Raw genomic sequence first — 131,571 nt, 5'->3', positions numbered from 1 at the left:
TAATACTAATAAATGACAAGGTAAAATAACAAAAATTTCATAAAATTCCAAATATTGTTTTTTTTTCTCTTACCTCATTCAATTAATCTGTTCGGTCTCATCATATGGAAAAAAGTAACAAATGGTTCTTAGTTGTTCAGTTTGTATGTCCTAGAAGAACAAGAGAGGCCATTTTCCTCCTAATGTCAGCCGGTGAAAAACTCTTTGAACATGGCTAGTTTTCCAGATTTTGCTATCAGTAGTGGGCAAGAATATGTGACATAAAAAATATATACTTTGATTTAACAAATCTTGATTAAGGAGTGTATAGCTGACAGCACATAAACATTGCAGCAAAGGAGTCTTCTTATAAACTGGGTGGTGTGTGTCATAGAGGAGTAGGAAGGATCCTTTCCCTCTTAACTTTGTCCTACATTACTTGCTACACCGGAGCAAGGTTGATTAACACCTGCTTTCAATTAGGTGACTTTCTCATCAAGCTGTGTTTAGAAATAGAGCAAACCTCACGCCTCGTCACATCAAAGATGTTCCTGAATTAGAAATCCATTACAGCCGGGGAGCGGACACACGAGTGCTGTGAGGACCGTCGTTTGTCTTCATTTGATCAGACCTTCCACCACCGTCTCCTCAGGGGCAGCTAATTGAAAAAGGGCTTCAGAAATGTGAATGTTAACAGCGACAATCATTTATTTCTCTCAGCTTGTGGCGTGCTGGGAGTCATTTGTATTCATTAGTGTAAATTCAAATTATGTTTGTGATTAAAATGTGACTTTGACAGGCGGAGAGGCATCAGACAGGACAGGCACTGATGAGACCTTGGTTCAGGGTCACCGCTTCCACATTCATCCCTTACTAGGTACTCAGCAGAAGACTCTTCTCCAGACCCACCACCATTAATCCGTGTCTGATGCAAGTTGAGACATTAGCTTTGATGGCCTCTGTTTAAGTGTGTATTTACGCACTGTGGTCACTCGGTAAGCACGTTAACCTGATCTAAGAGACAACACCAATCAGGATAAGACAAGTCATTCCTCTTTTCTCTTCTATTTTAGCTATTGGTGCTGTAATCAACCGGAATGTAAGTTGCTGTCTGTCATGTCTGAAAAGGATTGGAAGCTTTTCTCTTAAAGTCATGCAGAGATTTCTTTGACGTCCAAGGGAAGATAGGAGTAAACCAAGTCAATGTCCCTGTGATGAGCATCAACCATGGCGTGTCACTGACCGTCACAATCCACTAAGCCAGAGGAGGCAGGAGAGCTGAGTGCTCCTTTAGTGAAGCATAGTAAATTATTCCAAAACATGCTGCCTTGGCTTGAAGGTAGAAACTTCATCAGATATAAATATGCCCAAGGTCTTTATGTGCCTGTCAGGTTTCTAGCAGGGGCCTATCGGAAGGATGCTGTGGCTGATGATGGAAAGCTGTTTGTGTTAGATATAAATATGGAAAAGTTTGTTTGGAATGAACTTTCATTTTTTTCCTTTATATATTTTGAATAACCTTGCATTTCTTTTTCTAAGCTTTCATTTCCCATGAAAAAGGGATTGCAGATTTAGAAAAAGAGAGGTCCAAACTTAACAATACTTGACTATATTTCATAGCTCTATATACAATACACACAAGCATTTCTAACTCCAAACTAATGTTGGTTTACATGTCTTGTTAGAAAATTTTTCACCACTCATATTATCATTATTTCAGTAGGCGGAGATGCCAGTAGATGGAGAATTAAGGCCACACTGTGGATACAATGGCTTTTGTCTTTCTCCCTTCAGACTTTTAAGACTGTTTAGTTAAGTTTTAACTCCAGTTTTTCTCAAAATGTCAGTAGATTTTTTGTGTGAATTGGCAGTGTTTCCAATAAAGTACATTATGTGGATATAGTTTGCTTTTCTCATTAAGATTAAGATATGCATTCAGTAGATGAGGCTAGAAGCTCTCACAAAACACATCACGCTTCTCTAAACATGCATCATTCCCATCGCGGATATAATTCTGAGATAACTGATTGGAATCGGAAGTGAGTTGTGATTTTACTTTACTTACATTGGTTTTGTGGTTGGTTGTTCCCCAAACATCAAGGCCGACACTGCAGAAATCCCTGGGGAAAGGTTGACTTCCCCCCACTCTAACTCAAGCTTCAATAGCTCTTTAAAAAAAAAGACAAAGACCCCACCGCCTGTGTCTCATATAGACCTCTGTCTCTATTAAACGCAGACGTTCGCTTGGAAAGGGTTTTGCCTAGTATTATGTGTATTATATATATATATATATAATATTTTGTATGGTTAACAGAAACTCTTCGTTGCATGACTACATGTTGTGATTGTGTGTTAGCAATGATAAAAAAATTGTGTGTTGTACTTCTTTGGACACCGAGGCAAATGAAAGACATTTTCCTTGTGTCACTGGGTAACTTACATAGTACAATACAGATGAAAGACAACATGAAAATTATTTGTATTCTATGATCATATGTACAACTGTGTGTAATTTTAGGGTTAATCCCTTTGTACACGCATGAAATGTCCATTTGTTTTCAACACAAATCTTATTGTACGTAATTGCTCTTAATAGTAAAAAGCAACTAACTAAATGAACTGTCGAGCATCAGAAATGAAAGCTATATGAAACCAGAAATACAGGTGCATTTCAATAAATATCTTAGTCTTCCTCATGATTGTGTCGCCTACTGAACCAGACTGAGAGACGATTAAAGGCTCAGGAAACCTCAGCAGGTGATTTGAGTTAATGAGCTGATTAGAGTAAGACACTGTGAGTGTACAATATTGACCTTTTTCACAATATTCTAATTTTCTGAGATACTGAATTTGGGGTTTTCATGAGCTTTACGCCATAATCATCAAAATTAAAACAAATAAAGGCTGGAAATATTTCACTTTGTGTGTAATAAATCTAGAATATATAAGAGTTTCACTTTTTTAATTGAATTACTGAAATTAATTAACTTTCCTACAATATTCAAATTTTTTGAGATGCACCTGTATATGTTATTTTTAATGTGAAACTTGCATTACATTAATTTGTTGTGGTTACTTCTAGTATGTATTACTGTAAGTTTGTATTGTTTAAATTATGAAATGGAAGTAATTTACAGTTTTAAATTAAAAAAGGAACTTTACCCAATACATGTGCTGGGATATTATTAATTTTAAATCATTTCTATTGTTGCCAACACTGTTGATTCACTATTGAATGGTTCAGTCATTGCATTAGTCAGTATAAGTCAGACTTATATTGGATCATTGCTGTGCATGCAGTCACTTTATCTCAAATATTGGCACTGGAATGCATTATACTATTCCATGGCCTTTATAGCCACTTTTGCTTCAAAGTCCACAATAACCACTTTCTTTAGACTCACCTTCTTTTAATCACATATTCAGGATCTTTTCCCGCTCATTTGTGACCTTTTCTGATCCCTTTTATAGTCGAGACTCGCAGACTGCTATTACAAAGAAAACCTAGTCAACAATTCTCTAGTATTGAGTTACAGTTCTAACAAAACTGATAGTCATCATAAGCAAACCATTCACAACTGTAGGTCAAATCTATAATATTTCCTCACAATTGCCTTTAATATGACTTCGATAAACGGTTTAGATTTTGTGAAAGGCATACCTAAGTGTCAAAGTGTGTCAAAAAAGGACTGTGCTAGCATTTACATCCACAGAGTGATTGAACTTTGAATGCAGTGTCCAAGATTGACTTTCCATTCATCCAGCCTCATTTGCATGTAACAGAGAAATATATTTATGTCTGCATCTCACTGCAGCTCGACCCAAATGCTTTACATCAATAGAGTCTACAATCTAGAAATCCTTTTCCTTATATTTTGTAGCTCAAAAACACACCAATTGATTTGAGCGTCTTCAGCTAAAATATGTCACATGTCTGTTTGTCTCTAGAACTGTGTATGTTAATAAGCCTAATTTCTATCATTTAGATGTACATTCTAACTCTTGGATCATGTAAGGTTGATGCAATAATTTGAACTGAACTGTAGCTTTTGGACAGATTTGCAGGCTCAGTCTATGTCAGAAGGAAAGTAAGCGTATGCTGCCTCCTATTGGAAGAAGCACAAACTGACACCATGTGTGGGCTTTTTTTATGATTACTGTGAACTGAGTGGGGATGTGAAACATACTTGGTTTGACCGTTTCATTTGTGGAAAAAGAAGAGATCCTCTCATGAATAAGAGAAGTGACATTTATGACAATCATGAGCTGTCCTCATCATATCTTTCTTTTGCTTCCATAAGGCACGGATATCATCAATAACTTATATGTAACACGGATGACTGAGGGACACGAGACAAACCACAATAACATATTACACATGACTAAGTAATGATAGCCATAAGTATCAAATCTGCTATTTTCTTTGACAGCTACCTACATTCACTGTTACACACCATCTCCATCAGCAATCTGGAACTTAAACTGGTTGAACATTGACAGGCTAATTGTCATTTACCAAATAAATTGACTTTTGGTCCTTTGTTGTTTCAGTTATGTGAAGTCATGTGCCTGGACAGGTGGTGCCGTTCTCTGAAGTATTCGTGACAGATGGTGCAGGTGAGTTTCTCCTCTCTTCTCCGCCTCACCTGGGACTCCACTGCAAACTCCTTCTTGTGATGAGAGCGCATGTGGAAAACGAGGTCGGAGGTCATGCGGAAGGACAAGTTACATTTGGCGCACCAGTTTTGCACTGACACTCCAAATGAGGTGTAAGTTGAAGGAAGGATCATTAGAGAGGAGTTGGTCTGGAGCTGAGCGCCCATATTCCTCGGCCAGCGCTCTGGTGCGAAATGGAAACTGTTTGATGTGGAGGATACAGTCTGTAGAGCAGTTCTATGGATGCCAGTTGCTATTAGATTGTTGTATCCCATGCTAGTCTTGGAGCTGAAAGAATCAGACATTTCCTCCATGAGGCTGGAGTGAGCCGTTGTTGTGCTGGTGCGATGCACCGGGGAGTCACTGGGAGTTCTTTTACTGGGTTTACAGAAAGCGCTTCTTTGCTCTCCCCGACCATCAGACAGGAGCAGGGAAAAGGCACTGCCGCTGCATGAGAGTGCCTCAGAGCTCTCGCCCCTCTCTGGCATCTCTACGTCTCGCTTCAAACTGCACTTGGTGTCATCGTCCGTAAAAGTGTTCTCACGTCCCCGAGTTAAGACAATCCTATCATTTTTCAACCTCACATTAGAGGCAGATGCATCTACTGCTGCCTGGTTGCAGCCTTTGATCAGTTGTGTGATATTGCTATAATCAGAAATAAAGGTTTTTTCTGTTTTCCCCCCTTTGGGATAAAGAGTTCCGTTGCATTTCCTTTCACCCGAGGAAATTTCTGCATCCTCGCTGTTGCCAGATTGTTTGTGTTCTAAATCTCTGGCAATGTTGTGGAAGTCTGTCACTCGATGTTGCCTCTTTACCTCCAAGTCTTTGCGCTCAAGGCTCCAAGTGTCATTCTTGACTTGGGCACACAGGAATCGGCAGTGAGCCAAGAAAGGAAACTCATTCTTAAAGACCTCACTACATCTTCCACATGTGAACTCTGCAGAAACACACAAAAGACATATGTCATCTAACCGAATAAAGGCTTCAGGTAGAACCACAAGTTCATTATTGTAACATGTAATTCCATTTACATCCTTTTTTAGAGAGTGGATGGATGCTGCTGTGTGCCTTTAAGAGTACAAATATAACTATAAAATATAAATGAGTTTCTTCATGTCTGCAGAATCTGAAGTTCATTCATAGATAGGTTTTATTTCTTTAGTTTTAAACAGTTTTACTTTTTCTTTCAATAAGTAGGTACAAAGAAATGCTTTTGATACTCGAGTGAAGGTACAAAACTATCAAATGTTAATTTAACATTACATCCAATATTACTTTAAGAATTTGTTCTAATGGGCAAAATTCCTGTTATAACAAAGGCTTTTTTTCAAAGAAGTTAACACTGCACATTTAATAGTTTCTTGTTAAATAAATAGTTAAATATTTAAGTCACGGCATTCTCACACACACACACACATACACACGCGCGCACACACACGCCATCAAACTAAATGTCAAAGAGAAGCACACAGAAGCCCTGCAGCTGTAAAATCAATCAAACACCACTGTGCCTCACCTTCACTTGCTCCTCTAGCAGTCATGTGTGTGAAGCCCAGTAGGTGAGAGAGTTCCTGGTCGTACCACACCAGCAGCTCTTCCTCCTGCTCCACGTCCCGGGTGGTGCGGACATACAGCTGACCTGCTCTCAAACAGACCTCCGTGTTCTGCTCCTCTCTGTTCCGGGCAGCTTGGGCCAACCGAAGCCACGACAGCACCAGTGCAGAGTTATGCATGGCTTCAGCATCCACCTGCAGACAGGAATCAATATTTGGTCTCACAATTCCAACTTATCCCTATGAAGTGTATCTGACGATGTTCATATGTAATTTTGCATTCATTTCCAAATAGTTCTGTGATCGTTTATAGAAGAATTAAGACAACAGCATCATCACAAGTGCAAGATCACCAACATCAAACTTAATCATTGGAACAAACCATAGTAGGTGCTGGAGGTATAAAGACACTTGTTTGTATCCATGACTCACCCTAAACACACAGGCTTTGGTTCTCTTATCGCAGGACTTCTGGGCGATGAAGGCGATGGAGTCATAGGTGGTGTTCTGGAGCAAACATGGACCAAAAGATGTGCCTGCTGGAATACTGCTGGTGACAATCACACTGGTGTGGAAATCAGCTGGATGCTGGAGGAGCTTCCTGTCCCCGGACCAGAGAGCCCTTGGCAGGTAGGAGGGATCCATGGCTGCACTGGATCATCAAACACAGATCTTCATATAACCAAAAATGGACAAAAGACTATGCTGTTTTCAAAGTATTACAATATTTAAAACGCACTCTAGCACCGATAATAGAATTAGGCTGGATACAAACGATCCCGGACCCTTCCCTGGATCATAAAGAACCCATCAAATCCTCATTTGCATTTATTTTTAATTAGAACAAAATGAAGGAAATGCACCCGCTGTAACATAGATGTCAGATTTGGTGATCAGGAATCTGCAGTAAACTAATTTTTGGGACTGAAGACGCTCCAGAGAGATAAGCTTCACTAAGCGTCACTGCGACACACTCATGTGCATCACTGAAAGGTTTCATCTGTAAAGCGATCAGACCAAAATCACGTCCGACGTCCTTTGTCTCGGTTTTGTCCGTCGGCTAAGTGCTTTTGTCCCCCCATCTGCCTTCGAGCTGCTCTGCCTTCTGTCTCTGTGCACAGCCTGGAAGTTCAGTGTGCCATTTCCTTACTGATGGACAATATGAACCCGCGATGTAGAATTCCCATCTGTCTCCTCATCGCAACGTCTCAGTAATACGTCATACATTCCATCAATAAAGATGACCAATCGCTTTCTCTACTATACAAATATAATAAAATTGCTTGAATGTGTTGCAGGTGAACTCACCCCATGGACATGCCGAACACGCTGGACACGCTGGACATGGTGGACATGTTGTGCCTGGTGCCAGTCGGTTGCAGCAGGTATCGATGTTGAGGTTGCTCCATGGCTGCTGTGTGACTTGTTCGGCTGAATGAAGCTCTGTCGTCCCTCTACACGCCCACTACCACTCCCACTGATGCCCGTCAGGAAAGCGCAATGAAGTGTGGCCAACTAATTTGAACACACGCGCACACACACACGCGCGCACACACACACGGAGTACTTGATTTGGCACATTGTCCCTGTCCTCTAGCAGCAAGGAGACCTGTCACACGTGGGCGCTAATTTGACTAATGATGCACATTTTTTGGGGTCTGTAAGTTTGTCTGTTGTTGTACTCGGCTGTTAATCGAATAGAGCCTGTGTGAGTGCAGCCTGCTGTAGACCTGCACCACACAACATCACAACATTACAACATCACAACAATAAGGCAGCTGGAGGTCAGACCAATTCTAGTCTTCTAGTCGGGCTCATCTAGAACACAGTGACTTAAAGACTTTCATCTACAATCACAGACAATGAAACATCTCCATGTACGCACCACAATCATCACCAGACCGACTCTGACATGAATCATATTATATTAAGTCAACTAAATAGATATTCCCCTTTCATTAGTAAAATTAGATTTCCACCAATGATCACTTCCACTAAAACGACTTCATTCATTATCCACATCAAGTTTGGTGGATGATTTCCTGAAGAGACAACATTTGACAGTATTGCCATAACAAGCTTGAACTGGTTAAAGTAATTATGAGAGGCAAGGAAGACCAATCATTGTCCTGTCATGTTGGAAGGGGTTAATTTGATTATTTGTGCAATGCAACTCATCATTATTTTAGAGACCTGAGCTACGTTTGAGGGTAAACTTTGTACTTTTTACACACACAGATTCTGATTAATATCTGAAACTATTTCTTTCAAATATATTGAACTGGTTGCATAATCATTATAAATCTTGATCCCTGTTTGCAACGGATCTGACCTGACTTGGGTTCCCAGGTCAGCTTCTGGTTCTAAGGAACAGAGTGGACCCTTAAAGACCTCTAGTTTGGGGCGAACAAGATAACAAACACACTTAATTAAAGGAGGGGAGTGTACTTGTTTAACATTTGTTACATGGTTTTTATTGCTATGGTTGGTTCCAATAGCAGCTGTACCTGTAGAGGGTCAGAGGTCTAATGGGGGACTTGTGTGGGGGTGAAAGATTTTAACCACACTCAGACAGAATCCAAAGAAGGGTAACATGTTTCCAAAAAACAAAAAAAGCAATGGCAAACATCTCTTTGTGTATCTGTATGTTTTCATGGCTGGCAGCTATAGCAGACACCATGGAACACCAATGATTGACTTGGTATGACAGAAAAAATATGCCATATCAAATTATCTTGTGACCCAGAAGGCTTGCTGTATGACTCTTTGCTCTTTGTGTCTCTCAGATGATGAAGAGGTCCTGCATCGAGAGTCTAGCAGCAGAACCGTGTTGGCAGGAGGTCAGAAGTGTGAGGAGCGAAAGTGTTCCCTGCCTTCTTAACATGTGGGGCAGTTGTGATCATCTAAAGTCATCTAAAGGCAATGGAGTGAAACATGAGGTTGAGTAATCACATGGATGGTTATGACCACAGAGTGACAGAGAGCGTATTGTAATTCACAGCCGGGGGAAATTAGCATAGGCGCTTCAGCCAACCGTGTGTGTGTGTGTGTGTGTGTGTGTGTGTGTGTGTGTGTGTGTGTGTGTGTGTGTGTGTGTGTGTGTGTGTGTGTGTGTGTGTGTGTGTGTGTGTGTGTGTGTGTGTGTGTGAAGGAGGAGGGGGTGATTCTTCAAGCATGGCTGCCTTTCTGGCCTAGTTTACCACAACCTATATGCTACAGAGAGAGACAGAGAGCAATAACAATTTGAAGCTCATCACAATCTTTGCTCTTCCTTAATTAGACCTCAGTTGGTTTCTTAGTCCACTGACCATTAAGCTGTTCAACAATCCAATTACAAATGAGACTGTTGGAGGATATACGGACACATGTCAATGGACAAACTGAGGCTCTGGCACAAGATGTCCTGTCACACCCTTCGTTTTGGTAATGCATGATGTTAAGGTTTGATTAGATATGAGACTTCAAGTCGCAGCATAACCTAAAGATTTTGTCCCATTGTGTTAAAGGTCGCATGATGTCACTTCTCTTTTGTTTGGGCTCCAAAATGTCCCACAACTGTATGCTTATTGTCATGTCAAATGCTTTTTTCACTAAAAATATTAAACAACAAAAACCAGACATTGTTTAAAAGCCACAGCTTATGTCCTTAAACTTATGCAAGCACTATAAAATGACGGTGGGTGAGGTTGATGTATTCTAAGTTGGTATTTTTGTTTAAATGTTGTGGTTCCTTAAGCTGTAAACAACACACACAACCACATACTGTACATACACAATCAGGCAACCAGCTGCATTCAAAAGCACATGTACAAACATTTGCCCCTCACATTAATGTGAAGTGATCAGACTGAGCTGCCTGCAAACAGGCCATCAGAGTGGACAGTGAGCGTCGGGTCATGCTATCAGACATGACAGCACTGATTGTGCACGCGCGCGCTCACACTCACTCACACACTCACTCACTCACACGTTGAGAGGCCTCAGATGAAACATGACAGCAAAGATTGCTGCTTTCATTAACGTCTGAACCTTTCTTCCCTGCTGTCTCTTACTCTTTTGCCCCCCCCTGCTTTTCACTGTCCCGTCACACAAAGGTGATTGAAGAGACTGTGTTCAGACAAGCCATACTGCCTTTTGTGTTACAAACACAAGCACACACAGACCCAAGATACACACACACTTACATGCATACTGTATGTACAAACCAACATACAGACACACATTCATACAATGTGGTCTCTGTCAAACATTCTGGTGTAGAAGTAAATGGACATGTGGCCACATCATTAAACAGAGAGCAGAGAGGAGAGGGCAGCCCTGTATGTTCTGTACAGGACAGTGCAGCACCACCATATACAGTACATATGCTTACAATTGAGATGAGCTATTTAAATAGAACTGTATTATCTTCAGATTGTTGTGTGTAATTTGTAGAACCTTTTTCTTTTGTTTGATTGTGGAATCAAACAAAAATGCAAGTGACAACATGCAAGTCAACAACTCTTAAATATGCACATAAAGACTTTTTTATCATCTCTTCATTGAAACACACAGCAATCCTACTAAAAGATCCAAGGTTTCCAGTAATCTAAAAAGCTTAATTCTGACAAGATTTTTGCAAGAAACTCATCTTAGACTTAGATCCTCATTCTCAACGCTTTCCCTCTCCAATTTCAATTATAAATTTACAGGGGTTGCTATTTTAATCATTAAAAGAATGAAATGTTCATCTAATGATTCTTATTGCTGATAAAAAATGGCAGGTACCTTATAGTTGCAGGTAAACAAAGTGTTACTTGTCACTTGTACTGTAAGCCCAAACTGTCCATGTATAGCTATAAAACTCCAAGCCTAGATCTTTGCAAGCTGCACACAAACTTGGTATCGAGACAAAAGACGGCTGTCCTTGAACAAATTGGAGGCAAAGTCATGAGGTGTCTGTGATTAATCTGTGTTTGTCACAGCTAACAAAGCCAGACACCAGTCATGAGGAGACAACAGGACAGTAGAGCCCAGAAACACAACTTAATGAGAGCCTCTTAGAGAGGATATCTGCATCGGCTTTATCTGTGTGTTTGGGAATGCAAATGTATTGGAATCAGTGTCTGATACTTTGGGCTAGAGAGAGTGTGAGTGCAGTCAGCAGGCAACAACAACGTTCCCTGTAAGGGTTTCATGCTTTGAGGCAGAGCAGCCTTCTTTTCCTTGCAGTCCTGTTCATAATTCATGATTATACACTCTCGCCTGCAGCCTCAGACATCTCCCAGTCATTGTCTTATTGCTGTCACTTAGATTTCTAGCATGATTTGAGGTTATCTTGTTTGCGAGCGAAAACAACTTCTTGGCTCTTCTTCGTATTTACCTATGACATTTTGTGTTAAGTAATGGTAACATGGTTTTGATGTATAATGGGCTGCTCCTTTGGACAGCAGGACAGATTAGGAATCATTATTTTGCAAGGCAGTGTGCCTGGAAGGAAGCACCATTCCATGGAGCAGAAGCAGCCCATTAGAGTTCAATTAGCACTCTGACAGTGACTACAGAGGAACTCAGCAAAGAATGGGAGGAAACGATCACAGTTTTTACCCTTTAGATGTCAGATCACATGATAGGTGAGCTGTATTCTGCTCTGTGGTTCTAAAGTCTATGTTGGCTCTTGGGAGCAACATCTCCTCGTTTCTAAAGACTGCACTCACCTTCTGTTCCACCCAAGCCTTGTCGCATGTAATGAAGTCATTTATTCTGCCGTCACACAAATCTGTGTTGACTGGGAACCTTCCGGATGCAGCTCCCCCTCCTGCACACACACAGACACATACACTGGGCAAAGGCATATACAGGGTCCATTGTTGATTGATATGGAATGAGACCACTATGTCTCCCCAGAAGCTCCCATAGCACTGTAGACCCTCCTAGCCTGCCTATTTGATGGGGAAGGGGGCAACATGAGGGTAGAAGAAGGAAGCTGAATGGAATGCCACCTGTGCCACCAGTTTCCTACCTCCAAGTCAGTCAGCTATGGTGATTGAGCCATATACTTGGATAGATATAGGATTGCGAAAGAAGAGAAGAGGCCCTCTCCTTACAGTCCCCAACATTGTTTCCTCTCCTCTGCACCCCACCCATGAAGTGACTTTCCCTCGTCACCCCCCTCCTCAAATCTAAACCCCCTCTTGTCTCTACCCCCAAACCATCAACACCAGACAATACCCTTTATCCATTTTCTTCCTAAACAAAACTGCATCCCGTTATCTGCTGGTTCACCCTTTGCCCACACATTTGAGCCTCATCTTCATGCATCCCGGCACACAGGCATTTCATTTCAGTTGTATGGTGTCGATACTGGAAACATTTGACATCATATAAAGCAGATGATATATTTAAATGGTGTAAATGCCACAGCTTAATTTGTGAAAGTTGACTAAAATTTCTAAATTTTAATAATACCAAGTTTGGTTTTAAATTAGAAGAAATGTACAACTAATGTGCAACTAAATCGATAGTTTACAAGATTGACTAAACAAAGCAAAACACTTGCATACATATTCCACAGAGGCCTAAAGCACTCCTCTTTTAAGAGAATGGCGAGCCCTGCCACTTGTTGAGTGGCTTGTTGGGCTTATGGCAGTGGATCCTACTGTATGCATGGTGGCTCTATAGAGCTGATGAAGAGGAGATTTCTTTTTGTCAATTTGTTCCTATGCTTGAAAGAGATATGAAAAGCAATCACAAATATGCTGGTAAAGATGGTTGGAATTCTGGTGTAATCAACTGTAAATCATTTGTAAATTACATCAAATGAATATGGTTTGGACATGAGAGAAATCTAAAGTACCGGAAGAATAAATCCAACGCAACCTTCCATGCACTGTGTATGTTTAGGAAGTAAAGATTCTATAATGGTATTCGGAAACGGTGTACTGGTGTAGAGCGAGGACTGCTCTCCCCTGCTGTCTGTCTCTGTGTGATGGCTCTAAATAGCTGCTGGTGCAGGTTGGCAGAGCTGAGGCATGGAGCTGAATGGTCAGAAACTGCTCCTCAAGGATGAGCAGAATAATCAAATTGCAAAAAGCCAACAAATGTGGCCAAAGGTTTTCAGTCCTCTCGTGTGTTTGAGTGAGTGTAACCTGTGTGGAAACTCTAAAGGTTGAGTGTCATACAAACAGATAAGGAGTTGAAAGGCCACAAGCCATATTGTGAGAGGAGAGATACCCTTCTGTTGGTTGTGTCTCACAGCAGAGAAGAGAGCAGAGGGTGGCCACCATCAGCACATGAGTACACTCCAACCCCACCCCCACCCCCGCCACTCCAACCACTTGGGCAGATCTGATGTTTGTCTCCATCTCTCTACTCCCAATCTGATACCACTTTTCTATAATTGTTGAGGCTAAGAGAAAGGGGATTAGCAGAATCAGAGAAGATTGAATGCTTTCCCTAAAATATTAAAAAACAACTTAAAAATAACTTGAGTTTTGTTGTAAACACAGACTGGAGAGCCAGAGCGACACATCTTATCTGCTTCACAAACTAAAAAGCTCTTCTTTTCAACACTTTACAGCTCCTTCTTCCATTACCTCCAAGAGAGCACCAAAACATAAGTTCTCTCAGTTTTCTACTTTTGTTTCCACTATTCACAAGGTTGAGGTTTCATTCAGGCCATATGTTGCGGTGGCTGCCGGCTCACAGCTTCACGCACACACACAGGCACTCATATTCATTAGGTTGTCTTCTCATTGTGTCCATATGCTCTCCCTGGTGCTGTGCTGCTCACAAACTGGCCTTTTCACCAAAGCGCCCAGATAAGACTGAAGCCTTCACCCCCAACCAAGCTGCGACAATCAATTACCAACCCCTTGCATACAGACTCTGACACACACACACAAACTGACCCCCTCAGTCACAAAGCTACTGCTGCAGGAGACCTCTTAATGGCCCCTATGTGACTTTAGGGCCCGTCTGTTTAATAAGGTATTCTAATTAGACCACCAAGGATCTGTGACACAGGTCCTTGTGACTTATGCAGGGAGCAAAGGGTGAAGACAGGAATTGTGTCAATGAGAACAATAAGGGAAGTGTTCCATTCTCCCAGTCTTGTAAATTATGTTAAACACTCTACTCAACTATTGTAGCGATGTTGACATCACCCTTCAAATTCCAAAAAGTCCAACACATCACAGTGTTCCATATCAAGAGAAGCACAACAGAGTCACACGCATGCATGCACTCACACACACTCTCACTAACGCACACACACTCACACTCCGTCACGCTCACACATACAAGTTTGTTGGACAAAGACTCACTTAAAAGAATTGGGTCATGAGTCATGTTTGTCTGTTTGTGTCTGATTGTTACCAGGATGTGAAAATAATAAATGGATTTCAATGAAATTTGGTGGGCAGGTTGGAAGGAAAGAACAGTTACATTTTGGTCCCCGCCACCCTGATGATTGCACTGTAATAACGTTTAAATTTAGGCTTATAACTTTTCAACAATAAGTCATAGTATTATCTAGCAGGGAACGTGTTTAATTTCATTATTGCAGGTCAGAGTCAAAATTGGACTACTTGGGCTTGGGGGAGGTATGAAGCGCCTTCTAATCTGTGTGCATCAATATGTGTGTGATGCTTAGTTATGCAAGCCTGTGTGTTACAGGGTCACTGCATACCGTTGCTACTGAACAACGCCCTCTAGTCTCCACCCAGGAATCATCCGCCCTCTCTCCTGCACCCCCTTTTGTCCAACTCCCTCCATGTCAACCCCCAACTCATGCACCACTAGGACCCCCACCTAGGCTTTGGTGAGGAAGAGAGAAAACAAATTATATGGCATTTCATATCATAAAACAAGTGCCTTTTAACCCCAAAGGCCATCAAATCTTGTCAGCACTCTGCTTTGCTGCTGGACAGTGGGACATAATTACGTCTCTATCCAAATCAGCTAATGGATTCCTTGAAAGAAAATGTCTAATAAAGGCCATATAAAGATGACTGAACCTATAGAGGATATCTTGACAAATGTGGCAATTTCCTGCTTTACTGAAAACATAATTTAGAAAACTGTTATTATTGAAAGTTGTTCCAGGCTGTCGATGTAGATTGGGGTTCCACAGTATGAATGATTATATTGGAGTGAGTATGTGACAAACAGTGAGGGAGGGTCTGAATGTTGATTATGTTGGCTTTTGTTCTTAAAAGTACACAATCCCAAAATGCTGAGTCTTGTGCATAAAGAATGAATGCATTTCAGTACATCAATACCTGAAACACACAAAAAAGAAAAAAACAAAATCCTTTAAATTTTTCAATGAAGTATTTCCGTTTTATTCAGAATCAACTAAGAGAGGGGAATTGGATTAAACATTCTATCCATTGCATTTATAGAAGTATCCTGCAAGACAAAACCCAGGTCCTATTCATTAACTTTGGGAGGATTCAGTCACGTTTAGCACAGCTGTTGCTCCGATATAAATAATCTCATTGGTTAGTAGAGACTGAATGAAAATAGGCTGCATGATGTAAGAGTCGCCTGTTAAAATGAGTGTAATGGAACTTTAATCTCATACATTGACCAGCAAGTCATTGTAGATAAAATATACAGAAAATTGCGAATTAAATGTATAATTTTCATGCCAAAACTGGCTTTAATGTTGGATTTGAATGTTTTTTTCATGCCCTGAAAAAATACTCCTGATCAATTTAATGTATAAACTAGATGCCTACAGCGCCATCAAGTGATAACGCCACAGACACAGGTCACTCTTCCCAACTGCCATTTTGCCTCTTAAATGGGATCCAAACGTGATGGGAGAGAAAGAGAGCGAGAAATGTGCACACAAGCACACACGCACGTGCAAACACACACGCACACACACGGTTTCAAGGTGTCCGTTTACAATTGAAGACACCACGGGAGTCCATTAAGCCATACACACACACACACTTCAGGCTTTCCTCTTTGTCTTCTGCATTTTCTTCCCCGACATCGCCCCCTTCTGGGCTCCTCTCACCATGCCCTTGAACTGGCCCTGAAGCTTGGCACGCTTTCTGTGGACACACACAAACAAACACACTTGTCTATAAAACCAATTTAAACCAAAAACGGAGTACTATGCCATGGCAATTATAGTTGCCCATACCTGCGATTGAGTTGGGCCTTCCTCAGAGGGATGTACGCGTAAGGGTCAAGTTTTCCTTCTTTCTTTACATCTCCTTTTCCTTTCTGAGAGGAGCAATATAAAAATCACATTAAAGTCAGAATTACATCCAACAGCACCTTTCCCCTGGTGTCATCCTGTGCGCTTTTGTGCCGACCTTTGACTTGTAGTCGGCTCCAGTGTCTCGGCTGCCTCCCAGCGGCCTGTGGATGCCCGAGCCTCCAGCTGGGTGAAAGAAAAATACCAAGTGCGTCTTAGTCTGTGACACTCCCATCTCCCTCAAACTATTCTAGAAATACATGATTTTACAGTAAATCATTGCTTATAAGACTAAGGACTTTGTTATCGGGCCTTCTTAACAACATGCATATGGATTTCAGTCTTACCTTTATACTTAAGTTTGGGCTCAATCTCCATGTCCTCGTCAAAGTTGTCATCTTTGAATCTCCTCTTCTGCGTCTTTTTCTGAAGGTAATGTAAAAAAAAATGGCAGCCAATTCAAAATAAAAAACTTGAAATAAAAATGTCTCCAATGCAACAGGATTTAATCTGGTATAAACACTCACACTCTTGACTCCTGCCTCTTCCAGGATATCGTTCATCTCTCCTTTAAGATCTGCAGAGGGAGTAAAATGTCAAGAATCGTACGTTCATAAGTGAGCCGCAATGTACAACAGAAATCCCCCTACCTTGGTCTTTAGAATCATCCTCTTCATCGTCTCTGATGATCAGCCGTCCATCGGATGTCACCTTAAAGCCGTGGTCAACCTTGGTACTCTTCTTCAGCCCCGGATTGGTGGCTGGGGGGGGGGAGAAAGGAGCAATCAATGTGCCTGCAAAGAAACAATAAGGTTTGGTTTTGTTAGGTCAAGTGAGACCCTCTTACCCAGCACTCTCTGTGAAACCTTCGGGTCCAGGAAGTTGAGGGGATCATCTCCCTCTCCTTCTTTGAGCCATGCGCGTCCCCTCGGCTGTCCCCTCTGCTGTCTGTCTCCTTTCTTCTTGGCATTCTTTGCTTTTCCTTCATCCTCCGACAAGTCACTGTCTGAATCTGCCAGGATGTCCTCAATACTAGAAAAGATGACACAAAGGCTCTCAGGAGGGTTTGAAGTGCGGCAGACATTTAAGGGTTTTCTTAAGAACAATAGTCTACCTTTCTTTCTTGGCTTTAGGCCCTTCCTCTTCACTCTCCGAGTCATCCTGGTTCTCGGCAGAATCTCTCCGTCTCTTGGTGCGTGCCTCAGCCTTGCGGATGTTGGCGAGCACCTTGTGATGCTCTGCAGGCAACATGCTCTTCACCAGCTCGAAGCTGAGGAAACGGCAGCAAGTCACACAATCAATACCACACATGCCACATTGGTGCGTTTATACACACCAAGAACTTTAAAAATATTTTTTTTAGGTTAACTTTAAGCTCTTACCCAAACTTTCGGATGAACTTGGTAAAGATGTTCTTCAGCTTGGTCCTGAAGTGCCTCCTTACATCATCGTGGATGTTTCCAATGCCCTCCATCTGACCAAGAGGCAGAGTGAAAGCTGTGTTAACTGCGTATTGTCATCACCGATGCCTTGAAAGCGTTTGTAATGTTCGGTTGCGTACCATGACGGTGGCATGCGAGGCCAGCGTTTTTGAATCCATGATGAAGAGGATGACCTTGAGGAAGCCCAGGGCGGCTTTGACGATCTCCCTGGTACGAGACGCCAACAGCAGACAGACGTTGTGCAGCAGCTGCTCCATGGTGCTCACCTCTATAGAGTCTGAGAACACAAAGATGGCAGACTGAATTCCAGGCACACAAAGCAAAGCAAAGCATTCAAAATAATAGAACAGCGCCCCCACCAGGCCTACCTTTATAGTTAAAAACCAGCCGGGTCAGTGCCAACAACGTGCACGTGATCATGGTGACGGACCCTGTGAGTCCAGCATATACCAACACCAGGAACCGCTCCATGGCATCTAGAAGAGAGAGAGAGAGAGAGACACCTTTAGCATTTCAAAACAATTTGCTTTCTTGTCAAATCTTCAAAGTGCGATTTTCCACAAGCGTGTTTTACCTTTTGTGTTGTCGCAGAAGCGTACAAATGCGTTTCCCATCTCCACCAGCAGGTTGTAGGCACTTTTACGAGCTCCGACAGACACCTCCTTGGTACATATGATCACCTGACAGAGAACATCAGCATTTATAATAAATAACAGAAATGGGCGTATATGTGTGTGTTTGCGTGTGATTGGGTGCGTTTGCACCTCTGGCAGCAAGGTGATAATGAAGTCCTTGTGCTCTTCATCCAGTCGCTTCACTATGTGGATCAGGCACTTCAATCGGGGCTAAAACGCAAAACACAAGCAGGAAGATGCAGTCATGACGATGTATGATGGTAAAGTGGTAAAAAAAAAAAAGACGTTTGGACGCAGCTGTCTCACCCTCTTTGCTGGTGAGGAGGCATTTTTCAGCGTCTGGAGCAGGACGACCTTTAGCGTTTCCAGGTTCGCCATGACAAATGAACGGCATTCATCCCTTTCTCCTCCGCACATCTCCTCCAGCACACGGTAAGCCTTCTTCTGCATGCCTTGCTCTTTAGTCTGCACACAGAAACAACAAATATATCACAAGAAATACAATTGTGTGCCTGGAGAATTCTGGATGAAAACATGGGGACAGACATGCATAATGCGTTAAGAAGTCCTACCTCCAAGTATGGCCTGACCAGCTCAAAGGTCTTACTCATGGTGTCCTCGTCTACAAAGGGAGCCATTGCAACGACGAGGTCCATCATAGAAAGCCTGAGAGACAAAGGAAATGAGAACACACACACAGACAGACGGTAGTGAGTGAGGTAATACACAGGAAGATGTAAGTCAAACCCTTCAGAGTCTCAAGTCATGCTACAGCATCTCAATCGGCGTTAATGTCTGGATTGATGGATGTTATTTGACATATTTTCAAATGTAGAAGTATGAATGCTTGAAGAAAACGGTGGTATGACTACTAAGGTAGATTGTGTTTATTTTTGAGAAAGATGAAGATAAGAAGAAGTATTTGACGAGTAGTTAATGCATAAACACAATAATCAAGTCAATTGTCAAAACAACAGCCATAATTCTCTAACGTGTCCACATTCATATCTTACCGTGTGAACTCTGAACTCTCCGTGCTGCTCAGTCTCTCTGTAGCCTTCTGCAGGTATATGCCGATCATCTGAGGAGGAGGGAGGGATGGGGTCAGGTTAGTGATATACATGAACAGGAAACAAGGTGGCTGCGGCAGGAAGAGTGTGATTGTTTCTACCGTACTTCCCCCCCTAAGCTACTGGAATACAGGTCACAAGGATCAGATGAGGCAACTGATCGGGACCTTGTTTCCAAATATGTTGCCATTCAATCTTGACAATGAAACTAGAGGCGAAGTTAATGAATCTTCTGAGTAGTTATGAGCTGGGGTTATTTTTTATATTGGCTCATCTTACTTGGTTAGTCATACCAGTATAAACATGTAGATCATTACGTGTGCTCTCATGACCCACCTGCGTTTCCGTCACGGTCAGATAGACCTTGACAGTGTCGAGGACGGCCATCCTGTAGGTGGCAGACTCTGCGGCTGTGGGCTGTTGGCTGTACACGTTGAAGAGAATGGGCAAGAAGTTCTTCGAGAATCGTCCTATTTCAGCCTTGTCCTCCGCTGGAGACACACACAAAACAAAAGCACAGTTTTTGAGTAAAATCACAATTTACACAACAAATAGGTTGAACCTTGGTTTAATCCCCTCCGATCCTAAAGCAGATAAAGAGTCACGCCCATAACATTTGGTCCAGATCAATCCATAAATGTCCTTATTTGGCACAGTTCATTTCATCCGGTACTTGTTCATCAGTCTCTAGTGTGTGTAGTGTATCAAATAGAGCCGTCTTTTTAAACAGGCGAGTGTGTGTTTATGCCAACCTTCTTGCCGACAGTGACAGTAGCCTTTGTTTAACATCATTGCTTGTTGGTGTAACCCCTTTAAATGTGAATTCTGTATGCGTGTGCTTGTGTGCGTGTGTGCGTGTGTGTGTGTGTGTGTGTGTGTGTGTGTGTGTGTGTGTGTGTGTGTGTGTGTGTGTGTGTGTGTGTGCGTGTGTGTGTGTGTGTGTTACTACTGTACCTGTGGTGCAGCTCTTGCAGATGATGGTACGCAGAGCTTGACAGATTGTGAGTCTCAGGTCCGGCCGTTCATTTATAGCCATACCAAGCGTGCGGGCGAGACCCTTGAAGGACGCCATCAAGTCCACGGGACAGATACAGAAACCAGGCAGCATGGTCCAAATCTGAAAGAAGACCACATAGATTTACTACTTCTAAAATGCTCTATTCGGGATCGGCAACTGAGTTTCATAAATGACACGCTACCTGAAGCTGTAAGGTCTGATAGACTTTGGCCTCCAGTTTCTGCCCTGCTTGGTTCAATTCTTCAGCTGTAACACAAATTCCATGAATTAGTAATACACACCAAAAGTACCAATATACCATCCCAGCCCCCTGCCTCAAATCAAGCCGTACACGTGCGACATACCTCTCTGCTTGAGAGTGGAGGCCAGAGGTAGAAAATAGGAGGCGAAGAAGCCAAGTTGCGTGTTTTTAACATGATCTCGGATGATGGGGACCAGCCAGCTGCGTGGGAACTCCAAGTCGTCCCTGGTTACAAAAATAGATTAAATAAATAAAACACAGCCATGGCAAATCGCAATTATTGGTCCACCCTTGTTTCACGTGCACTCACTCGTTGCCGGTGATGTTGAGGGGGACGGCGCTCAGCACAATTTCGGGCCCCATGCTTTCTACGGCCGCTCCTACTGCCAGGTCCAGCTCACCGCTGTAGGAGAACTGAGCGGTGCAACGAAGCTCTGCCAGAGACTGCAGGGACTGTACAATGTAAGGAGGAGGAGGAGTTCAGGAAGGTAGGGTTACCAGGTAAAAAGGTATTAACTTACACATTTACACGATGAGGCATTTTCTACCAGCATTCCATTTTAACATACTAAATAGATATAGGAGTGGGGGTGGTCGTACCTTGGTCATGATGGGATGAGCCTGTTTCCCTGCCACTTTGAAAAAGCAACCCAGTACCTGTAGTACAAACGGCCAGGAGGCGTGGTAGCGATAGGACAAGCCTTCCTCCACGATGCTGAAAACCCCACAGAGACGGTTTTATACGGTTTCACATGGTCACTCGCACATATACAGTATTCAGCGCTATGTTATTACTAGGTTATGGGAAGAAGACGGTGAGGGAACATACCAGAACATTTTACAGACATAAGAGGGGTTCCCTGCAGAGGCCGTGGCAGGGATCGTTCCCATTTCCTCCATGTGTGGCGCCACACATTCAGTCAGGAGTGTCTAAAAGGTTCAATCATTAAGTTAAACGGTCATAACAGGTTAGATTGACAAAATACATCGGTGAGATCAGGAGGAATGCAATTGTGAGTACAGTACAGCTTGCAAACCATTAAAAACAACAACAAACGGCTGCATCATCTTTCTTCATTAAGACGTTTACATATCTTTACCTTGAGAGCGTTGGCGGCCGCAGAAACCACTTGTGTGTGAGGCGACAGCAGGCAGGACGTGGCCACGGAGAAAAGGCGAGGGAGGTGACCCAAACTCAAAGAACTCTGCAGACTGGACACATACGGGCAGAGTGATCAAGTCAGACAGGACTTGAGGAAGCACAAAAGCTCACAAGTAACACAGTATTGTTATGTTGTTGTGTAGAAACAGCGTATTACTTTGCCAAGTGGACATGGGCTTTCTCCATGACGGCCAGCCAGGCGAGCAGAGGCTGCAGGTCGTTCTCACTGGGCAGGTAGTCGTACAGGGCCTGGGGATGAAGGGCAGAGAATCAATCACATAGCTCTGGAATCTCTATAGGAGTTAGATACTGTAGATGTTTTGCTTTCTCTCACCGTAATTATCTGTGCGTTGAGTTCTGGCGACACCGTTAACACATTGGGCTTCCCGCTGAACAGCTTGTGGAAAGCCTGCATGGCACTCGCCGTCACCAGCTGCAAAACAGGATCACAAGCAGGCATGGTCTAGATGTTTGTGTGTCTTTGTAGAGATCGGAGGCCCTCGGGCTGTGGGCAGTGTGTGTTCTCACCACGTGGCTGAGTGTCATCACTCTCAGCAGAGTCTCGCAGCAGGACTTCACAGCTCCGTGTGGAAACGCTGGTATTATCTCCTTTAAGAGCCCCAACACGTGAAGTGTGGTGGTGTCCTCTTTGCTGCCTGGGTAACAAAAAAAAGAAGAGAAAGGTTGTGTGCTGTGCTGTTCTAGTACGCCAACGTCTTAAGCAGAAATGATGTCATCAACCCCTGTGACCATGTTAGTGATGATGGCCTCTTACCGCCTGCCTGCTCCATTTCCTTGATGCAGAACTTGGCTGTGGTCGCTGCAGCGGGGTGATGGGACGGAGCCTTCTCTGTAAACAGGAATTCGCTCCCCCTGAGAATGGAGCACACCCCCTGCTGTGCCGCTTTACGCACCTGAGGAGAATATAGTGATGGTTAAATTTATTGTGTGATGTTAAGTCACTATACAGTAAGTCAATATATATAGAGAGAGAGAGACAGAGAGAGACAGACAGACATACCTTGGGCTTGGTGTGCACTGTAAAGCTCAGCAGGCCATGGTAAGCCTGCAGGGTGGATGCATAAGTCCAGACAGATGCATCCTGCTTCTTCATCAGAGTGGCAAGACATGATAGGATCTAGACATGCACAACACAAAAAAAAGAATCAATCAATAGATCAATCAATGAGTCTTTAACAATGAAGAAGTAAACAGAGAGATTGGTCCGTTACCCATCGAAGAGCTGAGGCTGCTTCAGATGTGGCCTGTTTAGACATCACATCCATCAGAGTCTTGCTGGTGTCTGAGAATTTGGAGATGAGCACTGGAGCAGGAACACTGAGGAAGACGGCGCAGATATTTTCGATCAGAGTAAAAACCCATTTGTCATTTTCAACTGGTTTCATTTTTGAAAAAGTGCAGATGTGTGAAATCCCAACCGTTTCAAAACGAGGTTCAGGAGGTATGCAACGGCCGCCTGGGACTCTGCTGTGTCCACGACCTCCAGGGTGGTCATCTAGAAAAGGCAAAGACAAGATACAATTAGACACAACAAGCAGAGGTGCACCAAACATATTTGGCACTAAGCACAACAGAAACTATGCACCGACACTCACCAAAGCAGCAAAGTATTCCGTTTCTGTCTCTTTCCCCCCCTGAGTACGGATCACATCTGTAACAGCTGCCAATACTGCACAGATCTGTAAAAGACATGAGGGGACATTGTTGAAACCGGAACATTTATGACACATGCAGCCGGACAGACAGGATTCAAACTAAGAGCTAAGCCAAATTTCCTGTAAATGGCTTGAGTAACCTGGTCGGGATACACTTCACTAGAAAACTGCTGAAATATGCTGAAAGTTGTGACTTTGGACAAACTTGTCAAACTGTTATCTGAATCCTTAACTTGATCATCGGTCATTCACGTCCATCAATAGATTTTCTGCTACGTCGAGCAGAAAATCATCAATTTACCAGATTGTGCTATCACAGTTGATTTGTGTCAATAACTTAAGAACCAGACATGAAAGAGACTAAACTTGGTTGTTTGTCTCAGTAGGAGGGGAAATCATGGTCTAGTAGTCAATAACTGCGAGAGAGTCAGAACTGTGCAGGGGCATGTGCTCTGTAAGTGCCTTCTAGTTTCTTCCTATTAAAGAGTCTGTGTGTGGATGTGTGTTGTTTATGTTTCACTATACACCATAAACCAGGGTAGACAGATGATTGTGGTGCTCACCTCTTTGTGAGCAGCAGAGTTGGACTCCCAGTAGCGCTGCACCTTTCTGAAGGTGAGGTTGGAGCAGTCAGACAGGCCACTGAGGAAGGTGCCAGCGCTCCTCTCAGACAGTGCCTGATCTTGCCCTTCATCCATAAAGGCGTCTCCATGACTACGTGCCCCACCGAGCTCCAAAGGACCCGTCTGCAGCTCGTTGTGCAATTTAAGAGTATCGACTGTTAGATCACTCTTTCCTGTAGAAAGAAAGAGAATAAGATACAATCAAAGAAAACAAACGTTGAGGTCACATCGCTGTCTCTGTGTGTCCTTCCTCTGCTGTCTGTCTCGTGGCTCTAAGACTCGCTTGCACCAAATAATAATCTCTAGATGACAATATAAACAAAAACAATATTGCACGTCCTCTGTCGGATTCCATAAGTTCTTAAACGTACATTATTACCCTGGATTTAACTGCGACAGAGAGCAATATGACTTATTTTGGGCTGGAAACTCAAAAATTGAGATTTGTTCGTTAATGGTTGTGACATCAACAAAAATGGCCGTGAACGCCACAACACAGTAACCAGCAGTATCTTAATTGTCCCTTTAAAAACAAACGCAGGCATAAATAGAACGCCGTGTCAACTCTCAAGGGATACATGATGCGTGCATAATCTAAATCTGTTCATGACGAAATCCTACGACTTAACGTATCGTGAGTTTCAAACATTTTGGCAAGTATTCTGCGTAAGTTTGTCCTAGCAAGACACGCACGTGGGTGAAGAGAGCAGCTTACCGGTGGGTCGGCTGAAAAAGCGGCTTTTGGCAGCCTGCCGGAAACGACTCGTCTCCGGGTTAGACTCGCTGCTGTGTCCCTTCTTCCAGCGTTTCAGTTTCGATCCGATCCCGGACCGAAGTTTCCCCGATTTCACCATTTTGGGGTTCGAAAGGCACGTTGTCACAGATATGCGCTCTCTGGGTGGACTGTCGCTTACAGATGACGTCAGGGGACACGCCAGGCTGTGTTTTTCTTCTTCTGCTTCTTCTGCTGCTGCCTCTGCTGCTTCTTCTCTCCTTTTTTTGACGGGTTGATATATTTTACTTAAAAAGTACATACCGCCACCTACTGTACGGGAGTATGAAGACATGTTACTATCGGTCCATTACCCTATAATGTGTGGAAAACCTGCCCAGGTTTATTTATTGACACTAAAATATCTAATTTATTCATTATAGCAATAAATTAGATACTAAAATATCTAATTTATTGATTATAGCAGTGTGCCCTTCATAACATTTTTTCTATAGCTTGCTGGGCACCCATGACCTCATGACCTGGGTTCCATTCTCTTCCCGTCTCCCTAATCCTCAGTCAAAGTCTTTCCTTCTCTTCATTGTACTTACTGCAGTTCCTGAGTATATGTTCAACATTGTCTGTGGTTTTGAAATGAAAGCATTCCTCTGATAACTTTTTCCCTATCAAGACCCGCGTGTTGCCGTTGTGTTTAAATGTTTCACTGTGGACCCCAGCTCAGATGTCCTATGAAGCTTCAGGTCATTCTGACAATGTTTGAACTCAATCTGCCAATGTAACTCTGTTGTGCATCCATTAGATAATAAACACATTTATGAATGTCTGCTTCTACCTAATGTAGGATTGTAAAGCTGCAAAACACCTGCACGAGTTAAAGAGGGGAGAGTGAGTACAGACTGTGGGAGAAGGATTGATATTACATTTAATGTAATGCGATATTGTGATGTGATTTTAAGATGATGAAAGCCCCCCTCTCTCTGTGTGAGTTTGGTGCTTTGCCACTCCCACTCCCATTCACTCTGCGAGACGCATTCCCATACAGAGCTAAAGAAAGGGGGAGGGGCTTCCGAGACCCCCTCCTCTAGCGGGCCTCGATCTGTTGTTGACGACGTGGTGATGCTGTTCTAGTGTTGCATTCAGGTGGTATCGGAGAAACGATGCTTATAATGGAGGAACGCTCAACATTATGCTATACGATCTTCCATGAAGCTTAACATCGCCTGTACTAGCCTTGGTGCCTGTTTTTAACCAATTATGTTAAAGCATTTGATAATGTAGTATAGGTAAAGAAATCTGGTGAAGCATGGTGACGTTATCAAGTATATAGAAGGGTGGACAGTGAAAAAAATCACATCCTCATCATTTATCGTCTCATCATTTCTCTATTCTATGACCTTGATATAATTGAATAAAAGGAATGCCACATTGTTATAACACAGAGCCGTTTTTTTCTTACAAAGTCATTGGAAAGACTTCTTAAATGTAAACTACCGCCCCCTCCATCTTTGTGTTTCCATATATTTAGTATTTAGTGTATTTAGTGTTATTTCATGGTGGACCATGAGGGGAATATGTGATGAATCTAAATCTGGTTTTGAATCTGAATCTATCCATGGCCATTGTTCTGCCAGTGGCCACCACCTATAATGTAACTGCGACCTGCCAATGACATCTGTGAATGATACTGAACCATAAGGATCCTGATTGGTCAATCCCTTTAAAGGTTACACAGAAAAGGTACCATGCCTGTATTCTCTTGGTTCTGGGGCTTTCCCCTAGGCTTTATGCAGACACTTAAGTTTAAAATAATTCACATTTGGATATGTCAACTCAACAAAACTGAGAAGAAAACACTATTGCGAATCACTACCAATAGACGGTTAAATTAACAATAAATTAAGAACTTATTATTACAACTGAACAGTCTCCAGTAAATCTTCATATATATCTTATCATTTCTGAACGAAGTCTGGAAAGTGAAACACTCTGGAAAGATCTTCTCGGTGGTGTCTGGGATTTACGAGGAGGGCCCTGAAGGCAGCGTATGTTTTTCAACCGGTGTTTTCACGTTTAGACGCCCCGCTGATAAGGTCGTCTCCATGCTCCAGATACGGCACACGTAGCGCCACAGGTAAACCGTCATGTTATTATGCGTTGTTTGCTTTTGGCGGATCAATAGCCACGCGATATTGTGCGTTTTAGTTCAGGGCTGAATCGTATTGCCTGGTCAGTAAAAGCACCATTCGACACGAGCGTACAGGGCCATCCCAAGTCTCTGACAGACAGACAGGTGTTTAGGGTTTAGCGATGATGGATTATTGATCAGACAGCGACAGAGGGACAGACAGTAATCCAGGATCAAACAGAGCCCTCAGGAGTTATAACGCATCATTTACAAACGCTTAGGTGTGCGTTAAGGCTCTTTGTGCATCGCACCACAGCAACGTTTACTGGGATTTTTATTAAGGGTGTAGAATATGTCACTGCAAGTTAAGTTTTCAACATCCATCTGGTATTCAAAGCAAAGACGCATTACACACTCAAACCATTTGAAATGCATCAAATTTAGATGATGTCAAAGCAACCGTTTTGCATACAGGCTAATATTTACATATACAACACTTTGACACGATTTACATTTTTTTAAAACAAATAAATGTAGTACCTTTGCTCTTTGTATGTGACCTCATGATGTCAGACCTTAGAAAAGAGTAATTATGTACCCAATTTCTAAATCTCTAATACTACTTCTTACAAAATCGAACTTGCAGGTTCATTAGTTCACTAATCTTCTTTTTTATTGTTTTTACAAAAAGGATGTGCGATTCCATGTTGAGACCACCGACATGGGACTTGCTTCAATAGCTCCACAAATATTATATTTATTATTAATTGTCTGTAAAGTAATGCATATGAATTTTAAAGACCGTTCAAATTGTGTGTAGACCACTTGGTCCCATCTCTCCTTGGTGCTATAAAGAAATTAAATGATTTAAAGCCTTATGGTACTCAAGCTTGTGTTTTTTTCTGATTGAATCTTAAGGTCAAAACATTGGTGTGTTTAATCTTTGTGTGTGTTTTGAAACAGGGGTGTCATGACTCTGACCAGAGGCTCTTTCACCTATGCCAGTGGGGAAGAATACCACGGGGAATGGAAAGAAGGCAAGCTATTTCCGCTCATCCTTTCATTTTTGCCATTTTTGTGGGATTTTGTGAGGGTGTCTTTAATTCTTCTTACATAACTTCATTCAATGGACTCAAATAGAGCAAATGTCTGAGCTAAATGCTACAAGACAACTGTCTGATATCTGATTTTCTATTTTTAGCTTTAAATTGTGCAAAATGAAGGTCAATGGAAACATCACTAGTGAAAGATATTGTAATGGTTTCAGAAATGTTTTGGTATTTATTTGGCTAAAAAGTGTAGAAATCCTTGCTGTAAAGGGTTAGGGTTAAAGCATGACATCATCCTTGTCAAATCTTGTCAAAAACATTGAACTACTCTCATGGACGTGCTTGAGTACATGAGTAAAGTGGTTAGACCTTTAGGTTTGACACTGCTGTTAGATGCTTCAGCCCTTACAGTGTGTAACTGTGTGTCTTTCCAGGTCGGAGGCATGGTGTTGGTCAGCTCAAGTTCCAGGACGGATCCTGTTACATAGGCCAGTTTGAGAAGGGACTCTTCCACGGCTCCGGTGTGCTCCACTTTACAGATGGATCCAGGTGCCTGAGTGAGAGTGGGAGACAAAGAAAGACAATTTGTTTATAATCAAGTTGCTAATGCAACATATTTATCAACCCTTTTCTGTTTTAGGTATGAGGGAGAATTTTCCCAGGGAAAATTTCACGGTTCGGGAGTCTTCAGTCGATTTGATGGTATGAAGTTTGAAGGAGAATTCAAAGAGGGACGTGTTGAGGGATATGGTAAGTCTGTCACACTAACCCTAACCAACAGTACAACCTCGCCATCATGGCCTCAGCAATCTCTCTTCCTGTCCAATTAAAAAAAAGCTCAAAATTAGCAGTGTTTCCTTTAAATGGAGCAAAAAAGAAAAGAAAAGCAATTAAAGCCTTATAAATGAACAATAAACAATGCATTTGTAGCTCTCACATTTCCTGAACTGTTGACAACAGAGCTGAGTGAAGGAACTATTGGCCAGTATCCCAATATTTCCTCAAGCTAATCAACAGCAACAAAACTTTTTTGATCAGATTTGCCTCCAGTGCTGCTGCTGCACAAAATGTACCTGAAGAGAGCCGAAATTTGTTTCTCAATTTCTTATTTCACATTCAAATTGTGCAAGGGAAACCCCAGTGTTGTCATCCCTGTGTGATTCTTTACATTGTTTCTCTCTCTCTCTCTCTCTCTATGTCTGTACCACCAGGACTATTGACGTTCCCAGATGGGGCTCACGGTGTCCCCCGAAACGAAGGTTTTTTTGAAAATCACAAGCTGCAGAAGAGAGAGAAGTGTCCCGGCGTGGTGCAGCGGGCACAGGCTTCAGCCACCAACGCTCGCAGTCTGGTATACTGACTATCGTGACACTGAAGGAGACTCGCAGCAATCAGGGTTCCAGCACCTTCCAGAAGGGCCTCAGGGAAGCGACCCCCTACATGCCCCTCCAGGTCTTCTGTTTTTTTTCTCTTTTTCTTTCATCCATTTTGTCCTTTTTTATGGATATTTCTGACGTATCCTTTCACAATGGTACAACAGCGTTCACAACAGAAAAAGTGTTCTTGTAAAAACTGTAGGTCAAAGTGCAATATGAGTGTCCCAGAACAAAATATGTGAAAAATGTTAAGCCTATAGAGTTTTTAGTGGAAATGCTCTAATCTGTAAATGCTCATCTGTCTACTGAGCAAGCAAGCAAGACAGAGAAAGAAATGGTTTCCTTATTTATCAGTATATTTCTGACCTCAACCCCCTCCTTCTCTCCGTTTTTCTCTCTCTCCCTCCCTCTCATGCTCCCCCAGGTTCTGCTCGAAAGAAATTAATGAAATATGTGAAATTTTTGCAGACCTGAGCATGTTCATACCCAGTGGAGATTATATTAAGCTCAAGAGAGAGTTCGCAATTGTGCTGACAGCCCTCACTACAGGTTTAAAAGCATAATTGAGGTCAGATTAGTGGCACTGTGAGTGTGTGAGCACATAAACTGTACTCACACGGAAGCTTTCCTGCTCTAAAATGGTACAGAAACAGTATTTGATGTGATATGGAGGCACTTTGGAAAACATATTGAGGCTTAATCAGAGTGGCTGGAGTGCAATTTCAAGGTATTTGTTGTTGTTTTGCAAATGACTATTCAAAAACTGTTACATTTATATTTCTTTGCAAGGCATGGTTATTGCAGTATTACAATGATAATGTAGGCTTATACATCTATAGTACAAATGAACTACATCTGTTATGTGTGATTACATGCACCTGAGTTCTTCCAACATTGTTATTGGACTCCAATAAACAGTAATGAACAATAGCCCCCTTCAACACCTTTCAAATAAGCACCGTCTCAAAAACACAAGCCCTGTGCTCACAGTGTGTGAGTGATGCTACACTGCTGGTTTCTTGGACGTCTTCTTTCTGATGTGTGGCTCTGGACATTTCCAGTCATCATGTTCAGTGCACTGCAGTTACGAACATTAAACGGGGCTATATGTTTGTAAAATCTATAACCATCATAGTTTCTATACCCAAAACCTACATCTCTTTAAGCCCTTTCACAAATTAAAGGTGTAACTATTAGGTTGTTGGCCAAACTTGTTACAAGAACACAAAATACCCTTGTTTGTTTTGGCTGTGACTGTAGGCCACTGTATTCAAAATTGTACTTTATAAATTAAAACTTAAATATCTGCATCAGTGTAAGTCAATAAACATATGTAATCGATTTGGGTTTTAGGACTCGGATTTTATTTATCGAGTAATCTTACATCAAAGACTGTTTAAATCAAATATTTGTCTGTTTTTTGGTTAATTTGTTTGAATTTCTAGTCCAGTGTAGCCCTGTGCATGATAAATACTGTAATATAAATAAAATGTCTGGTTAGTATTTTCTTTTTCCTATTGCTAAAGGACCTTAATGAATGCGCAGATGGACTTCATGTTCAAACTATTTGCTCTTGTAAAGGGTCTGACTGCATGTCTCAGATGTGCTGCCTGTGTGACACTGGGCTCTTGTTGTTTGTGGGGACTGACTCTAACAGCTACACACCTATTTTTTAGTTATTTTATCATTTTAAATTCTTAGTTGTGAAGTTTACAGATCTGTTGATTGATTTCTCTTGTTTTCTCCTATGTTGTATCTAATGTTGGAACTACTACAAACAATAACAGATGTAGTTTCGCTGACATCCCTGTTGCTGTTGGTTCTCTGGACTGAGGTCAGATATCTTTGCATCCACAATTCATTACTAAAATATTGAATAAAGATACACGCTTGTTAAGCTTGAAGATTTAGGCAACCTTAAATCTTGACTTTTGAATTTCAATTACTGTTTATGTCTGAAAGAAAGGAAGACACATATAAATGATATGAGCTAATAATTCAAATATAGTTTAAAGCCAATCACACTGGTTTATTGGTAATGATTCTTTCCAATTGGTATCTATATCTGAACTCACCCCTACAAGGGGAAAGGATAGCGGGTGATTGATCGAGGCCTCAAGGGTTCTGCCTCCCGTTCAACAATCAATGGTTGATGGACTGCAGGTGGCTGTGATCTCATGTTTGCCACCAGGATACCTAACCGGAAAAAGACCTCAGAGAGGAACGGGTTAGTAGGGTCTTTCAAAATAAAAGCACAATGAAAGCAAACACCCCTTCCCCTTTCAGTCACATGTATTGCATATATAGACACCAGAAACACGTTGTCTGTGTCCTTTTCACCTCCCTCACAGTTATTCAAGCCAAATATTTGTTTTTCAATTCAACAACAGTGTCTTCAGTTGTCATTTGAAGCACTGAACATTCATTGTTTGGATTTACCTCAAGATATATTCCATATGAAGAGAGAGAAAGGGCCGGTGAGAAGTCATGCGGCCCGCTGCTGCAAAGTGATCGGACTTATAAACTGATTTTATATCGCACAAACCCATACACACACATTCAAAGACATTCCTGGCAGTATGACTGAGTGACGGATTAATGATTAACAGTGTTATTGAGGGGAGGGTTCAAACTGGTGCAGCCATTTTAGCTGAGCAGGGTGAGCAGCTTTCCTCTCGGCTGGTGAAAAGACCAATAACTCTCAACGTACATCACTTTCAGACTGGCTGTGAGTGATTGTTTATGCTAAAAGGTTTGATTTTACCGATTTGCCTTCAACATATTTATTCCGTATTTAAAAAAAATAGTATTGACAATTTCTAGTTGGCAGTGACATAGTTACAAGATACATCCACTGACCCCAAAAGCAAAGTAAAGCTTGTAACCTGATCTGTGTGTGTGTGTGTATGTGTGTTTCAGATGGTGGAGAAGGTGCCATGGTGACTTTAGTTTACCCGAGTGAGGAGAAACCACACCATGGCTCTCCATCGTTTCCTGAGACTACAATACCAACAACTGTCCTTTACAGACAACAAACAACCATAAAACGGGGATCCAAGGATTTCTTTCTGAGCAGGTAAGATTCATCCTCACAGATGACTGCATGTTTTTTAACGCACATATAAGTTCTGTCGTCTTTTCTCTGTCTTGTACAGGAATCAGAACTTTGTCCTCAGTCTTGTGCTGCTAATTGGATGCTACTCATCTGTTTTGATTCCATCATATTTCCCTGTGGACAAGCTGAGAGTTGTCAGTGACGACCAACATCCCAGAAATCTGGTACAGGTTCATGTTCTTACGCATGGATTTTATTTCCAATTGTACAAGGAAAAACAATCATTAAAACAAAAAATTGTATTGTCTCGAATAATTCTCTTAGTGAGATGGAATTTGTAAAAATTATGGCACGAAGATAAAATTATGGATTCAAAATTGTAGATAGAAAGTCAAAGTTATTAGATACTTCAGCCTTATGGTTTTGGAACTATACACATTGCATCCAGATTGTATTGACCTCCACACGCAAAGGTTGTTGATGATATCAATTGCGGACTTACTCCAAATTATCAGTTAGTAAATTGAATTTGACTATCTCGAGAATCAGATTTCTACCCTTGTCATGTTTTTGACCCTGGAAAGAACTGATCTACAATTGAATCATGGCTTAAGGATTAAGTTCTGTCTTCCTCTATTCAGGTCCTGTTAAATCAGTCGGCCTCGCTGCTGTCAGGTCCATGTCGGCCTAAGTGGTGTCTGAATCACCTCAAGCCCCTGTCCTGCTCTGCGGGTCTCCTGGATATACCTGTGTTTGTGCAGCAGCAGAGGCGTGTGCGTTGGGATCTGTCCCCTCCTTTGGGGCTCCAGGGCAGCGAGGAGCATCTGGCGCTGGCTCTTGCCTCTCTACCTCAGTTGGGCTTGCCCCCTTTGCTAGGGAGAGAGGGAAGCTGCAGGCGATGTGTGGTGGTGGGAAGCGGAGGGGTTCTTCATGGGAGCCATCTAGGATCCCATATAGATCAGTATGACATCATCATCAGGTGTGTGTGCGCTAATGTAACACATTCTGTGCAACATCATAGCTCAAAGTAAAATTCCAGCAGTCAAATGTTTCAAAACAAGCATTAGAAGTGTGAAATACACAAGTTCCAGATCAGTTGAAGACTAAACTCAAGGCAGGAAAACAGAACAAAGCAAAGACAGAATGATGAAAGTGGAAAAGAACAGGGAAGAAGGAAAGATGGGAAAATTGAAAGAGATGTACATACAATAGGTACAGCAATACATGTACTATGCCTGATGTAGCACATGCATGATCTGATCTCTGTCTCCAGGTTGAACAATGCTCCTGTGCCTGGCTTTGAGAGAGATGCTGGTTCCCGCACCACCATCCGTCTGATGTATCCAGAGGGAGCCCCCCATAGTGCTAATGAGTACAAAAAAACCAACATGGTTGCTCTGGTGGTCTTTAAGAGCCTGGACCTGGACTGGCTCACTAGTGTCATCACAAAGCAACCTCTGGTGGGCTTACATCACGGCAAGCTAAACTGGAATATCACAATAACTAAGGGAACTGTCACATTATCACACTCACCAATGGTATAATCCTTGTTTTGGTAGAGCTTCTGGTCCAAAATGTGGTTCTGGAGGGAAGTGGTGGATGATATTCCCTTGAGACCAGAGAGCTTCCGAATCCTCCACCCCGAGATTATACACAAGACAGGAAAAGTCCTACAGACGTATACTTCTAATCAGGGAACGGTACAGATAAAGTCTTTTCTCAAATCTCTTCTTACTGGTTGTAAAATGAAGATTCAACAGCTTTTCTCTTCTCATCTAGATGGTGCCAACTCTGGGTGCCAGCGCTGTGGTGATGGCTTTGCAGCTGTGTGACCAAGTGAGCCTGGCAGGGTTTGGTTATGACATGCAGCACCCAGACGCCAGGCTTCACTACTATGAGACCATACGCATGGGCGCAATGAAAGCTCAGGTAAGATTAGTTTAGGCCACTGTCAGTAAATTCAACTGATAAGATACTTAGAAATTAACTATAAAAGCTAGATCATAAACCTCATATACTTACTCCAGAGACTCGTTGCCTTATTGTTGATTTTATTATCATTTTTCAGGTGGTACATGATGTCAATGCTGAGAAACTCTTCTTGAGGGATTTGGTCGCTGCAAGAGCTGTGAATGACCTGACAGGGGCGCTGTAAGTCAGCACTTCAGAGCCTGCTGATGAACTCATGCACTCCTCATTGTGAGTTTGGAGGGGCATTCCTCCACATGCATGCATGTTTACACACACAAACACAAACACACACACATGTTTGGTCTATATATTACATGGTATGCGTATAGGATTACAAGCACTCTTTAAACCATTCAAACCTGGGGGGAAAATACAATTTGACTCACTTCACACTCAATAAAATAAGCTTCAAATTTGGCACCACAAAAAGTTTATTTTAGTTTCATTCATTTAACTGTATTTTTACAATTCCAACCATTATTGGTGAAGTTTCAATCATTTCTAGCCTTGGCAGCCTTGTTAATGTGGAGACATGCACACTCATATAAAGGACGAGCCTATAGGAACACCATGGAACGGTCACGGGTCAGAGGAGCTTGTTTGTACAGTACATGTGTGTTGTGCCATTTTCTATGCTTCTATTTAAAGTTTACTGATTCATGTCAAATGCCTTTTAAATAAAGATGGATTTGATATGACATCATTCACAAAATATTCTCTAGTCTTCAGTGTTATTACTGTATGTTGTTGATTGAATATCACCTGTGATCAGTACCGGCTTCGAGTGCTGGTGCGTCGTGAAGGTACTGCAGCTGGGCCACTTAGTCATTTACAAATAAATAATAAAACTTTTGTAATAAAGTTAGAAATTACCATAAAATATTTGTGATAAAATATTTACATTTAAAAATGTTATCTGAACTATTAATACAAAGCCATGGGATTAATTATGTGATATTTTTCATTTATCTGACCTATTGTTGACCTTATATCTCGTCTTTGGTGTGGAATAATGAATAACAGAATACCTCATTATTGGCGTGTTTATGAAATAAAAAATATATAGGGGAATACACAGTCGTGGGCCGCAGGATTTCAAATTGGGCCGCTGCAGTCTTCAATTTGGGAATGGCTGCCTTAGACTAAGCCTTATTCTTGACATAATTGTTTTAGTTGCGATCAACAGCAGCGTGAAACACACAGCAAAGCAAGTAAGAAACGTACATAAATACCTAATACATAAATACCTGGTTGGTTCAGAATATCCTGGGGGAATTTAAGCGGATTTTGCCGCTCAGCTTTATATGAGGAAAACCCCTACCGTTCCTGGAGGGATCCTGCAGGAACGATGAAGCTATTTTCCCAAACCAGGTGATTGGTCAAGAGTCGTGCTTCATATCGAATCATCAACACTTGAGGCTGGCTGAGGTAAATATTACATATAGGATTTTGTAATATTAGCAGTAGCTAGCTCGAGTTATGTTATCCACATAGAAGTTCACAAGCAGCAGACTAAATTATTAGACACCATTTACTGTCTTTAGTGGGCGTTGCCATAAATACTGTATGTGCTTTGTCCATTCCTGGGGGCATCTACAGCAGTGGGTTGCGGGAAGGTTCCCACAGCTTGCTTGCCAGCTGTCTGCAATGCTGGAGGATGAACTCGGAGGGAATGACACCCAGGTGGACAGTCAGCAGCTCGTAGCATTTCACAACCTCACCCGGGTGGTTCTTGCTATAGTAGCGCAGCAGCTTCCTGCAGGACAAAGCGTTATGTATAAGTAGAAATACTTTTATGATTGCCGACATGGATTCCTGCCAGGGAATGACAATTACCTGTAGTAGTCCCAAGCAAGCATTCCGATAGGGGCGGAGTCATCAGGCAGGACAGGTAGGTCCATTGCTTCTAGCTTAAAACCCTGATTGATCAGAAATAAAGCATCTTGGTACATGGTAATATGATACTATGATTTTATGATGGAGAATTAGGAACACTTTTGGACAAATAAAGATTTTGAGACTAAAGTAATAATATTTCAAAGGAAAAAGTCCAAATGTTAGAACGTGAGGCCCCAAGCTAAAGACAAGAAGCAGCTGTTGGATTCGCTCTCCTCTAATAACGTACTGGGGCTCTGCTGTTTACAGCATATTTAAACTTTTTTCTGAAAAAAACTTTATTCTTCTAATAGTAGGATTTTTTTTCTCATAACATTTCTACTTTTCCTGCATATTTCTTATGTTTTTTTTAAAATATCTCTTTTTTCGTCTTCGTTTTCCACTAATAGTGGCTCTAATACTCGCTTGAACACCATTTCAGAGTACTGGCATGTTTTACGACTGAATAAGAAAACATCACATATCAGTAACTTACAGTTTCATTTTCAAACCAGAGGAAGTAGCAGAAATAGAAGTCTCCATCTCGCAGTGTGACCGTGGAGTAACCCTTCTGCAGATAGCGCCGTGATGTACACACCAGGCCCCAGATCTTCAGACATCATAACAAAGACAAATCCATAAGACAGTTTAACAACTAAAATATGAATGACAAAGATGCCGGGGCAAAATCAAATGAAGTGCTTGCTCATGGGGGGAATGTTGGGAATTTATAGAATAAATCTCCTGCATGCATATCTGAACTCTGAATCTGACCATGAATGACTAGTTGTTGTTAGATAAGCACTTATCCACATATGCTTCACCTTGCTTTTGATGAAATGAGCTACTGGTCCCTTCCCCAGCTCTGAGGTACTTCGTTCTGTAAGGTTCAGTGATGGGGCGATCATTTGGCCAGTGGATCGGTCCACACAGATGAAATGGATTAATCCAGGGAAATCCTCCAGATAAGTGGGATTAACTATTAAGAAATCAAATCAGCTCTGAACCCATAGATACACAATATTTGATCACAAATCTGCTTTTCTGGGAAACAGTGCCGCTATCTAAAAAGTCTAAAAGCGGAAAAAGGATATGACACCATGGTGATATTCCTTTTGCTTTTCACCAACAGGAAGTCCTTCCAGTCCATCAGTTTCTCCCTGAGAGAGAGAGAGAAAGAGAGAGAGAGAGAGAGAGAGAGAGAGAGAGAGAGAGAGATAGAGAGAGCGATAGAGATAGAGAGACCCCATACAGACAATGAACAATAAACAACATACAGCATTGTATTGAGTGATATATGAAGGGTCTACTAGCTGAATTAAGTTTAATGAAGACTTATAAATGTCATGTGACTAGGTGAATCAAAAAATGTACTTGTGCAATAAGAGCTTAATGAGTGTGATACGTACTGCACCATGGTCCGGGCTCGTTCCTGCAGGCTGGGGGAGAGACGCTGAGGACCGTCTGCTGCCCCAGAGTTCTGGGTGATGAAACACTGTCTATAGACGCTGCACAGCTGTGTCTTCATATTCTTACACGACGTGATCAGACTACACAGAACAAAACACAAAGAAATGCATAATATTTTAAAAAGCTCATCTGACAGGTTTGCCCCGTGGCCAGTAGAGGGCAGTAACAGACTTACTCTTTGCTTGACCCAGACCCTCCTTTGGTGAAGACGCGGTTTTTGAAGTCTGTCCATACAGTCTGTAAATGTGACAACTGGAGAGAAAAGCCAATGTTACGTTAATGTCAAGGTTTGACTGTACAATTGAAACGCATAACTTGATGGTCCCTAAAACCGGAACAGTGAAACAGTATGGACGCCAAATGTACACGCCATAGGATTACTGAGATTACATTACTGAGACTGGCTATTGTCGCCTGTAGTTAACTTTCCTACACTTCCCACATTTTTGCTATTCCATTGGCAAGATCATTGACATTTTAGTTCACATGCGAGTTCAGTACAGGATGCTGTTAAGATGACGCCTACTCTACTATGGTGCAGAAAAATCAGCAACAGACACATACATGTATGTCACTGGAGCTCAGGGCTTTGATGAACTTATCCAGTTTGCTCCGTAGGTCGTGTATAGGAGGTTGACCCTTTGTAGCAGCACCCACTTCTTGGCCTTCATTTAAACGTTTCTCCAGCTTGGCGAAGGCCTCCAGAAACGCATACACTTTCATGGCTATTCCGCTGTGGGGAATCTGAAGAAAGAGGAGAATATTGACACTTCATAGGGGGAAATAAGATTCCTTGATCACTGGATATAACTAATTAATAGTCCAAACCTTAGTGAGCAGCACTAGTGTGATTCCAGGCCACAGGGGTAGACAGTACATGGAGTGAGGCATCATGGGATAAAGGCCCTCCTTGATTGAGACTTCTAAGAAGACTCTGCGAGGTGTTGAAGGATCAGGCGGTGGAGCTTCGAGCGTGTGTAAGCTGTCCTCTGCCATCTGGAAACACATTACATCCAACTGTGACGTCTTATTCCAGGCAATGGGATCCATTTCATGTTAAGTATTACAGCTCTTCTATCAAAAACACTCAAGCTCTTACCTGTATGTCTGGGTCCAAAAACTCAAAGACAGGAGGACTCCCCTTTTCTGGAATGTCTGGTGACACAGAAAGGCATATAAGATATATAAGATAAATAAGGAGGCATATATGATAAATACTTTAATGGCATTGCACAGTATGCCATTAAATTGTTATTATATATGCAATAATAAAGACCAATGTATGATCTCATAATAGCATTAGAATGTGCAATTAAATTTGGGCTTCTATGGCAAAACCTTTTCTTAAATCTTCTCAGATTCTTTTTTCAAAAATGTCCAAGCTGGCTTCTTTTCCCCCCGACTGGCTCCTCCAGACCCTTGTGGAAAGCCCTGAATATAGAGATTTGTTCAACCAAATACACACGTCGGCATACTCTACACAACCTACCTGAGCTACTTGAGTTTCCGTTTGTGGGGGAGGGCTCCGGGGTGTAGAAGATTTCAGGACCAGATCCAGATGTGCTCTCTACATCCTTCACAAACACAAAGCATGTACACTTCAGGATCAGGATACATAGTGTTTCAAAATGTGCGACTGAGGATATGCCAGCAAACTCTTACCTCTGGGCTTGGCTCATCCACTTCTATGTTACTGGGATACATATTCTGTGCCAGGATAATGAGGGCCAGCAGGTCAGAGGTGGCCAGCGTGCTTGCATTACGACTGCAGTGAGAGTAAGACCAAAGAGAAGCATGAAATATGAAACAGCAACCGAAGGTTTATACACATATTTACCAGGTATATTCTAATATTATAGACTATCTTACATCCTGCGTACAGTGACTGTACCTGGAATAGAAGGCGAGCAGCTTGGTGTGCACCAGAATGAAGGCGTGCAGCACCTCCTCTCCTGAACGCTCCGCGCTGCTGTTGAGCTGTGGAACCAAGCGGCGCTCCAGAAACTCGATGCATTGCTCACAGAGGGTTGAGTGGATCAGTCTCTCCACTGCCTGCCGGGAAAGGAGTGGAAGGTTGTGATACATTTACTATCTTTTCATTCTGACTTCAGCACTGAATAAGATGATACGAATGTTCTGGACAGTATCTATTATATGAAGAAAGGTTAGAGGAAACATTATGAATGAGAATGAATTGAAATGTCACCTGCATTTCCTGGCATGCAGAATAAAACCAATGTCACTTAATACATTTACGAAAATTAATTTATCTGAATTTGGGACCACATCTTTTTTTTATACCTCCACTAAGAAGCTCTGGTCATTGGTCCGAAGGTGACAGTAGGTCACCAGTAGGCTCTGGAGGCTCTTCCACAGCCTTGCTCTCTGCTCTGTGTCCTGAGGACGCAGTCTGAGGGACAAACATCATTGTTCACAATCAATCATTAACTGCACATGACGTTAAAATGAATCAGCAGACACAAATTTGAAATGTCTTACTCTTTTCTGAGGAGGTAACCACTGAGGGTGACCATGCCAAATTGGATCTCGATCATCTTCTTCATCACATAGATCTTCCTCCTCAGATCATCCTCTCCCTCCTCACCATCTCCGTTCACAGCAATATAAAGACACTCATCAAACTGAGAGGGACCAACACACACACAACTCTAATTAGTTTCTATCTACTCAAATAAAACCACAAAAATGTTCATCAGTTGTTCTCTATGTGTTGTAAGTGAAGAAATAATCCATTATACATAAAAAAATTACCGAGTAAGACATCTGTACTATGTAAGCATAATGCAAGTCAGCTGTTTTAAGTAGAAGGACCTGAAACATGTCCGGTGTTTAGACTGCATCACTGTATCATGTGCTGCTGCAGGAGGACAAAGAATGTTTTCATTTCTTAACAAGACTCACATGATCAAGATGATGCTCAACTTCTCTCTGCACCAGAGAGGGTTAACTGTGTCTATCATCTACATTACAACATTTCTAATCAAACAGAACAAAATATATCATTTTAAACTCTACTAAAAAACATGTTTTGGTCCTCCCATTGTGTGTGTTCGCACTATGTTTTAGTGCAAAAAGGCCATCTCTCCATCAGCAGCCATGTTTGGGCGGCAGTGGCTCAGTGGGTAGTGCTTTTGCTTGGGAACCGGAGGGTCGTCGGTTCGAGCCCCTGCCGAGGTGCCCCTGAGCAAGGCACCGAACCCTCAATTGCTTCCCTCTCTAATGTAAGTCGCTTTGGATAAAAGCGTCTGCCAAATGATCGTAATGTAATGTAATGTTTGAAGCATGATCAGATGCAATTTACTGGGCCTTTTCTACTTATTCATGATATATAATGAATGGAGCCCATCTGAGGTGAGGTATTACCTGGTGTAGTACGTAGGTGTGGTTGTTTTCTGTGGTGAAACAGGTGTAGTTGTCACCGAGACTGTCTACCATGGTGCTGCAGGAAATGATGATGGGAGCAAACATAGTGCTGATGCTGTCCTCGAAAGCTGGTAGCTGATCAAACAGCACAAAGAGACGCAGAGAAGACATTCACACAAAAACATTTTAAGGTTAATCATTTCTAACCAGCAACTAATGTCAAATACCTGTATTGATATTTGATAATGCAATATTTCACAGACTTTGCAGCTTCAGAGGAACTACAAAATCAGTGCACGCAATCAGTGGACACACAGACACAGACACACACACAGACACACAGACACAGACACACACACACACACACACACACACACACACACACACACACACACACACACACACACACACACACACACACACACACACACACACACACACACACACACACACACACACACACACAGCTGAAAATGGAATCTCACCCCCTGGCCCTCCTCCTGTGACACGCCATACTGCTGCTGGATACTATGCTGGAATTCTGGGTCGGTCCAGTGGAAGAGGACCTCAGCGCTCTCAGTGGCTATCAGCAAGCACTTCATCTGGACCCGTTTCACTGCTGTCCTGCTACTGAACTGTACTATTTACATGCACACATTCCAGATGCATCACCTAAAACCAAAGTTTAAGAGAAATTATATTACACAGTATAACAGTTGAAATCCATTCGGTTATTTGTGATTTTCTGTTATTGCACATCTGAGACAGATATCAAACTAAGTTATTTGTTGTGTGGATCATTGTTACAGCTTGTTAGTGTTTTAGAAGTGGGTTTTCCATTTAAAATATCAGATTTTGTCAAACAAAGCCCAATCAGAACAGTGCCAAAACATCTAATTATTGTGAATGAAACAGGTTGCAAGTGTGTGAAATCTGAGTATTTGTACTCAGGTAAAGACACTCATTCTCACTGTGTAAACATGCTGCAGTAATTGAAAGGAAGCTAAAACACTTCCCACATTCTCTCAAAATTCCACTCAAAAATGTTTAAGATTCATAGAGCAAATTTGGTTTTACAGAAATATGAAACATGACTGCAAAAGACCATTTGTGTTCATTCCTCATGCCTCAGCAACTGTGCTAATTTAATCATTTTTATAAGCAGCGGGGTCCAGAGAGTGTTTGCCACTTATCAGATCATCAACATTGTAGAATTCCCAACAACATCACAGTGGGTGGTTAATCCCGTTTCTGTGGAGATACAATCTTGTTGGTTGGTACTTAGCAATTTAAAAGTACTATTTTGAAGAACCTCCTGTGTAAACCATATTTTAATGTGGTAGCTGGACTAGGTGGTGGAGAGGGAATCTCTTTTGAAATTGGTCTCTTCCTTTTTCCTCACATATTACGGTTTTCTCTGGAGTTTTGGGCTTGGTCGAGAATTCTCCTGATGTTGTGAGCCTGTAAAGCCCTTCAAGGCATTGTGTGCGATATTGGGCTTTAGTAGTTAAGTTGCCTTGACTTGAAAGAACAGTCAGTCACAATCATAGTAATTTCATAGTGAAACTCAAAGAGGTGTTGTTTTGCATCCATGGAAACACAAGCTGAGCGGCCAGGCGGGCTGGGAAACATGGCGCCCGTACACAGGGTGCATGAAATTATAGTGTGTCATCTCTCTGGGGATGAACTGAACCACGCCGTCGCATTTTGCTCCCAAACCCGAAAAACTTGAGTGAAATTGCGTTGGGTGCCATGTTCGGAAACGTTGGCTAGGGAAAGGGTTCACCACCAACGTGTTGAGACGCTGTAGCGTTAACGTCACAACACACAGTGAACCGGAAAAGCCCTCACTCTGAACCCGGAAGTAGACTACTAGGTGGGAAATGTAGTGATACAAAACATAACAAAAACAATATGCGTTGGCACAATGGCTGTGAATTATAACTAAATGTATATAAATTGTCCTGTGAGTGCATGGTCGCTACTAAATTCTGACGTTTGGAAATCCTTTCTTCTTTAAAAAAAATAAAAATGGATTTAAGTCACCACTAACTTACTAACTGACTTTACTTAACTTGATTATCCTTTTTCACAAGAAACCTTCCCCAAATCTAAAATTAAACCGTAACATGAATATGACGTTTTGTATTAGTCCAATGTATGCATTGTCTGGAAAGAAATATTGGCGATGCATTTCTTAGAACTTTAATCTGGTTCTCCACAGTAAGTATAATCTGCAGTAAAGTCTGTGAAATGTCTTAAATTCACATGTCACTTTCTGATGCGAATACAACCACGTTATTCCGCGTTTTAGTCCAACATTTAACTTCCCTTGACCATACTTTTTCACTTTCTTTTATGCGCACACATCCTACGAGGACACAAACGTGCATCACTTATATCATAACTCACATCATGTCGGTCGTCTTTCGTTCTTCCCAAAACTTGCGCTTCGGTTTTCCCCTGAAGTTTGTGCTTCAGTAGCTGTCAAACCGCTTCCTAAACACACACACGCAGTCATGTGACCGTGCGACCAGGAAGTAGCGCAGTGAATGATGAACCGCTGATCCGAGAGCAGTCACGTGCTGTCATTGTGTACTTGGATTTGGCTGGTCAATGAGTCAGTGACGTCACGTGCTGGAGTCTTGAGTGGAGCACATGACAACCATCTCTTTGGATTTTGTGGAATGCAGCTTTACACTGCATAGTATTAGGCCAACTGCAGGGATAATAAGATTTCAAACGTTAAGCAGCCCAATATTTTAAGAAAATTGTGAATTTATTGTATTGTGATTTACTGATTTATATTTTTCGATGACTTTAATGTCCCAATACCAACAATAATCTGGTGTTTGGTTCACCAGAGCCCCACATTAATGTTCACACACACTGCTCTCTGTTACACAACAGCTCTTTGTGTACTCACAATGCACACTCATAGAACCACAGTGCACACTCATTGTATGTAGATTTCACAACTTCTTCTTCATGAGATTTCCTCTTTTTCCCCCCGCCAATGTGTTTCATTTTTTCACTTTATCTTCTCAAAGTTTTTTCAGCAGTGCAATGTAAAACATCACCAAAAGAGATTGGATTAGATTGTAGTTATTATAGATATCTTCTATAGTACAGACAAAGAAGTGAATGTAGAAAGCCTGCAGTGTAGGTGTCGTGTTTCCATTGGCATGTTACCAATGCAGACTGCGTTTTCTGCATTTGGTTCTTCACAAACATATCCAGCTGAATAAGGGGGGAGCTGCTTATGATACAGAATGAGCTGAAGCCAAGGATCATGAGGCCTGGACCTGCTCATCCACACAGTACACACAGAAAACGTGGTGTGTATGTTACGATTAAAAAAGAGTTACCAGCAAATCTTGGGAATTTCTACTTAATTAATTGTGAATTTTAATTTATTGTGAAAAGATTTTTGTAGACCAACTAATCACTTATTTCAGTTATGATTTTTCAGTCCACACAAACTACAGAAGGGGTTTCAGAGACTGATCTGATGGCTGCAACAAATCTGTGTTGTATCATAATATTCAGAGCAGATTGTGTACTTGGCTTCTGACAGCCATTTGTTTGAGCCGAGCAAAGAAACCCATAGTAACATAAATAAACCTTGCATGGGTCAAAATGGTCCATAATACGAAGAGTTCCAAGTTGTGGGCCAAGGTCTAATCTAGTCCATCAGTTTCCGAGGAGTCCAACATTCATGGAAGTCTTGTTAAAGCTGACTCCTGTATATACAGAGTAAACATCATGAAATCCTCAATGTTTGCTAACAGGGCAAGGGGGCCTTGCATGTCTCAAAATGGATCAGTGAGTATAAACAATGTTAGGCAGGTCTGGGTAACAGCTCCTTCCACTAAGGAGGCACTGTCACGCAGAAGTGGCCAGACATGGTGCAGTCCTCCTAAATCACAAAACAATCAGACTTTTTGGAGAGGAAGTGACGCTCAGCCGTTATTATCACAAGGTACTGGTTTCTAAGAACTAAAGTTTGACAAACAAAACTATTTCCAGGATAAGATCCTGCCCTTACTGTCAGCAACTTCACTTCTTCAGACTTTAACTGGTGGGTTGTTATCATGTTTTTTAAATAATGTTTCAGACTCAAAGGAGAAATCCTAGGTAATACACTTATTTAATCGTAAGAAAAATACTCTGAGTGAGGGAGAGAAGTAAGAACCCTCAGAATCCCATTCAGACCTAAGGGCAGTTTAAGAGTTTCCCCTTCCCCTAAGCTGTGGGTCTTTGGGAGAAAAATAGGAGGAGAAGATGTAAACTCCACACAGAAAGGACATGATCTGACTGCGAATCAAACCGAGGAACCTTCCTGCTGTGAGACCAGAGTGTGAGCCACTATGACACCCAGGAAAGCAGCAGTACCTCAAATTTAGACCTATATTAAGTACTTGAGCAAATACTTAATGACTTTTGTACTTTGTCCATGGCTCATAATATCTTACTGCCACCTGCCATGTTCCTCCTCTTCATGCAGATCCCTGTTGTCTATGCATGAGCAGACACTGAGCTGAGTCTGGCACAGGTTTAGTCTGTCTGGGCCAAAGCTTCATGTTTCCCATTGGCAGCTGCCTCATGTAGTCGCAGCACTATCTCACTCTAAGCCCACTATAAGCCCTCACTCGCAGCTGTTTGCACATCTGCATCTACAGAGTTTGTGGATACCAAAGAGAGAAAAGATCCAAAATAAATCAGTGAGTGCCAGCAACTTTAATACTTCACCATTGCTTCAAGGTTGTGTTATTGATCTATTATGTATCATCATTTATGGCCTCTTTAGGATTGTTCTGCTTTCCTTGTGTTTTTGCCCACATATACAGTCATTCAGTCCTGTTATCTCTTTGCTTCTTCTCATCATAACCATATGCGTTTGCAGACTCCTGGCATGTGCTTAGTGGTTGCTGAAGTGTGTGGTTGCTTCGAATAATGTTGAAGCAATAGTCTAGCGATTTTACAACATTTCGTAAGCAGGGCCATTCAAATGCCTACATATGGTTAGTGAAAGCCAAATATTTCCATAATTAATGTTTTAACTGATCAACTATATTGTTTTTCTGTAAATATACACTCACTCCAAATTTGATGCCTGTAACATATTACAAAAAGTACAGACATGGGCAATGTAAGACATTCCACAGGTTACTTGGTAACAGGTGATGCATTCAAGATTGGGATAAAAATGAGAATCCATCAAAGGCTGGTTTGTTTACAAGCAAAGATGGGTTGAGGTTTGCAAGTATGTGTAATTTGCATCTGAAGTGGACTGTTGCACAGTGGAAACATGTATTGTGGTCTGATGAGTCAACCTTTCAGGTTGCTTTTGGAAATATAGGACATCTTGTTCTCTCAGGACCAATGAGGAAAAGAACCATCCTGATTGTTACCTAAGCAAAGCGTCTGTCATGGTATGGACGTGTGTGTAACCCCAAGAAATGCATGTGGAGTCATTCTACAATTTTGCATTTTTTAATAAATTGATATACAAAGTCAGTTTATGATTATTTATGTCCAAATATGGTTGTCCAATGAAGGTTTGACTTTAACCAAGTGGGACTGTATTCTGATCACGATGTATTGTGTGCATTTACACTTGTACATGTTCATGCATGTTTCTCATTGAATCAGGATAGAGATTTGTAAAAGAAGTTCAACGTACAGACAGATACTTCAACCGTTTATTCATTGAATTATTTTTTTTTACAAAAAATAATATCCAATAGCATACTTTACATAATAAAATAAGTATCTCAAAAAGAAATATGAACACCTCTACATATAATATGAACACATTCAGATGACAAATATTCTACAACTGAGCACTGATTCAGCTCCTGCGTATCCTCATGTACTGTCCTGGATGTATGTCTGTGTGTGTATGTCTGTATGTCTGTGTGTGTGTCTGTATGTATCATAACAATTCACATCTCTCCAGGCAACAGCTTTCTGAATACATTGGTCATAATAGTATGACATAAAACTGAAGTAAACAAAGCTGTTAAGTGAAGGTTGTGAACCATAAACTCTGTATGCAAGTCAGTAAGTGTAAATGTTTGATATCGGCACATGGTTACCAGGCTCATGTTATGAACATTTTATCATCTAATAACATGATATAACAGCACATAACTTATATTTCTGGAAAGAAAAGCTAGCAGCACACAAGGATAAAATTGTGCAATGAAAAAACGAGACTGGTTTAGATACAACTACAAAGAAATTCGGGTTTTTAGGATATTTAAAGAATCTCACATATGATTTTTGCCTGCTTGTGACACAGATCTGATTTCTGAGCAGTGTGAACCAACCATTCTCTATCTACCATTGTTCCACTTGCACATGTGGTTCTATAACTGATACATACCTGATCTCTGGCTTTACAACCGCTGTCACTCATATCAGAACAAATGTGTACAGGTTAGTAGAGAAATAGATGGAGACCTGAAATTGTGACCTGAAGCTCTTTTGCCCACCTATGTTGAACGCACTTATTCAAAGTCGCTTTGGATAAAAGCGTCTGCTAAATGACTGTAATGTAATGTAATGTAATGAGAAGCTTCCATCCAATCTAAGGTGGAGGGAACAAATCATAGCCCAGGAGTTTACTAGAAACTGTGCAAGAAATGACAGAGCAGGGTTTAACTTTCATTATTTACTGTGGTTCAATTGTTTTTGTTGTTCCTAATGAGTGCATGTGGATATGATCTGTTGCCAAATGTAAAACATGCATGGGCTTTTAGAATAGAGAATCTGTTCACGCTGCTCAGTTACAAGCATGAATGTGAACCGTCAAGATGAAAAGACTGATGTAACATTAGATTAACTATTGTTATGACTATGGCTATGATTTGCTGCGATATTGACATATTCCGGCTTTTATACTGTCATACGCCAAACCTGAAGAATGCAGGACAAAATTAATTATACACTAAACATGAAAAAAGCTAATTCTTCCCTTGAGGCAACTTACTCAGAGGAAGATAAATGTCCTTTCAGTTACACATCAGACAGACACATCAGTAGCATTATCAATAACACACAAACACACACACACACAAACTCAATTAGACTCGGCTTGACCATACACACATACCGTGGTATTTCTTATCGTGTGTGCTTCAATGTTTCCTCTCCTTCTTTGTTGTCTAGTCTGAATCAGTCAGTCAAAGATGATAAAAAGACAGAGGTAACTATTCTGACCTTTTATCCAAAAATTAACATATAGCTTAATCAAATGATAGGATGTAGCTTTTTTATATTGCCTTTCTGTAGCTAAAATCATCAACTTCAAAAGGTACAAAACAATAGAAAGCCATCGCTGTCAACAGAGGTCTTGTACATGAGGAATATGTTGAGAAGGCAGGCGGGAGGTGTTCAGTGCAACCCTTTGTAGGGCAAGTCTTACTTTGTTGGAAAGAAGAACAGACTGGGGGAGGAGCTAAACAGCTGGTTCATGAGAACATATCACAAAGGAGCTTTGGTCCTTCATCAAGACATTGCATATGAAGTTAAGATACTGTAAGTATCTTGATGAATTGGGTCAGTAGGAGGCTGGGGTTTGGGTGGTGGGGTGCTCTGGTCGAGTTCAGGAATGAAAGATCAGTATTATCTTCTGCAGGCATACGCATTTATGTTTTTGATGACGTAGAAGCCTATGGTCAAGGGAGGCATGGCTATAGTCCGTCCTGCCCTGAGCGCCCGAGGCTTCAGCTCAGGGAACGTTTCGTTGTCCACCATGAGCAACTTCTCCCCATTCAGCTGGATGTGTCTATGAACAAACGAGACAGGAGAAGATGTCAGGAAGATGTACAAGTGTTTCTTACAGTGCCACCACCAGACCAATCAGGACCAAAGGTTCATGGGTGGTCACTCCATTAGTCACAGAACTTGACAAGCAGGACACTTTTTATGATGAAGCTCAAACTGCGTTTGTTTACAATCCTTCTTCAGGTTCTTGGACACACAGCCTGTAGAGGGCAGTGTTTAGTCATTATCCTCATACACAGAGACTGTATTGACCAAAAACTAGTAAATCAAAGGGGATCAATAAAACCAACAGCAATTTACGATTTTGTTTTTTTAATTTATTTTGAAAGATTCACAGACAAGACAATGTGTGATCCTTTTTTCAATTTCCAAAAACACTTATGCACTTATGCATGATAACTTCAAGAAATTTTAATTATTTTTTTCTTTAAGATTATCATTGTCACTTCACAAATTTCATTTATTTTTATGTCAGCATTTTTGTTACATTACTCTAAAAATGGCATCACATTCATTATCATTTGCATTACCGAGAATTGACTCAGCAATAGTCACAAATGCGTTGACTGAGATTCAAGGTAATGAAAACACACTTGACTTCAGCGACTGGTGACTTCACTTGTACTTGATTGTTTAGACTCCTAAAGACTTGATACCTTCCCAAACCACAGATTAAACATTAGACAAGTGCAGCGATTCACCGATTTCCAAGTTTTATGTTCAGCAAATCACAGTTGTCATTAGTAGAGCAACTTAAATTGTGACTTGCTGACTGCATGGCAGCAGACTTCTGTCAGAGTTTATTAGCAGAGCTTACAAGACAGAAATGTCTCATTCTTACTCTGGCAATAGCTTTAGTTTAGACCAGTGTCCAACTTGTGTCCCTGATTTTGGGACAGGCTTTGGGACTTGAGTGACAGGACTTACTTGTGCCTTGCAAAACAAAGACTTGGTCGGATCTCTGTGCATTATACACTAAAATATCATCTTTATGTTTTATTAACATCTATACTCTGAAATGCCTCTATGCTGTTATGAGTGTTTAGTGTGCCCTCCCTTCAAACAAACAAGTTACTCCGATCTGAAAACAACAGCTGATGCTCTTCCTATCTGTAGAGTTTATTGTTGTACACTTGGGGGAGCTACAGTCACACAATTTTACCATTTACTTCAGAAAACTAAACTTTTTAAAGGAATCTGCCCATGACGCAAAGACAAACTGCTCCCTAACACAACAGTTGTTGTATCCTCAACACCTATACTACACATTTTAAAAGTAAAAATGCGCAAGTATATAACTAATAACAAATTTCTATCATTATCAGTCAAATTCAATCAAATCAAATGTATCTGTATAGCCCAGTATCTCATACAGTGTATCAAAGTGCTTTACAGGCCCGCAACAACACACGGTTCCCAACTTAGCCCAGAACTCTCTAGGGAAGATGATGAACAACTACCAAAAATGCTTCATGGATGTAATTAAAAATGCCTCACTATGTTCATTACACACTTAGTTACTCACACTCACACACTTCCTGCTCATCTCTTGCTGCTCCTCTTACTCCTGTACACCTGTCACACCCATTGGCACTCCCTCTGCTTCACCCAATCAGCTTATCAGTGGCCAGCCTGCTCATTCTGCCACACACCTGACTCCCCTTGCTCATTACCTCCCTAGTATTTAGTCTAATCATTTGTCTACTGTCTTTCTTTCTTTAATGTTGACAGATATAGTCATCATTTTGTTGTTTTTAGTAAGTGATTTTTATCCATGATTTTATTTAATTTTCCAGTTATTTTCTCTTTTAATAACAGGCTATAATTTATTATGAAAATATGATCTAATATCTAATTGCGTGCCATGTTTATTTATTTATTTATATTTTCCTTTCATCGCTTTTCCATCCATTCCTTATCAAAGAAAGGTTTAGATTCTCTAGAAATCTTGTAATAATACCTACAAATGGGACATCAGAGTGGTTCTTTAACAGGTTGCACAGTACAAAGTCGTTGCTTGGAACAGACAGACAGACAGACAGACAGACAGAGACTCACTTGGCTCTGAGTCCATCAGTGCCGTACGGCTGCAGCAGATACTGATGGACCGTCTTGTTCCGTAAAGTTCCCGCCAACTTGATTTTCTTCCGCGAGCGATGCAGGTTGATGATGTAGATGGTTATGGATCCTCTGGCATAGTTATGGCTGGTACATGAAAAACACACCGACAAAACACAATCATTTCACTTTTGCTTTGCTAAAGGAGACACAGACACTACATAACCCTTAGGGCACGTCCGTGACCAGTGATTCATTATGTATATGACGTTGCCATGTGGAATAACATCCTCCATAATTAAAGATGACTACAAAGAAAGGAAAGTCTTTGATATGATTTTTTTTATATCATGGGACTAGAATGAAACCACAACCCCTTGATGTAATCTGGATCAAAAGACTTGGATAAAGATAACATAATGAGATAAAGCATCGCTGTCTTCATTTCTCCTTTATGGCTAAACCTACAGCATCATTTAGATTTAGTATGTACTATATTTAAGCACATTGAACTTGGCTGTAGTTGTCTAAATCATGGTCAGAACTAAGTGAAGTGAACTTTACTCTATATAGCCTTGAAGAGCTACTATGTAAAACCTGTGTCACAGATCTACACGCTACAGGGTCTGGCCAGGTTCACATGTCCCAAAGAGCACAGACGTATTTATCGGTCACTTTAGCTGTCCTGACAGCCAAATGGTCTATAGTTAAGGTTCAGATGACGGGAAGGAGCAATGCTTCTTGAGTTACACAGACAACAGTGTTTGAGTGAGAGCAAAGCACTTGGGACACAACTTGATAGGGATACTGGGAAAAGGTAAATAACTCGGCTAGACAGATAAGACAAACAAGATAAAATCTAATAAAGGGCCCGATATGAAGACAAAGACAACACAGCTGTAGTGAATACCACATGTCTGTTTTGGTTGCTCTGCGTCAGGCCTGAGCTCTGGATAAATGCTCTGCAAGTTACCACCTCCATAATCTCACATCTATAAAACACTCACAGCTTTCTGTTGTGTGTTTATCTATTGCTTTGTCAGGCCCAGTGTGAGCAGCACACTTAGTGAACCCTTCAAGAGCACTCGCATTCTTTATTAGGACCAGGACAAATAAGGTAGTGCATTGTTGACAGGGACGCTGGCTTTCTGTTAATTCTTGGATGCTTGATTCTCAGAATTATGGACTGTGTTGCCAAGCGATAGATGAGACGGCAAGATGAAGGATGAGATAGTGACCTTTCAAACGATGAAGCTTCAGACATCCAAACCAGGAACGTAAACACATCTTCAGCCAATTTATTACTGAGCGTCGGTGGGTGAGTGAAAAACCACTAAATATCTAATTTGCAAAGAGTTTTGGAAACACTCCCCGGCTAAGCATATTTATAGTGTTTGTTATTTCATATAGTCAAACCACTAATACAACAATGGTTTGTCCACTTATGGGCTGAAAGGACAAAACCGCAGAATGCTGTAAATAATGACAGCTGAAGTAGTGTTGGATTCAAGAGGGAATACTCTCTGATCACACAAGTGCTATACTGCAGGAAGCTGTGGACTCACCATATCAGTGCCAGATGTGTCAATTATGAGAACGCACAAAAACCATCCTACACAACATTTCCTGTACCTCTTGCAAACTTTAGACCCCACATACTGGACAAAAATACACTTTCACTTAACGGAGGCCCCATTTACACCAGCATTATGTCCAAATATGTTATCCAGATAATTAAAGATACACATTAATGCTCACAGAATTCATTGTGATCAGCGTGTTATCTGATCGATCAAACCAAAACTATTCGGGTGTAAACACAATGCATGTAGCTGGGAGACACTCACTTTGACGCAAGGTGTATCAAATGTAAGGTGTGAATTATTGACTGTGCTTTTATCTCTTTCAGTTTACTCACAATATGCCAGTGACAGTCATATTCAGAAACTTGAACACATGATATCAAGTGTTTCCAATATCTGCAACATACAGGCATAGAAAAATTGAATAGCATGTGTTCAGGGACACTGGGGGCGAGAGGAGAACAATATGAAGCCATGAAGGTTAGAAGCACCGGCAAGAACTTCAATCTACTTTCACCCCTGAATATCATTGTTAATAATGATTTACAGGGGCATGTGTAATTGTGATGAATGACACTTTAAGTGCTTTAAACATCCACAGATGTGTGTAACGGTCCTGCCAAAATACAGCTGCTCTGATGTTGTTGGAGGACCTTGCTAATATGACAGTAAGATGACAAGTATTTATAGATCCTTCTGGGTTTTGGCCCATGAGAATTGTCCTCTTTGTCGTAATCTGTATTCTACCGAGTTCTGATTTATGACTTTTGCAAAACTGTGTGATAACAGCATGTGTGTCACAATGTGTAAATGTGTCAAATAATAGAAATCCAATGTTTGCTAATATAGATTACATGTTGCTTGATCGGTAAAAAAGAGAGAGTCCCCCAATTATGGCTCCGTCTCTCCATTGAGGACATTTAACAAGTTATTTATTATCACTTACTATCTATTTTGCTTTACTAAATCATTGATGAGATATAGCAATTGTTTGAGCTGGAGCTACTGTATGTCCACTCATGACTCTACATCACTTTTGCTTCATGTTCTCTTTGGTTGCAAGATCACTAAATTGGCTGTTCCATGTGTCTGATGCTGCCATTAAGGACCAGTATTTAGCATTTAAACACAACTATACACACACACCACTATATTAATATGATCTTGAACTGGCAAATGTGATTCTTGAATCCATACACCACAGGCAGCTGTGTACATTTGTTGAAAACTATCTCAAACATCTGGGCACATCGTCACCGAGCCTCATACAGGAACATCATTTGAAAGCGTCGCGTGGCAGTTTGAGAGTGTGAATTCTCCAGGAGTGCAAAGCTTTGAGCACAAGTAGAAGAAATCTGTAAGCCAGCACCGTTTTGCGGTCGAGAAGAAAAACAATCTGTACATGCAGAGAAAAACCAGTGGAAATCTAATGACGGGAAAATGACGCCATATACAGATGTATGACAGTTATGCAATTTTTGCCCATTTGCCATCTGTAGTTCATCTATCTGTGCAACATGCCACTGTTTTCCAGGAGATTTTCCACCTGTAAATGAACCCTGTCTAGAGTAAGGCCGTAAGTCTACCCTGCTGTTGACAGCCACTGACCTTGGGTAAATGATAACCTTGAACAGGCCATTGGTGGCACTCTTTATCTTCTCCACACACAGACTGCCTTATTGTCCCCCCCAAACCCCACCCAAAACCACCCCCAATACCCCCTTTTAGCCAATCGCAGCTAGAATAAAGGCCTAGAACACCTTTCAGCGACTCTTTGACGGTGAGCCGACAGCCCCCACACACCTGATAAGTGATACCCATTAAGTTTTATAGGTTCTGAGCTGTGAATGAGCGGGTGTCTGCCGTCTGCTTATTTATGGGATGGCAAAAAGGCCAGCTGGGGATTTTGTTCTTACCCACAAGACACTGAGCCGCAGGTGTTTGGAGGGGGCCACATGGAAAAACAAAAAGCAGCAGCAGCAGTCTGGTTTGCATCTAAATCTTCAAGAACATTCCCAAAGCATTACCACACATCAGTAAAATGCTACTCCAATGTTGCAGTTGTCAGCCTCATATGCAAAATGCAAAAGTTAACCAAGTGTTGGCATCTAATATACCCTCTTGCTGTGTGTAAATTATGGTTACATCATAGAACATACTTAGAGAAGCTGGTGCAGTGGGCGTAGATGCGCAGCTTGTCTCGTATGACGCGTCCAGGTCGAGGCTTTCGCTGCAGTCCAGCCACCCGTACAGCTAAAACTTGTGGACCAACCAGACGCTTGAAGATGAGAGAAAACCAGTAATCCTGTAAGGACAACACCATATATCATTTATCATTCTCAGGTCAGTATTCAGCTCACACACATTTTACAATCAAAACTCAAGGAGGGAGGGACTTTGAAAGCATTGATTACCTCTGTGTCCTAAGAAGTGAGAGCCAATCTAATGTAAAGAGTTTTATTGAAAGAGACCCCAAAAATACAGCAATGTGGGTACAGTAAAAAAGGAGTTTTACTAAAAATCTCAATTATGTTTATACAGCCATGAACTCGAATGGTTATTTTTGAAACAGATGAAGTTTCACATCCTCTGCCAACTAAACAACTACTCTGGCATGACCATGATACGGTAGAAAAGTGAAAATTTGATATCAATACATTCATAGTGAAATTTTTGTTGAAGTCGAGTGTCACATGTGTAACATGTCACATGGTATCAACAACAGCGGACCAGCTTCGAACTGACAAGCCTTAAATATCTAATTTTTTTTTTTACAAAATATTATGCTCTATGATGAATTGCTGTTTTATGTTATCATTGCTGAGGGGTTCACCACACTGTGTCTCTCTCTATAGACTACACAGACTCAACACCTCTCCAAGAGAGTCAGAACAACATGTGTTCCTCAGGAAGTTCCCATGCAATCCTGCATATGGCAACATTTAAGGGCTTCTTTTTTCCATGCAGGCTTTAACTTAATTTGCTGCCAAGGCATCGAAGAAGCAGAGCACAGTATGGAACTGTATAGTGTTGGCCACAGGCAGAGAGATGGATGGATGAATATATGGACAGAACTGGAATCTATGATTATTACATACTATATCAAATAATGACCCGCTCCTTGTCTGAATGAAGATTTTATTCGTGCAAGATGGCCAGTGTAATGCTCTGCTCTCGCCTCGTGTTTAAATTTCACAAGTTTGGTAAAAGAAACCATAAATGAATATGAAGAACATAAGTCGTAATACAATTCCAGGCCAAATCAAGAATATATGAGACATCACATTGACATTAGTAGCATCACGAAATATTAAATGAGGCTGTAAATCCTCAGTGGTCTGTGCATCTGCCTGTTTTCATGTCTGATTGCCCGTCTCTTTTACTGTCTCCGTCTTTCCTGTCTACATGTCTCTAACTACACAGACAGAGTGGCAGAAATGCAAACATTAAATGCAGACATGCAAAGTGGAGGAACAGAACCGTTGCTCTCAGATCTAATTGACATATGGTCTATACAGACTGACAGACATACCCATGTAAACTACAAACATGTCAAGGGCTCCAGACAAGCAAAACCATAAACCATAGACCAGTCAAACAGCTGCACAACTGGAAGAACAGAGAAGGATAACAAGGAGTATAAAAATTTGCCATTAGTGTTTTGCCAAATATGGTAATTGATAATCAGAACCCCAACATCAAAGTATGGGGGGCTGTATCTTGTGGAAAGCTTGCCGTCAGTTTTCAGAGTTTTTCATTTTACTAGATCAATGAAGAGGTTAACAAAGTACAATGCTTGGGTTGCCAGGTTGTGAAAAATCAGTTTTGATGGAGTATTCCCTCTTACTCGAAAAGGACTACATAGGAAAACATTATACCTCATGTGTTAATTTAACAACAAACATTTACAAAGGCAACATGGGTGGAATATTGTACCGGAATATCCCTTTATTAATGATCTACTAATATTATCATATAAAAGTAACAAACTCTGACCCAGCCACAAACACTTAAGGGGGTTTCCGTTGCTCTAATAAGCAGCAGTTTTTTATCAATAGAAACAGCTGAAGGATGTGGTTCAGTAGAACAACATCTGGGCAATGAGTATGATGTGATCTCCTCTTACTGCGCTGCATAACAAAGCTCAAAAATAAGGTTTCAACTTGATTGTGTCAATCACGTTAGATATGTCATCAGATGCACCTCCTCCATCAGTAAGCACTGGGACACAGCATCACTCATGGCAAACAGTTTGGAGAGTAACTTACACCTCTGCCACACACAAACAGACAGACAGGCTGAGGGAGAGACGCCTCATGTTTACCTTCTCTGCAAATATTGTGGAGAATCATTTGATGTTCTGATCAATACTGGTGCAGTGAGTGGAGCCAGAATGAATGTACTGTACTGCACTGTAGTGACAACATTGCGGTGATCAAATACGATGTGCCGACAATGTTATGTGAAATAGAAGGCTGGTGCTGTCCTAGCTGCGAATATCAAGAACCAACATTTTACGCAGAAATGAGCAAGTCGGTAACAAAACATGCGGCAAAGTTCTCATTGGTCCCACTGATTTGCGTCACTCACAGTCACAACAACTCTTTCCCAGTGGACAGTGTGACATAGGGATGATGCACAGATGATTGTGTTTGACTGCTGGGATCAAGTTGTAATCAAACAGCATTTTCAGGCTTTATAATGCAAACCACTCAGAGAAAATCACACAACAGAACTGATATTTTAAGCATTTACTGGAAAGACACAGTTTCCCATGCGGAATGCTGACAGTCCATAATACCCGACCGTCACTATAGAAGCTCCGTAATCCACTTTACTGGATTACAAGAGGAAACAAACCCTGTCACGCTGTTTAATAGGTCTCTGTGGAGTTACCATTAGCTCTGTTATGTAATCCGTTGATGCCAGTGGTTTTCTCACTTTGAAGTTGAGACAAAATGTGAGAGTTACCGCCTTTGATGTCACACGCCCTCCCAATACATCACACACTAGCCACCACACCTTAGGTATAATTGGTTGAAGGTCATGTAGACTTTTGTTGTGATTAGATGTCTACGCTAGTTCCCGGTAGTCAAACACAATTTTTGTTTATCGCATTCTCATTTTGGCTGAGGCTTACTGCTAAAGAATTAAATTACCTGCTTGTTATGTTGCTTTTCTAAATTACTATTTACGTGTTCTTTTTTCTGGACGGATTAGTTTGACTTACAATAGAGCTAGAAGTATCTAAAAGTAATAAATACAGTGGAATATAGCCTCAGGTAACACATAAGTTATTGCCACACATCTTTGTTGTGTCCAATCAGTGCACAACAAATGGTGGGTTGAACAGAGTCCGGTTGACTCTAAAGCAAAGTCCACAAAGAAGTCCAGTGTTTATGTGAGTTTGCTCAGAATGTTGGTTTGTGCAATTCCCTATTCAATAAAATGTAATTAAATGTGGAAAAACAAAAAATACTCGGAACATTAAAATGGTTGTCAGGGATAGCCTTAAAAAAATTATATTGTCCTTGTATCTACTGGAGGTCAGATACCAAATACAGTGTCTGTCTCTCACAGCCTGGAGCCAGCTTCTCAGACCAAGACAAGTTGTACTTAGAGTTTAGAATCCACCCCTGAAGGAAAACTACACACAGGTGTGGGGTCGTGACAAAAGCCAAACAGGAAAAAGAAAGGATGAGTGAGGCAGAAGGAGTAAAAGGATGAAGGGATATTAGAACGAGTCTAAGTGGTTGAGTGTGTGAATGAGAGGGGAGAAGAAAGAGTAAGGCAATAAATATCCCAGGCAGAGGACAGGTTGGCCCTGCAGGAAATTCTGTCAGCGGGCTGGCTGGTGCAGCCTTCAGACAAGCAACCATGTTAAAAGCATTATGATCCTAACAGGAGATTATTCCCAGAAAGGAACAGACAGACAGAAGACATCTTGATTTTGCCACATCTCAAAACTGGTGTGAGGAAAAAGAAAACCTGTGAGCTGGAGAGCACCGACCACTTAAACACGAGTGTCGCCAGAGGGTAAAGGAAAGTGATATGAGAAGAACTCAAGAGGCATTTGGCAGTTACAAAAGTGATTTATACTGCGAGTGCAACCAAGTACACGTGCGACCAAAAAACAACAAAAGATACACTCAAAAGGAATTTGCAATATCTAGTATCAAAGCAATAAGATGTGTGTAACAAATTTCACTCATAAACATTTAGTTGTCACTCAACTAACACAGTCCCTAGCAGAAGCACACTCAGACATGCAGGGATACAAAATATTGCCTGTAACTGCCTGCAATATTCCGCAATCTCCCCAGAATCTTAACCTGTGATACAGAGAGGACCCCACACACTTCCTCTGCCGGACACAAGCAAAACGTTGCGTACATCCTGCTGTCCGACAACAGGATTTGTCCTGGAAGATGAGGGTCAAGTCAAGTCCAGATACTGGGTAGCTTGGCAGGGCACAAGGCTGGAAGATGGAGCTAGACTTAGGGCAGAGGCTCTGCTTGCCAGCTGTGAGCTTGTCAACCAACCTCGGACCAGACCTTGTTTTGGTTGGCCTCACTCCACCTTCTTTACATCATCAAGCTTACAGTGCCCTGGTAGGATGTAGTGGAGGAGGCCTATGAGAGCAAGAAACTGAGATATGTTAAGCGTGCAGCTGATGCTCAACAACGTGGTTGGAAAGCAAAGGCCCGACCAGTCAGAGCTAGGCTGGACAGGGTTCATAGCCAAATCAACATCAAGGCTCCTCTGGGAGATTGGAGGTTTCAGCGCATCAAGACCATCGACCGCATAATTCTATCTCCACTATCAACATCTTTATCTCCTTTTAGCTATCGTGCCCATCTCTCCCTTTCACTGCACCCCCCACCTACATGACATTTGGCTACTCTGAAGAACCGACACTCCAGAAACCCCAGGAATGTTATTCATGGCACATTCTGAGAGAAGACACTCAATCCTACACTCTCTTTTTCGCAAGTCTATCTTTGATAGTTCCCGAAAAAGGCCTTGTCCCTTCCCTCCAAGGTCTCCGCTGTAGGTGAATGAATGGAATTTGGAGTGGGTAATTCCACATCAAGTGACTCTAATTCAGGTGAGGGGATATTTTGTGTTGTGTACTGTTGCATTACAGGTTTGACTAATATAGAGCTTGTTGCACTTCAGTCCCATCATAGTCCGGTCCTAACCACAGAAGAATTTGGGATTGAGCAGGTCCCTTTCACACAGGGGATGATGCAGGGGATTTTTACAAACATGTCTGTGTATCAGCATCTCAGGTTTCAGATCTCTCACTAGTAGACTGTCCAGCACAGAGAAGCACACAACTGTGTTGGGGGTTGAGGGAAGCAGTGACACTGTCCTGAGCGACTGACAAAGGGCTAAGGTTACATGGCATTTCGCCCCCACATCTCCTCACTCAACACCGCTAAATGCCTTTCATCTCAACTAATAGCTCCCACGGGAAAGAGCGAGAGGTGCCACCAAGACAGACTGGACTGGGTCTTGCTGCAGAAAAAATCCTGGACCTAACAGGGCTGGAACGTTGGGCTCACGTCAAACCTTCATTCTAATCCCAGAGATCAAGGAGTGAGCATGAGAGCTGGTAACATGAAGCAACAACTGACATATCCAACACTTGTTTGGAATGGCTTGAGAATTCATTTGAGAAACTAGCCAGACTTACAGGCAAAGGGTTGAAGTTCTGGTCCACAAGGTGTGTGTATCCATAGTCAAAGAATGAGTGACGTAAGACAACATCAATTCCCTGCACAGCAGCCATGCCGAGCGTGTTCAACCACCTGCAATATAAGAATAAAGATAATATTGAATTTAAAACAGGTGCAAACCAGCCCAGATCTGGATGGTGATCTGGATCTTTATCAAACGTGTCAATCATTAAAGAACACACCTAAATGCAGTGGTGTGGAAACAGTACTTACAGAAAACCAGCAGCATATGTCTCAGACAGATTACTTGTGCCCCCTGTCCATGCTGGTCCCAGTCCACCCAGCCACACCTTCTTACCCGGATCATGGGAGTTCACTACCTGTCAGTGAAGGAAACATGAGTGCATCAACCAAATCTTTGATGTATATAAACTTTGGCTTTGATTTACCTTGGAAAATCACACATATGCACACTTCCTTGATTTTGGCTGGCACAGAAGACCGACACATTTTGTGTTTTCTTGAAACTTATGTTCTTGGGAGTGAACGCTTTTCTTTCCATGAGGAACGCCTCCCAACTCAGCAAGACTTCCACAATAGCTTATATGACATATTTGTGGACACAACCTTCTTACCCTGAGGCTCTTATGTACACCACAACCCAAGCTGAGGTTTAAGGTGAAAAGAAATGGAAGTATGTCAAATCTTTTATATAATAACTTCATGTAAACTTGAGCAGGGTTTCTTTACTGTTTAAAGGGAAAAGAGACCAATGAAAGACCTGCTGAGGTGTAAAAATATATTCCGTTTATTCTCTTTCTGGATACTTGATATTTACTTTATAATCAATATGAAGCTGATACTTGGAAGTAGATTTATTGTAATCTTCGGTACCTTGATGACTTTAGTGATCTGTTCGGTCAATGTGTCCAGTAGACGAGTCTTCAGAAAGTCCTCCACTTTGTTCACTCTACCATCCATGAAATAACTGAAAGGAAAATACCAGACTTATTGTCAATACGCATTAGAAATAGTGATAAACACCACTGTGAGAATACACATGTCAGAAATATGTCTTAAATTGTGAGGTAGAAATCTCTCTCGAAACCACGTCCTGTGCCCCCTACACCACATAACCCACGAAAGGCTGCTTTAATGTAATAAGTATTCATTACACTCAGATAGAAGGAAGAAATTAGCCTGTGTCTGGCCGGATTTCATTCATTGCCATGGAGATTTCAGTTATGGTGTTAACATTTAAAACAATCAATTCAACTTAACATCTCTACACAAAGACTGATAATAACATAACACACTCATATCAATTCAGATGAACTTCAACTTGGGATTTGTTGGGCCTGCAATGTCTCTTCTGTTTGTGTGTGTGAGAGTGAAGCGCAGAGAGACAGGGTCAGTGAGAAGTCTTGTGGCCCACTGCTGCAACATTATCTGTCTATAAAGTGAATTTGTATTTCAAAAACCATCAGCCCACTGGGATTCCTCCTCTCTCTCCCAATTAGCCATTCGGGCGCTGCCAGTATACATGCATATAGTGCTACTGTTCAAACCTTCACTGTTTGATTTAAAAAACTGCAGTGGAGGGAAACCGGTGTCAAAGACTTGTTAGTTGGCAACCTCCATTTTTATTAGTTTTCCTTCTTTTGTTAAGGTCAGAGTTTCTGTCACACAGCCTGGTTATACAAGAATCTGGACCCCCAGAGTAAAACTGCCTAACTGACATGAGAGCATATGGTTTGATTTTAACAGTGTGGGTGGCATATACTGCTAGTCCTTCCTCCTTCTGTTTCTTCTAATTACATTTTAACCTTCACCTTAATGACCTTTGGCGTGCTCATGCAGCAATGGTCTGTGCCTAGACATTTTACATGTCCAGTATGTGTGTGTGTCGGTGTACGCAAAGAGACACATGGGAAACATGGAAAGTAGCCAGTGTCATAATCTAAGTCTAACAAGGTTTCTGAAGCTTTACCCCAGTTGCTATCGCATTTGCAAAACAAGGGGACTTTACACATGATGGTATATCATCAGTCCGTCAGTAACAGTCAGTATGTTTAAAGCCACTTGTAGGTATCAGAAGTAGAAAAGACAAAAAACAGGGCTTTAAGCAATACTCCAGCAAATTTACCGACACTGTACTTTTGCAGGATTTTGAAAAAAAATGTGGCATTACCAGGTCTGACGGCCTTTGAAGGGACACTTGAAGCAAAGACAGAGGCTTGGAACACCATATAAAAGGCTTAATGTATCTTTTGGACTCTCAAATAGAACTGTGTTATGGTATAATCACGGTAACACCTTGTAAAATGTGTTACCATGTGTTACAATTTCTTACAATGCCGAGCTTGTTCACTTCTGTATATATAACAGAATGTGAAAAAAACTCGATGAGGCAACTGTGAAGAGATTTTTATCTAAACTAACTAAATGTAGCTTTTATTGGCTTGTTTCAGCTCGCATTTCTTAAGAGTACCTTAATAGAATTGAATAGAAGAATGAGAATGAAGAATAGATTCATTGCTTTAGTCAGATTAGAATCAACGTTTTGAGAAAAACACTGTATGATGTTTGTTTGCACATTTGAATTTAATTTCTCCATATCCACATATGCGTCGATGATGGCACTACGTAGAAACCCGAAAGCTGTTGGGTGCACAGATACAGTAGTCGGTCAGTAGCCATATCTTTTGAAGGATTCGAGGTCAATTTTTGGTATTTTTGGCAGCTTAATAAGAGAATAGGAAAAAAGGGTGAAATACCTACTGTTGCCACGTTACTGCATCTACAACTGATCCGCCATTCTTCATGAACCTGAAAAAGAGGGAAAAAAACAATTGCCTTCACTCAATAGTTGTGGTAACTGTCCTTTATGGCACTCAAAACAAGTTTGGGTAATCAGACCGATTGTTAACAAAGCACCAAACCCAGTTAAATACACTAAGATAAAATGACAGTGAATGTACACAAGTCAATTATGCCATTGCATAAATAAGCTGTGCACCTTCAACTAAGATGTAACTCCAACAAAACTGCTGAACCTTGATGGGTATGAATAATAGTTAACTAGAAACAAGCACATCCACACTTAAAATTGTTTACCAAACGTCTTCCTGCATCCTCCAGTATTTGCTCTGAACAAATGACTCTTCTTCAGAATAATGTTAGGAATCAATTCTTCCTTTTTCCACAAACAAATACCAAAACACAATCCCTCTTCCTGTCTGGCTCTTTGTTCACAACTGTTTCGTCTACCTGACCTGCGCAGCTCCTTATATGGGGGTAACAGCCCGTCAGACATGCACAAATTTCTGTATGTAAACATCACGTCACAGAAACAAGTTTCACCCGAGATGTTTAGTCTGTCTACCTCTGATATTTGGACTGTCGAGTAGCTTAGTGTCTACATAACTTGGGTTCTGAGAGCAGCAGAGTGGTGGAGCTGTCAAACACCAAAGCCACGCCTCATAACGGTGTCACACAAAATCAATTTAACTTATCGTGAATGTGACACTAGTGACCTCTTCATCGTCTTCATCCTCACTCTCCCCACTACTTTCCCCACTGTCATCCTGAAGGAGAGGCATTCAATGTGTCAATTGTTACCAGAATAAAGACATAATATTTTGAGAAAAAAAGTCTAAATGTTGACATTTTCCTCAAAATGATACGGTAGATATCTGGTAGACCAACAGTGATCCTAATACTTCATTGTAGGTCACAGCAGATAGAACCTTCACTGCCCACAGTACTTTCCAAAGTATATGTGAGTCGTTTTAGTTAACAATGGTCTCTTTCTGTGTTTAAAGGAATACTGTTCCGATTGTAATGGACTCAGACTCTCAGGGAACCCCACTACATGAGCTCTCCCCAAGAAAGGTGAGTCTGTCCTCTCTCAAAGTTCCAATGAATCATACGAGAATTGACATGGAAAGTGGTAGACCCCTCTCAGTAAGTATTCCTGTGTTTTTGACAACATTGGCCATCCCTCCCATTGTCAGTCGCAACATGACTTATGTACGTCTGTGAGAACAGTATTTTGAAGTATCGTCCATTGATTTGTATTTTAAAGCAATTGTAACGCAATTGTAAAGCGAGGGTGTTTGTGTGCTGCTGATAGTGTTGGGATGTAGTTTACTTTCAGCATCTCCATCTGCATCTCACTGGTCTGGTTAACAGCTTAATTTTCCTCCCTCGGTTCAAAACCTGCGAGTGAACTCTGTTTCCAAACCTTGAGATGTGGCTGCACCACTGCAACTTTGTCACGCATCCTTCAAAGTCACATTGTTTGTCTTCTGTGTTTGATTTTCATGATGCATCTTTCACTCGTGAATGCAGTGCTTGACAGCAGCAGACTATAAAATCGATGGATTCATTCCAGGCAACACATGCTTGTACTGTAGTTTGTTGCTGCAGAGCAATAAACGGACTCCCAGAGAATAAATGTTGAGTGGATTACATACCTGGACTGATTTTAATGTGTTCATGTAGACTTTTTGGAAATCCCTGTCTGTCCAAACATTTTAGGGAGTTTAGACTACATGATTTGAACACTTGTTGAACACTCGCTGACTGTTTTGGACAATATCACAGAAGTACTAGCCTTGTTAATATGAATTGTGTTGTGACCAGCAATAAGATAGTGCCAGTGAAAGTGCAAGACACAGATGGGGTACACTGGGAAGTATTACTTCCTTTTGGACTGTGTGGTGCTTCATCACGGAACCTGAACAGGAAATTTTGAACTTGGCCTGAGCCCAAAGCGTCTCTTGATGATGTCCCAACAGTCAGGTCCTGATTTGATGACAGTCTTGTCAAGCTCCAATTGAGACATTCCTTACAACAACATGCTGGTAATTACCATAAAGGAAACTTTATGTATGAGCTTCAGTTAATGTAGAGCTTATTTCATACAACACTGTAGTCACTGCTTTATTTATGAATTCCCACCCATGATTTAGGATAGACGGGAGGAGATGCTTGTGACAGACTGCACCTCTGAGAGGGTTAAGCTGCTGTAGCTTCTGTAGGAGGAACAGGTGGGACATTGTGCTGCCACACTATCAATCAGGTGACACTTTATTTAGGCTGACATGGTCTAACTGGTGCAGAGTGGAAATCCATAAACACTCACACACCACTGCAGTGAATGTGTATGCAGACGTGTGTGTCTGTGTTCCATTAATGTCCTGAACTGCTGTGGCATAGTTTCCATTGCCTTCTTTTTTTCCTTGAGGATAACCTAACATGGAATGGAATCTTGCCCAATTAATGTTTTACTTGCTGACTCACCCATCCAGCAGAAGAATGGCATTCTTTCGTGGGCGTCCAGCACCGGGACCGTAAAGGTGAGCTCGCTGATAGTAGCGCACTGACTGCAGCAGAGTTCGAAGCTTGATGTAGTCCTGAGCCAACTGTGTGCTGTTGACTGCACGACCCACCATGCTGCGGTAGGCATTAGGCTCTAGAAAGAGGAACAATACACTTGGTTAGAGAGATAGTTCATGCAAACAGCAGAGAGGAGGTAGCGCCGAATATTGTTGTTGTAGTCTGATCTTTCTCTCTGAGAGTATCCAACAGTCAGTAGTAAAAGGGATAATTGAGCAATTCACAGTAATACAGACATATGGACTCAATGTCAGAAGAATGGTCCAAACATACAGGGTGGCCTCATGCAATCACTAAAACAAAGACAGTGAGAGAGCTAGTTTTCCCATAAGGAGTTAAGTTAAACATTTGCAGACCCACTGCTGTTTAACTGTTCTACTGAATAGCGTTATGATTATATCTGTACCAGGTTGTATTTGAACCGTGAAATAAAAGTTCCAATATGTGTGTCTCTCTGTGTGCATGTGTATTTTAGGCCCTTTAAGTATCCTGTCTCTGCTGTAGCTGTTGCTGAGATACCAATTTATTGGTCTCACCTGCACAATGTGAAGTCATCTAAATATGCAATATGAATTTGTGGTGTTGCATTGTACTGTATTATACTCAGGCCTACATGTATGTACACTTGAACAAGAAATGCACAATTCAGCATTCTATAAGGATATAATCAGTTATTTATATAGAATTTGTAAAACTTTGATGAACCACTGACCCTAACACAATTTCACCAACCAATCAACCAATTGATTTGATTTCATTATGTGAAGTGAAGGTTCTTTTTAATAATATTTCCTCCTCCTCAGAATTCACCATTGAGCCCTAAGGAGACTTGTGGGCTCATCAACCAAACACTGCAGAAGGCCGGTACCCTTTTGACAACCCCAATGTGCCAACCGTCCACCACCATAACATCAAGGCAATCTGCAACTATGTGCTTGTATCGTAACATTCCATCCAATGTTTATTGAATGCAATCATCTGGACCCGTCAAAGTGACTGCTGTGAAAGAACAGCTGACACCAAGGGAAGGATGTTGTGGCAGCATGGGGCGACAGCTGACAAGAGGGAACAGACCCTGTCTGACCGGTCACGGGCTAACTACCCATGGCTGCAGGACCCAATGATGTTTCAGCATGTTGGAGACACCCGCCAAGGGCTACAAACAAGGAACATGGAAAAATACCTCGGGCATCTGTGAGAGTGACTGCACTCCAGGACACAAACAGCATGTGTGCACCCGTGGTTGGAGCACAGTGACATCTGCATTGAGCCCGAAGATTCACCAGGGAAAGAAAAGGTGCTTAAGCGAGGAGAGACAGGGGCAAGTGAGGCTGAGCAACTGGATGCAAACCAAAGTTTGCAGAGCATCAGAACTGTTGTCATGGAGGAGGAAAACTCAAGCACGGAGATGTGAGGGGAGGGACCAAACCAACCACAAAGACCTCCAACAGAGAGGAGGATAACCAGGTACACACCACATGTCAAGTGCAGCGGATAAAAAAACAGAGGGAGACATTTAAAACTGACTGACTTTAACACATATTATTATTATTATTATTATAGACTTAATTATTAAAACACTTAATTATGGGAATAGCTAGGGGGGGAAAATCAGTCTAGAGTTGTTGTTTTTTACACAGAGGCTCCTCCAGAGATCAATACCTCTCAAGGAGCCTTTGACACAGTGCCAGCTAAAGGTCAGATTTGTTTGGGGCCTGCAAGATCAAACTAAAGTGTACCCATGTACGTAACAATCCTAATCAGTCACAATGAGAATGTTAAAAGCTACATTTGAAGGATGAAATGTTCACATACACTCTGTGTCTGCTCTGTCTGAGTCACTTACTTGAAACAATTATTTTTGTTACGGTTCAATTCTTCACTTCGCATGGTCGATTCAATGGATTTTGCATGGTACTTTAAAGCTTAGGCTAAAATAACTGTTTCCATTGTGAGCTTCATTGAAGATGAAATGAAATGAAAATCTGAATTGATGTGCAAGCAAGGAACACAGGGCTCTGTGTGCACCGTAGTTCCCCAGGAACACAGATGTTAGGATGAAGACTCGCAGTTCCTTTTATCCCTGAATGAACCTTCATTTCAACCCTTAAACTGCTAAGCACACACTTATAGTTTATTGGTTAAACAATGTCGGCCATAAAGCAGATAAAGTCTAAGTGTTAAATAAGAACAATGTGTATGAGCTTTCAGTTGCATCTTCTCACGCTTGTTTCACACTATCACTGCAACATCTCCCTTCAGTGTATTTCCATGAGTGGAACTACCCAACATTAGTAATGTCACTGCAGTGATGCTGACATGAAGGCAGTATGAAACAGCACTGTTTAGAATGGTGATGAAGATCTAAACGTTTATACTGAAGTAGTTCTCTCTGCCAAGTCTCAACAGTTTCTCTTACATCTAAAATCTAAATGACTGCACAGGCCCTTCTCTTACAGCTTAGAGATGTGTCCTAACCTTCAGCATGGACAAAAGAAATAATTTGAGCAATTGTTTGAGCAAGTATCAGTTTTAGATGTTTGTAACTTCCCCCGAGATGAGAGATGCTTGTATCATGTCTGAGACGTAAGATTTAGGAAAGCGTTTTGAGGAGTTTCAGTGGTTCAGAGATTGTAGGTTGACATTATTTGTTAATTACCTAAATAAAAGTATTTTCAGGTAAAAACATTAAACACCAACAGCTCCACAATGGTGCAGTTCAAAGCCCTGTTCTGTTGAAGTAGTAGTTAGTAGATACAGTAGTTAGTAGATGCTGTTTGGAGTATTACTGTACTGACCATTGCCCAATTCCCATGAGATGTTATACTTCTTCCCAGCGCTGTACTTGAGGAGGCTGAGGGTGGCGGAGGAGTTCCAGGAGTTGTCTGCGTTCCTGTGCAGCGCATTGAGCCCCAGGATCAGGTGCAGACCAGCGCAGTCAGCAAAGTTGTAGAGTTTGTCTAAAGACCTGGCTGGGAGAAACCCACAAAGCAGTTGTAACTTTGATTCTTTTCACACACCTGACATCACAACATGAAAATAATGAATTGATCTACTGATAAGCATCATTCCCTGAGGTTAAGAATATAAACCCTGTTGTGGTTGTGATCCTGTTTACTTTTCTGAAGATTTGCATTTGTTTCTTAACCTTGGAGTCCAAACCCAACATGGGCTTGCTTCATATGAAACAGCCTCATGGACTGATTTCTAACCCTGGTGTATTGATATTTGTTTGATATTTTTCAAAGCTGCATAATTATGTTTTGGAAGTCGGCAGTAAAAATACTTCCGGCATTTAGGTTATTAAGCTGCTCCAGAAAGCAAACAACTACCTACTTACACATCCAGCAGACACAAGTCAAAATGTGGTTCTCATTGAAGTTGTGCGTCTGGTCACCTGGTGAATTTAAGTCAAATGTTAACTCACCCCTCAGCTGTGTTCTGATCTGCACCAACCCCCGAGATCACATGTGCTTTGAGGTTGCTACATGCTTAACTTTTCTCCACTTTCTTCATTTTATACTAGTAAATTGCCATCAAACTGATCTTGAAACAACTTAATCATTCATTTTACATTACCTATGTATGTATAGGGGCAACATGGTTCCAATACATGGCCTTCAAACTTTCCGATCCCTAGATTGTAAAGTTCTAAGGTTCTAGCTCTATCATCTGTAGCTCTACTGCCTAGGGAGCATGTCGAAGTGTTGTTGAGCAAGACACTGAACCCCTAACTGCTCCTGGTGTGCGGGTTAGCTCCTTGCATGCTGTTCCCCATGCCATCAGTGTATGAATGGGTGAATGTGAGGTATTAATATAGAAGTTCTTTAGAGAAAAGCCCTATACTAGTACACTACAGTAGTTTTCATCTGTACCTCCTCCAAGCTCTGCCTCTTGGCAGTTATTGGCACTTCCTTTTGTTCTCTCCTGACTAGATCTTGCTTGCGTTGCATTCATATCTCATACTTCCATTGCTTTGGAGAAAAGTGCCTGCTGAATGTAAAAGTAAATGTAAAACTATGTCATTAATGTAAAGTGCAAATCTGACCCTGGATCTGCCACAAATGATTCAATCTTGGCCCATCAGCTAGGCGTCTGTCTCACCAGATCCCATGCTGGTGCTGATTTAGGAAAAGCTCAAAACTGTGTTATTAAAAAATACCTGACGCTGGAGCAATCTCACATGGCACTTCAAGCAACCGCAACTTCTCAAACTGACACTAACTTGGGAGGAGGAGGTTCATTTCCCCAACTAGGTGGGTGGTAAACGTCATCTTTAATGTAATTTGTTTTACGCTTTATGTTATCTTATAAACTGTTTGGTTATATTTCACAACTTTCATTTGGTATGTTTGAAATGTATCTGTAACCAATGTCCTATATGCTTAGATGCTGGGATGCATAGTGTATGAAACTCAAGGTGCACAACAGAGTGTGTGTAGGCAGAATACATGCCAGGCTGTGGTCTGAGTAAGTTGCAATCATCTTGGTGGGGTTGGTGAAACATAACAGATTCATATACGCTGCAAACACAATTCTGTAGGTGCCACAGTCTGGATTTAGATTAACAATAGGGTGCAAAATATTACAAAAGTTACAAAGTAGTCATTGGAAATCCGGTTTATCCATTCAAGCTTGTGAGCTCTTTCCCATGTTGTGTCAGTCTCTGATCTCAGTTAGAGTGCATGCGTGTGCATTGGTGTGCACACATGACAGAAGATTCTTTCAGCAAGCTTTTACTGAGATTCCAGGCAAACTGATTTTCCCATCATGGACTCCTGTGGAGATGTGGCCCTCAAAGCAGGGACCACAGGACCGTTCTGTTCTTTTGCAGCTGACTGTTCACTCACATTTATGACTGCTGTCTCCATCACAACACATTTCTCCCTCTGTCTGCCATGAGCTAGGCGGTAAAGGATGAGCGCCTTCTACTATTGATCTTGTCTAAAGAGGTTATTTTTGATATTCATGGATACCTCAGGCTCTTGTGTTGATCTGAACTGAAATTTGACCTGATTGGAGCTATGCCATTAACATAAATATTACCCTGACCTGTGACCTTGATTTTCTGGGGCCAACAGGAAACAGATGGGGACTGTGTGCAGGTCTGGTTTCTGCTAAAATGTACCCTTAACTGATCTGGCATCAGCTGAGGTTGCCAAATAATAGCACCACTGGTGTGTGAATAAAGACGAAGAAGAGCAAGTAGGGTGCATGTGAGGCAATTCGTCTTGACACATGTAAAACTTTAACAAGGAATTACTTGCTGGGTAGACAACTTCTAGATGCATGAGTGGGATTCAATGTTCAAGCTTAAATCCGACTTAGAAATGTCTAAACATTGAACAATGCTGATCAAGTCATAGAAGCGTCTAGTGTTAGTTCTACCCAGGACACTCTGGGCATGTTTGATTCATTTCAGTCACGTCACATAGCGCTCTATCAATCATATGTATGCCAACAGGTCTCAATGCCATCCTCTAACGTTCACCTTTGCCTTCCACTGCGGATCTGCAGAGGTGTTAAGGATCCAGAATGTGGGCTACGCCAAAGAGACTCTTTTCATTTCATACACATCTGTTCAAATAAATAATTTTCAGCTCATTCTATTCCCTAAGTCTTCATGGTAAACATGCTTTTACTGTATAGTCAGCATTTAAGAAAAGCTTTATTTCCAACAGGGCTGCGCTTGTATATAATCCATAAAGCAAACAGAGAGAAGATAAAGACTGCTTGTTGCACCTGGCATTAGTTCACTGTCTGGGATACAGAGGACAAAGCCTGGACAAAAACAAGCAATAACAATGGTTTTTATTGCACACAGCACTCTGAGTAAACTTTCTGTCCTCCATCTCATTATTAAACCACCAATAACTGCTATTATCATAACTGCATCCCTCTATGGTTCAATCAGGAGTGGTGTATGTTTGCGGGGAGCAGAGCGGAGGGCAACAGGACAAAGTAAGTATGGCCAGATGTGGCTGTCAGGATGAGTGATTCCAGACGCTTCCACACCTGAGATCTGAGCACATTACCAGCTCTGCTTCCAATGGTGCATGAGTGCATGAAGAGAATCAGGCCTTTAATTAATGCCCACGTGTTGATGTTAGTATAGTGAGATATTATGGGCGATTTTGCTAATGAATGAACTTACCCAGATTCAGACAAACTGCTTCTCTTGAATGGTGAACTTTTAGCTGAACTAATGTTTTTCTATGATGGTGGATTCCCATTCACGCACCATAGAGATGGATACTGTTAAGAAGTGCTAAGTACCTGTAAGAGGTACAAAGGAACACTGTGATGTGGAGAGTGGTTGGGCCCGGTCTGAGGGTGTGTGTGGCAGTGGCAGTGGCAGGTGGCGTGATTAACACAGCTGAGTATGATTGATAATTAGGCAAAGCTACTTCAGGTTGTGCAATAACCTCCCGTATTGACCAGACAGACAGACATACAGACGCAAAAACCAGGGAAAGACTAAAGTGCTGAAAAGCTGTAGAATGTCTGAATTTAGCACCAGCATGACCTTATTAGTTTATGTTTAGTTTATATAATGAAGTCTATCATGTCTCCATTGTTGTCCTTTTGCAAAGTGCTAACAATTGGACATTTTCTAAAATATACATTTACGTATCTTTACATTGTTAAGGTGAATTAAACAAATAAATACTGAAATGACCACATTGTTGAAGTATGGACTTCATATCGAATTAGACTTAAGACTCAACAAAATTAATAGAAAAAAAACGTCCAGCATGGCATCGACTTTGATTCCGCTTTGGACTTGAGCCTTTTAGTTTGGAAAGACTTGACACCTTCTCCAAACAAATATAGAAAAATATTTGATGATACAAATCTTGTGTTTCAATGGTTATTCAGCAAATTCTACATTTTATATGGGAAGTGATAAAGACATCATAAAAAGCATCCACATCTTCTGTAAACTGACTATTCATTTGACATATTTTCTGGCCTTAGATTTAGTATGGAGCTCATTATGACTTTAAATTCATATTTGGGGCTTATAACTCGCCTGTCTAGCCTTGAGGACTGGGTAAGTAGGAAAGTCTGTGATGAGCCTTTGCAAGTCTGTACTTCGGTTTCGCCTAAGGAGGAAGTACTGTATAGCATTATGAAACACCACGGCCACGCTCTCCTTTATCTCCTGACAAGAGCAAGGCATCATATCTTTCCTGGAGAAGAGAAGAGGATGATAATACTCCCTCCTGGTGTCAGGAAATCTCTACATCACTGGGGCCAAACATGAAAGAGAAATGAGTAAAACCCTCGAGCTACAATCTGTGATCTCAGTCAGGCCAAGGTAATGACATTACCAAGACACCATGAATCTGTTGTGTGTGTCTGTGTGTGTGAGAGAGGGACGGAGGGAGAGAAAGAGAGAAGGAGAGAGAGAGAGAGAGAGAGCTAAAAAAAAGAAAACCAGCCAGACAGATGGAGAGAGAGAGAGAGATGTGGAGATAAATGGTGAATCCATGGTGGAGGAGCAGAAATCACTATAAATCAACAACTTCTTATTTTTGGAAAAAGTCTCTCAAACATTGACCCAAGACCGCTAAGAATGCCTGTGATTACACCACAATTGAAAACTAATTGACCTACATTCAATTTGCTTATTATTTAAAATGCATGACAAAATCCAAAACTTCACAGCAGAAGCAAGGTCTGTGGTCCAACTTTACAGGACTGACTTTGTAACAAGCATCTTACAGTCCAGTGAGCAGAATCAACCCAGAAAGCTCCGTGTGTATGTGTGTGTGTGTGTGTGTGTGTGTGTCTAAGTGTATTGGCGTGCCTGTGTGTGTTTGTGTGTAGAGGAAAGAACAGGGTCTGGATATTGTCAATCTGATAGAAAAGCCAGTTGTGTGAAGCAGAGAAGCCGACAGCATCGGCCAGCGTTCTGCCTCATTTCTGTGGCTCTGCATATTCACTCAAACACACATACACACATACTCTAGCTCTGTGTATACACACCCACACAAACACTGCTATTTACCACCCACATCAACCACTTACCCAGCTAATGTTCCCACTCAGTCCACACTTTGCTCTGTAAGACAGGTGTGTTTTTACATGACAGTATCTCATAATCCAGCATTAAAGTGTTTGATGGCTTCATTTGAGGAAAAGGGATTAAAGAGGTTTTCATACCGCTACACTGGAGTTGAGTAATGAAATAAAAATTCCAATCTAACCCAATGCTCCCTAGGAAGATGACACCCCCACTTACACACACACACACACACACCCACACACACACCCACACCACTGCCACCAAAGAAAACAAATGGCAGCTAACTTCGAGAGAGAGAGAGAGAGAGAGAGAGAGAGAGAGAGAGAGAGAGAGAGAGAGAGAGAGAGAGAGAGAGAGGGTCAGGTCGGGTAGTGAGTGAGTGAGTTTTAGAAATGTGTACGAGGCTCAGAACCGCATGGTGGAACTAACAGCACTATACCAACAATGTTGAGTTGGAACTAATTGTGTTGAAATAGAACAACATCTGCCAATCTTTCAAATCTGAAAGACGTTTCTTTGGTCCCTGCAACACACTCGCCCCTAATGGGCAATGGGAGATGGGTGTGACTAACTTGAATTGCACCTGATATGATATTCGGGTGGCTGAAGATTCTTTAAAAAATGAACGCTACATGTTTCCCTCTTCCCTTCTGAGTGCAGGTGTGCACTCCTGGCTGGCTGCTCCTGATAGCAGGTTCTTGAAATGAGGAGAAATAAAGTGCATTTTCGGAAAATGAATGAACCAACTCCTTTACTGCCACCAATCTTCAATAATGGAGATGTTTAGTCCCAGAAACGGCTCAAGAGACACGTGCAGACAGTGAGGAACATTTGGAATGAATTTTAATTTGGAATGTTTTTCTTATTTATGGATACAATATGTTTTTAAGATAAATATATTAGTAATTTATTCATCCCCTTGAGGAAGTTCAAGATGCACATGTTGAACTAAAGTCTTCAAACTGTTGTGTGTGTATTATTGTCGTAGTGTAGTGTGTTTCTGCAATGTCAGTGGTGATGTAATCAAGTACATGAACACGATCTCAAAACATGACTCAAAATATGAGCCGACCAGATAATGACCTTGTATATATGGTAATAATTTAATATTCTTCGGCTTAAACCCATTGATTCTGAGCGGAAAAGACATGTGCATGAAATGACATCATGTTCATTACACCGCTCCCATATGTAACAGCAGAGATGCTTGTAATTTTCCCTGTCAGCTGTAATAACTCACATTACATTGACTTAGAGAGTTCAAGACAGACACACACACACACACACACACACACACAGACAACGATTTGCATTGAGAACATGCAGGGAAAGCCACGAATCTGATATACATCCATCACATTGTGGATGCTGGGGACAGTTAATGATGACAGTGGTGAGGGTCTAACCAGATGAGGTGAAAAATAATCCAACATTTATACTACTTAACACACACCACATGCACACATGCAGTCAAATACATCCACCACGATCATTCATGAAAGATTTGGATGTAAACTGCGGGAAGTATCCCCCAAATGAAACATATTAATCAGCAGTTCCTCTATCATGGCTTCAGCATGAACAGGATGAATCCCCTTTCTCCACTCTCCACTTCATCTGACCATCTCAAGTGATTCATCTCTGGCAACAGCCAACAACTCCCTGCCTTCTGTTTCTAATTGGGCCAGTTCCTACACTAGCCAGATCCTCTGTGGCTGCAGAAAGACACTGTGACTGAAAGAAGGTCATCTCCGTGACTGACGTCTCCAAAACCCCATTTTTTAAAAAGATGGATATCAAAAGAAATAGGGACTATCGGTACAATACATTTTAATCGTTCATCCATATCGGTCAAAGTCAGACTGTGTATACGGTTTCGGTCACTATATCAAAAGCTATTAAATGCGGTGCTATGCTATGTTCACATGGCGTATCTGTGACTTCTCCTGATGTTAACTTGACACTGCATGTTAGGGATATTACACAAAGGGAGAAATGTGGTTCCAATATTGTCCGAGTCTCTGCTGCTCCTCCAACATGTTGCCTAGAACTCAAACGCCTCCATGTTTACACACACACATCTCCACATGGACTCTTCTTTCATAGAGGGTGGCTCCACTCCAGCTCAACCATTGAGGTCAAACCACTTTTGTATTTTGGAAGAATGTAAGATATGTGGTGGGCACCTGTTTTCAATTCAGTTAGTTAAGAGGAACCCAGTGTGTGTGTGTGTGTGTGTGTGTGTGTGTGTGTGTGTGTGAATGAGAGAGAGAGAGAGAGAGAGAAAATTTGCTCTGATTACACATTTGTGTGGCGTTCTGTCTCAAGGTTCCTGCAGACTGTTATGAGTGGTGTGGACTCAAACTTCATGACTTAGACTCGACTTGGACTGGAGTCAAAAAAACTTGTAAACAAAATGAGAAAACCGAAAACAATTGCAAATTAACCTTTACACCACTGACTTCTGCCTTCACTTGGAACTCAGCTGTTTTTAAAAGACTCTTCATCATATTTCATAGTTAATGTGGAAAGTGATAAATTACGTTTTTTTTTAAATATTCTCAGTTTATGAAAATGTATAATATAAACTTTGATTGATTGATTTGGAAGTTGAATATCAAGACTTGAGACTCTTGTGTTCTAGAAAACAATGACTTGAAGTTCTTCTCAAAATTAGATTGTGTCTGTATAGTTTGTGTGTGAACTCTCCACAGTGAAAACCATGTTTGATCAGAGCACAACACACTCTCAAGAAACAATGCTGTCACCACCACAGTATATTGTTTCGTCAGTACATGTGATGTACATACCATACATTTAATATTCAATTTATTCACTAGCTTGCTGATCATGCTAATGCTGATATTGGAGCAAAATGATTCCACGAGTAAGAAACATTCATGCACAGAACGGGCCGCCAGTGTGCTCTTGAGATGCATGCACAACAGAATTCTTACTGATGGAGATGTTATTGCTTACTAATTTATTGTTTATTGTTTACTAATCACCAGTGAACATATTGTGTACTTTGACCAACATCCTCTGCATATCCTGCGGAGTTAGTGCTCTATTCATATTATTTGTTTGCCATTGTGCTTTTATTTGGGTTAAGGATTTCAGGACTTGTGGCAGGAGGAAGGAAAAATTGACATTGTCATTGAGTAAGATTAGTAGGATTATAACATACACTGTTGTCAATGTTGCTTATATTGCTTTGTGTGTGTGTGTGTGTGTGTGTGTGTGTGTGTGTGTGTGTGTGTGTGTGTGTGTTGTGTGTGTGTGTGTGTGTGTGTGTGTGTGTGTGTGTGTGTGTGTGTGTGTGCGCGCGCGTGTGTACCACCCTAGACAACATGTTGCAGTAGACAACAAATCAAAGTCAGAGAAGTGAAGTGGACAAAATCACAACCGACTTTCATTGGCTTTCTAAGTAATACCATTTGTTGGGGGAGTGGTTTTCACATCTGTTTGGCAAACAATGCTGTCTATCACTCCCTAATAGGAAAAGTCCGCTTTGAGATACTGATTACCTCACTGTGCCTGACTTGCAAAGAGACAATATGTGTGGAAGAAACATCAACATGTCTGTTTGCATTGTGACACTTCATACAAACAAATATGACATAAGAAAATATAAGATGCACAAGGATCTATCTATCTATCTATCTATCTATCTGTCTATCTATCTATCTATCTATCTATCTATCTATCTATCTATCTGTCTATCTATCTATCTATCTATCTATCTATCTATCTATCTATCTATCTTAGTCATGCAACTCAAGTCCAAAGCCTTGGATGAGGATATATATCCAGAAGCAGATGGTTTCTGGAATACAACTGAACATATTAACATGATAAATCTTTTGTTCTACAGCTGATTTCAAGGTAATTATAGTCAAATTGTGGCTTTATAATATCATATCAGAGGACTGCTGGGCCTTAGTAAAGGTTAAGGTTCCCTGCCTGCCATGTAGTTCCTCCAGAGGCAGATCATTATAATTCCGTATCAGACGTCAAAGCTGCTTTTTGAAGATAACACCATCAAAGCAACACTGGACATTTTTACTGCTTGAGATTAGTAGTGCCATCACTTCCAAAGAGAAGGGTTGGGAAGTCTCCACCTCTTATCTGCTGAGCCATCTCATCCCACACCTCTGCTGATGCTGTAATTGAGTGCTGATTGCTCTGTAATTGCAAAGACACAAAATTCCTTAGGGAAGATAAAGTGAAACAAAAGGGAGAGTGGCCTCGGGCTCTGCTGATCCCTGGACCATCAAAGAGTTTGGACTTAAACAAGGCCTGCAGCTCTTCCCACAAAACACCTGCTTTACTGACAACAACGAATACAAGTCCAGTCATTAAACTGCAATCACACTAATCCTGTGTTGAAAGCCTTGTTCGCCTAAAATTCATTGTTAAAAAAAAAATCCCCAAACTATTTTTGTAGCTTTTAAAACATCTGTTACATTGAAAGCTAAGAAGGGTATCTTTTATCCAAGGCCGTGTGATGGATGAGGGTTATGAAGACCAGATCCAAAGCAGGGCAGCAAAGCAAACACGTAATATCCCAGACTCCCTTTCACTGCTTGAATAATCACCATAATCACAGCAATCATCTGCTGCTCTCAAACAACATCCACACACATTACTTATGCTGAAGTTAAACCGACGGCTCTGCCTTCCAGTGATTGAGCAGGCCACATTAAGCGCGGAATCAACAGGTTGCTTTTCTAAAGTTTTAAAGGGAATTATACATTTATATTACTAATTCTCTCCACTGCCCAGTCATAAACCAAGAGGAAGTTAAAGATGTAGTTTATTCACCAGACTATCTGAAGCCATGAACACTCAACCAGATTATTGGATCTTGTGCACAATTCTCTCCTTCTGACAATTGCGAGCAAAGTCCAGATGTTTGGATAATAAGGATCAGTTTGTCAGTCTGCTGTCGTGTGAGGTTTGTCTTCCTAACATCTGCTTGGAAGCTCAAGTGATGTGACTTCAAATCTCAAACATTAAGCAAGTCCATTATTTAGGATCCGATCCAACCTGAGATCCTGTAGTTGCACACACGATGGGCGACATTTGGCATGTTTACTTTCTTACATTTAAATGTACCTGGAGGCATCAAAACAAAGCCTGCACCAGATTCACAACATATATATGCATTGTATGATTCCCTACTCTAACACAATGGCTGATGTTGCTTTCCCTGGACTAAAGTAGTTTCAATAACTCCTGATCATCTGCTGAAAACAAAAGGTCTCCATAGAAACAGATAGAACCAGCACCTTTTGTGTTTCTACCTATGTTAGAAGCATAGAAGCTGACAGCAAACACAAATATGCAACAACAATATACTATCACAGACCTGTTGTGGGTACTTTAAGTTATTGCTTCATATTAATATACAAACTAAAGTAAGCTACCTAAATAAAACGATGTTCCACCTATAACTTCATATTGTTCCATCAAGTTGCCTCACGCCCTGCTTTAGTTATTATTATTATTATTATTATAAGTTTGAACAAGTCACGAAAAGGTTTTGTAATTTAATTGGCAAATATACAGTTTAATCCTGTAGAGCAGATTTCTAAGCAAACTAGGAATTCAGAAAAAATACCTTCTACTCTTACAAAAAGAAGAAAATATTTACTTTTGCTAGATATTAATTCAACATTTTATAATCTTATTATATTCTAAATCAAGAGGAAAAAAATGAATACATTTTTAAAAATCTTCCATCAAATTCAGTGCAAAGTAACTCTGGATAGATTTGACACGTGTTAGGAAAAAGACGGACAATGATATTATAACAAATCTTCAAAAAGAAAAGAGAGACCGTGTTGGAGCCAAACACTACAGGGGGCGCCGCACTCACACCCATAACTCTTCACTTTTAAACCCCATCTGAGTTTCTGCAGCAGCACGTTATGACAAAGCTGGGACTTGTCCCGCCGTGATTGATGTTCCTGCCACGTGTTTGTGGAAAAAGAGACATTTTTTCTTTCAGTCATTCATCTTAGCAAATATCTCCCAGAGTCTCTAGCCGTCTCCTCATCAGTCTTGTATTTTTAGACTTCCTGCTTGTTTTTTGTCAGGCAGACGTTTCATTTTCAGGTCCCTCTGAAGGCCTTAGATTGTGTCCACAAACCTGGAAACACCATTTTATCTCCATCCATAGTGGGATGTGTTGCGAGCACTTGAAAAGGTTTGACATACATTTATGATTACTTTTTGGTTAATGAGTCTGTTTGAATGTTTGAAGTTTGCATAAAGGACAATCTGCTGCATGTTGTGATCAGTGAAACCTCTCAAATCAAAAAGCCGTGGACATCATGATCATATATTTCCTGTTTAGTTATTGACATTATTTAAAACACATATGTCAAACTCAAGGCCTCATCTGGCTTGCGGGCCTTGAGTTTGAAATGATTTCCAGATGTCATTTTCCTGATTTTCTTTTAATTAAAACTGGTCCATGTCCATATTGTGAGACATTAAGAGACATTTTGATTAAATGTGTTTTCAATCGTGACAGAAAGCTAGTGAGAAATCTGCAGCATGACAAAACCTCAATTTAATATATTTCCTGACCGTAGTATTAAATTTTATAGGTGAACTATACGTTAAGAATTGATTTAATGGTGCTTTTTTGTTTTGTATATAAATAATAATAAAGAATAAACTTTTGAACTTTATATTGTGCTAGTTATTTTGTAAATCTCCAAAGCTATTTTTTAGACAGAGTTTGTGTGTGTGTGTGTGTGTGTGTGTGTGTGTGTGTGTGTGTGTGTGAGAGTGAGACAGAGAGAGATGACTTCAGTCTGTGTTTAGGCTCTTGTGTTTCCAGTGGTGTGGACTCAAATTGCATGACTGACTTGAATGACTTGGACTCAAATTGAACTTCAGTATCAATTTGCTGAAATGAGATTTCCCTTGACAAGATGAAGAATCTATTCAACTGGACTCCATGAACACTGGATCTGTGACTTGACTAAACCTGAGCCTTTTGACTTGGACAGACTGAATATCTTCCTCAAGGTTCATGGAGCACAGAGTATCAGGGCCACAAAATACACATAAAGAAGTCTGAATATTTAGAGGAAAGAAATGAAATGGCACAAATATTAAGTTGCAATATTTTGGAGAGAAAAGTTGTAATGTACTGAGAATTCAAAGAAAGCAGCTGAGCCCCACTAACATAGAGAGGAAAGAGTTTGTAGCAGCTGCTACTGGCCTATAACTCACACTTTCACAAATCACAACACAACACACACACACACACACACACTATCATGTCCTGATCCTGAATCATCTGGTGCTGAAGTATTTCCCTGATGCTGTTACACGTCCTTCTCTCAGACTGACTGCTCTCTCCTCTATGTTCATACAGCTAGACTTGCAATTTCTTAAAATATTCTAATTTTATTCCCCCAGCTCAACTTTATTCTTTCAACTTTATTCGTGAAAAATACTTTTATTGTTGTAACAATTCAACTATTTTTGTCATGTGGATTCTTTCTTCATCAAACCTCTCTCTTAATAGTTATTATAAATTTCTTAAATTTTCCTTCAACAATACAATACTGTATTTTATAAATGTTGTACAATTACACAGATATTGTTTTAATAGTCATATCAATGTGTATTTTCGGCCATTTAAACCATTAACCAGTAATTTGTTGATTGTAATCATTTACTTTTCAGATAGATGATAAATCCGAATCATGAATATAAATCTATTTGTATAAAAAATGCGCATAGATTTCACTAGAAAAACGTAAAAATAATCACAGTCATCTGATGGCCCCATGCATCATAGTGACAAGAAAAAAAACAAAACAAGCTAAATACTAAATACCAGGAAAACCCGCCTCCCGCAGGAAATGATGGAATATTACTGACATTTACATTTGTATACAGTAGATGGTCAAATATGTCACAATCTTCTCTCTTTTATGAACACACAAAAGTTGCTTGACTGATTGGAACAGGAATAACTTGAGAGAGGTACTGTTATATTATTACGACTCATTCTGACTGAATAAAGCTCAAGTCAACGATTTAGGAGTCACTACTGTGGATACTTCCATCATTTAGCATCCAAACCTTCTGCTTTGTTTCTTTTGTTCCATTCTTCTCCTTCTCCTAGTATATTAATGCTTGATAGTTCAGTATAATTTACTGCCAATGCGTATTCACTTTTAAATGCTGAATATTACTTGCATTTCTCCCTGTTTTCCCCCGATCCCACTTGTTTTCTGGACCTTGCTGAGGAGGGAACGGCCGATGTTGAGCCAGGCTGTAACACTGAGAGCGGGGAGCGCTGGCGGCATCAGACCCCAGGTTTCCTACTCTGCCAGGCAACGGGCCGAGCCAAACCCAGCCAGCCAAACATCTGCTCCTGGTTAGAGGTGTCGACTCCTGCCATTCAGAGCAGAGGTTCAAAACCTCAGGGAAAAGGTTTCACTTAGCCCCTTCTTGCCTAGGCCACTGAAAGCAGCGGTGTACACTCCCTCAGGGAATGCAGGTCTCAGGGAAATACCATCGAAAATTCAATTCCACTTTTCCTTTTCGTGCTTCACTTCTCTGACCGAGGCAAATTTCATTACACACTTATGGACTCATAAAATTCCTTCAATAACATAGAGCTATGTCCCACAGACCAGAGTCCCTCCATAGTCAAATAGTTTCAGAGAGAACAACTCAGAGGACCACCAGGTCCCCAAGAGAGACCAAGTCATGTCCTCTGTCTTCTTTCTTTCTTTCTTTGTCTTGAGGGTAATGGAAAACAGTTTTGCTATCAAAAATATTTCTAGTGTTTTGTATGATTGAGCATTATCTAAGTTGTCAAAGGGTTAATAGTTATCACATATTTGGTTATTCAATTCAGATGGACTTCTATCACTATAAAATCATATTTAGAACAACTGACTACATTTCCATTAAATGTTCAGACATGTATTAAATATATTACAATTTTCTCAAAGGCGGTGCAATTGTTAACATATTTTCTGTCTGTCATCTTGTAACTAGACATCAGCCAGCATCTAATAAAACCTCTACATAAAATCTTGAGGCACCAATTACTGGATACTTAGGCCAATTAACAAAAACAGAATCAAAGACAGCCTTGTGCAAATGAGAAAGAAAACAATTTGGTCACACATCTACCATTAAGCCTCCATTACAGCTCTAATGAGCCAATAAACCTTTCAGAGGTGCCTGATCTTAAGATGTAGCCAAACCGCTATCTGTTGTTGGTCTGAGTTTAAGTGGGTTACGGTCCTAGCAGCCAAGCTCTTACTGTGTTCCATATGTGTCGGCCTAGCTGCTAGCACATTCTTTACATTTAGTAAATAGGCCACTAATTAAAGCTCATACCACTGCAACTCCCGAAAAGATCAAACTTATGTTGTTATAAATGTTTTGAAAATTAGTCATTTTGTGAGATTCCTCCTCTGTACTGGATGCATCCCAATGACTGTGGAAACATGAAGGATTATGGTTGGTTTAGGATTTGAACCTGGACGTTCTGGGAGGTAAAACTGCTAAACACTGCACTGTGCTTCCCTGATTCCTGTTTCATATTATCTACCTGCATCTGCACCAGGGAAGCGGCACTGTTGCATGACTGCTACTGCTGGAACACGTTAGTCTTTCACATTAGCAGCATTGCTGCTACAAGGCAGATCAGATGCCCAGTACTGCAAATGCACTTGTCTTTCAAACACTGACTTTATTTTTGGCATAGATCTATTATGCAATATAAATGGTGGGAAATGCCAAGGACAGCTATGGGCTGAATATTATTACATGAACAGTGTCAGTACTCACAAGTGGTTATTTTGCACACAGAAAAAAAAACACTCCTTGGCGAGGTAACAAATCAGTGGCAGAATTGTGTCTTCAGACTTAAGGCTCCTACAGACTGTGTGCAGTTAATAATGGTCCTAAATTGTAGTATGAGACATTTACATCAAAGACCAATTCAGAACTCTTGAAGATGTTAAAGGCATGTATCTGCACCTGCATAGATTTTCCTGCTTGTTGTAGGACTATGATTCAGTAAGGTATTCACCAGTAAACCCTTCTCACACTGTGTCACATGCCACAGTGAGTGCATGTCACACAGTAACTTATAAGATCAGTGTTATACCTTAGTTTGTAGAAGGCATTAAAGAGATTGTCTCCAGCAGTTTTTCAATCCAGGTATCACTATTTTCTGGGCTTTAGTAGAAATGTGTTCTCAAACCAACTCACAGAAATATCACAGAAAGACCTCTGAGCAGTCTGACCAAGCAACAGAAGTACTAGGCAGTGCCACCACTAAGTGGGACAGTACTGTCTCAAACCAGTCTCAAGCCAGACAATCAGATCAACAACACAACTGACCCACTCTCTATGTGAAAACTACAATGTCAAAATGGCAGAACAATGGTACAAACACAGAATGCAAATAACACCTCTTTTTACAAATCCTGTGACAACACACACACACACTTCGGAACAACAACCATGAAAGTATTTTAACTTGATATTTCACAACAGTAACCTACTTAGTAACCTTGTCGAGCAAGTAGTCTTTAGCATCACACAATCCAACTTTTGACTACCACCGGACTACCACCGGACAACAACAGCCAACAGTGGCAGGGCAAGTTTGACATGAAGTTCCAACATTCTCTCAGCCATAACACAGCCACAATTTGCACACTGACCATCGTTTTGAAGCTTGCAATGTCCTGAACTATCGGTAGACGCACAGTACCATCCATGTTACCTTGCTGTGTTTCTGTGATGTGTTTTTAAAGAGTTAAGCACAGCAATCAAGCCTTTGTCTGTGCTCCAAGGAGAGAAATGAAAATGGAAGCATGCTCCGTTATTACAGTTTACAGAATACCCCTCCTAAAGTGAAAGTTTGTGCAGCTGTGATGAGATTCCAGAGTCAAATACACAAACACATACACACTATCTCCTCCCCTGTCTATGGCCGGCTTGCTGTACGGGTTAGGTCAGATAAAACATGCTGATGAACATGCATGATAAATTATTCTATAGTTTTAAAAAAAGTCTTTCCCTCGTTCTCGTCCTGCTCATGCGCCTTCATGCTTCACTCTTTTGTCTGTCTTTTCTTTCCCGCTCTTTCCTCCTCCTCTCTTAATCCAGCTTTCTTCCTCCTTGCTCTTGTTTTCTCATCTTGAGGGCTGAGAGTGCTGCACTGTGGATCTCCAGCTCAGCAGGACACCATGGAGTGATAGATGGCCTCTGACAAGGTCCACACAATCCATTCAGCCACATGCTCAGAGCCAAACGAGAGGAGAATTAAAGAGGAGTCACAAGCGGTGAGAACAGAAACGTGCCAAAGTCTTATGAAAGCAACATTTTCCTGGAGTTTAATATATGAGGCTCTAGCAGGGGATGACCCTAGATTTTTGTCTTCTGTCATTCCTAACAGGCATTTTGTCAGGCAGGCAGGCACACACTTACACATTCAGAAGGAAAAGGAACAAAAGCAAATAGATTTTGTCAAATTGAGTTTGGCTTGGTAAAAACTTAGTAGTTCAAAACAATAGTATCATTGAAAATTCTACGAACTTAAACACCACGTATAATACATCCTTCTTTTCAGGAGACCTGCAGTAATAAATCAGAAACATTCACAGCAATCTTGTCAATTTTCGTGCAACTCTGACTCTTATCAGGGAAGTTCAAGTGGTTTAGCAGCCTTGTTCAGAGTGCAGCAGACCTCCAGCTCCAGTTTACTGATCTTTCTCTCTGTTTAGTAGGCTGTGTGATTCTATTTCTAGGCCGAGGGGTGCTTGATACTCCACTTCAGGCTTTATGGAGCTCCCTCCACAAGGGGGGGTGTTTGGCTCCCATGCCCACAGAGAGTAAACTGCACACGGCACACAATAATTGCTAAAGTGCAATTTGTTTTGTGATTGCTCAGAAGCATATGTGCCCAATTTGTATATCGAATATATGGGTGAACACCAAATAAAGAAGACTGTGACCGTGTTCCCGGCACTGTATTGTAGGTCGCATTCATGCCTCCAGTGTGGAGTCCATTTGAATCACACCTGGGGGCGTTAACACCCTTCATGTTGTTGGTTTGGACAACTGAGAAAACAGCAATTGCAATCGGGTGCTGGAAAAAAATCGACTCAAGACTGCTTAAAAGAGGTGGCTCCAATCGAACCACAGTCCAGGACGATTGTACTGAGAAAGCAATTTTAGCCTCATTCACAGGTGGAGAGCCAAACACGATACCGCTTGTTTGGTCAGGTTTCACAAACAGCAGGCAGAAGTGGTAAAAGCTTATCACTTCTCACCTCGTCTGCTTACATACGTCTGATTGGACATTTTGGAAAAAGTGGATCAAAATACTGTTGACCACACCAAAACAGGATTCATGTTGAGTGGCATTTGACAACTGTGTTGAGTAGGAAAACCAAAGCTGCAATGCTGACCTGAATGCAGACCTAACTGCAGTGCTGCATGTTTGCTCATTATTTTGCCCTTTACTTCACGCATAACTTCTGACCAATGAATGGCAGATGCATCATTACAGGCCTGCCCATTTGCACACCGGCTCATTTCCTCTGCTCTGGAAAATAGCCATGTAATGAGAAACCAACTGGACCAAATAAAAAAAGATACAATGTCACAAAAGATGGATCACTGATGTAGACTCCAGGTGTGAAAGCAATCTAACACTCGGGTTCGGTTCAGTTCAAGTCTGAAAGCAATACAAGCCTAATACAGGAAGTCAAGCAATCTTCACAATCTACTCAGTCATTGTTATTTCACGTTATAGGTTTTAGTTGAGATTTCGCCACTTCAATAAACTACATGTGAAACAAAGTGTACAGTGTGTACTCATCAAAAGAGAGTACTAAATAAAAGTATTTTACTTGAACACACACACAGAACTAATACTGTAACGCATACATACTGTATGCTCTCACACGCACACAAGCACACGCAAACATTTGTGTGGTTTAATGAGTGTGTTAAATTCCAGTTGAAGTAGTTAAGAGAACATTAGCATTGCCTTCTTACACATCAGCTCAAATAACCTCCCTGAACATTGGTTATGAATTCCTATTCCTATTAACATACTTGGTCAGACACACTCTCTCACACACACACACACAATACACAAGCGCACACAAACACACAAACTCTAGGGCAATCCCATAAATAAAAGTTGACAGCCCAGAAGTCAAATTGAGGAAATAAAATGTGTCTCACTGGCAATGAAGGAGGCATGTTTCCCCTAAGGATAACAACTTCATCTGGATGTATATGTGTGCAAGCTCACACATATATATGCACAAGAGGTACCAGAATTCCTGCCACAGGTCCATCGTTGTGGTGTGAACTAGCTCAAGAATACAGCGCTATGATGAAATATGACACAAAACGTATGTTTTCTAGAGTTCTGAGGAAAAAATGTGGAGGTTGGATGTCATGCCAAACAATCATAGGACAGGAAGGACTGCTTTCAAACATTTCCCATGCATCAGGCTATTAAAATGACATTCGTTTGCAGGTTGCTGGCACTTGTCTCAGGGCATATTGCAAACACATGGAATTACATGTTATGTCCATTCATGATCTGAGCACGGTAGGTATTCCTTCGATCAGAAAAACAGACACTGCTAGATCTAAGCAGAACATCTGGAAAGACTAAAGAATAAAAGCAGCTGATCAAGAGTCAATCAAGAGTCACGCTGAGGTCACATCACTCCTGATGAGTGCAAACTGTCAGGTGAGAATAAAAAGGATTTTTGATTCAGCCAAATGCATTTCAGAGAATGTTCCCATGCTGAATGATGCTGTTGTGTGTAACAGTGTTGAGAGCTTCCAGCTATCATGGCTGCTCTGATGTGCAGCAGAGGCTGATGCTGGGTCCACACCCTTTTTCCCATGTAAATGAATCTAAAGTAAAGTCATCGAATCATCGAATCATCGAATCAAATATGTTGTTTACAGGTTTGACAGGCAAATCAGCTTCATCAGTGGCAAATGGCTCAGATTTCACAATGTGAAACTTTGGTAAAACAGGTGCACATGCTGTTTGGGAGAAATGAATGAGGTGAACCAAATCCTTGAAAACCAAGTTCATTAACTATTAACTAAAACACCACAGTTGGGAAACCGCAGTAATAATTTTTTATAAAAACAAAGCAAACACGTGAATGAAGTGATGAGATATGAGATATATATGTAAGGTAGAAAGTGCACCTGTGTCTTTAAGTCTTTTAACACAGAGTGTAATAACCATTTCATTGTTTCATTTTACAATTAATCAATAATGCTGTAATAGTGAATAAAGTGATAAAGAATCCTCCATTGGCACTAGTCAGTCATTGCCTGACAGTTGTAGTCCAGGTGTTACTCTGATCCAGCACATGCCCACTCTTTCACTAGTCTGCTTTCTAATTATCGTTGGTGGGCTGTTTATTGGCAACATTTCACTTAGGACCTCATATAATTTGCCATGAAAGTGTGAAGCTAAATGAACCCGTCCGTATTTGTTCTACCAACAATCTGGAGGCTGAAGTCATTCAACTTTTCAGTGAATTTTGCTTTTATTTACCCTATAAAAATTCTTTTGTAGACCAAACAAAATTTTGGTTTTGAAAATAAATTTCTGCAAAGCATGCCAATGTACTGGAAAAAAACAGTTATTGTTAGTTACTGAGGAAATACGTGTAGAAATGTCACATTCCAGAGACAAAAGCATCTCGATTTATAATTTGCAATCACTTTCTGATGAAAATTCATCATTCAATCATCTGATTACACAAGAAATGTACCGCAAAAGGCCTTTTATATCCAATATTATTGTTATAGATATCAACAGCTCAAAGCTTATGATATTAATCTCTCAGCTGGCTGTCCTGAAGTGTAATAGTGTGAAACTTGACAGATGAAAACACATCTATAATCTGGGCCTGTAAGTATGGGGGGTATTGTTATTCAAAGATAAAAGACTACAATTTGGAAAAGTTGTATTTGACTTTAATTAAAGATGAAGGACAGAATGATACAGGTTGGGATTGAAGAACTAAAAGGTCAGGTGGAGTGTTTCCCCTCCATACACGGAAACTTGTTTTGATTTGATTTGAATGAATCAAACCGAAAGCTGACCAGCGCCTGCTTGACTGCCAACAGCTGTGCCACCGTGTTTTCATTAAAAGGGTTTTCCAGCCATTCACAGTTGAGTAAATTACCCTTCCTGCTCTACAGTTCCAAGAAGGCGGCTGTCACAACCTCCCTCCTACCAAGGATTGTGTCTATTCATCATAAAACAGATTTTAAATTTTAAACCCAAATTTAACATGGAGCGCGGAAAGCAGCAGACCGAAAAATTGAACATGGATGCGGTTCTGAACAGACAACATTTGGATTTTTGCACGTTAACACAGTCCACATATGGCTATCACACACAGACACACAAACTCATATATGATTAAGAGTTTTAAGTTAACCCATGTCTTTGGACTGTGGGAGAAAACTGAAGCACCCGGAGGAGTAAAAATGTGTCAGCGAGCAAAATGAAGCCAAAGAGCAGATAAGAATGAAAACACCCAGCGTCGCCCTTTTCCCTTTAGTCTTTTCTTGGTCTTCACAAATCTGTCTTGCAGATACTTCCTTTTCTAATGGAAGTGGGTTGCAGGACCCTGGCTGCTCCACGACCAGAAGTTGTGAATGTGCAGTTTGGGCCCGGACTTCAAACTATTAGGAAATAGTTGTATGGAAAGTTCAAGACACTGAAGAGAACATAACTGTCTGAAGCGACGGAAACAAAAATCTCAGAAGTCACTCACTGCAACATACCAGCAAAGATGGGAAGTCAACCATTTTCTTCCTGTTTTTTTCTCCAGTACATTTCAGAATGAAATGCATGATAAAGATTAAACAGATTCCGTAGATGTGGAATAGAAGCTATAGGTGTTAACAGCGTAGCAAAGTGCCAGAAGAGAGGTGATAACAGGAAATAAAATAGTCCTGAGTCTTGATACAATAAGAGGATCTCAAATCCAGAGATACGGTAAATATGGATCATTGAGTGAGTTTGAGAGAGAGAGAGAGAGAGAGAGAGAGAGAGAGAGAGAGAGAGAGAGAGAGAGAGAAAGAGAGAGCAAGATACAGAGCAAGAGACAGAGACAGCGAGAGAAAGAAAAAGAGAGAGAGTCCTGATCCCAAATGGATCTAAAGACCAAAGAGAAATTTTTTAAATAATAATCCTAGTCAGTGAGAGCAGTAGAGAGAGAAAAAGAGTAGTAAAGAAGAAGAGACCATTAAAATTCATTCTCATAAATAAATATAAAACAAAACCTCACAGGGTATTATGATTGTGAGTTCCCAGTTCATTCACTTATTCATTCTCTATAGCCACTCAGGGATACAGAACAGAGTAACACCCTGGATAGGTCACCAGTTTATCCCAGGGTCAACACACATAATCAGACAACTCAGTCACAGTGACAGTCACACCTCAGGGCCATTTAGAGTTTCCCATTCACCTAAGCTGAATGTCTTTGGGTGTGGGAGGAAACCGGAGCACCTATAGGAAACCCACGCAAACACGGGGAGAACATGCACATAAACATACACAAAAAGGACCTGACCCTGATCTTCTTGCTGTGCGGTAAGAGTGCTAGCCACTGAGCCACCATGTCAGTTGTGTTGACTTCATGCGTGCCGTTTAACAGGTGAATATCACTTCTTATTTTTTCCTTTGACTGGTCTCATGTGGTTTCTGACTGCTGTGTCAGTTCAAAGAGAGTAACTTCAGTATTGGTGTCTTATATGCTCAACACAGTGTTTACTTAGACCTAACAATTCATTAGACATTATAAACATCCATGTTACTTGATACAACATGTGAGAACAGACTGCGAGGGAGAGGATGAAGAACATGTATGTGTTTGCAAATGATGTAAGGCTGCACTGCATCAGCATATAAATGTGGCCAACCATTGACTCATGTTGCGGTAAAGGCAAAGGAATCTGTAACAATATTTATTTATACAATTATTTCATTATGGCACTGTCTCTGTCAAAAAACTGAAAGAATTTGGATGAAATCTTTGAAATCATCAATCCAAAGCTGTAGTTGTAACCCATCTTGTGTTAATATGTGATTTGTATCTGGATAATGGAAGAAGAATGTTTGCGTGAATCTCACAGAATGCATTTACACAAGAATGCCATCTGATCTGCCAGACTGCATATGTATGCGGTCTGGCTCACATTGTGATCAGACCTCAGTCAAAGGGAGCAGAGTGTGAATGTACTGTGTAGAGCGGGGAAAGAGATGAGAGATAAATAAGATAAAGGGACAGTGACAGTGCATGCAAAAAAAGTGTGTAGTAATGTCTGCAAATCCTTGACCAAGATAGAACGATAGGGGTTCATAGCAAAATGGTCAAGGAACTGAGATCTAAGGTTGAAGAGAGTTACAGATAATGAGGACACATGTTGATGGACTGCAACATGATCAGATACTGATCAATACTGAATCCGTGAATGTTTTATGTAAGCCTGGTGTTTATGATTAGAATAAAAGTGAAAACAAAGTCTTATATCCATATCCTGATCCAGAAACTGACTCAAAATCAAATCAACTGTTCCCACCAGTCCTATCCAACAAATTGTTATCAAAATGTGAGAACATGAGAAGCCAGGTTCGTATTCTTACACAATATCACAACTGTAAACTGAGAAATACTTCTTAAATCCAACACACGAAGCAAAACACCTTTCAGTGTCTCACCAGCAGCTGCAGACCTTATAACTGAGAACATCCTCTGTTTGACTCTTGGTTCTCCAGTTTCTTTGAGTTGGGAAGATTTCCTTTGAGTATGTGTTCACCTATATTGATTGTCCCGTCTTAGACCACAAGAATAACATAATTTAGGAATTCCTAAATTGAGTGGTGTTTATCCTTAAAGCCTTAAACACACTGAATAGGTCTTTGAGGTCACAAGTTGAATAGAGCGGCGGCCTCATTTACCAAAGTGTCAAATAAACATTAGACTTTCACATGAAGTCACAATATACACGGCTAAGCTAACAATAAACATAGGAGAGAAAAGGAGAGCAAGGGAAAAAGGTAAAGGGTTAGAGAGGAGCAAGCTGGGGGACTGACAGACACAGAGGGAGAGAAGGGAGGAATGAAGAAGTGATACTCCATGTTGGAGGGATACTCCTGTGGAGAGACATTGGATGCTGGTGACCATGACCTTGTCTGAGCTGGACTATTTTCTCAACTTAATTCTCCTCTGCGTATGTGAGTGTGGGTGTGGGTGTGTGTGTGCGTGTGTTAGCTTGGAGTGGCCCCATTATTGATAGCTCTAACAAGCCTGGGTCAAAGGTCAGACAGTGGTGAGTGGAAAAGGATGGAGTGAGACTGTTAAAAGACCTTAAACACCACCTGCTTTCACATATGAAAGACACACATACACACACTCACACACATTCACCGACAGTGAGTCTTGTCTGATTGTTACCAGACCGTATTAAAACACCTCTCCAGTGCCTCGGTGCTCCTGTTAGTCTTTACTACAGAGATGAGTCAGTTTTCAGCGTCATCCCTGCTTAACTTGGTACAGTGTTGGAAGAAGTAATGAAATCATGAAAGCTCTCGGGGTAAAATACTACCTTTACACATGGCTATAGCCAGCAATGAGGTCCCCAAGGTCCAGAACTCGGTAATTAAGTCATGGTGAAAAATAATAATCAGCTATATAACTGTATAAACACTAATACTATGGAAATAGGTTACATAGTAGGACTCTCCAAATCCGGCAACAATGGGACTGATTCCGTTTGAACTGGCTAGCTGCGTTCAAAAGCAAACCTAAAACTGGGGCTAATGTATGTTCACTGGAAAATCAAACTGGACAACGAGAGAGTTCTCAGGTATTGGGATGTGTCTGGCCACGGAAGGATCAAACTAGCTCTCTATGGAAAGGTCGTATTTTGATCAAAAACGGTGCTGGGTCAATTTGTGCGAGTAAGTGGTTTACTTGGCTAAACAACTTTGAACAATTGCTGAACAAGAACTTGCAGAATGGTCTATTTATCTAAACTGACAAAGAGAGAATTAATTTCTCTGAAAGGGCAGAAACGTTCTGTCTCTTATTAGGGGTCCAAGTACTGCAACACTATTGTTTTTGCTCTGATTCAGTTCTGTTTGTGATAAGCACAATCGCCTTTTAATGTATTTCCATCTATTTGAATGAATCACGATAGATTTAGTATACCGTTTTGAATAACTCGTCTGGCCCTTTAAACCCGTCGGCGAATAGTCCGACCGGCTCATATTTAAAAATGATTAAATCATTAATGTAACTTACATGCTAATTTGTTTGCCTCTTCCTGTGGAGCTACCAAGCATCAGTAGATTAACTTTGTTCTTTTCTTGGTAAATAAGCAGTGAGGGCCAGCTGTATATACATGAAACAGACAGCACACATGAGCGGCCTAGTGAGAGTTTAACAGGCGCACTGAAATGGCTGAATCTGTCCGACATGGAGCCCTCAACAAGCTAGGAAAATAAAATAAAATCGAAATTTACTGATAGTAAACAGAAAAAGTCATTAGTGCCCAAAATGACATTTAAATCAGAGCTTTGTTGATCTAATTGGCAAACCAAAATATTACTTAGATTTAAAATAGTTTTGAACGCTTTTTTCATTTGACAAAATAATAAAATCTCCTTCTCCTTTATACCGTTCACATTAAGTTACAATTATGCAGAAAACATGAATATCTACACATATAAAACATCTCCCAGTTTGTTTTGGCACACATTGTAACGTTAGCATCAAGCTAACATGGGCTAAGCTAGCTTCAATGAAACTACTACACTCACAACAGATTTCTTCAGAAAAGTAAAATACAAATTCCATCCCCAAACCCTCTGGTCATTTCCTAATTAATGGTGAACACTTTAAGTCCAACTTCACCAACTTTGGCTTTGAAAGAACTTTACTTTACAACTTTTTTAATGAATGTTCCTCCTCTCTTCAGTGTCACCTTCCTTTGGCCCCTTCCTGCTCACTCTCCTCCATTAACATCCACTTCCACAACAGGCTGTACCACAGCCGGTATGAGGATAAAAGAAGAAACTGTCTCATTAATCGTGCTCTAAATATAACTAAACTGGGGGTTAGAAAATCAATGCAACAGGAGACAACAGAAGAACTACAAAGGAAACAAAAAAAGATGGCTTGACAGCTGTAATATCCTAGTTGGTTGAGGGTTTGACTCCTTTAAAGCAGCACTGAATATTTTGGAGCCCTCTAGCATTGTGTTATCATCACTTCTTTACATTTATGCTACTATTGCAAAACACGCAACTCAATAAAACACTTTAGTTAAGTATAACAACCAATGGAGTGGCAAAGCAAATAGTGATGGACTAGAAACAGCCAATTCTGGTTTGTGTCCCCCAACCCCACAGCCTGGGCCTACACTAGATCCCCGGGAGGCTTCTGCTGTGTGTGTGTGTGTGTGTGTGTGTGTGTGTGTGTGTGTCTGTGTCTGTGCCTGTGTGTCTGTGTGTCTGTGTGTCTGTGTGTGTGTCTGTGTCTGTGTGTGTATGCCCAGCCACATTCACTCTTTCTCTGTTTTTTTCTCGTTCTTGGACATTAAGTCTCCTTTTCCTTCTTTCTACTTCTTCCACCATCTGAGGAACCTCACCATCTTTCACCGTCGCAGTTTACTTAAGTCGTAAAACTCCAAACCACAAATTTGAAAATACAGCGAAAACAAGCCACATGGGGCCATTACCTGAGGAGAGATAGGACCACCCTGACATGCGTGACTATACACATATTTCAAAGAGACCTCTATAGCCACAAAAGCCTTCCTATAGTTGTTTCCACAAACTGAATCATGCTCCCCTGGCATGTTTAAAATTGGTCTAGTCCCCATTTAAGAACTATAGAATTATTTGTTATAGTCTTATGAGTTCTAATGAGGGATACATGCCTCTGCCTGCCTGGCCAAAACATCTAGAACGCGTAATGTGTAATTCTCAGAATGAATTTCTGTACATAATCTTGTGAAAACACCAAAATATCATTAAATCATCAATACTAATGTATTGATAATATCCTCGCAGTTAACAATACTGAGGGTCAGTGAGGGTCACAGTGCATACAGGCCATGTTTGCACTGTTGCACATGAGGCAAATTGAAACTATACAGCAATCTGAGTTGCACCATATCCTCCCATCATCACTCACACAGAACAAGACATTCTAAAAACATTGAAACACAATCATCTAACTCATTCCATTCCACAGACTGAACACATGTGAAGTGGAACTGGCATTTTTGTCTTTCTCTTTTGTCTTTAAATAAACACACAAGTATTTCATTACTCTTGATCTTTAGTGTGCATATTCAATAGACATTCTGTCAGTACCACCTGGTCCAAACCCGGACCTAAACACAATACAATCCAGATCCGGAAACTAAATGGATTCCAACCTGACCACTTTCCATACACGCATTACATCACATCACCTGTGCTGTCGTCTTTCATCTGCTCAAGATATACACATTCATTCGAACCAAGAGGTGTCCGGTATGTTCATACTTCAGTGGTTCTTTGGGACCTTGATCATCCCTCAGGTGATCCATCCTTACATCATGTGTGTGTGTTGCTCTAGCTGAACTTTCATACATTTAAATACAATGTTTCCGGTGACTGGAGGGTGTTATTGTTATTCAAAACTTTGGACCCAACACCTTCAATTCAATTCAGAGCAAAAGGGATCTCAAGGCACTTTCCCATAGAGCAGGTCTAGACTGCTCTCTTTAACAATCATGTTGGCTTGCGTGTGTTGTATTTCCCTCCACTTTGTTGTACTTGTTGTAGCCTTTAGCTCATGGTTACCTGTCCTGAAGTCATTTTCTTCCCTTTAATTTGGAAAACAGGGAAGAAGGTTCACGCCCAATCAATTATTGACACCAGGCAAATCCCTTATTTACTCTCTACCTTTGTACTTCCTAGTAGAGATGGATCAGAATCGCAGGCCACCCAAACTCTAGGTTTCCTTCTGTGGTCAGGTTGAGTTCAATGTAACCAGTGAAAATGTCAGGGACTCTGTTTACTAGCCACTGCTGCTGCACCGCTTTATCCATCCCCACATTCCTCCATTACAAATGACATTAGTCATTCTGAAAGCTGATGGTTTACATCGGCATGCTTTGAACCTGCTCTGCTGTGTGTGAGTGTGTGTGTGTGTGTGTGTGTGTGTGTGTGTGTGTGTGTGTGTGTGTGTGTGTGTGTGTGTCTGCTCACGTTTGTGCATGAATGTGGAACTCTGAGGGAACACTTTGCAGGCCCTATGTCAACTGTGTGTCTGTGCTTGTGTGTGTGCTTTTGTGTGTGTGTGTGTGTGTGTGTGTGTGTGTGTGATCTCCTACCTGTTATTGTGATGTTGCTGTAGATGTTGGAGACATGCTCTTTGAGCAGGACGAGCTGTGTGCTGGCAGCTTTCTCTCTCTGCAGCTCCAGCATCATGTCAGGGTGGTTGGCCAGCTTGCAGCCGTTCTGTTTATCCAGTGCGATGTCACTGCGAACTATGTCTACCAGCACAGCAAAGAAAGAGCATTAGAGTCATACAGTATTTTAACTTTTCCAACGACATAAGAGGTGGATCAGCTGAGATTATATGTGTCTCAAAATGTAATAGAAATGAACTTAAAACAAGCTCAAATGAAGCTATTCCAGCTGTTTGGTCTCAATGTGCTGATGTTGTGTTCTTTCTGTATACATCTGTGTATTTGTGTACATTTATGTTTTATTCAAATCGTGTTAAGAAATATGAAGGTAAGACTGCCTGTGTTTGTCTTCTATTGTTGAACCGGTGCATCAATCAGTCTGTTAGATTGAATAGTTATTTATGATGATAATTCCTGTTATTGTTCCTTCTAGTTACAATGCCATATAAGGCTGCCAGGAAAAATTGCACATTATTTCAGTTTTAGACTATTAATGAAGTGACATCATTTGTTCAACCGGACAATAGGCCTATATACTGCATGTGTGTGTGTGCGTGGGTGTGTGTGTGTGTGTGTGTGTCATTATTCTCGTATTTATTTAATTTTACTGTAAATCATTTTTATTTGTAAACACACAGATCTGCCTCCCTTAAATCCAGCAAATAAAACACTGAAATAAAACAACAAACTCTGGCCCTGATTGTTGTGACTATGTGGTCGTGATCGGTCGTGCGTAATCACCGTCTTCATAGTTCTTCAGGTAGTAGTCTGGTCCCGGCCCTCTGAATTTAGCGAGGTTCTTCAGGTTGTGGAACTGCAGATAGTCCGTCCGCTTACCGCCGAAACGCAGGAAAGCGGGAGACAGACCGCGGGCCAGGGTGACCAGGCGCTTAGAGCTGAGGACACACACACACACACACACACACACACACACACACACACACATTCACACACCACACACAGGCGCTCTGTCTTTAAACGTTTCACAGCTTTAAATCTGAATTTGAAGAGTTCAGATCCGAACACAGATCAACAAAAATCGTCTAAAATTCCATAGAAAGGTGTTTAAATGTCTGTAGCTCCAAATAAATACGCAGCTTACATTCGGACCAACAAAACTATTGACTCTACTCTACTGTTGACTTTTTTTTTAAGTTTCTTCCAACGTGTCAATATCCATGACTGACTCAAAAGAAAGGCCTGCAAATGTGATATTATATCCGTTTGATCGAACTCAGCTGATGTTTCTCTTCCTTTGTAATAGAACACACACGGGTAAATATAAGACTGATCCCAAAGCAAATAAAAAAGAAATAAAACAAAAGTCTTTTCCGCATGTTTGTTCATATGTTTTTTCATATGATGGTTTTTATTGAGAAACAATAGGACCAATGTTATTACGGTGTTACTACGGTGTTACTACGGTGTTCTTTAATGATGAACAACAGAATGAGTCACGCTCACTCATATTTAATTAAAGAGTTAAAATGAGATCGTATACTTAGTGTAATACGTTTACATTGTGATTTAGAACTTGGAATAATAAAAAATGTAAATAAATAACATTGTGGCGTATTGAACATTTAAAATATGAAGTAAAATAACACAGAAATCTCAGTTTCTATCTGGTATTTTGGCTTAAAATTATTGAAACACACATTTAGTCAATGTTTGTGTTCTTATTTATGTCTATTTCACATTAGTGGGTTAAATATTAGAGCGTTGCTCTAAACCAAGGCCCGGATTTGTAAACAACTCTGCATGGAGGCAAAAGCTCGAGCTACTAAAGAGTCACCGAAGGTCACTGCGACTATTTACACACACGCAGCAGTGACAAGTGGACACGCAGAATATAAAGAAGAAACATTGAAACAAGATGGCTGGCAACGTGAACGCAACGCGTCGGATTTTGAGCTGTTTACAACACAACTATTGAACTACATCACACACGCTACATCGCTACATGTTCACCATAAGAGTCACACACACACACACACAACCGACACGTCGCTTTATGAAACCATCTGACAGCTTTGAATCTCACGAGAAACAGAAACGTGTTGGATCAGATCAGCCTGATGGTGGAAGAACAACGTGGCTATATACGCGCGTAATGAACGCAGCTAATACAGCTCCGGATCGATACAGGATACGTTTGATTATCGGGAAACTATTGGTTACCTCAGAAAGTCCAGCCAGCCGTCTTTAATGATCGATGGGTCCAGCTGCACGGAGAGAAAGTGATCGTTCAGGACTTTAATCGGACTCCGGGTGTCGACGTCCAGGAGAACCAGTGTCCTCTCCATGAAGCCCGACCGCTTCTCCGGAGCTCTCTGATACGTAGAGGAGGAGGAAGAAGAGGAGTAGGAGGAAGACAGCACCGACTGGACCACCAAAGCACTGATCGATGCCGCCGCCAGCAACAAGGAGGACCATTGGAATAGGCAAGGTGACGTTTTGGGCATCTTCTCGATGTGGGAGAACAAGGTGTGTGTGTGTGTGTAGGGGGGTGGGTGAGGGGGTGGTGGGGGTCCCCAGCTGTGCGTCAGGAAGGCTTTTTTTAAAGGTGAGCAACCAAGCAACCCAACAATCTGCCCCCCAGTCTCATCGATCCGGGATCAGTGTTCCTGTGTGCATAGTTGTCTGCAACCCTTCTGGGGTATTTTTTGGAGCAGCCGCACAGAAACAGCAGCGCACGCCCTGAACACAGCCCTTCCCGGTTTGTGAGAGCCAGTGCTGGGAGGAGGAGAGGAGGCAGCACCGCCCTCCAAGGTTCTCTGAGGTATGAGGGGACAAAACTTAAACGTGAAGGAAATCACAGCTCAGATCATGAAGTGTTTCACTGCAGAGAGAGGGGAAGACGAGCTGCACTGCTGAAGGGTCCAGGCCTCCACATCAAATACATCAGCATTCTGTCAACCAGTGTGATGCAGCATTAACATCATGTCAATATCCAACTTTATATGTTCAAATATAATATGGAATTTACAGAAATATACACAGGAATATGGTTCAAATATTCAAATGCAAACTTCAGGTAGATGCAGATTACGCTTCTCTGTTTATCTTGACTGAAGGGAAAATACAGGGACACATACAGGGATCCGGTCCAAGAGAACAAAGGACTGATAGAACTGATCCAGAACCAGTTTTAACAGAGCTTAAGTGCTTTGGACAAACAACACATTCATTGTAGATTTTTATAAGAGGAATGGCATTTTGGAGATGGCAACATGAGGATGTTTGGCCCCTTTTCAAAAACATTCAAAACCAATTAAGCATTGAAATGATTTCCGTTCTAAACTCTTCCTGAGCCCCTGCTGAGGCCAGAGCTTCTCCTCGGGCCATCAGAGCTCAGACGTGGTCGTTTAAGGTCACTGCTGTCTCACAGATGAGCACCAAACTAGATGAGAGCAAAGTCACTTTAATCCCATGATCCTCACGGATACATAAACCCCAATCTAATGTGTTAACATTTCCACTTTTACGCGCGGAAAATCCCCATTAAATGACAGCAGAAGGCTGCGGTAGACTGCAGATTAACTTCATTCTTCTGCAAAATATGCTAAGAAAACTCTGCATGCTTTCACTCACCACCGAGTTAAAAGCACTTTAAACGGACTGCACTGATGAGGAAGAGCTACCAGAACTACTTTATGGATCTATTATATGATCTTATATCCATATATGGATCTATGATATTATCTATGCTACCCATATATGGATCTATTATATAATCTGTTATATCTATATATGGGTCTATGATATTATCTTTTATATCCATATATGGGTATATGATCTATTATATCTATATATGGGTCTAATATATTATCTATTATATCCATATATGGATGTATTACATGATCTATTATATCCATATATGGATCTATGCTATTATATTTTTTATCAATATATGGCTCTATTAAATGATCTATAATGTCCCTATATGGGTCTATTATATACCATCTATTATATCCATGTAGGGCCATAAAACATAATATAATATAATAATATAAAATATAATATAATATAATATAATATAATATAATATAATATAATATAATAAAATATAAAAATCCATATATGGCTCTATTACATTATCTATTAGAGACGCACGCCTTTGTTTGAAACTCCATATCACAAATGGTTCCTATTGTTTTCATCTATTCTTTTCTTGTTGTATTATTGTATTTTAATGGGATCTCGGGACCAAAGTTGACAAAATGAGAAAATAAACTTCATCAAGTGGAAAATTAATAAAAGAGAATTATTGCTTCTATACGTCGTTATGGTGCATGATTGTGTTTGGTTTGTAACTTCTGTGTGTCCGTGTGAACGCAGTGTGAGTGTGAGTGAATGTGTCGTGTGTGAGAATGAGTTTAAGATACGCAGCAAAATGGAACTATACTGAACGACTATACTGTGTCACTTTAAAGTCAAAAACAGACAATGGGTGAGTGAGTGAGTGAGTGAATGACTGACTGACTGACTGACTGACTGACTGACTGACTGACTGACTGACTGACTGAGTCCGAAGAAATAAGTACCGAAGTTAAGATTGATCTAAATTCCAGATAATATTTTATTGAATAATACGTATTTTGTTTTTGAAAATTACTTAATAAAAATGCTGTTATTCGCCTCCGGTGTAAATCAGTAAATAAATCAATTTTAAAACGGATCTTATGAACGACGACTAGAAGTCGCATCACGTGGAAACGGAGCTACAGGATAATTACGCAGGAAGGATTTACTCATGTTATAAACATGTTAACATGGATTATCAACATGTTAACATGCGTTATTAACATGTTAAAGTGTGAACGCGCATTCGCAGTATGTATGGTTGTATGTTAAAGGATAGTAATGTGGGATTAAAGGGCATATTTCGATATAGTTTGTAACTCGAAAATGCTGATATGAAATATCAGAGGAATGAGGAACTGTGTGATGTGGTTATATATATTTGATAAAGTAAATAATACTATGAAAATGTATGAAATTGATATGACGTAAACGTAAGAATAGCCACAAATGCAAATAATTTCCCTTTGCAGAATTATCAAATGAATAACGTTGATTTTTCGTTAGAGAAATATCGCCAATTTTAAAGACATTTGAGGTGACCTACTTCTAATTGATGGTCCTCAAAAATAAACAGCACAAATACAAAAACATCTGCAGAAGACCGAGAGGGAAAAATCAATAACTTAAAAGTCCAAACAAGCCGTTCAGGTGTGGCTGAATGCGTTCCCACGATGTGAGACAGTAAAGCTCCTAAAGCACAGTGAGGTGAGGGACCCTAACCGCACCACACCCGCCTGTTAAAGGTACCGAGAGGAAGAGACAATATGAACGGAACCACAGTCCTGCTCGGTGGCGCCCGGAGCTGCACGGAACCAATGTGGATCTGAACCGCAGGGACTGTGGACCGGATGTGTGGCTGCAGCAGAACAGGACAGGGAACTTTAAAACTGGGCCTCACTTCAGTTTAGCTTGTGAATCCCAAACCTCTGCTTGATGATGCCATCTGATGAATGGAAGAAAAGAACAACAAAGACAACAAGAAAATTAATAATTATACTTCTTAAACTTGTTTGTATAAACGGTGTAATGTGTGTTATTCGTGTCAATCATGAAATGAGGCAGCAACATTTAGAATCTGTTATCAGGGATTCAAGTTCTGAACACTAAAGTTGGTCTAAATTGGTTTAACACTTTTGCAAAATGTACTGCGCGTGGAAGGAAAAGACTGCAGAGAAACAGGTAACAATACTGCCATCTAGTGGCAATATACATTATTACACTTGTCCTTGCACTTACAGTATATCTTTGTTTATCTTTGTATTGCTGCATCCAGAGGCGGATTGCCAGGGACCCCCCCCCCCCCCTGTAAATGTGAATGAAATATATTAAGTTAAAATATATAGAATAATGCTTTTATTCTCAATTTTGCCCACCCATTCTCTTTGAACATTGTTGTCTCTCTGTGATGTAAAAAAAACAAACAAATTGTTGTCTGTAACTATATTCAAAGACCTGTCTGTCTCTAGATCATTCACTACATTTACCATGCACTACTCAAATTAGTACAGTATAGTGTAGTATATGCATGTGTTATCACTGTATGTGGCCAGTTCTCCCATTAAAGAGGATATTATGGTGTTAAGCGTTTGAAAATAATCCGTTTCCATGCCTTAACAACAATATCATGACTTTGATCTGCATGTAATTGTGCTGACTGCATCAACACCTGTCAGGATCATGCCTCTACCATAAATAGCTCTTAGTCAAGGCATTATTAGACTGCAGCCCCGCGTAGTTGGTCCCCCAGCGCCACGCTGTGGCTGCCCACTGCACCTACATGTTAGGATTGAGCTAAAGGAGGAGACGCATCACATTGGACTTGAGTGTTCACAGTCCACCGCGAAAGACCTTCAACAGCCCGACCAGCTAGAACACGAAGTTTGAAACACTTCCATGGTAACGGATCAGGATCTCACTTGACGTCTTTAGTTTGATGATAATGACGCTGCTGTGTATGTTCGGTTCACGTGCATCTTAGTAACCATCTATAAGAAGGCATTTCCTGTCTTCCTGACCCATATAGAGACTCAGATCCCCCCACCCCCCTCCCACCCGCACCATCTACCTCATTCTCTCTTCCTCCCTTATCCTCTTCAAGGATACGGCTACCCAGTTGCTCCATACAGTCCATCCGTAAACCACGTGACTCAGGTCTCCCACATCCTCCAGCAGTTCATTCAGCACGATGGCTGCTGATGCTGCGGATGCTGCGGATGCTGCGGACTCTAGCTGCTGCATCCTGCATCCGCGCCGTTTCTCTCTCCTCTTTCTGACCGCCACCCTCTCCTCGGTGGCGGTCCCGACAGCAGCGCTGCTGGGCGTCCGGCCAGAAGATACACAGAGCGGTGAGCTATCCGTGCAGGATGGGATGCTGCGGGCGACCGAGGGTACCCGCTTCATTCTCAGGGTTTACTACTCCGCATCCCACACGGATCATCCCCACAAGTTGAACGTCAGCGGAAGACCTGAACCGTGGATCGCTTTCATCGAGGAGCCAGGTGGAGACAGCGGGGATGCAGAGAGAGAGAGACGCGGGACGAGAGGGAACCCGTGTGTGGAGGAGAATTCCCGCAGCTCTGATATCGAGCTGCTGGGCACCTTCAGATCCACATCAAGTCACAACTCGGTTTTAGTGGAAGTGTTGGCCAAGCACTTGCGCCGGGGCGAGCTGATTAAATACTACTCCATGTGTGCGTTTGATGGAGTCAAATGGAACCATCTCAGCACAAGAGACTTCTGGTTAGCGGTGGTGCAGAGACCTCCAGAGCCTGATGTTTGGCTCCAGGCGGGTGTGTCCGTGCTGCTACTGGCGCTGTCGGCTCTCTGCAGCGGGTTGAACATCAGCATGCTCGCCCTGGACCCCGTGGAGCTCCGGGTGCTCCAAAACAGCGGCACAAGGAAGGAGCAGCAATACGCACGCAAGATCGAGTCAGTGCGTAAACATGGAAACTACATCCTGTGCACGGTGGTCCTGGGTAACGTCCTCACCAACACCTGCTTTGTGGTGTGGATGTGTCAGATCATAGGGATGACTGCTCTCTCCACTGTCTCGTGTACTTTAGGGATATTCTTTATCGGAGAGATTCTGCCTCACTCGGTGGCATCCAGGCACAGTCTCGCCATCGCTTCTAAGACCTTGTGCGCGACCCGTCTGCTGATGCTGGTGTTCTTCCCCGTCTCGTATCCGGTGTCAAAGATCTTGGATGTGGTGCTCCGGCAAGAGATCAGCAACTTTTACACACGGGAGAAGTTGGTGGCCATGCTGCGAGTCACAGATCCGTACCACGATCTGGTCAAAGAGGAGCTCAACATCATCCAAGGAGCGTTGGAGCTGAGGACAAAGACGGTGGAGGACGTCCTGACCCCGCTGTCGGACTGTTACATGCTTTCCTCGGACGCTGTGTTGGATTTCTGCACCATGTCCGACGTGATGCAAAGCGGTTTCACACGGATTCCAGTCTACGAGAACGAGAAATCTAACATCGTAGACATCCTCTTCATCAAAGACTTGGCCTTCGTCGATCCGGATGATTGCACGCCTCTGAAAACCATCACGCAGTTTTACAAGCATCCCATGCACTGCGTGTTCTGTGACACCAAACTGGATGTGTTGCTGGAGGAATTTAAGAGAGGTAAGTCCATTTGAGGTGTTTCTATGTTACACACACAAATCGCAGATGGTCCATGAGTTCATTGACCAATACAACCAGAGAGCAGAGAGGAGGAGCTCATCAGGTTCTGGTTGTGCTGCAGGTTTTTGCAGTGTCAAATGTCAAATCTGGGACAATCTAAGCATATGACAAGAGTTAAATGGCCCTTGAAGTGACAGCGCCCCTTTATAAAAACATTCTCTAAGCTTATTGCACATATATCATTCAGATGGCTTAAGTGGGTCTGAGAACCATGCAGGCCTTTGATCCACACAGCAGTGAGACGCATCTGTGAAATCTGATAGTGTCACACACTGAGCGTGGTTCAACCAGAGGGTATACCAGCCTGATTGGCTACCAGAGATCAGGATGGTATTTTACGACCACGTGAAATGTGTTTATATTATAAAGTTATTAAAATAGGTTTTACTTGGATTAATGCGTATTAGACAATGTTTGAAAAAAATGTTAACCTACAGAAACACAGTTAGGTGATGGACACACACACACACACACACACACACACACACACACACATGTTGCTCCCTTGACAGTGACACATGTTAGAATAGAGATTCTGCATAAGGATCTATGTGCTTATGTGAGATTTAGAATGTAAATCTTTCCTTGACAAAGATGAGAGCCAGAGATCAGGCCGGATGGGATGAATACCTTTGGGATTCTTCTCTCCAGCTATGCCGCTTGTATTGGGTGCATATGTTATTTTTAGGTTAGAGCGAAAGGTGAAGTCAGGTTTAACCTTTACATTGCTTGTGTGCATCTAAGTGTCACCCTGCAGTGGCTTTGAAGCTTCTTCCACCCTGTAGGTCGGCACCATGACAGCATGCAGAGCTGCCATGAAAAATTTAACTCCGACCTTTCCCTTTCCTCTCGCCTCTTCCCCCGCCCTCCCCGTCTTTGCTCTCAGAGATTAAAGGCTCCTGCTGTTCAGGAAGCTTGGCTAGAAGCAGCGGGATGTCATTTAGAAGGGAGTCAGGAAAAGGTGAAGGCGGGAGTGTGTGTAGGGAGAGCGTCGGCTCTGTGGGGTTTGTGTGTGAAGACAAATGGTCTAAAAGCTACATTCTGACCTTATAAGATTGTGAGCAAAACTTCCTACAATTGTATCAAATAAACAGAAACAAATAAAAAAAACTAGATAGAAATGGTTCATCTTTATCTGGATCATAATCTGATTTGGCTGATGGTTGCCATGATTTTTAGATAATCCCTAAATCCTGGATGGACCAATCAGAGATGAGCTCTCCAAGAAAGAAGGATAAACTGTGCAACACATTAAGCGTGTCAGACTCAGTGTCCATTTAGATTTGGCCTCTGGCCCCTGAACCGGGATGCGGTAACCCAACTTCACACACTCTTGAACAGCAAACGAAACAAAATCTTGCGCTGTGTGTGTGTGTGTGTGTGTGTGTGTGTGTGTGTGTGTGTGGTCCAAAGTTTCTGCTCTTTCCCAGATTTTGTTGACGAAAGGGACTGACGGTTGCTGTGCTTGCCACATGTGTGTGACAGCCCCCCGAAACCAAAACTCTCAATTAATGCGAGAGCACGGAACACAGAGATGCTGTGGTTTGAGGAGCCAGAACAGAGAGCGACTAGGTTTTCTTTAAATCAGTAAAATTGGCATTGCTTAAATTCAAATAGATATATTTCACAAAACACCAGATCACTGTGTTTATTATGAATTTGAATGAATGATACCAATGCACTGGTGGCTCAATTTGGCAGTTAAGGTGAGAAATAGGAACTTTGCCTCTTTTACTCCCAGTCTGGAGAGATGCAGTCATGTGATCATCACATAGGAATCAGTTGCATACGACATGTAGGCATTGGGTGTTATTGGCACTCCACATCCATACACACAACTCTCCCCGGACCTCACAACTAAGCAAACAGCCATCACCATACAACAGGCCCGAAATCTGATCACTGATCCCATCACACGTTCAAATTAACTCTTTCCACATACAAAGCACCGGGCAGACGTAGCGTTCACTGTCCACATTCACTGCTTCAATGAAGTGAACTATGTTATATCCTCGCCTGCTAACCACCATCCAGAAGAGAGGTTCTGCTCAGCCTGCATGAGTGTGTGTTGCAATGTGCTGCAATCAAAACATGATTTTCTCATATCAGACAGTTACGTAGGACTGTTGACACACATTAGTCTCGACTCTAGATGACGTTATAGTAGTTTATATAGTTCTATTGGCAGTGTAATATTATGATCAGACTGTAATCTCTTGCATGCATCATAAGCATACACAAACACACAAGGTTAGAAGGCAAACGGGCTGCACAAAGATCAAACACACTCGACTCAGGCAGCCTGGGGCAGACTGCAAATTGGTAGAGCAGAAACATTTGCCATGTTAGACCCACATGTGTGTGATCCTGATAAGTGAGAGCTCCATTCTGAGTATTATGTAAGACACGAATGATGTAATGCACTGCTTGTGCAAATCAGCAGCTGAGGACAAATTCACTTCTCAATTCACCTGAGTCCTTCAGACAAGCTGACCAAACATCGAGTGCGACCTCATCATCAGCCAATCACATAGCTTGAATTAAGTATTGTCGTTTTTTGATATGGAGCGTCAATTAAGTATCTATCTATCCATATCTATATATTAAATGAAATTCATTTGCATAGCCCAATATCACGTACAGTAACAGGAAATGCTTCTTCCTTCCTTGTGATTTTCTGCTGAATGCAGGTCGGTCCCACCTGGCAATGGTCCAGAGAGTGAACAGTGAGGGGGAAGGAGACCCCTTCTATGAAATTATGGGCATTGTCACTCTGGAGGACATCATCGAAGAGATCATCAAGTCTGAGATTGTGGATGAGACGGACCTGTATAGTAAGTATGATGTATAATTAATGATTTTGAACGATTAATTAACTTATGGATGCTGTCTGCTGTGTCTTGTGAAGCCTCCAGGCTAGAACTGACCAAACACTGTCTGTGCTTTCTACATCATATTTCATGTGTGCTCTATTTGGGAAGATCCTGCTCCTAAAACAATACATCTCAAATCCATTATAGGTTCTTGCAGCTCTTAGGCGTTTGAACATTATATTTAGAAGCCTGTTTTAATTCTGTGGAAAGCATGTGAAGCACTTCTGTTCCGAGATGCTGAAGTCTGGGAGTGTATAATTACATGTGCTTAAATATAGAACAGGGGATCTAATCTCTCCAGACTTTATACTGCAAGCATTCACACCAGCTGTTCCTGTTGGAGCTACGATCTGTGTATTTCAATAGTACAATATGAAACTATAAACCTCTAATTGGTAAATCCATTTATCAATTAGAGGTTTGTTTATACAACACTGGATAATCTGAAGCAATCTGCAGCTCAAAACAATGAGCTCTCCATTGTAGAGCTGCAGCTAAAACAGCATCTTCCCATCTCAGTGTCAAAATCTGAATTATATCTACAATCTATACTATTATGTAGATAGATGTACATATCTGTGTGTGTGTGTGTTCCAAGCTGATAACAGGACCAAGAGACGAGTGTCCAACCATGATAGAAAACAGCAGGATTTCTCCATTTTCAAACTGGCTCAGAACGAGCTGAGAGTGAAGATCTCCCCCCAACTGCTACTTGCAACACATCGCTTCTTGGCAACAGGTAATGTGTGTGACTGTGCATGAACTGCGAAAGTCATTAAAGCTTTTGTATTTTCTGTCGCCATATACCAATCATGGAAGTCTCAATAACGGACACAAAGACACATGTTGTACTTTCTCAGAGACCAAGCTACAAGAGTCAGGACGGCAATTGTGGGCAGGCAAAGATGAAACACAAGTAATAACAAAAAGTATGCTCAAAAAAGTAAGAAATGGAAAACAACTGCTTCTATATAAAATTAACCATTAAATAAACCATTTAAGTCCCAAACAGGAAGCCACCCATAGCTGTCACTCTATTAAGTGGGCTGTGCTAACTGTGCATAAACACCTGAAAGTCATTGATCACTAAAGCCTGGAAAGAAATATACTACTTTTTCAAGCAGTATTTGAGCAAATCCATCCTTTTCTGGTAAATTTATGGTTATTTTGTAACTGCCTTGTAAAGTCTAGCGCAGACCTCCAGCTTTGTTTACTGGTCTTCCGACGAGTTCAGTGCTATTTCCGGTTAAAAGCCGTCTGAATCTCGTTTAAAGGCTTTATGGAACTTACGCCAGCAGGGGGTGGTGGTTTGCATTCCTTTGAGGAGGGACTTCCTTTAGGTAATCACAGTAAGTACCCACCCATCCCTGTCATTTGTAATGGCCTAGTGCTACAGCCCCACTCAATCGGCATTCTTAGTTGTGGTCTTTATTTCAAGGAAGTCCCCTTAATCATCAGGATTTTCTATTTGTAGTGATGAGTGTGTGTGTGTGTGTGTGTGTGTGTGTGTGTGTGTGTGTGTGTGTGTGTTTCTGTGCCACATCTTGTAGAGGTGGAGCCATTCAGGCCTTGTCATCTGTCAGAGAAGATCTTGCTGCGCCTCATCAAACACCCCAGCGTTGTGCAACAACTCAAGTTCCACCCCAAGAACAAAAACACCCCACAACACTTCCTCTTCCAGAGAAACAAACCCGTTGATTATTTTATTCTTATTCTCCAGGTAAGTTTCTGCCTCTTGCATGCAATCAATGTCAATATCATAAAAATCTATAGCAATAGTGTCTTTCAAGCTACATCCATTCATCGTTCATGCCTCCATTTCTCACAGCTTGACTTGGTCTGTGTGTGAGGTAACATGTTTAGGAAAGAAGTCCAGATTTTTCCCTTCTTTGCCAAATGTTCCAGCTTTTCCTGGGAGAATTCCAAGACATTCTCTGATAAGATAGTATACTTAATCCACCCAGTGCATTATGGGTCTACCCTTCATCTCCTCCTAGTTGGCTCTGCCCTGTACTCCCTAGGGAGGCATCCTGGTTACTCCTCACCTTATGCTTAACTTGTTTCCAGAAATGATTCATTAAGCTTTCACCCAACATAACCCACAGGCCTCACTGAGAGCAGTGACGCTTCTGCTGAATCATTTCAAATTAAGTTTTCAATGCTGTAAACACCACAAATGATGTTATATTCACCCCATCTGCATGTTGCACAGGAGTAGGATGACACATGAGTATATACTTAGAGGAAGCAGTACAGTCAACTTAAGGTCATGGATGATGGATTGTGGAAGCAAGCAGTATTTCGGTTTTACACAACAAGTAGAGGAGTAATATATTCAGACGATGAGTTTACAGCGAATCTGCAAGACATTGTAATGGCTTTGGTGTTGCAGGGGCGCGTGGAGGTGGAGATTGGGAAGGAGGCACTTCGCTTTGAAAATGGAGCCTTTTCCTATTACGGCATACCGGCACTCATCCCACCTCTACCTACTGGTAAGCACACACACAAAGCTAATTGCATTTTCATCCACAATATACAGTGATGGTGTTGTGGTTGTCTACTTTATTTTTTTCCCCACCCATTGTCTCTGTGATGGTGGCCTGTAGGAAATACAGCAGCCATGGTAGATAAGTATGGGTGGTAATTAAGAACTCATTTCAAAGAATGTCCCTGTGGAAGCACATGACCGGCCCAGAATAGCATAAAGTCCAGCTGAGACCAATCAACAGAAAGTCTGTCCCTGCATGTCGTATCTTTCTTTCCCTATCTTTTGGTCAATATTTCAATATACCTGTAGTGCATTTGAGGATATTACACAATCAAACAGTTCATGATAAATGAGGCTTTTCAGACATTGAATGCAAAACAAAGCGTCTTTGCATCTGAACAATTCTAAAAGTCTGCTTTGCTCTTGTCTTTGTTCAGGTCGGAGGTATAGTTCCAGAGCCGCTGGGCTGAACTATTCAGAATCTGTGCTGAGTGGAGGCAGTGTGGGTCAGCTGTCCACAGCAGTAGGAGCCTATTTACCAGATTATTCCGTCAGACAGCTCACAGACCTGCAGATCATCAAGGTAACACACACACATTCACACACACAACACAATTGTCTGCATACTGGATGAACAGATACAGGTCCAGATCTGGCATAAAATATTATTTAATCTAGACTGCAAACTGGAATTTCAGCACAACTTGACCTGAACCTGTTGCTTATTAAGACGCCTAACTCTTAAATCTAAATATAGCGTTCTTAATCTATTGTTTTGGAAATTTGGTAAATGGACCCTAAAACCTTAATCGTCCTAAAATCTGTTATTTTCTCTGAGGAACTCAATGATTTCTCAAACAATCATCTGCAAATTGAATCAAACTATCGAAAGTATCAGATTCATATTATTCAGTGATAACTTTAACCTAAAGTTAGAAAGTCTGCAGCTATGAGACTAATTTTGATCTTTTTTTTCCTGACTGAACCATGATTTGAAGGAAGATTTATAGCCATTTAGATTTAAAGTCATGGAGTTTCTGTATGGAAGAATTATGGTTTTAGGTCAATCCTGCTTGATGCAATCCAGCCTTAATCTTCAAAAACCCAGAAACACTAGTCAAGCTCCAGCATTTGCTTTTGATAGGTTCTAATCCCAGATTCTGACTGAATACAGACATCCTGTGCCTCCATACTATTTCCTTTCATCATTTGGGATTGAACATGTAAAGGCTGCCATACTAGTTCCATGTGTTGTCCTGTCTAAGGAAACGTGGAGAACGGGGCTTGACAGGCACACAAAGGAACTCTCTCTAACAATCACACACCCACAACTCCAATGTTAATGCAACATATTTTACTTCAGATCACAAGGAACCACTACCAGAACGCCCTGACAGCTACCAAGATGGATAGTTCCCCCCAGACACCGGACCCTATGGATCCTGATGCTAAGGAAAGGCCTCCGGTCCCAGATGCCCGCTCCCACAGCATCGCACTGCCATTAACGCCCGCACACACCCGGCTCGGATTAGCGCGTCTCGCACACCTCCATCCCCACGTTGGCCATCGCAGCACCGCCCAGCTCAATGAGAGAAATGGCATCGTTCGTAAGTATGACCTCGCTAACAAACATACTGCTGAGACTGTATTGACCCAGAGACTGAGGATGCAAAAGTTGGAAACACTGCCCCATGTGGCCAAGCGTGTACACTACCACATAAAGGAGCGCTTCTATGAACTCCTGCGCTCTAAAGGTACAATGTCTATGAATTTGAGGTGCTGGTGCCAGTTCAGCATCCAAGTCTCTTTCGAAGTTGTAAAACAGTTACAAAAGACCTTGTGTCTTGTGGATAAAATGTTTCAAATATAACGCTTCAATAATGTATGCTTCAAATTAAAAAATTCAAATAACGAGATGCCAACCATCAAACAATGAACACAGATTGAACACAGATTGACCTCATTATAGATTAAGTGGCATTTTGATTAACGGGTTTGGAGTTCGACCCCTTTGAGTGACAGGTGCACAGCACACATTGCATAACTAATGTTGGCAGGCATTGAATGATGAATACCCACATCAAGTATTGAAATTAGGACCTAGTTGCAAATCCTAGGCTTACATCTTAAGATAAAAGACGTTGAATTTGATGATTAGGTTTTCATGATGGACCTCTGTGTTCATTAATGGATGGTTGGCTTTTCATTATTTGACATTTGGTCATTTGTTGTTTGAAACACGAGCATTCATTACTTAGATCTGGCACAAGATATGTTCCTTAGTTCTCCTGCCAAGTCCAATATTAGACTGTTGAGTACAGCTCAGTCATGCTGCAGGGATCACAGTAGAAATTCAATATTGTGTAATTAACTAATAATACAATGACTAATAGAGTCAATGAGAACACAAATGAACGAGTGATTGAATTGTTCAGAGCCAGGGCATGAAAGAAATGAAAAGAGGATTCCATGAAAATTCAATTTTAAAGTACAAGAGCAACCAATCTGTAGTGGAGACTTAACATCTGCCCTCTGTATATGTGTAAAACGCCATCTAGTCCCTCTGTCTCTTGAGTGTGTGCGTGTGTTTGTGTGAGACAAGGATCACCGGACAGATGGTTTTGTTGGTGTCTAATTACAACTTCAGCAGGATTGTACTCCAATCCAAGTGTTGATTTCACCCATAGGTTCTACAGGGCTTGACCCAGGTCACTGTCCAATAAATAACCAGCTCTCTGTCCCCCTCTACAGGCTGTGATGAACCTGGTGGCTGCTCACAATTAATATTTCCCTATTGTTATTCCACAGGCAGCAAGTCTGATGGCCAAGGGAGTCCAAACGATACGGTTTTCCTTCGCATGGATGAGATTCCTTACATCTATGAGGACTGGCCAGAGACTTATGGAGAGAATGGTGAGGACCTTGTTTGGTTACTGAGTGTTTGTCAGTATTGTAAAGGTGTAAACATCTTCTTGGTTCTCCACATTGTTCCACTGACCTGATTGAGCAGTTTGCAGCAGCATGTCTCCTTGTCTTCCTGCTCTTTCGCTGAGGAGCTTTTGAACCAGTGACTGGAAATCCCCCACAGCTGATTCTCTCCATGATTGGAGCATGTGGCATTGAGGATCACGCATTATGACTCCCAGCTGGCATATATTCTTGAAAGGTCGTTGACCTTTACTCTGGCGCCATCTGCTGGTTTTTAGTAGTAATACATCACAGATTAAATAACAAATCACCCAAACAAGTAGCAAATCAGATTGCAGGAAACAGGCTGTTCTGAAATTGTACTTCGAAGCGTAACAGGATGTGAAATTAATCTGTATCAAAGAAAAATGAATAGAAGTAGAAGTAGTAATGCATTTCCTGAAGAAACTGTGCTGTGATTGAAAACTACACGTTACAGTTTAACAAAATACATATTCAGAAAGAGGACAACAATTCTTATGTCCTACTATGTATGTTTTGTTTGTGAAGTGTCAAATTTGTGGAGGTTATTAAGAGTTGAAATCTTCTGAAGGTTTCCTAGCCTGAAAGTATGAAGAAGTTAGAAGAGCCTGAAACCATGAAGAGCCTGAAGGAAATTTGAATAGCTTTGAATAGATTTATGAGAAGCGATGCATTGTTTTCTGACTGTTGTTACATTGTTCTATCGTGCCTCTTTGACATGTCTTATGTCATATGTGCCTACAGAGTCTCAGCCACCCATCTCTCCTTTCATCAGCTCCCTGTCGCTCCCCACTGAGGAGAACATTGGAAAGAAGCTGTTGCATAAATTGAGTGAGTGAGCAAATTTGTGATGAAATGACGAGGCAGCGAGGATGACGCACAGTAAGACGCGCCAGTACAGCAGCAGCAGCAGCAGCAGTGCGGATGTATCTTAGCAACAGATGATATATTGTAGTCAGCCTACTCCTTCCTGCAGAGCAAAGTCTCCAGATGCTAGTGTCTCTGCAGTATAAGCTCAACCACAATGACTCATACTGGAGCTGTGCTGTTCAGTGATACATGTACTGTATTACACGGGATACATGATACTTAGAATTTAAGCTGTAAGCAGCAATCATGTTCCAGCATCTCCCCATTTTCTAATGTGCAACTACTGAGTTCATCACAGAGACACTGTCATTGCTGCATTATGGCATTTTCAGAGAGAGAGAGATAGAGACAGAGAGAGAGATAGAATGTGCTATTGTGACTTTAATCATGTCTTTATTCATGTTTGTAGGGAACAAAAGGAAGTCTGGGGATTGCGAGAAGAGTTTCGGGGAATGTTCAGAGCGTCTGCCAGTGAAGAGTTAGCACCACGCTACTGAGGAAGAGGGACGAATCACACCCTTTCTTCCTCTTCAATAGACTCCCTTGATGTTCCCACACAGCTTCCACATGACACTGAGCCAATCATTTCTGCTGTAGCCACCGGTGATACTCAGGGCCACTGAACAACTTTGTATTAGACTACGTGTCTGAGCATAACAGGGGCAGAGCTCACTCTACGGAAGAACCTGAGGTGATCCTTTCAATCTCAGCCAACTCCTATTTAGTCAGAGAATATTATTAGATACAAGCGTCTATGTAATTAAGAGACAGTTCCCACATAATGATAGTGATGTTTGCACAGGGAACTGTCCTATTGTTGCCATAAGAACCTGAACCTGCACTGCCGGTCTAACATAATACACTTGCCATCGGCCCAGAACAAACCAGGCCATGAGAACAGAGCACAATTTTACACCACTTTAATAATCTCAATAATAAATAAGCTATAATAATAGAAGTAATAAAGCCATAAATTATTTTTCAGTTTACTAACTGCATAGTGTTCTACAGGAACCATGCAGTCCTGATCTTATCTTACCTTTGCTGAAAATAAATGTTACTTGATTTTTCTATGGAGATTATAATATAAATTATAAAAATGTAACTAGTAATATGACAATAGCAATATAAATCACCTTCTCTAAATGCTGGGACCTATTTACAGCGTAAAGTGTATGTGATGTCCTACATATATGTAGCTATAAGAGCGTTTTTAGGGCCATCTTCCTATGAAATGTGAACCTAAGCTTATCCACCTTATATGGTGTTGTTGCTGTTTCCTTTCGAAACCTTCTGTATCGTTGGATTTCATTCAGTAGAAAACAAAGAAGCCTAAATTAGTTTGGGGATTAGCATGACTTCAAAGTATGTCAAACAATAAGGTCGGGGTTCAGGGAGCGTGTGGCCTGCATGTTTGTTTATAAGGGTTCTGCTGTAGATTTGAACCCTTTTGTAGAAAGTCAATCTGCATGCTTAGCAACGCCCCCCACCCATTTATCATATGACATCTATATGTGAAAATATGGTCTTGATCGGATATTTGGTGGACTTTATAAATATATATATATAAAAGCAGAGGTCCTCCATGTCTGAGCAAACCAAAACATCTTAATACCACCTCAGCATACATTAACATACATGGTAAAATATCATTAATTGCCCATTTACAGGCAATAAATACAATTTTCTACAATTTCATATAAGCAGCCATAATCAGACTGAAATTGGCTTAGATCTGTGTTTTCTTACTCCGAGTAACATTCCAACATTATGGGATTGTAAATCAATTTGCATATAGATACATTACAGTTGGGAGTAAATCATGGCCACAGAATCATTCTTTTCTATCCTCTTCAATCCGTCTGTGTATATATCTAATATATATTTTGAATTTAACTGTGCATGTTAAGAGAAATAAGAGCACTGAAATATATGATAACAGATAAAGCAAGCAGAATGTTGCTCTATGAACACAGATTATTGTACAGCGTTATAAATACTATTTATTGAGTAGAATGGGACATGAGATACTGCTAAGTGAAAGAATTTATAGAGGTTTTCTGTTTATGTGATCCTGTAAAGTATTGAGTGAAATCCACTCTGATCTCAGGTTAGACTAAACACTAATCTGTATTGTGAAATAGGGGCAGAAACTCAACAAAAGCAGTCAAAAAGAAGAGATATGAGGGAGGGAGGGAGGCGACACTACGTCAGTGCTGACGTCAAGCCACCGCCTCCCTCACACGCACTAATCACATCAAACACACACACGGGGTCTGGGGACCTTGACACTGCTCATCCTGCTTGGCCCCCGTTTGTGGAGGTACAAAGGATTCTGCGCTGCTACGCTTTTCGACTTTGACCCAATAAACAAAGACGCTGAATATCCAACAGGAAGTCTTTTGATCTGACAACAGAAACGAAGCAATTTGTATGAATCTGAGAACACACACACACACACACACACTTGGATCCTCTATGAGATGTTGCACATTTTGCAGTGAGTTATATTATGATAGCTTTATATTTGTAAGGATAGGTTTATTATATGTAGCTTACTAAAAGGTATCAGGAAGCAAAGGATATGTTCTAGAAAATCTAAATAAACTGAAATACTGAAGTATATTGCTGAGTATGTTTTCTTTCTGTTATATTCGTCTAAATGTAACTGTTATGGAGTTCTTATTTGACAAGTGGTCACTGAAGAAATACACATCTAAACCACATCAACGAAGGTCACACACTCATTACTTTGGACAATTATGCACAAACTCAATTTTAGGTTTATAATTTATTGCACTGGATCTTATTTGGAGCAATTATGCAGGTTTAAGACATTAAACTGGATATTCATGCTATTGCACTACTGCTGCTGCTGCTACCTTGTGGCTATTTGACATTCAGCTGCTTAGAATGAGAGATTCCTTATCAGCCGTGACTCATGTTTGTTCTCACTGAGTGCAAACTAAAAAGAAAAAAGGCTCCATACACAGATGAGGGTTGGTAATTATTTTAACACGATTGTGCGGAAGATAACATGATCAATAAATTACATCTCAGTTCAGGGACAGGGGCGTCTCCCTGCTCCTTTTAATGACAAAGGTGTTACACATCCATTCACAGACTGCTGAATCTAACCTAAAGATCTAGATACAGTCTATCCAGTCATGGTAAATGTCGGCTGCGGCTTTCTTAACTGTTCTCAGCTGTAAAATCACGAATTACTCATGATTCCGGAAAAATTTAATGTGCTTTCGGTGTTTGTTGCAAGCATGACGAGAGAAAGTGCTGAGGACCGTGGGTGTAGTTCCTCTACTGGACCTTGGTGACAGCTTCGTGGATGGACTCCGCCACGTAGTCGATGTTCTTGGTGGTCAGCCCGCACATGTTGATGCGACCGCTGGCCATCAAGTAGACGTGTCTTTCCTTTATTAAATATTCCACCTGTTTGGCTGTATAGGAGAAAGCACAAACACAGATAAATAGTTGTTCAGACCTTAAAGGTTGAGGTCAAAAGGCAGACTGCCCTACACAGTTTGTCCTGCGTATGTCTGTGCGTACTTACGGTTGAGGCCAGTGAAGCTGAACATCCCAATTTGCGTTGTGATGTGGTTCCAAGTCCCTGGTGTCCCCAGAGCCTGGAGCTTAGCCTTCAGCTCAGCCCGCATCAGCAGCACACGGTCAGCCATGGTTTTCACATTATCTTTCCTAGACACACAAGTGGAAGTCATCAGCCATCTTCTTAACAGGAAGCGCACAACAACGTCTCCAGTTTTCGATCAATGAGGAGATCAATACGTCGCTCTGAGGTTATTTGGAAACTAGTTTCACACACCACAAAGGAACCAATCTAGAAACCACACTAGCTTCTCAAACCCAATCTGACCTTTTAAAAAAAACTATACCAAGGGGAGGAAACAAACCCTAGTCAGGTGAATTGGCCCAAACACACAACATGCAGCGTTCATCTCTGTACTGACCATTCAGCAAAGAGCTCAGGTGTATTGAGAGTGGTTGCGACCACACGAGCGCCCTGAGACGGTGGATTGGACCAAGTGAATCTGACGATCTTCTCCATCTGGGACAGAACCCGTTTGAGGTTGTCTGCGTCCTTCGCCACCACGGTCAGGTTCCCCACACGCTCATCTGTTGGGACAAACCACACGGCACACTTTGATCAGAAAATGTATCTGTGGTAAGAAAATAGGATGTTTGTTCTTCTAATTAGAGGAAGTAGATCAGGGTTTTCTTCTTTTTCTTCCAAGGGGTGTGTCCATGTTAAGTTAAAGTTCAGGGTGCTTCTTTGTACTTGGGCTAACTTACTGTAGAGACCGAAGTTCTTGGAGAAGGACTGAGCACAGAACATCTCAAAGCCCATGGAGACGAAGTAGCGGACGGCCCAGGCGTCTTTATCCAGATTGCCGGAGGCGAAGCCCTGATAAGCCGAGTCGAAGAAGGCAAACAGCTTCCTCCTCTGGGGAAAGAAGTATAAAGGAGCAAACAGTCAGTGTGTGTGTGTGTGTGTGTGTGTGTGTGTGTGTGTGTGTGTGTGTGTGTGTGTGTGTGTGTGTGTGTGTGTGTGTGTGTGTGTGTGTGTGTGTGTGTGTGTGTGTGTGTGTGTGTGTGTGTGTGTGTGTGTGTGGTCACTGCTAGAATACCATCATAACTTCAGCAATTTGCTTCCATTGCTCCTGCGTGGGGTCTGTGCCAGTTGGATTGTGGGCACAGGCATGAATGACAAAGATGGAGTGCTCAGGACAACTCTGGAGACAGGGAGACAGACAGAGACAGTGAAACAGACAGACACAGACAGAGATAATAAGACTAATAAGTGAACTCCATATGTCTCTATGTGAGCTTCATCTCTATCCTGAACACACTTACCTCTAGGTCTCCAAGGAAACCAGCCAGATCCAGGCCCCTGTTCTCTTTGTCCCAGTACTTGTATGGACGGACGTCCTCAAATCCAGCACTTAAAAACACAGCATTGTGATTTTCTAAAACAAAACAACAACAAAAGAAACGTGAGCAAAGTTAGAAGGCACTCAGAGAACACACACCTCCTCCAATGATGACTTTATCTCTCACTGATGACATTTAACAGGTTACTGACGAGCGCCTCCCCCTTCTGACAAACCCTGATACAGACCAGGGGCCTCTTAATGACTAACTGTATCTGTGGTTGTTATAGCAACACTATCAGCTATCAGTAGTGAGTGCATTAGACTACTTCATTCATGAGATAGAGAGTGTGTGCAGGCTTACCCCAGGTGGGTGAAGACACGTATACGGGTGTCTTGGCATCCCTGAGAAAACGCCTGAGAAACTCTGCACCGATCTTCAGAGCGCCTGTGCCCCCCAGACACTGCACAGCCCCCACCTGACAGGGACAGACACAGAGACCCAGTAGGTTTAGAAAGGTACACTAACTCACAGCTGGAACATTTTATATTCTGCTTCTGTCCCCACTCACCCTGTCCTCCTGGATGGCCGGGCTGTCCTCGCCCAGTGCGATCTTGGAAGCGGAGGATCTGAAGGAGGGCAGGCCCAGGATGGGCAGGTACTCGTGATTTAGCCCCTCGTCCAGCAAAATGAGCTTCTCCACTTTCTTCACCACTGGCAGGACCCATGGCTTGCACTCGTCGGTCCTGTAAGCTGAGAGGACACGTGTTACAGCAGGAGAGGAAGAGGAGCGACTCAAGCACGAGATGCGTCTGGACATTGGGTCAAAAAACCGATGCATCCTTGACTCCACTGCCCTTTCACCTGTCCCCCGCCTCTTCCAGCTGGACCCCGCACCAAACAATGGGATGACATACTTCACCAGTGCTTTGGCTACAGAATAAAGACCAGTTTGACACGTTTACATCTAAGGCAATTATTTAGTTTTCCTTTCATGCCATTGACTTGGAATGCACGGAGGAGCATCAATCTCAAACTGGTGTTACAATGGAATTATGAGAGTGTGTCCAGATGCTGGTGGCTGATCTGGTGGCCGTCTGTCGGACTCTACTGTGTGTCTGGAGTAGAAAGGGATCACAAGGCCTCAGCCTCCTGTGCTGATCACGGGACTCAGGAATCTTCATCCCAACAGGTCCCGCCTAAATACAAGCAAACCATTCTGATGCTTTACATTGTAACATAAGCACTATAGCTTATAGCTTTTACTAAGATTAACACTAAGAACAGCTGTACTGAGGCCTGAACTGGACTGTTTGCTTGTTGTAAATGGGAAGCAGGGATATATAACCTTTATATAAACTACCAAACTCTGGAGTAAGCCTCATCGCTTACTAGCCTACTACTGAAATTGGAGAGCAGTGTGTGTGCGTGCGTGTGTGTGCGTGTGTGGGGGTGTGCGTGCGTGCTTGCGCAAATTTGCAATACTAATGAATGAATAAAGAAACCGGAACTACTTTCGGTGCATGTTCTGTCCGGAACATGCGCCGGACATTTAAACGCTGGCATTTCTTTTGAATGCAAACCGGAACAACATTTCAATGCACGTTCCCTACGGAACTAATTTGAGAACCCACCACTATAAGACCACATCATACGAACGGGGTCAAAATACACATAAACATGCTGCAAATATACTTTGTCACTGTCGGTTGAGATTAGCTCCACAATGGCCTAATGTTAATGTTAAGATGTATCAGCAAAGATAGATACTACAGAGTTATTAGCGTGGACTTGATACGGTGTGTTACATCATTGATACGATAATACAAATCGGCTCGCCAACTTTGTGTGTTACGTAATTGAAATGTTGACGTACCGACAAAGGTTCAAGGTTACGTAATTGTTATTGTTAAATGAATCAGCTCGCCAACGACGTACCGGCAATTCTAAACTAACCCCACTATGGATCTTCTTACAGTATATAACCTGATTAAAGCACGTTATTATTGTTATTATTGTGGAAGGAATCCGCTCAGAGGAACGTTACTGAGGCCTGTTTACAGCTGATTCAAAGTCCGCAGATAGAGACACAAAGGAGGACAGAGAGATCATATCAGCGCATCTGTAAACTAACCCTGTGTTATCAACACAGCAAGATTGGACTAGAGTTAGTGTGTCTGTGTGTTTGCTACGCTGAGGTGCCACCATGTGACCCTGAGCACCGAAATCAAACCAAATCAGACTGGCTGTTTTGTGCAGATCGGCTTTATTGTAGAGTTGGATGTGATGAATTAGTATTCTGTGGCTGTGTGACACTTCTGTGCTTGAGGACAGATAGAACAGTGATGGGAAAGATGAGGAGGTTGTACATTTAGTGGATATAAATAGGATCTAAAGAAGCTTCAAACACTTAAAGATAATATATGGATACATTGGAATCAAGCATGAAAATGTTACTGATCATGTGATGAGTCTCAGGTTTCTTCTATCTTCTTCTTTAAGGTCACTGACATTGTTGTTGTGGGAGCTGCAGCACTGTGACATTTGAATTGACCCTTATTGAAATCAGCCATATGTTATTACATATGACTCTTCAGGACAACACATTAAAACTCCTTCTTTTTCCATTCTTACTGCTTTATATTGTTTTGTTTTGTTTGCAATAATTGACTTATTAGATTATTATTTGATCCCATTTCAATCATTTTTACCCCGGATTTTAATTCATTTTCCTGTTATTTTCTTGCACATTTCATTACTCTTAAATTTTGAAAAATTTTCTCCAGTATCAGTATATTTTTCCCTCTTTAATAACGTTATACTTTCCTTAATAAATGATTACATACAATATTTTATTCCCCATTTATTTTCACAGTTTTTACTTGTTTTACTTGTTGTTTCGTGCTCAGTTAAATGTGAATGTGTCCAAATGTCAGTGAGTCAAACGTCCTGATTGGTTGGTGTCTTGCTCAGTGAGGTAGCTGTGATGGATGAAGGACATCTTACCTCCCACTCCGAGGTTCACCTTCTGGGGAAATGAGTCGTTGTTAAAGTCCTGCGTCAGCTTGAAGACGGCCACCGGCGCTGCAAGCGCAATCTCGCTAAACACCGACATGTTTTTGGTTTGACAGGAGAAGGAGGAAAGCTCCGGTGACCGCTTACTTGACCGAGGAGTTGAGGGGAAAATGGCGGATGTTAACCTTAAATTTGATTCGGGGGTTACGAAGACGGCGTTGAGTGTATGGACCAATAGAAACACGGAAGTATCCGTCGCACCAATCCCCATTAAACTCTACGTCAGAATCAAGCGGAAACAGATCCAGACTGTTGACCAATGGCGTGTTGTGCACGATGATCGTTACACGTCTGATCAAATGCCTGCATGTTCCAGGGCGGGTCTACACCACTTTGTGCAATGCAGGGTTGCGCCACCAGATGGGGGCACAACCTCGTTAAATATGTCTTTAAGACATTATTCAAACAATAGAAGAAATATGAATTAATAATTGATATGATATAAAGAATAATTAATAAACAACAATGGTTAAACGATTTGCGTACTATACTGTTCAAGTATGGCTTGATTTCCTTTATAAATTCTGCTAAATAAGATAAGACAAGATAAACCTTTATTATTCTGAGGAAAATGGCTGTGCAACAGTTACAGTACAGTGGAGAATGAAACAAAAGAATCACCTCTAGTGCAAAAAACGTGCAAGAATGCATGCAAAATACTACTATGTAAGTCAAAATACTTTTTACCTGATCATTTGCATTTCTTACAGATTTTAGCAATAAGTCAAATTAATCATATATACTCTACATGCTATGTCTTATTATGTCCCTTTCCTCTTTTAGAAGGAGGCTAAGTAATAGTTTCTTCCATATTAAGTAAAATTATTATTATTATTATATTCAGTTATTATATTCAGTTGGTTGATGATGATCTAGATTTTCAAGTTGGACATCATTATCAAGACATAAATGCTTTGATTTCCAGTCACCAGTTTGGTACATTATCCATGATCGGCATGTAAATCTTATTTTGAAGTCCAGATTATCTTGTACACACACTACAATATCTGGTCTTGGACACACAAGAAACTTTTGTTAATGATACGTTAGGGGCGTCATACATTACATGTGTGTGTCCTGCACAATGTCTTGTGCCTTTTTCCATTTTGAAATGAAGTTAACACATATCTGTGTCACTTTTTCCTTCATTGTAAACAATGACAGCACTGTTTTGGAGGCAGCACATCCCATCATAAATGTCATTGTGTCTTGAATCCTAACTAAATTATACTGGGGTTCAACACCATTTGAGCTATGTATGTGGGGATGTAAATGAGTATATGCAAGGATGTTCATCTGTTCTCTCCTGAGGGCCTGGGTTGAGCTATGGTGTAAACATACTGGCTCCTTGGCGCTCTCCCCACAGCTGTCTGCAGCAGCAGAAGTGGTTGATAAATGAAGGCCACTCCAGCCCGCTCCCCATTACCAGGATCTTGAATTCACTGGAAAGTTTTTCAGCAACATTGGTTATTCAGTAGATTCGTTTACATGAACTGCAATGGTCCAATATTAGTCCACCCAAGACCATCATTCAGACCAAGATATGATCATGTAAACACACGGCATGGTCTGACCCAAGGCCTTAGTCAAAGAGGAAGTCCAGGCCCATATTTGGGTGAAATATTTGAGGCGTAAGTGGACATGTACAAAAATAACAAAGTACAGTTAAATGCTCCACTACTCAAAATCTCATCTCATCTTATCTTATCTTATCTTATCTTATCTTATCTTGAACACGATTTCCCTTATCTTATCTTAAAAGATAAGATAAAAGATAAGATAAGGGAAATCATTTTCAATCGTCAAGATCAATCATCACAACAGTGATATGTCACAGGCTTTAGAACCAGTGATTCAAATTTGAATTGTAAATTACTGCAAATGTACACGATTACTTATATGAAACTTGCCAAAAAATATAAATGCTTTGATATGGTACTACTACTATAATTATAAATCCATGTGTGGTACTGTGGCTGGTTTATGACTCAGCTACTTGCCTCCTCCCCCCCTCACTTCCCAGATGTTTCTCTATTGACAACACCCAACCCCCACACCCTGCACCCACACACACACACACAAACATCTCAAAAAGTGAGACTTTGACAGTAGATGTTTTCATTCTTTCCGACCAGGTGAGGGTGTCTCATGTGTTAGCTATCACTGTCAGCCCTGCAATTATGGGATTTGAGCTCCCAGAACACCGCTTGGGGGCCCAGGGCCATGAGTGTACTGGGGATTGCTTGGGGCCACGGGTCTGGGCTGTGATGTGAAGTGATAGTCAGATTGAGGGGTGACAGCAGAAGCCTCTGGCAAGACAGTGCCCATTGGCAGACGTGTGTCACATCCTGATCAATGAGTTAGTCAGACAAATATTCAAAGGTACATTTTCTCCATTTGCCTGACATGTGGAACATTTGTTTTGAGCTAATGTCTAACAATGTTTCTTTTATCGCCGTGTTTTCACTTAACATGCAGGTTGTCATCGATCCTGTAGAGGGCTGACGTGAAAAACATACAAAGGCATGTAGTCAGGCACAAGACAGTCACATTCCAGTTGCGATATCACTGAAACACAAACAGCAGCGTGTGCACACACTCTGCAGAAACATTCCAAGCGGGATGTTGCAGCATGGCTCACATGTTGCAATGGCCTCTGTGTCTCCGGGTCAGGGAGCTGTGCTGAGTGACCACCTTTCTAGCTCCCCGCCTTGTTTGTTTTCCAAAGACAGTGCCATCAATTCTCTAACAAGACCCTAGACACAGCAACAACAAAGAGCACATTGGACCTCCCTGTGTCGTGCCTGTGTAGTGAAATGACTGATGGAGCGTGCATGCAGCAACAGACATCAATGCTTTGTAACGCACCACCGTGCATCTGTCTGCATTCCTGTGTGTGTGTGTGCGTGTGCGTGTGTGTGTGTAGGCCTTCGTGTGTTCCCATCTCTTTATGTGAGATAATATATTACATGCACTAATGTTCTTACAAGCATGTACAGGGTTACCACAACAACATCCTGGAAACGTCATAGATTTTGAAAGTGTGTTTTTTTGTTTTTTTCAAAATTAGCCCAAAAGTTTCACGAAAGTCATGGAGTTCATATAAATGTAAATTATGGGATAGACTTGAAGACACAGGATGCGATCAATTAATGGAAAGTGTCTTAGCAAAAGCATGACCTCATACATTGAGGCTTTAAGTTACTGACACATATTATTATTTGAAATTCTATATTTACTTACACAACAACTTTGTCCTCCTATATACAAGTAGAGGGATAGGTGTGTGTGTGTGTGTGTGTGTGTGTGTGTGTGTGTGTGTGTGTGTGTGTGTGTGTGTGTGTGTGTGTACGTGTCGGTGAGTGTGCGTGTGCGTGGGTGTGTGCATGTCAAATAAAAAGGAGGGGCAGTTGAGGATGTTTGCTTGTAATGTTTGCTTTACTCATCAGAAAGGGGAAACTTATCCAACATTAAAGGATTGACTTACATTTGATAGTGTCACTGGCAGAGGAAAGTGTCATATATCATGTCTGAAATACATTTTTTGACGAGAAAAAAGTTGTTTTCTTTAATCAATAAAGCAAATGTGTAGCATGTAAATCTGTATTTTCTCTCTTTTTGTTTGTTATTGTTCATATACACTGTTTAAATGTTGTCTAATTGAGATAATCACTCACTGGTTTTCACTGATATGACCTCAACCCAACGGGATGACATGGGTGGAACCACTGAAGGTCTACTGTGTACAATTCTAATTGATGAATGTCCTCTTCTGGCCGTAGCTTTATACAGATAGGCATGCTAAGAAACAAAGACAGGAAGTGGAAGACTCATGTCTGGATTTTTAACCTCACTGCTCCATGAATAGTTTACACAAACTGCTGCAGCCTCGGGTGACTAGAAAACTAACTTAACCTGTTAGACGACGATATCTGATGATGGATTTATTAGGGAAAATCTACAGAAAATACATATATTTAGATATAATAATTATAATATTTATACTGGAAATACATTAATTGTACATGTAATGCAAATTAAAGTAGTTTAAATGTATGGAAAATTATTTAATGTACGTTTGGAATGCATATTGCACGTAGACTATGTGTATAAACTGAAAGAAATTATAGAAAAATTTGGAAATATATTTGCATGAATATACAGTATCTGAAAAACATGTAAAAACTTAATTCAATATTTTACACCATAGACCTATAAAAAGTGTATGTCTAAAACTTATTTTCTTATCTATTTGAATGCATTGACTCTGTGAGGACTGCTACATACTGTTTGAGTATTATGTTACTGTATCTTGGCCTATTTTGGCAATGAAGTACATGTAGAAGTAATAAATATTGCGCATAACTTAGCCTCAGTTTATGCGTGACTCACTGCCATACATTTACATTGTGTCCAATCAGTGCATAGCTCATGATGGGTCACACACACACACACACACACATACACACGCACACGCACACACACACACACACACACACACACACACACACACACACACACACACACACACACACACACATTCCAGACAGATCTCTCCCGCTAAAACAACTATCATTGTAATTCTCCCCATTATTGTTTACAGAAATTGTACTTTAACTTCATAAGGAGTCAGAGTTTTGCAAAAACAAATGTCATTTTGATTAAGATGCCACTCTGGCTGCATTGGAAGATTCTTACATGTATGTTTACTACTGGCCAAAGGATGCGTGCAGCCTTTGATTTGACCGTTTGACTCCCTCCCAAGTTAGAGAACTTCTCTGCAGTAAGTGAAACTTAACTCAACCTTAGGATACATTTTATATATTTATTTCACAATTGCTGGCAGTATACAGCAACTAGAGGGACGCGTGAGGAACCAAACATCCTTCAGTGACAGCCCACTCACGGCAGCAGAGAGGATAAGCATATTTAGGTTCCATGTTTCCTCCCAAACTACATTCCCAACACCATAGATCACAAACATCACAACCCTTACATCCCCCTGTTAGGGCTCATGTATACAAACACGCACCTGCTGGGGCAAGGCCGTCTGGGAGAGAATTACAGCACACTAATTTACGAGACCCAAGGGAGAGCAAAGGGCAGGAGACCCAGACTGGGCTGACCTCACTTCCACCATGTTAGACTAAATCTCCTGAATCACAGAGCAGTGGTTGGTTGGTGCCCTCACACATCACAAACTCACAAATAAAATCCAAATTAGGCTTTTTTCTAATGAGCCCTGATGGACTCCTAGCTATGCGGTGCTTTTTCTGTGTAGATTAGAAGCTAAGTGGGTGAGAACAGGGTTACGAGCAGAAATCTGGCCCCAGGATCGCCTCTGGCCTCCTCACTTCCTCCGCAGAGAAGGAGCTGTCATCCGTCACTCAGGCCAAGGCAGCGGCACAATAGCACAGTCTGGGTCCAGGCTACTGACACCATCACATGGACTGCTGATAAGGCTCACCTTCCGGCACGCAGACGAACTGAGCCACACACACACACAGTTTGGGCCAGTGCCATTCATACTGATGACCATGAAAGAACGGAGAGGAAAGAACAGTACATGACATTATGAGCTGCCCATATTCTTACTGTTTATGTATACTATGTGTCTAACTGTGCTTTCTTTCCTCTTAATCGAAGCTTCTTTCATCTTTGTAGCCTCGGCAATCCTAAAATGCAACAATTAGATACAAAATGTTGGTGAAAACTACAACGCTTTCTCTTTTCTCCCCCTCTTTAGACTATAGAGCCATTTGAAGAACACTGAAAATTACAACAGAAACAACCAAAAGCCTTTTTGTAAGCAAGTGTTTTTCGATTTTATAACATAGAACAAATACAAAATACAAATGTACAGTAGAAACAATAAACAATGTTAAAACAAACAATAAACTCTACAATGTCACACCTCACAGAAATCCTTCCTCTCTGCATTGTAAAACCTCACAAACACCAAAGGCTGGTCTTCATCACTTACATCAGCTGGTTCATCTACAGCAGACCCTGTTTGCATGCTGCTCTCTTTACGGCAGCATCTCCTCCTCAAATAGTTCAGATCTTCTACAAGCTGCTGAAGGTGATCGGCCTCGTTGTCCTCCTCAGTTCATCTATTTGTTTGCCATCTAGCAGAGTCTCATGCAGGCGCTTCTTCGTGTCTCCCCATCATTAAATGGCTGTTGGAGGACCTTTGGACTTTCTCACACTGGCCTGATTTCCCTTGTCCTTGCCGCAGACCGCTGTAGGTTTGCATGTTTCCTCAAGGTTCCCGGTGTTTCCTTTCGTAATTATGTTTTACGTTTCCACTTCTTATGATGGCCATCGACTCATATATGAACATTTATGACACACTGGCCATCATCAAGTGGTTGTTACAGGGAGAATAAGTGCATACGGGTCCGACACTCAAATCAGTCAAATGTTTTGTGTTTTGGTTCAAGCTGTGTCTCCATGTGTGCCAGTCCCTTCAGCATTTTGATGGAACCCACTGCTGTTCTGCCAAGACTCCATTGGCAGCTCTCACACATGCTCACGGGAGTGTTGATCTCTGACAGCTCTCCCACCAGTGGGCTCAATCGCCACACACACTCACACGGCTGCTGGGCAGGACCTCAGCAGACATTTTGAAGTTACAGAGCCGATTTTTATTTGATATAACTCCGAAATAATAACCAAAGTCCAGATCTCATAGCCGCACAGCACAGACTCAGCTATCAAGCATCAATTATCATTCATCATTCAGTTAAATCTGTGCAAGAGAGAAAGAAACAAAGAAACAAAGAAATAAACAAAGACAGACAGAAGAGAAAGGTATTTTAATATTATAATTTAAAGCCCATGTATTTTCCTCATCATTTCATTAATAACTGTCAATGGTTTATCATGTATATAAGGTCAAATGTCAGAGAGATGGATAATCATGTCTCCTTCAGATCCTTCATGTTATGTACAAACAGCATCTTTATGGAACTTGACTTAATTCACATATTACACACACACACTCTACAGTACCTTGGGTTCTCATTCTTAGAACACACACACACACACACATGCTCACAGACTGCACTCTCATGCTCTACCCTGTTTACACTCCTACATTTACAGAACAGCATTATGGAAGCTTTTTCTCATTTAAACCTGGATTTCCCTTCAACCAAATGACTGGAAACACCTTCCTCTCCTCCACAGATGTCCAGTTTGGCTGATATCAGGTCAGATTTGAAAAGATTAGACATTAAAAGTTCTTTGTTCTCATTTAAAATGGGGCTTGATTCATTTCCCTGCCTCCAGCCCCCTGACGTCGCCTTCTTGGTACCAGACCAGTAGCAGTCGTAGCCTGGTTCTTTGTGCCATAAGACCCAGACTCTCTGTGTGCTCCTGGGCATGGACCCTGACTCTGACATATCAATAGAAAACACAAACATGATCAACTGATTTAACTCCTCAGGTGTGGGGGAGAGCAGCTATAGGGAGACATGGAGACTATAGGAACCAAAGGAACATACACACTGACAATGGAGATCTATGCACTACTGTGACAAAACCATTATCACTTTGCTCTTCCCTCCTGCAACAGAGGACAGATAACTACAGAGTGATTAGTGTTGGATACAGTCCTTCATCTCCCAATGCTGTGGTTTGTAGACTCACACAGCCACTGATGTAACTATACACCTGTCACTTTACAGAGCAGACACTGCTTCAACTGGTTAGGCTGCTTATCAGAGAGAGAAGAGCAAGCAAGAACAAACATGTTCAACACTGCTGAGAGTCACCAAATCTAGAGCACTCACCAGGAGGGGAATGATTGAAATATGGCCGCCATGCTCAGATGGAAAGTAGACATTGTATCTCGGTGCAATTATCCAATTAAAAGTTGTGAGTAATGGCTTTGTTTGTGTTTATAAGCATGATCAGGATAAATCCCTTTGCCCATATGGTCTAAACTACTGTTGCCAAAGTATCTCTGTGTGGTTTCCTGTGTCTTTGTGTTGCTATGAACTCCTAGAGCGGCGTATTAAGCAACACCACACACTGAAAAGGACAAAAAGACAGTGGAAAAGTGGAATCATAAGAAGGCTGCACAATGGTTGTAGATATTTGATACTTTTTAAGGCTCTAATCACTTCAATTCACAAGGAAGGACAACCCTCTAACATGTCTGCACTTATTCTATAGGAAAGGCTGAAGGTTTGTCTAAACTCTATGTATCTATTTAAACTATTTATCTATTTATTCATCCATTTGATCTATTTTAAAGTGCTTATGTGCTGTACTATTCTGAAGTTGATGTAAACTAAAGTGGATGCCCCTGGTTTATAATGTAAGATATGAAAGTTTATAAGTTATATGTAAGTTTAACTATGGTATGTAAGATATGGAAGTTAATATGTAAGTTTATAAAAGACTAAACAAATGTACTTTTGGATATGTGTACTTCTATTAATTGGGTATCAAGTCAGTCTCTAAGTCACAAGTCAGTGGAGTCAAAGTCAAAGACGAGTTTCAAGTCTTTTAAGAACACATGAGCTTTTACTGAGAGTATGAATGCAGTTAAACCACCTTGAGTTCCTTCTTACATTGTGAGACGCGCTGCAGCTTCACACCGTGTGACTCTGCGTGTTGACCTCTGCGTGGGTCTGACCCGCTCGGCGTGCAGTGATGGTGATTGTGGGGATGAAGATGATGTATTGGCAGCTCCTGGACGCTCTTTTGGGAGCTCTGGGTTTTGTTAGAAGCCGGAAACAGACACTTCCGTTCCGTAAACACGCTTCTCCCCGGTGGCACGCAGCGACCACTGATGCTGTCCTGTCACTTGTGCGCCTGCGCGTGAAGGACGCACAATTAATTGCATTATTAAGCAGGAGAGGTGTGTGTGCGTGTGTGTGTGTGTGTGTGTGTGTGTGTGTGTGTGTGTGTGTGTGTGTGTGATGACCCGTGATGTAGGCTTCTACACGTGAACTCTAGTTTATATGAACGCATTTACTTTTCTATAATACCTTTGAATTTCATTTTAATACAATATTTGTTTTAATTTTGTTGGCGATACATTAATGACGAGCATTATTTACATACAATAAACCAGCGGCACGTGCATCGCCTCTGCTGCGTCAGATCACTGTGGAAACGGATTTGAAAGATTTAATTCTGTAGGATTACAAATAAATTGGTTTTCCATTTGAAATACTGTGTGTTATTTTTGTTGTGTTTTTAATTAATTTCTCCTTTAAGTATGACTATTTTTTACCTTAATTTAATTTAATTTTAGTGCCTCTGTAATATATGAAAATTGCCTCAAAATACAGAATTTTCGCTAATAATAATAAATAATTTAACTCTTCGCCTCGTTCACATATTTTTTTTTCACAATTAATTTTTAGCGGTGATGCTGTGAGGCCGCTATAGAAGTGAGTGAAAGGTTGGAATTAATGTTTGATAATCGGAAACGTTAATAAATGACACCAGAGTTCATTAAAAATGTGCTCAGAGGCAAAGTCTCGACCTGACATCACACACACACATAGAGACAAACTCACGCATCGGAATTAGGCCGTATGCGTGTGTGTGTGTGTGTGTGAGAGAGAGACGTGATCCTCCACCTCCTCTTCCTCCTAATGGGCCATTTTAGAGACATGGATCTTGGAAGGAGGGGAGACTGTGTGCACTTATCTAAACAGCGCCTTGTTGATGGTGAGAGGATGAGATTATCAGCTGCCCTCCTTTTCTTTCCACATGGTTTAGAAGCAA

The 131,571-nt window shown here is 41.3% G+C and overlaps 8 protein-coding genes and 1 long non-coding RNA gene across 10 annotated transcripts; 3 read left to right on the top strand and 6 right to left on the bottom strand.

Moving 5' to 3' along the window:
- Positions 1-4,526: 4,526 nt before the first annotated feature.
- Positions 4,527-6,833, bottom strand: znf488 (zinc finger protein 488). Its single transcript, XM_076166030.1, has 3 exons — positions 6,621-6,833; positions 6,152-6,383; positions 4,527-5,572 (listed from the first exon to the last, which is right to left on the bottom strand). Exons 1-3 carry the CDS (start codon positions 6,831-6,833, stop codon positions 4,527-4,529), a joined length of 1,491 nt encoding a protein of 496 aa, XP_076022145.1.
- An 8,654-nt stretch (positions 6,834-15,487) lies between these two features.
- Positions 15,488-25,187, bottom strand: rrp12 (ribosomal RNA processing 12 homolog). Its single transcript, XM_076165514.1, has 34 exons — positions 24,966-25,187; positions 24,191-24,423; positions 23,568-23,651; positions 23,391-23,467; positions 23,184-23,289; positions 22,973-23,089; positions 22,727-22,865; positions 22,480-22,607; positions 22,286-22,384; positions 22,109-22,200; positions 21,890-22,001; positions 21,619-21,719; positions 21,390-21,504; positions 21,100-21,242; positions 20,893-21,014; positions 20,730-20,794; positions 20,485-20,647; positions 19,867-20,021; positions 19,474-19,541; positions 19,033-19,126; positions 18,767-18,925; positions 18,590-18,670; positions 18,400-18,505; positions 18,194-18,301; positions 17,945-18,102; positions 17,766-17,857; positions 17,498-17,653; positions 17,231-17,415; positions 17,034-17,144; positions 16,911-16,960; positions 16,731-16,809; positions 16,502-16,569; positions 16,327-16,409; positions 15,488-16,234 (listed from the first exon to the last, which is right to left on the bottom strand). Exons 1-34 carry the CDS (start codon positions 25,102-25,104, stop codon positions 16,132-16,134), a joined length of 3,891 nt encoding a protein of 1,296 aa, XP_076021629.1. The 5' UTR covers positions 25,105-25,187; the 3' UTR covers positions 15,488-16,131.
- Positions 25,188-28,073: 2,886 nt separating this feature from the next.
- On the top strand, positions 28,074-30,480 carry morn4 (MORN repeat containing 4). The gene is made up of 4 exons (XM_076163774.1): positions 28,074-28,145; positions 28,592-28,706; positions 28,798-28,907; positions 29,369-30,480. Exons 1-4 carry the CDS (start codon positions 28,079-28,081, stop codon positions 29,515-29,517), a joined length of 441 nt encoding a protein of 146 aa, XP_076019889.1. The 5' UTR covers positions 28,074-28,078; the 3' UTR covers positions 29,518-30,480.
- LOC143011090 (uncharacterized) lies at positions 28,647-32,128 on the bottom strand. The gene is made up of 3 exons (XR_012964890.1): positions 31,973-32,128; positions 31,609-31,729; positions 28,647-28,710 (listed from the first exon to the last, which is right to left on the bottom strand). It is a non-coding gene; the product is annotated as an uncharacterized LOC143011090 (long non-coding RNA).
- On the top strand, positions 32,117-35,271 carry st3gal7 (ST3 beta-galactoside alpha-2,3-sialyltransferase 7). 2 transcript variants are annotated; one of them, XM_076163752.1, is made up of 8 exons: positions 32,117-32,261; positions 32,453-32,609; positions 32,689-32,812; positions 33,230-33,567; positions 33,862-34,048; positions 34,148-34,288; positions 34,368-34,517; positions 34,657-35,271. In XM_076163752.1, the coding sequence occupies exons 1-8, from the start codon at positions 32,132-32,134 to the stop codon at positions 34,741-34,743; spliced, it is 1,314 nt and encodes a 437-aa protein (XP_076019867.1). In that variant the 5' UTR covers positions 32,117-32,131; the 3' UTR covers positions 34,744-35,271. The 2 variants fall into 2 exon arrangements, with proteins under 2 accessions (XP_076019867.1, XP_076019878.1); XM_076163763.1 differs by having other exon boundaries at positions 32,168-32,285.
- A 104-nt stretch (positions 35,272-35,375) lies between these two features.
- On the bottom strand, positions 35,376-43,823 carry hps1 (HPS1 biogenesis of lysosomal organelles complex 3 subunit 1). The gene is made up of 18 exons (XM_076163739.1): positions 43,701-43,823; positions 41,774-41,960; positions 41,289-41,423; positions 40,404-40,546; positions 40,206-40,314; positions 39,796-39,956; positions 39,567-39,669; positions 39,394-39,478; positions 39,004-39,059; positions 38,733-38,900; positions 38,469-38,648; positions 38,080-38,156; positions 37,844-37,984; positions 37,530-37,594; positions 37,259-37,404; positions 36,931-37,044; positions 36,396-36,478; positions 35,376-36,315 (listed from the first exon to the last, which is right to left on the bottom strand). Exons 2-18 carry the CDS (start codon positions 41,888-41,890, stop codon positions 36,153-36,155), a joined length of 2,046 nt encoding a protein of 681 aa, XP_076019854.1. The 5' UTR covers positions 41,891-41,960; positions 43,701-43,823; the 3' UTR covers positions 35,376-36,152.
- A 5,097-nt stretch (positions 43,824-48,920) lies between these two features.
- hpse2 (heparanase 2) lies at positions 48,921-98,850 on the bottom strand. Its single transcript, XM_076165659.1, has 12 exons — positions 98,567-98,850; positions 97,127-97,281; positions 96,308-96,469; positions 68,607-68,780; positions 65,713-65,884; positions 63,187-63,234; positions 61,300-61,393; positions 60,679-60,785; positions 60,423-60,537; positions 54,883-55,028; positions 51,141-51,287; positions 48,921-49,083 (listed from the first exon to the last, which is right to left on the bottom strand). The coding sequence occupies exons 1-12, from the start codon at positions 98,848-98,850 to the stop codon at positions 48,921-48,923; spliced, it is 1,767 nt and encodes a 588-aa protein (XP_076021774.1).
- Positions 98,851-103,157: 4,307 nt separating this feature from the next.
- On the top strand, positions 103,158-114,805 carry cnnm1 (cyclin and CBS domain divalent metal cation transport mediator 1). Its single transcript, XM_076166022.1, has 10 exons — positions 103,158-104,604; positions 107,355-107,498; positions 108,136-108,276; positions 109,088-109,257; positions 109,930-110,029; positions 110,463-110,608; positions 111,389-111,632; positions 112,834-112,938; positions 113,719-113,805; positions 114,254-114,805. Exons 1-10 carry the CDS (start codon positions 103,158-103,160, stop codon positions 114,325-114,327), a joined length of 2,658 nt encoding a protein of 885 aa, XP_076022137.1. The 3' UTR covers positions 114,328-114,805.
- A 2,033-nt stretch (positions 114,806-116,838) lies between these two features.
- On the bottom strand, positions 116,839-121,952 carry got1 (glutamic-oxaloacetic transaminase 1, soluble). The gene is made up of 9 exons (XM_076164235.1): positions 121,753-121,952; positions 119,318-119,499; positions 119,110-119,224; positions 118,729-118,841; positions 118,503-118,607; positions 118,168-118,318; positions 117,825-117,990; positions 117,410-117,552; positions 116,839-117,296 (listed from the first exon to the last, which is right to left on the bottom strand). Exons 1-9 carry the CDS (start codon positions 121,859-121,861, stop codon positions 117,157-117,159), a joined length of 1,224 nt encoding a protein of 407 aa, XP_076020350.1. The 5' UTR covers positions 121,862-121,952; the 3' UTR covers positions 116,839-117,156.
- Positions 121,953-131,571: the final 9,619 nt, after the last annotated feature.

The sequence above is a fragment of the Genypterus blacodes genome, unplaced genomic scaffold (assembly GCF_046128005.1).
Source record: "Genypterus blacodes isolate CSIRO-AG114 ecotype Tasmania unplaced genomic scaffold, CSIRO-AGI_Gbla_v1 ptg000012l_1, whole genome shotgun sequence".
NCBI classification, from domain to species: Eukaryota; Metazoa; Chordata; class Actinopteri; order Ophidiiformes; family Ophidiidae; genus Genypterus; species Genypterus blacodes.
This window is presented reverse-complemented; position numbering and strand designations above follow the sequence as displayed.

What these genes read in the sequence shown, in the direction of transcription:
- znf488 (XM_076166030.1), bottom strand. Translation starts at nt 6,833, where the DNA reads ATGGATCCCTCCTACCTGCCAAGGGCTCTCTGGTCCGGGGACAGGAAG. An exon ending in CCAAAGCCTGTGTGTTTAGG is followed by an intron (nt 6,384 to 6,620) that starts GTGAGTCATGGA and finishes TCCTGTCTGCAG; the next exon opens with GTGGATGCTGAAGCCATGCA. An exon ending in TGCTAGAGGAGCAAGTGAAG is followed by an intron (nt 5,573 to 6,151) that starts GTGAGGCACAGT and finishes GTGTTTCTGCAG; the next exon opens with AGTTCACATGTGGAAGATGT.
- rrp12 (XM_076165514.1), bottom strand. Translation starts at nt 25,104, where the DNA reads ATGGTGAAATCGGGGAAACTTCGGTCCGGGATCGGATCGAAACTGAAA. An exon ending in CTCCACTCTCAAGCAGAGAG is followed by an intron (nt 20,795 to 20,892) that starts GTATGTCGCACG and finishes TTTGTGTTACAG; the next exon opens with CTGAAGAATTGAACCAAGCA. An exon ending in GAGAGTTCAGAGTTCACACG is followed by an intron (nt 19,127 to 19,473) that starts GTAAGATATGAA and finishes TTTGTCTCTCAG; the next exon opens with GCTTTCTATGATGGACCTCG.
- morn4 (XM_076163774.1), top strand. Translation starts at nt 28,079, where the DNA reads ATGACTCTGACCAGAGGCTCTTTCACCTATGCCAGTGGGGAAGAATAC. An exon ending in CACTTTACAGATGGATCCAG is followed by an intron (nt 28,707 to 28,797) that starts GTGCCTGAGTGA and finishes TTTCTGTTTTAG; the next exon opens with GTATGAGGGAGAATTTTCCC. An exon ending in GGGACGTGTTGAGGGATATG is followed by an intron (nt 28,908 to 29,368) that starts GTAAGTCTGTCA and finishes CTGTACCACCAG; the next exon opens with GACTATTGACGTTCCCAGAT.
- st3gal7 (XM_076163752.1), top strand. Translation starts at nt 32,132, where the DNA reads ATGATTAACAGTGTTATTGAGGGGAGGGTTCAAACTGGTGCAGCCATT. An exon ending in ACATCACTTTCAGACTGGCT is followed by an intron (nt 32,262 to 32,452) that starts GTGAGTGATTGT and finishes TGTGTGTTTCAG; the next exon opens with ATGGTGGAGAAGGTGCCATG. An exon ending in CAGTATGACATCATCATCAG is followed by an intron (nt 33,568 to 33,861) that starts GTGTGTGTGCGC and finishes CTCTGTCTCCAG; the next exon opens with GTTGAACAATGCTCCTGTGC.
- hps1 (XM_076163739.1), bottom strand. Translation starts at nt 41,890, where the DNA reads ATGAAGTGCTTGCTGATAGCCACTGAGAGCGCTGAGGTCCTCTTCCAC. An exon ending in TGGATGAGCCAAGCCCAGAG is followed by an intron (nt 39,479 to 39,566) that starts GTAAGAGTTTGC and finishes GTGTTTGTGAAG; the next exon opens with GATGTAGAGAGCACATCTGG. An exon ending in TCTGGTTTGAAAATGAAACT is followed by an intron (nt 36,479 to 36,930) that starts GTAAGTTACTGA and finishes CTGATCAATCAG; the next exon opens with GGTTTTAAGCTAGAAGCAAT.
- hpse2 (XM_076165659.1), bottom strand. Translation starts at nt 98,850, where the DNA reads ATGCCCAAAACGTCACCTTGCCTATTCCAATGGTCCTCCTTGTTGCTG. An exon ending in CCTGAAGAACTATGAAGACG is followed by an intron (nt 96,470 to 97,126) that starts GTGATTACGCAC and finishes CTGTGCTGGTAG; the next exon opens with ACATAGTTCGCAGTGACATC. An exon ending in AGATCACTAAAGTCATCAAG is followed by an intron (nt 60,786 to 61,299) that starts GTACCGAAGATT and finishes CTTCACTGACAG; the next exon opens with GTAGTGAACTCCCATGATCC.
- cnnm1 (XM_076166022.1), top strand. Translation starts at nt 103,158, where the DNA reads ATGGCTGCTGATGCTGCGGATGCTGCGGATGCTGCGGACTCTAGCTGC. An exon ending in GCTGGAGGAATTTAAGAGAG is followed by an intron (nt 104,605 to 107,354) that starts GTAAGTCCATTT and finishes TGCTGAATGCAG; the next exon opens with GTCGGTCCCACCTGGCAATG. An exon ending in CATCCCACCTCTACCTACTG is followed by an intron (nt 110,030 to 110,462) that starts GTAAGCACACAC and finishes GTCTTTGTTCAG; the next exon opens with GTCGGAGGTATAGTTCCAGA.
- got1 (XM_076164235.1), bottom strand. Translation starts at nt 121,861, where the DNA reads ATGTCGGTGTTTAGCGAGATTGCGCTTGCAGCGCCGGTGGCCGTCTTC. An exon ending in AAATTGCTGAAGTTATGATG is followed by an intron (nt 118,319 to 118,502) that starts GTATTCTAGCAG and finishes TTCTTTCCCCAG; the next exon opens with AGGAGGAAGCTGTTTGCCTT. An exon ending in CCTGAGCTCTTTGCTGAATG is followed by an intron (nt 117,553 to 117,824) that starts GTCAGTACAGAG and finishes TTGTGTGTCTAG; the next exon opens with GAAAGATAATGTGAAAACCA.